Source organism: Papio anubis, chromosome 6, assembly GCF_008728515.1.
Source record: "Papio anubis isolate 15944 chromosome 6, Panubis1.0, whole genome shotgun sequence".
Lineage (NCBI taxonomy): Eukaryota > Metazoa > Chordata > Mammalia > Primates > Cercopithecidae > Papio > Papio anubis.
Window position 1 is genome coordinate 89,752,823 of NC_044981.1, and position 144,179 is coordinate 89,897,001.

Genomic DNA, 144,179 nt, shown 5'->3' on the forward strand with positions numbered 1-144,179 from the left:
TCATAGTGTTATGTTTACCTTGGGCTATTTTGTAACTTTTAATTTCTTTTTAACAGGGGATGATATTTATATGGAGACAATAATAACAACAACAAGAGAGGCAGAGATCTGGAGCAAGATCCCTACATACAAAGACATTTCCTAATATGAAGACTTGGGAAAGTACCTGTCTGATTCCAGGAACCTAACAGACAGTGTGACTAAGGAATTGTAAGTGAGGAGCAAAGGGACAAAAAATATCAGAGGAGAGCAGTGAAGAGGCCTTTAGGCTAAAAGTAGTAAGAAAATATCATGGAGTATATAGCAGGGGATTGGTATAATCTGCATTCTGATTTTGAAAGGGCACCGTGGCTGCTTTGTGGAGGATGGATAACAAAGAAACAATCGTGAGAAGCAGATAAAGTTTATTCCATTATTTTAGGGAACAGATGTTAATGGCTTAGAAAAACTATTAATGGTGAGAATAGAACATGAAAGATTCTATATACATATATAATTTAGAGACTATACATCCTCATGAGGTATTTGATTTGGAAAAGCAGGAAATATAACAGAAACCAATGATAGCTAATAGGGTTTGACTTGCTCAACTGGACCAATCATTGTCATTTACAGAGATGAGAAATACTGGGAGAGAGAGAGATTTAGAATCATGGAGTGAGATGGAAGTCAAGTGTCTGTTTTTGATGTGTCCATTTTCTGTTGCTGTAACTAAATACCTGAAACTGGATGATTTATAAAGAAAGAATTTAACTTAGCTCATGATTCTGGAGGCTGGAAGGTCCATGATTGAGTGGGCACATCTGGTCACCTTCTGGTGAGGGCCTCATGCCTTATTCCAACATGCTGGAGAAGCAAAAGAGTAAGTGGGAATGTGCAAAGAGACCAAACATGTGAGGCAGCCTCACTTTATAATAACCTTCTCTCTAGAGAACTCATCCAGTCCTGCAAGACTGAGAACCTACTTCTGAGAGAAAGGCACTAACCCCCTTAAGGACCTAATCACCTCTTAAAGGCATCACCTTCCAATACCACTGCACTGGGAACCAAGACTCAACATAAGTTTGAGGGGGAAAAAATATATTCAAGCCTGACAGTGTTACATCTTTTATTTTATTTTTTTGAGATGAAGTCTTGCTCTGTCACCCAAGCTGGAATGCAGTGGTGCGATCTTGGCTCACTACAACCTCTGCATCCTGGGTTCAAGTGAATCTCCTGCCTCAGCCTCCCAAGTAGCTGGGATAACAGGCGCCCACCACTATACCCAGTTAATTTTTGTATTTTTAGTAGAGATGGGGTTTCACCATGTTGGCCAGGCTGGTCTCGAACTCCTGACCTCAGGCGATCCACCCGGCTCGACCTCTGAAAGTGCTGGGATTACAGACGTGAGGCACCGTGCCCAGCCAACAGTGTTAGGTTTTTGTACTTATTAGATATCAAGGTATAAATGTCATGCAGTTGAATATACAAGTCTGGAGTGTAACAGTTTACAAATCTGTCAAATACTCACCTCTGCCTGGAGAGCTTACTAGAATTCTTCCTGATGTTTTTCCAAAATCAGTCCCAAAATTTCTGAAATTTTTTAAAGAAATTATATTATTATTCTTCAATGTAATATTTCTTCATATAAAAAGAGACATTTATGCCTGATTTTTATTTGTTATGTAAAGTCCATGGAAACAGAAGTTTCTAAAATTCAGAGGGCAATAATAAAAATAAAACAGAGGCTGTGCACTAGTATTTTGAGTCAGAGTTTTACTTTTGTCCCCTTCCACTTCCTCATATATCCTGAGAAATTAATCCTGACTCTTGGTATGAATCCTGAATTATATGGTCAAAATAGTGAAGGTTCTTTAAATGCATTTTGTTCTCGACATCTGTAGATTTTTAAATTTCTCTTTCCAAAAACATTCTTCCTTAGCTTATTTTCTCTCTTATTTTTATCATCACTTTATAAAAAAAAACTTCATGAAACACTCTTGTTTTTATAACTCTATGTTCCTTTCTGTTTCAACTTACATAAATGGAAAAAATAGTAGCTTACTTAACATCTCCCTCTAGCTTCTTACTTCCATATGGCTCAGAAGTATGATCTTTGTTCCTGACTTCATACCATTGAACAGCCTAGACTGATTTCTGCCCTCAACTCAAACATATACATTGTATGTCTACTATGTTAATTTGCCACTCTCCTTGAAACTCCATTGTTCCATGCCCTTCCCTGTTCTATTTTCAAGGAATTTTGGCCCTACACACGGTATCACAATATCACTTGAATTTTAGCCTCTGATTGGGTTGTCTGGTAGTATCACAGAAAATTAGAGGGCTGGCTGGAAGAGAGAAAGATCAAGGTATTTACCACTCCTAACAAACCCCTGTCCTTTCCTTCCTGCAATCTGGGGCAATGACTATATTCTATATAGTTGCAGTTCTTGCTAGGCGGCTTTTCTTCTAAAGCTTCAGACTTTAGTAATATTTTTCTACGAGGCTTCAGTAATATTTTCCTCACTCCTGGCTCAGGCGATCTGTCACTAGTGCAACAGTGCACATCCAGAGGTTTCTGTGTCTGTTAATCTTGGCCATACCTGTGTAATGAGTCCTTTCTTCAAAATATTTAACTTAAAAACTGAATTTCACGATAGTACTCTGAGTGTTACCCTACTGTGTATAAAGCAGTAGTGTAAGCATTGCAATCATCGGTACATCCAAGAACAAAATAATTCTGCCCGGTTTTGCCATCATGTAAAACCTTTTATTTAGCTGTGTACAGATGTGGTCTTGGTGGTTCAGCTCAGTCAGTGTCATAGTTTTAAAAAGCACATAGAAATAAGCAATTTACTTTGCTGTTACAACGCTCCATTGCCACTTGGAAAAGGGAAATGTGCTAAACACAAAATGCTATCTTTCATTGTTCTCTTCGGAAAGAATGTTTCCATAATTCTTCAGAAATCAAAATATGTGTCTGTTGAATTAATGTCAGGGATTGAGTGGTAGCGATTCACTTCCTCCTACACAATTTCAGAGAAGATGGTTTAAAAAAATTGCTTTCACAAAAGTACTTTTGACTTACAGCACAAATGTCAGGCAAAAAAAGTTACAAAAATATATTTATATCAAACAAGTAAATTTTAGAATGATGCTGTAATTTCTTTTCTAAACTAGTCCTGGATTTTGGTAGATGTAAAAGGCCACAGTATCAGTTACAAAAAAATGCACACACACACACACACACACACACACACACTCTCTCATATATACATATATGTATGCACAGAAAAACACACACATATATAGGCATATACATTATATTTTATATATATTTTATGAATTTTGCATTATAAACATATTTTTATTTATGACCAATAATCAGAGAACACATACAGGAATTATTTTGAAAAATATGCATTCATTATGCTCTTTGCTTAATTAGTACAAGTAGTAGGAAGGAACATGCATATTGACAGGTTTTATGTGAATATTCACATCTGTCAGTGTCTTCCACAGAAACAGAAGCAGCAAGAGATAGATAATAGATTGATAGATACTTTGGTAGATAGACTGATTTCTGGGAATCTGCTATGTGTTCATATGAGGTGGTAAGTCTAAAATCTGTTGGGCAGGTTGGGATTCTGGGACTGTCCAGCAGTAGCTAATGCTGGAGTCCTGAGATAAAATTACTTCTTCCTCTAGAAAAGCTCCGTATTGTCTTTAAGACCTTTCAATTGATTGGATGAGGCCCGCCCACATTAGCAAGGAAAATCTCCTTTACTTAGTGTCAACTAATTGTAGATGTTAATCACATCTACAAAATCCCTTCACAGTGAAACCTAGATTGGTGTTTTATTGAATAACTCGATACTATACTCCAGCCAAGTTGATATATAACTATCACAGAGAGTCAAAAGTCTGATGTCAAAGTGACTGATATTTTAATAGTAATTTAAAATAAAACAAAATTACTTTAAAACTCATTATTAGAACTGATCATGTGCAATGGAGTTGTGATGGAGGTATTAATGTTATTAACCCAATTTTTCACTTGAGGCATATGAACCCAAAGTAGTGTGTACAAAGTACCGTGAAAGACAACCTATGGGAAAAAAGAGGATTTAAATATTAGAAATGTCTCAGAGAAATCCTTAAGAAGAGAGAAACAATAAGATGTTTTTGTATTATAGCAACTTATTTGCAAGTGTTTTGAAGAAATCAGGAAGGCTGATAGGATTGGCTCTTACGTCAAAATAAATTTTAAAAATTAATTCATTCATTTTATTTGGCCTTTCTCACCTCACTTTTTTCATCTGTATAATGCATATAAAAGTCAAGTTAACTTGTACAGCTGTTAAAAGGAATATTAAGAAATTCTACATAACATGCTAAGTACAGAGCTGCGTATATTTTAAGTACATAATATTTGTCAATGTACTTACTCTTTATGTAGCAATCTGCAAGATGTATTCTTTGTTAGGTCTGTCCTTTCTGCAGAGAGTGAATTTTGTTAGCAAGTAATATTTAGAATATTTCCAAACTGCTAGTTATATATCGCTTCCTAAATTGGCTTTTAATTTGAGGTGACACAGTAACTCGCTTGCATCAAGGAAGTTTTCTATGGTGAAAGTTTAAGCACAATGTTAAGCACAAGTTATCTGTTTCTAGTATCAATTCTCAATCCCTAATGAATAAGTGATTGGGAGAATTCTTTGGCAGAATTTGTTAAGGAAAATATATATACCCAGTTCTAGAATTTATACAATTATTTTTTCTGAATTAACTGATCCTTCTGTTTTTATTTAGATAATTTAGGAGTCACATTGTTCAACTGAATGGTTAATTCCTTGTTTCATATCTTTTAACATCCAATGCAAAAAATCATGTTTTTTTGTTTAGTTTTTGTTTTTAATCAATGGTACTTCTTAACACTAACTGCTTTGGAGACTTCTGCAGTGCTGAAATACAGGAAATAATTGAATTTCCTTTAATTCATTGTTAAATGCTGTCTTCAGCTGCTATTTATTGTCCCAGAAATGACTTGTCTCTGAGATTTTTCATGGTCTTTCAACATTCCTCTCTAACTCTGAAAAGAAACTACAGTTCATTGCCAATTATCATCTCTGGTCAAGGTTTAAAGCAGACTTTATGAAAACTTACATTAACCTTTGTACTGAGTAAAAACCAAGTGAAAAAAATGGTTATTTTTTCTTTGACCATTTTTTGGTCTCTTGCCATATAGTCAAAATATAATACTTTAAAAATATAAAAGGAATATGTACCTGAAGTACATTAAAAGGACTACAAAGAGAAATATAAGACATAAAGCAACATTATAAGAAATAGATTCTTAAAAAATAAGAAAATAAAAGTTTGGGGACAAACTAAGAAAAATTGTCTATTACATGTGATGGATACATTATTTATATTTTTAGCATTGACAAAATACAAAATGACATATATTGTCAAAAACAATGAGAACCTCCTGAAAACATAATTTGGCAAATTTTTTAAATAAACATTCTGCACAAGGAAAATATCAGCATTTAATAATAAACATATAAAAATATCTACACACTTGTAGTAACAAATATGAAATTAAGTAATATAAAAATACCATGCTTTGCCTATTAAATTGTTAAGATTTATGTATTCATGTATCCATCTGTCTGCCAGTGTAAGAGCCTGGTAAGGAGACATTATGTGACACTGTTGATAGTAGTATGAAGTGGCACAAACTCCTGGAAAGCAAGAAGAAAAAGAAATGAAAATATGTAAAAATGATGTATACTCTTTACACAGAAAATCCTCTTGTAGAAATTTATAATTCTGCTGGGTTTTAATATATGTGTCCCCCCCCATATGCATATGTTAAAATCCTAACTCTCAAAGTTATGATATTAAGAAGTGGGGCCTTTTGAGAGGTGATTAGATCATTAGGGCAGAGCTTTCATAAATAGGATTTGTGCCCTTTTAAAAGAGGACTCAGAGCGCTCATTTACCCTTCTGCCATGCGAGGACACAGAAGGCATCATCTATGCAGAAAAGTTCCTCACTAGAAATGGAATCTGCTGGCACTTTGATCTTGGACTTCCCAGCCATTAGAATTGCGAGAAATAACTTCCTGTTGGTTAGAAGCTACCTAGTCTATAGTATTTCCTTATGGCAGCCCAAATGAACTACGGCAAATTGTAAAAAATAAAAAAAAAAAAAAAAAAAGGAAAAAAAGACAACGTATAAGGATATTCATCACAATATGATTTCTTTTTTTTTTTTTTTTTGAGACGGAGTCTCGCTCTGTCCCCCAGGCTGGAGTGCAGTGGCCCCATCTTGGCTCACTGCAAGCTCCGCCTGCTGGGTTCACACCATTCTCCTGCCTCAGCCTCCCGTGTAGCTGGGACTACAGGCGCCCGCCACTGCGCCCGGCTAATTTTTTTTTTTTTTTGTATTTTTAGTAGAGACGGGGTTTCACCGTGTTAGCCAGGATGGTCTCGATCTCCTGACCTCGTGATCCGCCCGTCTCAGCCTCCCTAAGTGCTGGGATTACAGGCGTGAGCCACCGAGTCTGGCCACAATATGATTTCTAACAATGCAAAATAAGAAAAAAGTCTGTTTCCTTAAATATTAAATTGCTTAAGTAAATGTCATTCTATATAACTCCTCTAAGTCAAATCGTACAGTACTACTACATGAGTAGAGGAAGCAAGTTTAGGAAGCAAGTCCTCAAATCAGAACTTGTAGTACTTATACCATGTATATCAGGCAAAAATGTCAAAAGTGTTTTACTTAGTGACATGGAATTATGGATGAGCCCTTTTTTTTGGATTTTAACCAATTTCTTTTGCAGTAAATATGAACTGGTTTCCTATCAAATAATTTCAAATTGTGAAAATGAATAAAATGTAGAAAATGTGTTGGAAGAACATTTCTATTTTTAAATGTAATAAAATAAATTCCTTAGATCTAATAAATGACACTCAATATGAGAAATGGAGTAAAAAAGTATATTTTTTACTTCCTCTAGTAACACTGATTTAGAAAGTGAATCTGCAACAAATCGATCTATAATTAGGTTTAATTTTGATCTTGATGTAGATTTTAAGAGGTTTTTTTAGAACTATAAATTGCATTATAAATAACGTTTTATATTTATTTAATTATGGCAGGAAGTAGAAAAAAACAGCTAATTATGTAAACAGAAAACACATTTTGTGCAATGTTATGAATCGGGTTATTGAGAGTTGTGTATAGGCAGGCCTGTAGTCCCTTTCAGCATTGTTAACACTTCATTCATAATTTCTAATGAAGTCTATTGAACTGTACACTAGGGATAATATATCTGTTTAAAAATGAATTTCTGAGCTTCAAGAGTTTCTTTTTGATCTAAAGAAATTGCAGATTCAAATTCATTATGCATATTTGACCTGTGCTCCTCTATTCTAAATTTTAAAAAAGGACGAAATAGCTATGTTTTCTCCTGTTAAATAAAATAAAATTGTCATTGTGAACATTAATGGAAACTTCATGTATTGATCTAAAATTTAGCTAAGTGTTGTGGATGTCTGCTTTTGATTTTGTCACTTGGCTCGAAAGCTTGTCAATATTTTATTGATTAGAAAATGGAAAGTCAATGGTTTTATTCACTATGGCCAATATAAAGTTTAGTATAGCCTCATAATCAGACAGGAAGAACTAATAGGTATACAATTATGTTAGAAATTTATTGTTAGACATCATTACTATTTAAAAGAAATTATAGAGAATAACATGCATTCAAGCCTCCAAAGACAATTTGCATTTATTTTTTCAGATTAATTGCAATAATAAGCTGATGAAAACCCTATGCTTATTGAAATAAGCTTAGGAAAACCCATGCTGTGATGGCAAATTTTATACCCATGAATCAATATTTGATTTGTTATATTAATATCTTATCATAGTTTCTTTATATATAGAAAATGAGTAAACTAGTCTAACACCAAAACAAGAAAGGACTATAAAATTATGTCAAGGCAGGCAGGGATGCTTTCCCAGCTACTGGGTGAAATACTTGTTTCAAGTGAAAAATTCCAACTTTTATTTTACCTTATGCTTTTTAATATATCGTGCTATTTAATCTTCTGTCTGGATCAGTGCTTACATGCCCATTTTGAAGGTCTCTTTGCTGTACTAGATGCTCTTCGATTTAAAGGCGTTCTTAGGTCATTAGTTTCATAAGTAACATTTTTTCAGGTCACTAGGTTCTCAGAGTTCCTTTTTTATGATATATTTTACTTGATATTTCTGTACATGGTCTCTTGATAGACTCCTCTGGGTAAAAGAGCAAAAGAGAATAAAGGGCAAAATATGTAAGCTGTAACCTAAACAGCATTGCCAGATTGTATTAAACTCTACTTTATTTGAGCAGATAGAGTGCACAGGCCAATTTTCTGGTTGTAAAGGGCCATTTTTTAAAGGTGTGCAGCAATGAATGTGTGTGAGTGTGCATGTTTGTGCTATGTGTATATTGATAAATAGACCTAAAATATTTCTTCAATTGTAGTCACAGTTATGAAGAGACAAAATCTGTTGAAAAACACAACACTTTCTGTTGAAAGTGCCATTTCATGTTCTTAACTTTCTCTACCCTGAACGAACTTTGTTTGAACAAAAGGAAGTACATATTATCTTGTAAACATAAAATAGGAACACGGGAAATGGTTTGACTATCTTTTCTGGAGACAGTGAAATGGTACATTTAAATCCTTGAGGAACGAACTCTACCTTACATTTGCCTAAATTCTTTGGGATATATGGAAGGCACTCTTTGTCTCCTACTTTCCTTACCCTCAAGAAGTGAAAAACAAACATGATTTTGAGAGAACAAATCCACAATGTGGAAACTTAAAAATAACAGTCTGGGGTAAAAGAACTAGGGAAAAGCTGAAGTGATAAAAACAACAAAAGTCATTCTGGGAAAGCCAAGGACCAAGTGACAGGAACACTCCTTTAATGGAGAGTAAATTTACAGACTGTGAGGCAAGAACTTCTGGAGAACAGTCCTGAGTTTTCCTGAGAGAGCCTGAGTGACAACCTGTTAAATATAAGTGGGGAAGGTCCAGGGCAATTGTTGACCAAAGTTGCCACCAAGTGGGGAATATGTGGTTGCAGAGCTTGTGTTTAGATGGTTAAAGGGCCCTAGATAGAATGTCGTTGGTGTTTTACCCAAAATGTAGATAAAAATATCAAGTGAGTAAAAATTAGATTATTTAAGGTATTTTTCTGAGTGGCTTAGCCCTGCCATATTAATCTCTTTGTGCATAAAATAGGTAAATATTTTGGGGTTCAATTGGGTAACAGGAGATATTTAAATATGATTATAATCCCTATCCATGAAATAAATGATAAAGTGTTTCAAAGTATTTGTTTAAGCAGAAACTAAAACCAACTATTTTGTGGAGCATTAACTAAGGAAATAACTGGAGTATCTTAGTGTTTTCTTTCAATGCTGAATTTGTGTGTGTGTGTGTGTGTGTGCGTAGACACAAAGATTTTAGGGACAGGACTGATGTATGGTGGTGGGATGGACCTCATTTTGTTAAAATTTAAAAACTTAGACAGTAATCTGCCTGGAACAAAAATTGAACTGTCTTTGTTCTAAAGATAAAGTTTGTTTAAAGCGAAGGTTCAAGACTTCTAATGAAGCACTTCTGACTGCTTCAACACTTAGATGCATGTTTATGGTAGCTGTTTATGTGCTTGATTATTTAATTTTTTTACTTATACTCACTCCAGTGTGGCAGGCACAGTCAGAAGCCAGCCCGTACAGTGCTGGCATTTCTCATTCCCGTAAATGCTGAGGATTCCTTAATGCAACATCTGAAAATTCTTTTCTAAGGATTCTAGGGAGTTAACACCCCAAGTTCAGCTTGCAAGCAAAAATGGCTGGGGATCAATGGATTAAGAAATTCATTTTCTCTGCCCTGTGGTTGAAAAGTCTGAGCAGGGTTTATACGGTCTCCAAGAGATCCACTGATTTATCCACCAGTGGCCCCAATACTAACTCTCACATTAATGTGTCTTTGGTTGATTTTTTTCCTATCCAAGTCTCACTTTTATTCCTTTTCCAGTATTTCCTTGAACTACCTCTCATAAGAACCAAACCTAAGATAACCTCTGTTTTTATATACGTCTTCATGATAGCTTACAAGAAAACAAATGATTTAATAAAATACAGGGGAGAATATTAAGTTCCTAAATTATATAATGTAAAGTAAGCTTAAAAAATTTAAAAGCAGGTATTAAAGTCACTTATGATTATGAAAAAAATAGTGTTATAATTTTATCAGCATATTATTGAAATTACAATACAGTAATATATTTATTAAAAATCATTACCTTGAGATTTGCCCCCCAAATAATTTTCTGAATATCATTATGAGACCTGATTCATTAAACGTTGAAAGCACAGACCAAAATATTTTAGAATTGCTACTATCAGATGATTTTTTTTACACAAGAGAAAGTTTTTAATTGTTTGTGAAAGCCAAATGATCTTATCAATACTTACAGGCCTTATATTTTTATACCTGAGATGGGACACAATTCAGATAATGAAAAACCATTTCTAGTTGCTAAGATACAAGTTATGTGAAGGGAGATGAGTATATAGCATTTTATATCATTGTGCATGTGTGGCTATCATGTGTGTGCACGCATGTGTACATTACACATGTAGTCTCTGATTTTCAAATAGCATTAAAATTCAGTATTCCCGACAAGATGGAATACATGAACTTTTCTCTATTTCTCCCATCAAGTGTAGCTGAAAACCGTGGACAAATGTAATTATATAAAATCAACATAAGATAACAAAAATGTGGAGAGAAGAAGGTAGACTGTTGAAGGCCCTCGGGAACAAAGAATGACATGGCAGTGTGTTGTCTGGGTTTCTTTTTTGCTTCATATATGACTGATTGGGTGATAGAGTAGTTGGGAGTCACAAAACACCAATAATTAAAGACAGGAAAGCCCAACAGGAGCCTGATATCTCTAGTTGAAAAGCCAGGGGAAAGACAGCCTAGCAGGAAGGAAAACATCTAAGTAATAACTGCCCCACTGTGGCCGGATATTAAGCTGTGGACTCACAATAGCTCTTCTGAGAAACACCTAACTGGGGGCCTAGTCTTCCACCCTTAGCCAGCTGTCATGAAGCACCCTTGGATTGCCACCAGAGGTATGTCACAAAAGGCCAGAAGACTGAATGAAGAACTGGAATTCTCACTACATTTGCTGATAATGAGAGGTTTTGTTTTGCCCTCGCCCGTCTTTGGTTAGTGGAGACCGTGTAAGAATCTTAAACTACATCCACCCTGATTTAATGAGGGTCCCTTTCGGTAAAACCTGCTAGAAGGTGTCAGAGGAGGCCAACTGGAGAGCCAGGACTTTTCACAGCCCAAAGATAACATGTCTATCACCTGTGAGAGAAAGAGGGCATGTGGAGCAGTCATAAGGCACCCCTGAGTTTCCAGCCAGCCTACTACTAGGGAAAGCCCAGGGAGAGGTTTCACCACACCCTGCCCAGTAGTAGGGAGGCACCTTCTCACTCCTGGGGTATCAATGGAGGGCGAGTGGAAGACCTGGACTTTCGCCCCATCTGGAAGTAATGAGATAGTACTTTCTCTCCTCTGTGGGCACCGTGTTAGAAAAGGCCTGGTAAAACAGATGATTTAAATATGATTCAGAGTTTTATAACATAAGACTCAAAATGTCTAAGATTTAATACAAAATCACTTGTTACACCAAGAACCGTGAAAATCTCAACTGGAATTAGAAAAGGCAATCAACAGATGCTAACACCCAAATTACACAGATATTGCAATTATATGGCAAGTATATTAAAGCAGCAATCACAAAAATGAGCATACTTGAAACAAATTGTAAAATAGAAATGATTAGTAGACACATAAGAAATACAAAATGAGGCCGCACGTGGTGGCTCACGACTGTAATCCTAGCACTTTGGGAGGCTGAGGAGGGAGGATCACGAGGTCAGTAAATCGAGACCATCCTGGCTAACACGGTGAAACCCCGTCTCTACTAAAAATACCAAAAAATTAACCGGGCTTTGTGGCGGGCGCCTGTAGTCCCAGCTACACGTGAGACCCAGGCAGGAGAATGACATGAACCCGGGAGGCAGAACTTACAGTGAGCCGAGATCGCGCCACTGCACTCCAGTCTGGGTGATAGTGTGAGACTCCGTCTCAAAAAAAAAAAAAAAAATTAGAAAACACAAAAAAAACGCCGCCGGGCGCGGTGGCGGGCACCTGTAGTCCCGGCTACTCAGGAGGCTGAGGCAGGAGAATGGCATAAACCCGGGAGGCGGAGCTTGCAGTGAGCTGAGATCGTGCCACTGCACTCCAGCCTGGGCGACACAGCGAGACTCCGTCTCAAAAAAAAAAATACAAAATTAACATTGGTTCCTTGGTTCCATTGAATCAAAGCATGTAATAACTGAAAGAAAAAGAAATTTTAAGAATGGGTTGCTTAATATTAGAGTGGTGAGGACAAAGGATAGACTCTGCTAACTTGAAGAGAGAACGATAGAAATAATCTACTTGAATAACAAGGAAAACAGACTGGGGGGAAAAAAAGAAAGAACAGATCCTCAAAAACTGTAAAACTGTAACAAAAGACCTAACTTTCATGTCATCAATTTCTCTCAGGAGGAGAGGAAGAGGGTGGATCTGAAAAAGTATTTGGAGAAATAATAGTTATAAAGTCCCCAAATTTTGCAAAATATGTAAATCTACAGATTCAAGAACTTAAGTATACCCCAAAGTGCACCCCAAAGAGGACCTTTACTCTCACTCAACTATAACGAGGGAAATCAGGCCATTATCAGATGATGGAAAACTAAGAATTTGTTGCCAGGAGATCCAGCCTTTAAAACATTATGAAAGTGTTAGAAACAGAAAGTAAGTCATAAAAAGAAATATGATGAAAGAAACTACTCACTTTATAAAAGCAAATAAAAAGGTAAAGCACCTCCCGTGACTTCACGTTTTTCAGAATAGAATACAGTCTTCTTTCTTTAGGCTCCAAGGTCTTCAGTGAGTGACCCCTTCCTACCTCAGTGGCCTCAGCTTCTATCATCTTTGCCTTGTCCACTATGCTCAGGGTGTAGCGGGAAATCAGAGACTTCAGAGAACAAGTGTCCTGCTTCAAGAGCTTACTGGCTATTTTCAGTTTCTAAAATTTGTCAACTCCTGCTGCCACCAGGCTGTTGTGCATGTTGTTTCTTCTGTCTTGAACCTTCCTCCAGTTCTAACATTTTTTCTCCTCAACCAACCCATGCTCAGCCTCAGAGAAAAAGTTTCCAATCTCAAATGTAAGTACCACCTGTAACATTTTTTTCCATCACACTCTGCTTTTGTCTCCTAAACTGTATTACAGGTAATTGTGCATCTGTGTGTTTTGTGTATATTTCTTCTTCTAGACTTCATCCTCCATGACATTAAGAAGCTCCCTCTGCTTTGTGATTGTAAGCCCTGAAACCTTAGAAATAGTAGACATTCAATAAACACCTTATGGCTGGAAAAAAAATTTAATGGTAGAATTTAAGTGTTGGGTATATGGATGTTCAGTATAAGTTTCTCTCAACTGTTCTATACTTTGCAAATATCCACAATAAAATGGGAAAAAAATGTCAGTATTAAATGAACATTAATACCCCAGAGCCAGCATTGTATGCATTATGATTTAGAGTTAAATTTTCCTGTGAACATTTAAATTTTGATATATATTCAAAGATCAGGAAAGGTTAATAATGTTATAAGTAATCTGTTTTTCTTCCCAAAATTTTTCCACAAGGTGAAAGAGCATCACAATGATCAATTATGGAATTACTATCCATGCATTCCTTTCTTTTCATATTTTTAGACTCTATATGTCAACTCATTGATAGGGCCTGTTCTCTGATGGACTATTTGACTATCTAATGAAATGGTATTTTTAAAAGACATATAGATTAAACTTATCCAATAGAAACATAATGCAAGTCAAATATGTAATTTTGTTTTATAGTAGGCATATTTAAAAGAATAAAAGGAAGTGGTTAAATTAATTGGAATAATCTTTTGCTTAGTCAAATATATTAAAAATATGATTATTTTAACATGTAAGCAATGTAAAAATTGTTGATGAGTTCTGCATAATTTTGTATTCCAAAGCTTGATAGTTACTGTATGTGTTTTACATGTTCAACACATCTCAACATGGGCTTTCCATGTTTCAAATCCAAGACTAGAAATACCATTCGATCCAGCCATCCCATTACTGAGGATATACCCAAAGGATTATAAGTCATACTGCTATAAAGACACATACACACATATGTTTATTGTGGCACTATTCACAATAGCAAAGACTTGGAATCAACCCAAATGTCCATCAGTGACAGACTGGATTAAGAAAATGTGGCACATACACACCATGGAATACTATGCAGCCATAAAAAAGGATGAGTTTGTGTCCTTTGTAAGGACATGGATGCAGCTGGAAACCATCATTCTCAGCAAACTATTGCAAGAACAGAAGATCAAATACCGCATATTCTCACTCATAGGTGGGAATTGAACAATGAGATCACTAGGACACAGGAAGGGGAGCATCACACACCTGGTCCTATTGTGGGGAGGGGGGAGGGGGGAGGGATAACATTAGGAGATATATCTAATGTAAATGACGAGTTAATGGGTGCAGCATACCAACATGGCACATGTATACATATGTAACAAACCTGCACGTTGTGCACATGTACCTTAGAACTTAAAGTTTAATTAAAAAAAAAAAAAAAGATATAGGCAATAGGGTCAGTGCATTTAGGTTAAAATATAAATTATATTCATGAAATGACTAGTGATCATCAATGTATTCAGAGTTCTTCAGTTAATATAGACATTGAATAATTCTGGTAGCTAAAGTATGTGCTGAGTTCAGTTAAATCAAATGAATTGTTTGAAGACCAATCCAGGGCTCCTGACTCATATCACGTAATAGGTACCAGGAAATCTGAGGCTTTATTTCAAATGCTATAAACCTACAAGAGCTAAGCATCCTGAACAATATTAGACATCACTGTTTATCTACAGCCTTTCTTGTGTGTGCCAAATCTTGGACATCTATGTTCTAAACCCATTTTTATTGTTGGTTCTAAAAATTAGACCCAAGGCTCTCCAAAATTATTTGATTTATTAGGCTTGCTTATGCTTTCATGATGCAATAAGAAATTTATAGTAAGTTTAGCATTTTATAGGGTCCTAAAGAGCTTTTTTGGTGTTTGATTTCATATCCTGTCAGGCCAACCTTGCCAACAGCTCATGTTTGTTTGTTTTGAGTTTTCTTTCCCTACCCTATACTCTGTCAAACTAGAAACTGAGAGGATGAGATTCACGTTTTCCCAAACAGGGACCAAGGAGAATTACCAATTTCACTTCCTGTAGCTTGTCTTTTATCTCCATTATGTAATCGAAATGAGGAAAGTGGTCTCATTATTCTTTTTTAAGGGTATATTTTTATTGTAAATTGACAAATTAAAGTAGTATATATTGAGTTCTTAAAATCGTCATTCACACAAGTCAGGCTTATAACACAGAATATACAAATTATGGGAAGTGAAGGGCTTGCCCAAAATCTAGAAAATGAGGTATAATTTAATATATCTCCTGCTTACAAAGATTGGACACAACTCCCAAAAAGATTGAGCCCAGATCCTTGATAGCCTTATACATCATGGGAAGAGTGTCAGTCCAGGTCTTCCAGTTAGCAGACATTGGGAAGGAGTTAGAAGTGCAGGAGGTTTTGGTGGAAATAACATCTGTAAAATATAACAGGAGGGGAAGTAGGATTGAATATAGGCTGAGGTAGAATGAGAGGAGTAAAAGGTGACATGCTATATTAGTCCAAGAACAACTGGATTAATGGTGGTGCTGCTTGCTGAGTGAGGAAAACTGAGAAGAGTAGGCTTGGGAGGAAAAAAGACAGCATTGCCATATAAGGTACCTATTAGGTATCTATGTGGAGACATTAAATAGGCAGTTAGGTATTGGAAGTTGAATCTCAGAGGAGCAGTCTAGGCTGAAAATATATATATACATATATAAACACACACATATACACATAATATATAAATATAATGCATGTATACATATATAATATGTATTTTACAAATAATGTATATGTAAACTATGTATTATAAGTAATTATGTATATAATTATATGTGAGAACTATGACTTCATATATATGCACACATATATGAATTTCTTTAGGACTGCTTCCCAAACTCAATTATTCTCAGGGTCAACAAATAAATGTGGATTTTCACCTCTGGGCCTACATTGTTTTATACATATTATGTTACTCTGTAAAGAAGAAAAAAGTGTATCAACTTCTAAGACCACAGAAATAAAATCATAGTATTTTACCATTTAATCCTTCCCTTATAAGAATGTATCTGCTACTTAGAAAAAGTATTCTACTCTATTAATAAATAATAAATGACACAATAAAGGTCTGTTTTTGTGACCATTTAAAGAAGTATTTTTCTAATTCTTCTCACCTCATTTGATGGCAGAAGAGCATTCGAATGGATGTAAAACTGAATGTAGGCCTGTCTCTGGTTTCTGGAAGGATTTATAAATGTGCATTTTATAGGGACAGTATTTCTTTCCCCAATGCCTTACAGGTTGCAAGAGAGACTCACGGGGAGGCTAGTCTTTGATGTTGGCCAATGTCCCATCTTTTATACCAACCGATTTTTGTTGTTTTGTTTTTCCTCCACCCAGTTATAATTTGGTGGAGGTAAGCGCAATTCTAGCTTCATAACCCCGTACACTCTTATTGCTCCAAGGAGATTAACTTTTCATATGAGCAAACATTTTGTGGTTTGTGATATTCTTCAGCTATTTTATATTTTCTTTGACAGATTTCGAACACCAATAACTGAAGGTCTTCCCAGATGACATGTGGAAAACCATAGTCTCTCTTGTCACTGCTGTTATTTCTCATTTCTCTCCATTTCCTTCCATTCGTTTAATTTCTAGTATTCCTTAGAGACCCCCTTTTTATTTTGCAAACTCTGTTTATCCCTAGTGTCAAACTATACCAACGACAAGGCATACAAATCATATGTATTTATTAGCACTTTATTTTTCATGTAAAAGGTAAGTATTGGCTAAAAAATAGACAATTTATAAATAGAGAGTATAAAGGTAAACTGAGGCTGGAGCTGAACCGGGAACAAAGACACAAGGCAAATGGCAGTGAGAATAGCCTTTTATTAGGGCTTGTGGGCAAGGTTCCTCGGTCCAAAGGTGTGGGCCGAGGAAGTCATGCTGAGGGAGGAGGGTAGGGGCTTTTTATAGCCTGAGAGGTAGGGAAGCTGGTTGTGCAAACAGGGCCTGGGGGGTCTTGAAACTCCTAGGGCAGGAGTTGAGTAAGGGTCATGAGGAAGGGGTCTTTGGAAACTGTTAACTGAAATTGCTGTTTACGAACTTGTGGAATGTAGGTGAGCTGCGGGTCATGGGGGGGTGTGGTTGCCCAGCCAGAACTTTGACACATGTAAGTCTGCGGGTGTATACAAGGGTGAAGGGAGTCTTTAACAAAAGGCCTGCTACACCGGGTAATGCCGCCATGTTGGGTCTAGATTCCTGCCTAACAGAGAGATATCTTGAATTTTTAAAGGAGAATTACCTTTCTAAAATTTCAAGACATTTCATTTTTTCTAGGGAAGAAGAGACTTTTACACATCAATCACATGCATTAGAGCAGTATAAGTGTTGCTTTTTGTGTTATTGTCTCTTGACCTCCATAGGGCCCTGAAATCCACAGAAATGCAGTGAGTAGGTGTTCAAGTGGAATAGGGTTGGAGCTGACTATGCAAGACAGAGCTCTTTCACTTCTACATTCACTTCAGCAGAACTGAGAGGCAGAGACTGGTGAAATGTTTTTTTTATAATTCACTGTCAATGATATAAAGAGGGCTTGTTCAATGGCTCATTTAATATACAAAATACTTCTCAGGTCCTGAGGTTTTGGAAATTTCTATAGCTCTTTGCTTGGCTCTTTAAAAAAATAATTTCAATGTCTACCAAACAAATATATACACTTTAAAAAGTATATTATTATAAAGTATGTTGCACCGAGTTATAAATATATACCCAGGTCTGCAATGGTGAGGAGTGCCTAGAGCCTACTGAAAGGGATGGAACATCAGGCTTCAGAGGAAATCTCACTTCAGAAAACTGTGAGTCTGGAAGGACATGAGGGAACACTGTGAAACTCACACATTCTTATTCACTCATGAGTCCAGCATTTGGACTCTTTCTCAGTGTGTTGTCCTGAGAAAGTTCAGGGAAGTTATAGCCACAATCTAGCAGTTTGGAGGGTTGGGCCCTTTCTTTCTCCCTAAGTTTACAAGAAGGACTCTATCCTGAAGAATAAGAGAAATGAGGTATCTCAGAGTCAGGCCATGCCTCTCTTTTTTTCCATGTACTTCAGAATCTCTGCTCAAGTCAGCCCTAAAGGCAGAAGAGATGAAGAAGTTTAAATTCTGTTTGAAATTGAAGCTTTAAACAGCATGTAATAATAGACAATGATGGACATTTAGGTTGATTCCATTTCTGCTATTGTGAACAGTGCTGCAATGAACATAAGTGTGCATGTATCTTTATAATAGGATTATTTCTATTCCTGTGGGTATATACCCAATAATAGGATTACTGGGTCACGTGGTATTTCCGCTGTTAGGTCTTTGAGAAATTGCCACACTGCCTTCCACAAGGGTTGAACTAATTTACACTCCCACCAACAGTATAAAAGTGTTACTTTTTCTTCACAACCTCAGCAGCCTATGTTGCTTTTTGACTTTTTAGTAATAGCCATTCTGAGGGAGGTGAGATAGTATCTCATTGTGGTTTTGATTTGCATTTCTCTAATAATCAGTAACATTAAGCTTTTTTTCATATGTTTGTTGGTCGCATGTATGTCTTCTGGAAGCCATTTTCCTCAGCATACTAACACAGGAACAGAAAACCAAACACCACATGTTCTCACAAGTGGGAGGTGAATGATGAGAACACGTGGACACATTGCTGGGGAACAACACATACTGGGGCCTGTCAAGGATCATGGGAAGTGTAGCTAAGGGCTGTCCCTTAACTCTTCCCATGAAGTGTAGCTAAGGGATACTGAGCTTAATACCTAGGTAATGGATTGACCTGTGCAGCACACCATGATGGCACATGTTTACTTATGTAACAAACCTGCACCTCCTGCCTATGTACCCCTGAACATAAAATAAAAGTTGAAAAAAAAATAGATAGTGACTCAAAATTTATGGAATTTGCAACTGACGTAATTAAGAAGGATGAGAAAACAAAACAAGATTTGAAAGAGCGTTTATATGGTTTGGCTCTGTGTCCTCACCCACATCTCATCTTGAATTGTACTTTTGTAATTGTACTTCCTACATGTTGTGGGAGAGTCCCAGTAGGAGATAATTTGAATCATGGGGGCAGTTTCCCCCATGCTGTTCTTGTGGTAGTGAATAAGTCACAAGATCTGATGGTTTTATCAGTGGTTTCCGCTTTTGCATCTTCCTTATTTTTCTCTTGCCACCACCATGTAAGAAAGGCCTTTTGCCTTCCACCATGATTCTGAGGCCTCCGCAGCTATGTGGAAGTCCAATTAAGCCTCTTTTCTTCCCAGTCTTGGGTAAGAAATCAGCAGAGTGAAAAAAAAAGACTAATACAGTAAATTGGTACTGGTAGAGTGGGGCATTGCTGAGAAGAAACCAAAAATTGTGGAAGCAACTTTGGAACTGGGTAACAGTCAGAGGTTGGGACAGTTTAGAGGGCTCAGAAGAACACAGGAAAATACGGGAAAGTTTGCAACCTCCTAGAGATATGTGAGATGGATTTGTCAAAAATGCTGATAATGATACAAACAATAAGGTCCAGGCTGAGGTGGTCTCAGATGGAGATGAGGAACTTGTTGGGAACTGGAACAAAGGTGACTCTTGTTATGTTTTAGCAAAGAGACTGGTGGCATTTTTCCCTGCCCTAGAGATTTCTGGACCTTGAACTTGAGAGAGATGATTTAGGGTATCTGGAGAAAGAAATTTCTAAACAGTAAAGCATTTAAGAGGTGGCTTGGGTTCTGTTAAAAGCATTCCATTGTAAAAGAGAAACAGAGTATAAAATTTCAGAAAATTTGCATCCTGACGATGCAGTGGAAAAGAAAAACCCATTTTTTGAGGAGAAATTTAACCTGGCTACAGAAATTTGAATACGTAATAAGGAGTCAAATGTTAATCCCCAAGACAATAGGAAAAATGTCTCCAGGGCACATGAAAGGTCTTCATGGTAGCCCCTCCTATTACAGACCTCAAAGCCTAGGAGGAAAAAATGGTCTCCTGGGCCAGGCCCAGGGTTCCCATGCTATGTGCAGCCTAGTGCCTTGATGCCCTGTGTCCCAGCCACTTCAGCCATTGCTAAAAGGGGCCAAAGCACAGCTTGGCCCATGGTTTCAGAGGGTGCAAGCCCCAAACCTTGGCAGCTTTCATAAGGTGTTGTGCCTGCAGGTGCACCAAAGTCAAAAATTGACATTCACCAACTTCCACCTACTTTTCTGAAGAGGTTTGGAAATGCCTGGATTCCCAGGTAAAAGTTTGCTGCAGGGCCAGGGCCTAATGGAGAACCTCTGCTAGGGCACTGCAGAAGGGAAATGTGGGGTCTGAGCCCCCACAGAGAGTCCCTACTGGGCCACCCCCTAGTGGAGCTGTGAGAAGAGGGCAACCATCCTCCAGACCCCAGAATATGTAGATCCACCTATAGCTTGCACTGTGTGCCTGGAAAAGCTGCAGGCACTCAAAGTCAGCCCATGAAAGCAGTGAGGAGGAAGGCTGTACCCTGCAAAGCCACAGGGGCGGAGCTGCCCAAGACTATGTAAACCTCCCGCTTGCATCAGCGTTGTCTGGATGTGAGACACAGAGTCAAAGGAGATAACTTTGGAGCTTTAAAATTTGACAACCCCACTGGATTTTGGACTTGCATGGGCCCCCTTTTTTTGGCCAATTTCTCCCATTTGGAACAGGTATATTTAACCAACACCTGTACCCCGATTGTATCTAGGAAGTAACTAGCTTGTTTTTGATTTTATAGGCTCATAGGTGGAAGGGACTTGCCTTGTCTCAGATGAGATTTTGGACTGTGGACTTCTGGGTTAATGCTAGAATGAGCTAAGACTTTGGGGGACTGTTGGGAAGGCATGATTGGTTTTGAAATGTGAGGGCACACGATTTGAAGAGGCCGGGGCAGAATGATACGGTTTGGCTGTGTCCCTACCCAAATCTCATCTTGAATTGTACTCCCACAATTCCCACATGTTGTGAGAGGGGCCCGGTGGAAGATAATTTGAATCATGGGGAAGATTCCCTCAATACTGTTCTCATGGTAGTGAATAAGTCTCATGGGTTCCGAGGGTTTTATCAAATGTTTCCTCTTTTGAATCTTTCTCATTTTTCTCTTGTTGCAACTATATAAAGAGTGCCTTCCACCTCCTGCCATGATTCTGAGGCAGCCTCCCCAGCCATGTGAAACTGTAAGTCCAGTTCAACCTCTTTTTCTTCCCAGTCTAGAGTATGTCTTTATCAGCAGTGTGAAAACGGACTAATACAAGCATTTATTAATTCAGTTAGCAAATTAATATTTACTGAGCACCTACCACATAGCAGGCATTGCTCTAGTTGCTGGAGATAAAACCACGCACAAAACAAATAAAATGCCTGCCCTCAAGGATCTTAAACTTAAATTTGATTGAGAGCATACTTGAAAGCAGTGATTAGAGATAAATTAAACCATTTTGTATATTAACTTCACCTAGTTGAAATACATCAGTAAACCTGTTAAGAGCAGTATAGAAGAATCTCACTCCCTGTACTTGAAATCTGAATTTCAGCTGTTTTTTCTCAGATATATATGTTTGCAATTTCTTGCAATAAATAAATTTTTACAAGTCTTTTTCTGAGGATAACTCTGTGTTCCATGACTTGGTTCTTTAAGAGCTGCTTATTTTCCTGCATTGTCTTTGACTGTATCTGAGAAGGTCATCTGGGCCTTAGGAATGAGTAGAATTTTCAGGTTGTTCTCAGTCCCTAAGCTCCTAAGGATCCAATTTTAAGTCTTAAAGAGCAACTTTTTTCACTATCTTCCCAGATCAGTGATACTTCTAGCAGTATATCTCTCATAAATAGTCAAATACATTTCCAGGTAAACAAGCCCCAAATTCTTTATGAGATGATTTCCAGAAGCAGGATATGCCTTTCCTGTCATTTCTCCATCTTGGTTCCACTTTACTTGTGTTCACATACAATTCAAGCTTATCTAACTTTGGCGGAAGAGTCAACATTCTTAGTTGTTTTTTCCCCTGAGTCACTTTTTGTTTAAGTTAAAGGATTTCCTTCTCCGTAGACCTTTAGATTTCATCTGAAACATTTATATTTACCTTGGGTTTTAATCGTATGTGTGATAGCAGACCCATAAGTCTATCTTTCTTCCCCCACCAAAACATTTTGCATTTCTTCTCTTACCATTTGGAGTATGAAATTAGTTGATTGGTTGTCTTTTCCAACATTGCAAGGCCATGAATTTCTGGAAACCTTGCAATCTTGCTTGCCAATGCAAACTCTTCCTTGAACTCCTCTCTTTCTTGTCAAGGAGAAGTCAACACAAAGTGACAAACAATAATAACATTGTTTTGTGTCTTTTTTCTCTCATCCTACAAATTTATTTTATATATCACCTGTCTCCCAAGTACTGTATTTCAGGTAAAACTTTCACTAGTTTTTTGTTGTTGTTGTTTGTTTGTTTGTTTTTAATTTTACCACTGCATAACATTAATTGTCATCTTTCAAGAATGCAAAATAATGTTTCTACTATTCCCTCCTTTGTTTCCAAGCAAATGTTTACAAACTTTTTAAGCAGCAACCTTCTTCTACAATGAATGACAGGTACAAGATGGAAAAAATTATAGTTATATTTTAAAGGACTAAGGAAGGGATTTTGGGTGAAAGGGCAAGAAAAAGTACTATGGACTGGAACTGACAAAGGTGCGTTTGGGATGGAGATAAGAAGCTCTGCAGGATAGACTGTGGTAAATTGGGTTTAATCCTATAGGAACTGTAAGAAAGGATGTTGTATGTTAGATATTTCTTAACTTTGAATGTCTTTTGAGGGATAGAGGTAAAGAATGAATTTCCTTTTGTATTAAACCATTGGCACTCAAGCTATGTCATACTTTCTCAGAGCTTGAACACTGGGTTATAATTTCAAAGAAGTTATTCAATACAAATCACAATGGCCTCATTTTAAACTTAAAAAACTGATTATCATAATTTATTAATTTAATAATACTAACATACTTCTAATAAAATGGTGATCTATTTTGCTTTATTGTAATCTCTGATTAGATGTGCCTAGGATTAACCATGTAGATTTAAGGAACTATTTTCCCTTTATCACAAGATATCTAGAGATTTTTTATCTTTTTTTAACGTCAAAGGTAATTTTTGAAGTGTGAATGGGAGTAAGACAAGAAATAAAACTCGATTATTGTATTTTTCTTCTTTCAACACAAAAAGTCAGTACAAAAGCCACAAATATTATACTGTTTTATACCTATCATTTTGATTCACAGTCACATTAATTTTCTCTACGTTTCTCCAAAGCAGAAATACAGATGGATAGCTTAAAATGGGAGAGTAGGGAGCAGTTAAAAGCAATTACATTTTCAAGCCTGTGATGCTTGGATTGAAAATTTATAAGAGTTATAGGTCAATTGTATTGAGTAATATATATTAAAGATCTGTTTGGGACTTTTATTTTGCTGAATTTTACTCACTGTATTCACCTTTAGACATTTAAAGAATAGGGAATAGTGAAAACTCAAATTTAGGGGCTGAATTTCATAGCCTATTTTTAATATATTTTATATTATACAGCACATATTCTTAGGATAATAGGAGAACATGATAGAGTAGTTTAAAGAGCCCAGTGCTGAGTTAAGAGATGATGGTAATTGTCCTTTGACACTAACTATAGCTAGAATTTTAGCTAGTAACTTATACCTCTCCAAATTCTAATTTTCATATCTTCATCTGAAGGGACTGATGATTTAATAAAATTCTATTCTACTGTAAAATTTTACTGAAAAATGATTTTGATTAGTCATATGTAACAAAATATTTTCTGATTTATAGTTAGTAAAATCCACAAAATATGAGCTTATTATTATAATTTACTCCCAGTAAGTAAAAAGAACATTTGAACTTGAGTATTCACTCAAGCACGTTTTTCTCTGGAAGAGATGATTATTATCTTTACACGTTCTTTCCCAGTTTTGTTATCAGTAAATAGAGAAAATAAAATAATGTATATATCCATGAAAGCAAAATAATAAACTATGCACTCATAAACTGTGAGGCAATGTGTACTGCATTATTTTCTCTCTTAATATATACATAAAGAAGTAAGGCTGGGCACAGTGATTCATGCCTATAATTCCAGCACTTTGAGAGGCAAAGTTGGGTGCATCGCTTGAGCCTAGGAGTTTGAGACCAGCTTGGGCAACATGGCAATACCCTGTCTTTACCAAAAAAAGAAAAAAAAAAAAAAACTTAGCTGAATGTGGTGTTGTTCTCCTGTAGTCCCAGCTACTTGGGAGACTGAGACAGAAGAATCCCTTGAGTCCAGGAGGTGGGGATTGCAGCGAGCTGAGTTTCCGTCACTGCACTCCAGCCTGGGCAACAGAATGAGACTGTCTCTTCCTCTCTCACACGCGCACACACACACACTCAATATTATATAATATATATTATATAATAAAATTTATATATTATATAAACATATATATACTTACTTTATCCACCTTAAGCAGAAATAGAATCATATTTTAAACATAGGAGTTATAAGTGGAGAATGGGAATACCAATGGATTGCAAGGTCATAATATGACTGCTTTAAAAACCAAGGGGAAGTAGTCAATGGTGATATTAACTTGCTTACATTACTTTGTGTTTCGAAGACATCAAAATACAATAATGGAAATAAATTACCAGAAAACTATTCATAAACAATTTTGGTGTTCATAATTACTATTTCTACTAACACCAAGAAGGTGTAATTAGGTGAAGCAATACACTTCTAATCATTTTTTGCAAAACATATCATGTTAGGAATGCTGGATGCTAACCAATCATCATTCTGAAAGTAGAGAGGTAGATAGGTGAATACATATGTACATATATATGTAGATTCATATGGCTAAGTCTACACACACATGCATTCTTATTGTGTTTTTTAAATGTAGTTTCGTGGATTTCTGTGAAAAGGAGAAAATTATCAAAAAGATTTTTCCTAAAAATGTTTGGAAGTTTACTCATTCTGAGTTACATATTTTTAAAAAAATACCAAAAAAAAAAAAAAAGGAAAATTATCTATTGGGAACTTCCATTGTTTGCAAATGTTAGGATATCTTAAGGATTATGGATTTTTTAACAGCAAGCAAGAAGGACTTTTTTCTTTTTTTGTTGGCCAGAATAAATTTTTATAGTGAAACATGACCCCACTTGTACAAAGCTTGTACTGTCTTTCAGTGCTCATTAAACCCTAAAGAGCTCAAATCACCATTTCATGGATTTGAACTCTTTCTATTCAGTGTCTTCACATTTGTTATTTTGCCCATATGTCCTATTAAAAGTAATAGATAATTCTTCTCTCACTTTCTGACTCTTGTTTTCAATATGGTGCTTGTAACTGATGAAGTGCTTGTAACTGATAAAGTGAAATAAGATGAGATCTTTATTTGCCCCTTAACTTTGTACTGTGTATTTCATTTGGCATCATGTCCTGGGAAATCCATTAGCTACCCCATTCGGAGACGTCAGAATTCTCTTCAAGTTAAATCAAGGAAAATTGCTGTAATTAAATTTTACCAGTTTCTTCAATTATGCTCTAATGGAACATTTCCGAAAAGGGATGTAACTTAATGAATGCTATAGGAAAACTCTGAAATGCTGAACTTGTGTCAAGAGTGATTTTTTAAATTAGGGAATGTTTGAAAAGCTACTTGTACAAAAACAAATCAGAAATATCTGCATGAAAATCCAAATTCAATATTTTCATTTTTTAATTACCAAGGGCTTATAAACCACTAACTGTATATGATGATTCTTAATTATGAAAATAAATATACATTTCATCACATCAAATGTAAATATTATAATTATATGGTATTTTTTAAGTTTTGAAAGCTAAATTTGTAGATAAATTAATAATTTAAGGTGTTATATTTTTCTATTGTGTTTAAGTGTATCTCCATAAAACAAGATAAATTCATCTTTACTATCAGTTAAATGTATAATATTTTTTACATTACTTACTTTGTTTTATCAGGAATGAATGACCTTTCAGGTGTTTTTTTTTTATGTTTTTGAGTAAATGGACTTATAAAATAGTTAAATATATTAGTCAATGAAAAGTAGACACAATTTTGTTTTATGAGGTAACAGAAAGAATATTTAAAGAGGTATATTATACAATATTACCATGTTAGGAAAAACAATGAGGTAGCAATAAAGAAGAAATGGATTGTTTCAGGGCAATATGATTGATTTGTGAGGAGGAAGTCAGACTGTATAAAATGCCTGTTCAATGTTGGAGTATAAGCATGATTCTTTTCATTTTGTACTACAAATCTCCAACCTAATCTTTCTGAAAGTCTTTCAGAAAAAGATGAGATAATGACAATCTCATGCTTCTTGGCTTACCCTCTCATAAACCCTGCTCTCAAACTTTAGAATATCGATTGTTTTCTAATATTATCCATTTGGTGACCACTTTCTTTTCAACAAATATTACTAGAATGCTCAATTATCAGCTGTTAAATCTCTGAACAATATCCTTTGTCTGGCCAGCTGCTGAAACGTCCAGTTGCTGGGCTTATTTCATCTCAGATACATAGGCGGCCTGCCAATAGCGTCACATCCCAGCACCCTTCAAGGGGTCCTGATACCGTCCTTTCAGTGGCCAGCTGTTGCAGTTATAGTTAAATAATTGCCAAACTAAAGGCCACAAGAAACAATGCCTTGTCATTCTTCTTCTTCTTTTTTTTTTTTTTTTTTGAGCTTTTATCTTGCCCAAGCTTCATCATCAATGTCATATTGCTATAAGCCATAGCCAGCATCTTACAGATCTCCAGAAAGCTTTTAGAAGTTATTTTGTATTCATTGTAGATGGCGAATAATTGAAGCAATCCACCTGCTCTGGGGCTTGTCTGTCAACTTTGATATCAGTAGCGGCATGAGTGACACTGGCTTATTGTTATGAATTTGGGTACTGGTTTTTTAGACATAGAGAAAAATGTATGTTTTAAGATATATCTCTATAGGACATTTTGCTCCTGAAAAGTATGACTAAGTATTACACTTTTTAGTATTCATTATTGCATTACTATTTTATCCCTAAACATTTATTTCAAATAAGAAAATAAATTGAATTATGTTTATAAAATAAAAATGTGCTAAGTGTACAAGAATATTTAAATTATGGAAAATATATAAAGGAGTAAATAATCTATCTCCTTGACATCAAAATAACCACTTTTAAATATTAGGCTTTGCTTCCAGTCTTGCCTCTGGAAACTACGTGTATTTCCAATAATAATTTCTTTTTTTCCCAGACCTTTAATCTGATGATTTTAAAAAAAATAACATTTACTGTTACCTTTCCATGTCTATCTTTAGGATTTTACAAATCAAAATAAGCATATGCAGATAAATATAATTCAGCTATTTTTAGTTAAAATATTATGTTCCTCTATAGTTTTCTGTTTTCATTTAATAAATTTGTGTATTGTTTTGGGTAAAGCTATTTTTCTCATAAGTAGTATGTTAATAACATTTGCTCATATCTGTAAAAATATTTAAAACCTTAATTTTAATTAAACATAAATTTCCATCTTCTTTATTAACGATCTTTACTTGATCATTAAAATGATGTTTTGAATTTAGGGCATCTATGTTTTTTTATTTTATAAACACAGTTGCAATGAGCAATGTGGCTTATAAGTGTGGATAGTTTTGATTATTTATTAGGGCTAGGCTTCTAGAACTAAACTTAATGATAAAAAGACATAAAACTTAAAAAAATTTTGATTCACATTGCCTCTTGCTTAAAAGAAAGAAAACGTATGCTCCAATAAATAGTATAAGAATATCTGTTTTGGCAAAGCATGTATAACTATTTTTATGCTATACATTTCCCAAAGATAATGATTATTTTTATATTAATTAATTAAATATTCTATATACAGTTACTTTTAAAATATTTTGTTGTTATATGTAAAAAATCAGAAAAAAGTTGAGAAAATAATTACTACTTGCATTTTATCAATGCATATGTAGATGATATACGTTAATTTAAATGGATATGTATATATAAACACAACCACAGATACTAATGCTATGTCTATATAAAATTTGTCACTTTTTGCAAAAGTGGAATCAAACCCTAAAAACTGTTTTATAATAAGATAGAGGACATTAACTAGGAGAAGAATATAATCTAATCAAACGTGGTATTGAGAAAACTGAATTTTTATATTTATAGTCATATAAATCATTAGGATCAAGAATTAAGTGCAACCAGATTGAAAATTCAAGTGTAAATAAGAGAAAACTTTAAAATAATTAACAGCAATTATATATTTTTTGCACAAGACTGTATTTTCTTAAACAAGATATAAAATGTAAACAAAATATTAAAGATAAACAATGGTATGTGAAACTATGGAAAAACTAAAACATTGAGACATAGTTTAAAAAACCAGTGTAAATTATAAAATACATGAGATGTTAGAAAGGTTACGGTAAAAACAAATGTTTATTGCTGTGAGAGTACAAATTGTTCTAACTATTTTAGAGTAATATTTGATTATATTTAGTCCAATTTAAAAGTCACGTAACCTAAGGCATAGGAATAGGAATTGTACTTTTAAATATGTATTTTTAAAATGCACTCATACATGTACATGCAAAGTTATATAAAGCTCAACCAGCATTTTGTATGTCTAAATGGTAGAAAACCAGTATGATGAACAAATATACATGATGAGATTAAGTAGTAAAGTAACTTTGTACTCATTTCCCAGTGTGTCTTTATTTGATGGAGTTAGGTTTTTAACTTTAAAAAGCTGACAGGACTTGTCATTTTTCTCTGATTATTTTAAATCACAAAAAAAATCTAACATATATACATATGTGTGTGTGTGTGTATGTGTGTGTGTGTGTGTACAGCAACAATAAAAAGCCCAGTCTCTTATAATTAAAAAAAAAATCTAGTTAAAGTATTTTCAAAACCTAAGTTCCACCCTGTAGTTAAGCCTCTACTCTGAGAACAGGAGTGTAGTTAGATTATTTTTTCTTTATCTCTCATGATTACTCACCTTCATAGTTTCTTAGTCCTTTACCTTCCAAGAATGGAAGTCTAGGGATGGAACAAAATAAGAGAAATTAGACGAAATAACAAGTCTTCATTGTCAGGTAATATATCATAAGTTAATATTTTCTTGTTCTGTCTTGGAAGATCTCAAAAGCAAACTCCTATCCAGGAAGGCATTTGTGGTTCCTTACAGAAACTCCCCCACTGCCAGTCATGTCTCACAGCAGTGCCCTCCCACAGCAGTGCCCTCCTTTGAGTCAGGCTCTCTTCCTCTCTGAGGTCTTTCTAGCTTTCCTAGCTTTACTCTGCTGAGTCTATATTCCTTGCCAAGTGCATTTCATGGAAAGACTTAGAATGACACCCTCCTGTGCACTCTCCTTTCATAGCTTCCAGCCAGTCTACATAAAACACTAATAATATATATTCATTATTTGCCCTAATAAAGTCTTGTCCAAACTGATTCCACTACAACAGAAAGATCTACTTTGGCTTGTCTGTAAGCAGCTAGCTAGCTCATCTCCAGACCTGTAGAGCTGTCAAGAGGGAATTTGACAGTAATACAATATATTCTTCAACTATAGGAAATGCATATGGCACTTACCACATGGCATTCCTTGATTCTCTTTCATTAGACTTGAAATGAGGAACAGGTACCTTTTATCCTGTGAATGCATAGAAAACCAATAGTAATCACCAAAAGTCCTTTTAAAACTCATCCTCTGTTAGTATCCAAGAAATGCATTTATTCTTAATATGTAGTTAAGACAATAATAATAATCCCTAGAAATAATAAATGGCTATTAGTAATTTAGTTTATTTCATGTGTATAGCAATAAAGTCACTTAACTTTTAAGAATCATTAAAAATATTCAATTGTTTATGAAAAAGAATATTGTTAACTATTTTATCAAAAATATAATTTATGATTAAAATAAAAATAATAATAGATATTATGTAGGGCTAGACATAATTATGTAAAATTATAGGATAGATTGGAGGAAAGTATAATAATGATGACTATGTATTAGTGACTACTACCACTAGGAAATAAAAGGAAAGATTTAAGATGGTAGTCAAATAAATAGCTAATGTGTACATATACACTTTTTTTTTTCTCATTTTTCAAATTTTCTTCAAATGTAAAATTTTAAAATAGCATTACATATATTCAGTTTTCTTAGAAAAGTCATTTGCAAAAGTATGGTTTTCTATGTATGCTTCTCATTTTGATTTTTGTTTCAAGTTGTTTTATTTTAAAAATGTTTGTAACAACCACTAAAGAGCAAAAGACTTACCTATGTGAAAGGGAAAGAATAACTGAAGGAGGAAGACCCATGAAAAAAAAAGGAAGAGAATGTGATCAATACTAAAACCAGGGAAGTGATTTTTCCTGTGACATTAGAAAGGACACGTCCATCCGTAATACAGATCTAACCAAGGAAAGGTAGATGTAAATATTATTGTAGATGTGCAATAGAGGGATCTGTAATTTAATTAAATGTATGTTTTTTTCTTACAGTGAATTTCTTCTACATACTTCCTGTAATTTAGCTCTTTCAGATCACCATAGAAGAGCGGTTTAAGTAGTAACAGACATAATCTATGTGAAAAAATAAATAAACATGTTTAACCTATGAACCAAAAGTAAGTGAATGTCTTTTAAGGCAGATAAATTATCCATAATTTAAAACCCACTTTTCTCCACAGCTTGGTGAAGAAAGGGCAATTTTAGCATTTTGTAGACAGTGTTTCCTAAATTGGTGGAATAAATATTTATTGCTACAATCTTGATAAAGTAACAGTTTTCAAAGATTATGCAGTGACATTTGCCTATTAATTTTGTTCTTCTTGCACAAAAAGCTATGTTTCTTTCACATATTTTGATATTTCATGCTTGTTTTTCTGTAATTGTAATAATAATAATGTCTTAAGTTTTAACTCAAGGGCTGAAGAATGTTTTTCCTTGTTCATTTAAATCATTCCAAGAAGGTGGGTTAGAAAAAGGCCTATATGCACTTTTAATATAATTTATTTATCATCTGTCATACACTGACTCTCACAGCTTCATATAATTCTTATTTGTAATCTCAAAGTATGCATACTGAATTTGTTTTTTTTAATTTTTTCCTTACTGTACTTTGAAAACTTAATCTCTTCATGCATTTAGAAAAATGAAATCAATATTCTCAATTTGTTTAAAATTTCCCCTCCTTTATTTACCCTTAAAGATCTTGGAATGTATATATTTATTTGACACATGTGGACAGTGGTATGATAATTTTTTTCAGTATTATAAATCCTTCCTTGATGCATTTCATATCTAATCAATATTATAGAGGCAACAATATGTAAAGTATATATTGAGCGTGAGCTTGACACTATCCATAGACCCATCCTATGGCCTTAGATAATCAACATATCCACCTGTATTAGTCCATTCTCAAGTTACTATAATTATGTACCTGAGACTGGGTAATTTATAAAGGAAAGAGGTTTAACTGACTTACAGATCTGTACGGTTGGAGTAGCCTCCAGAAACTTATAATCATGGCAGAAGGGGAAGCAAACACATCCTTCTTCACATGGAGACAGCAAGGGGAAGTGGAGAGCAAAGTTGTGGAAAAGCCTCTTATAAAACCATCACATCTCAGGAGAGCTTACTCACTATCATGAGAATAATAGGAAGGTAACCACACTGTGATTAAACTACCTCCCTCTGGGTCCCTCCTACAACATGTGGGGATTATGGGAACTACAATTCAAGATGAGATATGGGTGGGGACACAGCCAAACCAAATCATTCCAACCCTAGACCCTCCCAAATCTTATGTCCTCACATTTCGAAATATAATCATGCCTTCCCAACAGCTACCCAAAGTCTTAATGCATTCCAGCATTAACTTAAATGTTCAAGTTCAAAGTCGCATCTGAGACAAGGCAAGTCCCTTCCACCTTTGAGCTTGTAAAATCAAAAGCAAGTTAGTTATTTCACAGATACAATGGAGGTACAGGCATTGAGTAAATATACTCATCCCAAATGGGAGAAACTTGCTAAAACAAAGGGGCTACAGATCCCATGCAATTTTGAAAATCAGTAGGGCAATCATTAAACTTTACAAGTCCAAAATGATCCCCTTTGATTCCATATCTCATATCCAGGTCACAATGATACAAGAGGTGGGCTCCTTCAGCCTTGGGCAGCTCTGCCCCTGTGGCTTTGTAGGGTACAGTATCCCTCTCAGCCGCTTTCATGGGCTGGCATTGACTGCCTAAGGCTTTTTCAGGTGTGCAGTGGAAACTGTTAGTGGATCTACCATTCTGGGGTCTGGAGCATGGTGGCCCTCTTCTCATAGCTCCACCAAGTACTGCCCCACTGGAAACTCTGTGTTGGGGCATGAACCCCACATTTTCCTTCTGCACTGCCCTAGCAGAGGTTCTCCATGAGGGCTCCGCCCTTGACGCAGATTTCAGCCTCGACATCCAGGCACTTTCATACATCCTCTGAAATCTAGGCAGAGGTTCCCAAGCCTCAATTCTTGACTTCTGCACACTTGCAGGCCCAACACCATATGGAAGATGCAAAGGTTTGGGGCTTGCACTCTCTGAATCAATGGCTTGAGCTGTTGGACCCTTTTAGCCATGGCTGGAGTGGCTGGGACACAGGGAACCACGTCCCAACACTGCATGAAACAGCAATGCCCTAGGCCAGGCCCACAAAACCCTTTTTATTTTTCTACTAGGCCTCCAGGCTTGTGATGAGAGAGTGTGCCATGAAGATCTCTGACATGCCCTAGAAACATTTTTCCCATTGTTGTGGAGGTTAACATTTGTCTCCTCATTACTTACGCAAATTTTTGTAGCCACTTGAATTTCTACTCAGAAGATGGTTTTTTCTTTCCTCTCTCATTCTCAGTCTGTAAATTTTTCAAACTTTTTTGTTCTGCTTCATCTTGAATGCTTTGCTACTTAGATATTTCTTCTGCCAGATACCCTAAGCATCTCTCTCAAGTTCGAAGTTCCAAAGATCTCTAAGGTGGGGGAAAATGCCACCAGTACCTTTGCATAGCAAGAGTGACCTTTACTCCAGTTTCCAAAAAGTTTCTTTATCTCCGTCTGAAACCACCTCAACCTGGACTTTATTGCCCATGTCACTATCAGCATTTTGGTCAAAGCCATTCGACAAATCTCTAGGTAGTTCCCAACTTTCCCACATCTTCCTGGCTTCTGAGCCCTCCAAATATCTTGGAAGTTCCAAACTTTCCACATTTTCCTGTCTTCTTCTGAGCCTTCTAACTGTTCCAACCTCTGCCTGTTATCCAGTTCCAAAGTTGCTTCCACGTTTTCAGGTATCTGTACAGCTGTGCCCCACTACCTGTTACCAATTTATTGTATTAGTCCATTCTCAAGTTGCTATAAGGACTTACCTGAGAATGGGTACTTTATAAAGAAAAGAGATTTAACTGACTCTCAGTTCCCCAGGACTGGGAAAGCCTCAGGAAACCTACAGTCATGGTGGAAGGGGAAGAAAACATGTCCTTCTTCACATGGTGGGAGCAAGAAGTGCAGAGCAAAGTCAAGGGAAAGCCCCTTATAAAACCATCACATCTCATGAGAACTCACTTACCATCAAGAGAACAGCATGGAGGTAACGTCCCCATTATTCAGTTACCTCCCACTGGGTCCCTCCCATGACACCTGGGGATTACGGGAGCTATAGTTCAAGATAAAATTTAAGTGGGGACACAGCCAAACCATATCACTACCTTTATTTTATCTGATCACAAAATATTACAAAATAATAATAACAGTAATAATCTCAAAGAAACATAGAGAAGATTAATAAAACACAGTTTTAAGGACACTATTTAAGATGCATTGTGTAAGCCAAAAATATTCCTATTCAAGAAATAAAATATGATTTGAAAACTGTAATTGGGATATTCCATGATGAAACATACAAAGCAAACCACAATATTTCCTTAGCTTTACATATAGATTTATAATTTATCAAGTACTTATATGTATATTGTTTCAATGTCTTAATTATTTCTATTTTATTTTCTTATTTGTTTCTATTTTATTATTAAACAGCTGTTCTTTGAAGAAAATGTTGAAAATGTAGAAAAAAACATAAAGAATAAAACCTCAGAATGTACCTCCAAGATACAACCAAAATTCATATTTGTTTTTATTTATTTGCTTATTTAAGCCAAGTTTTGTCTCTATTACTTATACTGGAGGGCAGTGGTGCAATCTCAGCTCACTGCAACCTCTGCCTCCTGGGCTTAAGCCATCCTCCCACCTTATCCTCTTGAGTAGCTGGGAATATGGGCACATGCCACCACACCCAGCTAACTTTGTATTTTTTGTAGAGACAGGGTTTTGCCATGTTGCCCAGGCTGGCCTTGAACTCATGAGCTTAAGCCATCTGCCTGTCTTGTCCTCCCAAAGTGCTGGGATTACAGGCATGAGCCACAATGCCCAGCCTCATATTTGTTTATTTTTAATACATTTACCTGATTATTTGAAAGTGAATATCTTAAAATATATCTCTTAACCTGAAAATATTTCTGTCATGTTTAAAATAAATAATTTATATCCAATATGTAATGATGACATCAACTGGAGTTTGGGGGCTTACTATCACTAAGGCAGAGCGAGGAGAGACATTCAGAGTTAGAGACCGAGAAAAAGGGAATTAACAAGCTTCTTTTAAAATAGTCAGGAACTGACAACACTATAAAGGAAAGGTGTCCTTCTTTAGCATAACTGATTTAATATGCAGATTTTGAAATCTGACAGAGTCCTAAAGCTCCTGAAGGCATTAGTGACTTTTTTCTTGAGTTTAAAGAGTATGAAACATCATATGAGCCCACCCTTCAAAGCACCAAGTTACAATGCTCTAAAGGCATTTGGCATATTCTTATTGACTTATAGACCATGGAAATAATGACAAAAGGAAAAATATTCTGCAGAGATTTGAATATATTTATTGTAGCACTCTTGACAGTCATCTTATAACTTGACTACCAAGTGGGGATTTTGGGACCCGTTAGTGGCAAAGCTGTGGGGGAAAAAAAAAAAAGTCACTTATTTTAAGCTACTGGAAACTTTAATAGTGCTGGACTACTAGTGCGTTAACTTATCTCTACAACAAATTTTCAGTCTACTAAACAAGAAGAAGATAGCGTGAATTCATATAAGATCAAAATGACAAATTCAAGTGATTCTTTTTTATATTTAAGTGTCTCTTGGGAGTTTTGTGGCTGTGCACAGAAGAAAAATGTCTAAGACACTGTGAATTAAGGTTTTTAATAAAAAAATGAGCTTTATATTCAACTAAAATAGAATATTAAGTGATTTTGATTTTAAAATAGCAAAAACAAAGAAAAATTTTCCTTGTAAGTATTATAACAATAATATAATAGTAATATAATGTAACAGTAATAGACCTAACATCTATGGAGTCATTGCACAGATGCTGTACAAAATATTTTATACATATTTTCTTTCTTCTTCCACACAACTCTATGAGGTAGGTTCAGTCATTGACTTCCTCCACAGATCATAAAACTGAGCCATAGAACAATTCAGTACCTGGAACAATAGATCCAGTAAGCAGAAGATCTGGGATTTGAATCCAGAGACTTTGACTCTAGAGCCTATTATTTGAAATACTAATCTTTAAATCTCATTAAATGAACCACAGATAAACGCAGATAAATCATTTTGGACATTATCATGGAGAAGATTCCCTTTTAGGAATGTTTTTTGGAACTTTTCATTCTCTGCATGTTAGTTCATCCTTTGCTCGCTGTCTTCTACAACTTTAACTTTGGCCTAAACAATGGCAATTGCTATTCGGTTACTTCTAAACTCAATTCTGGTCATGACATTTTCACTTTGTTATCTTCAGACCAACAGCAGATAACTGAGGCAATGGAGTATAAAAAGCATAGATTATGTGATGCAATATTCAATAAAAATATAATATAAAATAGTCTCAAAGAGATTAATATATCAAAAGAAATACTAGGCTCAGCCTGGGGGCAGTGGCTCATGCTGGTAATCTCAAGATTTGAGAGGCCAAGGTGGGAGGATCACTTGAGTCCACCAGTTTGATACCAGCCTGGACAACATAATGGGACCCCATCTCTACACAAAATGAAAAAAAAAAAAAGTAGCCAGGCATGGTGGCATGCACCTGTAGTCCCAGCTACTCCTACTCAGGAGGTCAAGACATGAGGATCATTTGAGCCCAGGAGTTTGGGGTTGCAGTGAGCTATGATTATGCCACTTCACTCCAGCCTGGATTACAAAGTGAAACTCTGTCTCTAAAAGATATAAAACAAATATCCAAAATATTAGGCTTAAAGAACTGTCATGATGCCACATATTTCATTTTTTATCCTCTTGTTGTTGTAGGTGATCCAACAAATAATATTATATTGGATATCCAAGTTAAGATTCAGTTAAAAGATAGGAGGGGCAGAAAGATGGAAATGGGGATTTGCTTAAATCTCTCATGGCAGCAGTGGCTTATTAATACTTCACCCATTAATAAGCATTTTTTCTTTGCACACATTGGCAAAGCTAAAAAACCTACAGGCCTGTGCACAGTACAGGGGACAGGGCCTGCTCCATTAAGTTCACCACGTGTCTAAGGCCAAACCGGACTCAGCCTGGGAAGCAGGAGATACCAAAAAAGGGAGAAGAAAGTAAGGGGCTGAGCAACACATTCTTAGTTCCTTCTTCATAAGGGAAAGGGAGATAAATTATTGTTCGTGTGTGTGTGTGTGTATGTGTGAGTGTGTGTGTGTGTGTTTAATTAGATAGAGGTGATTGCTGAGGTAGGACAAACGCAAAAACTAACCCTCTCATTTTAAAAACAATCATTAGGAAATTATATTCCCCTCACCATTATTGTTTATATTTTAGTGTTGAAAGTAGCTTCATACTATCATACAAAATATTCTTATCTTACAATTTTAAAAACACATATGCAAAAATATAAAAATAAAATTTTTCTATAATTTTATCAGCCAGGAGAAAATAACTGTTATGTTTCCCTTGATATCATTTTAGTCTTGTGTTTTGTAAATATAAAATCATTAATGTGCATTCTATTATTGAGATTTACTTGTCTCTTCCTCTCTCTTTCCCAGTCTCTCTCTCTCATACACATGCATATCATGACAATATTTTCATGATGTTATATCTCATTCTAAAACATGTTCCTCACTGCATATAGTTCATAAACAATGAGCTTTTGTTAACAAAGTCCCTTGTGGGGACATTTGATTTCTTTCTAGTTTTCACTCCTATTCTCACCACTTGCAACTACTGGGTAACTACTCATAGTTAATTCACTTTTAATAAGTATATTGGCCATTTGGATATCCTTCTTGGACAATGCCTGTCTGAAATTCTTGTCTACTTTCTTTTAGCTTGCCTACCACTTCTTATGAAATTATAGATCTTTAAATATTCCAATATGACCTTCTTGTCTTAAACATTTTCTCCATAGTTTCCTTTTTCTCACTTACAGACTCCATCATTTCTTTTTGTTTTTATAATGTCATTTAATAATCAATTTAAAAAATTTCATGTAATCCAGTTGAGTAATTTGTTAGTCTTTCAATGATTAACCGTTTAAATACATCATGATTTCAAGGTTATGAAGATGTTCTCTTCTACATTTTCTTCTGGAAGTATTGTTTTGCTACTTCCACAAGGTGCTTGGGATTATTTCTGTAAAGGGTATATGATACAGATTAAGTTCATTTATTATTAATATTACTATTTATTTGCCCACGTGTATATTCAGTTGACCAAGTATGGATTATTCAAAATGCCACACTTTTCTACTGTTTATCATGCCACTTTGGCCTGTGCTACCTACTATTTCTGGATTTCACACCTGAGTGATTGTCTGCCTTCTTCCCCTAATTAGTATAGTTTTAGTATAAATCTCAATGTCCAATAAAGAATTTTTCCCACCTTGCTCTCCCTTGACAAGTATTTATAGAATATTCATGACCCTTTGCATTTCTAGATAACTTCTAATTGCATGTCAACTTCTACCAGAAACCTATGAGATTTTATTGGGATTTCATGGAATGTTTGTTTCATAAATATAATATATCCCTCTATTTTATGTGTTTACTAATGTGTTCAATAATGCTTGAAATGTGTTTGAAGAGTTTATAAGTATCTTTCATTTGGTTTATTTCTAGATTTTATATTTTCAAATTTTATGCTATTGCTGATTACACTCTTTTTCAGTTTAATGTATAATTGCTTGTTAATGGTTTAATAAAAATGAGCTGATTTTTGTATATTGACCTTGTATTCATCAATCTGGCCAACATAAACTTTAAATTTTTATGCAGGTTTAATTTTAGATTTTCATAATTAATGTAAATAATGGTAGTTTTATTTATTTATTTGTCATCACCCACGTCATACTGTGTTATTGCCCTGGCTATGATTTCTAATAAGGTATGGTGATAGTGGACATTCTTAACTCATTTCCAATCTGAAAAGATTTAACTTTATTTAAAACATTTTACTATTAAATGGGATAGTAGTTATATAAGTCACCTATCCATATGTTTTTCTATCCCCTTTCAGATTGATGAATAAATGTCTTCCTAGTTCGCTTAAAGTTTTGTATTAATAATTGTTCAATTATATCAAAGTTTTCCATGTATTGAGCTAATAATGTGAACTGCCTCCTTTATTCCCTTAATGTAAAGAATTACACTGATTCATTTTCAAAAATGTTAAACCAATTCATAATTCTGGAAAACACAAATTTAATTACAATGCACATTTTTATATAACATAATAAGTTTGCTAGTATGTTTTGAATCTATGTTTACATTTATGGATCAATCAAAATTTTGATATCCTTACTTACTCTTTGGTGTTCCATCAGTTTCTGTAAAAGGAGTATTAATATTTTCCACTGCATATTTGATATTTTTCTCTGTATATTTTTGTTTTATAATTTTGAGGCTATATTACTAATAGTATACAAAATTAGCACTATAATATCCTCCTGGTAAATAGCATTCTTTAAATGTTGCCTTATATTTCTAATCATATCTTGTACTACTCTTCCTACATTCCAAACATATTTGGTTCAATTACTTGCTAAAACCTTTCAATATATGTTCATGATTAAGATGGCATTATCTTTCTAAGATTAGAGAAAAATCTCTTCAAAAGTCTCCATACAATTAAGGACAGATTGTATGACATGACATGGAAAACCTTCCATGATGTTCATAAAATTGGCTCTCTAATACTGTCTTCCATTATATCCATCTGATCTTGTGTAGTCAAATCGTTCTGGATATTGAGAAGTTCAGCTCCTAGTTCAAAACTATGTGTAATCTGTTAGGCCCAGACACCAGGTTATCACAAAATTTAACTTGGTTAGGTTGGTGCAAAAGTTATTGTGGTTTTTGTCATTACTTTAAATAACTTTTGCACTGACCTAAATAGTTCTCATGGGAGAAAGGTGCTGCTCTCACACCAGATTTGGTGCACAGCCAAGATATTGCAGGCCCTGAAGAGAGTGCAGCCAACATTTCAGGACTCACTGGCCAGTTATGGTCTTATGCATAACCACTTTCAGAATCTGCATTTGGAAGTCTCTTTATTGGAGGACCTTGAAAACACTTGGTCTCTACTCTGAATCAGCATTCAGTACTTTTCCATTTTTAGCACTTTCCCCACTCTCCCCCAATACCTGGGACCGTAAAGTAGCAAGAAACTTTTGTTCACAGCTCCCTGGGCAGTGAGAATTCTCCATGTGGCATTGATCCACCTGATCTTCACCCAGTATTACTCCATGGGGAAAAAAATAGAACATTTAGAGAGTCAATGCTTTCTTCTATTTAGCCTCTTGCTTAAACAATCACATTAACTGATTAAAGATTTTACAGTTACTGTTATTTTGGCTTATTGTCTGAATTAACTACTTTAACACCTAGCAACTCAGCTGCCTTTAGCCTAGCTTTTGATGAATCTGTTATAACTTTGTACATGTTCCTTCCTTTTGATGTTTGAAGTTACTAGAACGTCTGTCCACTAAGTTACTTTATCCATACATTTTTATCTTTTAAGAGTCACCTCAAATACCGACTCACTTACCAACTCAGGTGACTATTTGCCATGTTGACCACTCTTTTAGGTTAGCTTCATATTATTCTTTTTAGAATAATATGTATATACACACATATAAAGCATATATGATATATACACTTACATATTATTATACATGTTGTGTACATGTAATATATTTATATACATTAGTATTTTATATTAATTATATATTATATATAATAGTATATAATATACATAATATATTACACATATTATATACATTATGTGAAATATATTATATAACATATGAAACTAGAATTTATATATATATACTATATGTAATACTCATTCTAGTTTGCCCAGTCAATTACATATTGGCAAATACAGTACCTCATGCATAGTAGACATCCTCTAAATGTTTGAAGAATGGATGAAAGTAAACTACACAAAAAATGAAAAATTAATGGTCTCTTCTAGGATGGTATACATGGTTTGATATTTGAATAAATAGGAGTCTAATATTATAACATTTAAATTTTGAGTCAATAAAAAAAAAGTACAAAATAGATCTTCCATATTTTAGGTCACTTATGTTTTAGGTAATTAAGTTAATGTTTGCAATAATAGTTTCAAGTAAAAATTTTAATGCATGTGGAAGTAATAACTTTAAAATATAAGATTACTCTGCAATAAGAGCAGCAGCACACTTTGGGAGGGAGCCTGAGGCGGACCATAGGGTCAAGTTTGACCAAACATGGTGACCTGGCTCTAAAGCTCTAATTTAGCCAGGCTTGGTGGCGTGCTCCTGTAATCAATTACTCCAAGGGAGGCTGAGGCAGAATAAGCAGACCGGAAGGTTGCAGTGAGCAAAGATCATTCTCCCTGCACTCCAGCCTGGGCGACAGAGTGAGACTCTCTGCCTCAAAAAAAAAAGAATAATGATGGTTAAAAACTTAAACGTAAGACCCGAAACTATTAAAATCCTAGAAAGAAAACCCTAAGAACTCTTTAGACATTGGCCCTAAACAGGTATGGTGAAGATCTAACAATGGGTACACATAGACATAAAAGGATAGAAATAACAGGTGCAGGGACTCCAAAAGGAGAAAAGGTTCTGGGAGGGAAAAGTGAAAAATTATCTATTGGGCATAACGTTTACTATATGGATGATGAATACAGCAAGCCCAATCCCACCATGACACAATATACCAAATGTGCATGTTCCCTCCTGAACAGAATAACATAAAATTATTTTTTAGGGATAGATTCATAATGGCACTGAGAATAGTTAGAATACCATAAAGTGACTCAGACTTAAAATAATTTCCTGAACATAATAGTGGATGGTTTGAAGAGAATACACAAAAAGCATAGGAAATTATTAGATCAAAATGAATAGGACAAGATAGCAGTGAGATGAAATAATTTGCCATTTTTTAATGGAGGCACATTCCAAAGGTGGGGTCTACATATCTCAGAAAATGGAAATAGGACTGTAACCATAGTAGTAATTAGTCGGCAGTCTACGCCAAGATAACTTCTGACAGTTCTTATTCCTCATTCTATATCTTTGTACATCAATATTTGTGACAGCAGTATTGACTTTCATTAACTAACACGAGATCTGTTATTACAAACAACTAAATTATCTGCTTGATAAAATGGTTTTGGATGATTCCAGAAATTTCAAATAAATATTGCTTACATAATATGAATATGTATCCTATAGAAGTCTGGGAAAAAGACTAATTATGGACTGGCCTTTTATTCCCCACCTTCCTCAGCTAACCTCATTTTATTCTTATATTGTCATTGACTCAAAATGGACTCATATGCATTACAGCAACACACAGAAACAAAAGAAAATCTATTTTATTGAAAATTTAGCAGAAGCAGCTAAGTTTCTTTTGGTTCCATTTCTGGACCAGATGGACCAGATGAAATCTAAATAATTTGTTGACTAGAACAATGACTGGCTTGGAGAAATCATGATTGATGCCCTGAGTCAAGGGTCAATTATTTTTACGAACACATAAATAAAAAATAGGGGTTGTTTTAACAAATACTAGATGGTTAATCAGCTGTTGCATAAACATGTCGGCATGGTCTTCTTGCTTACCCAGATGTTTCAGAATCTACCAGTTATAACATCCATAGTGCATATATGTATGTATATCATGTCTAATGATATTTATCCGCAGTATGATAGTCAATTTGCTTTGTCCATATTATACAGTATAAAGGACCACACTCATGCAGGATAGGGAAAAAGAAATAAGTAGGCGATCACTCTCTACTCTTAATATATAACTTAGTTTCTGCCGGCATAGTGGCTCGCTTCTTCAGCAGCACTGAGAGGCCGAGGCGGGCCGGATCACGAGGTCAGAGATCAAGACCATCCTGGCTACTTACGGTGGAAACTAATACAAAAGCTGGCGTGGTGGCCAGCGCCTGTAGTCCCATGAGTGCCAGCTTCTGGGGCTAGCAGAGGCAGGAGAATGGCGTGAACCCGGAGTGGGCCTGTGAGCCCATATCCTGCTACTGCACTCCAGCCTGGGGGATAAGAGCAGGAACTCCATCTGAAAAAAATACACACATCTACAGCCATCTGATCTTTGACAAACCTGAGAAAAACAGAAATGGGAAAAGGATTCCCTATTTAATAATAAATGGATGCTGGGAGAAAATTTGGCTAGCCATAGAAGTAAGCTGAAGGATCCTTTCCTTACTCCTTATACGAAAATTAATTCAAGATGGATTAGAGACTTAAATGGCAGACCCTGTGCCATATAAAATCCTAAGGAAAACCTAGGTAGTACCATTCAGGACATAGGCATGGGCAAGGCTATGTCTAAAACACCAAAAAGCAACGGCAGCAAGCTAAAATTGACAGAAGCAGTCTAATTAAACTAAAGAGCTACACATAAAAAGAAACCTTATCAGGTGAACAGGCAGCCTACAGAGATGGGAAAAATTTTGCAATCTACTCTCTCATGCAAATAAAGGGCTAATATCAGAACCTACAAAGAACTCAAACACATTTACAAGAAAAACAAACAACCCCATCAAAAAGTGGGCAAAGGGATATGAACAGACATTTCTCCAAAAGAAGACATTCTATACAGCCAACAGACATATGAAAAAATGCTCATCATCACTGGCCATCAAAATGCAAATCAAAACCCTACAATGAGTCACCATCACCACTGATTCAGGTAGTCATTGTTAAAATTGGGAAACAACAGGTGCTGGAGGGATGTGGAGAAATAGGAACACTTTTACACTGTTGGTGGGATTGTAAACTGGATTCAACCATTATGGAAAACAGTATGGCGATTCCTCAAGGATCTAGGAGCTAGATATGGCCCAGCCATCCCTTTACTGGGTATACCCAAAAGTTATAGGGTATGCTATAGGAGCCACATGCACATGCCTCTTTGGCCGCCTGTTACAATAGCAAAGACTTGGGAGAATCAGCAAATGTCCATCAGTGACAGATTGGATTAAGAAAATGTGGCACATATACACCATGGAATACTGTAAGCCATAAAAAGGATGAGTTTGCGTCCTTTGTGGGACATGGATGCAGCTGGAAACTCATCATTCTTATGTAAACTATCACAGAGCAGAAAACCAAACACGCATGTTCTCACTCCTTAGGTGGGAACTGAGCAATATGAGATCACTTGGACTCAGGAAGGGGAACATCCACACCGGGGCTATCATGGGGAGGAGGGATTGCATTGGGAGTTCTACCTGATGTAAATGACGAGTAGATGGGTGCAGCAGACCAACATGGCACAAGTATACATATGTAACAAACCTGCATGTTATTTTTACCCTAACTTAAAGTATAATAATAATAAATCGTTTGAAAAAGAATGTAATCATCAGACAAGTTCAAACTAAAATAGTAAGATTGGACAGTCACTTTTGAGACTCAGCTTGGAAGTACAGAATAGAATAGGCAGAATTTTATTTTCATTTTCATCCTTCAAAACATAATAACAAAACTAACTTAAAGCAAATTTTAAAAGTATTTATTTTTTTCATCATGCGATCAAAGTCAAACGGTTGTACAGGTGTGATGGAGCATTTGGCACTTTAAAAGCTCCCTGGCAATTCTCTCACACAACAAAATTTGGATATCCAAACACTATGAATCGTTTTGATGTTACTTCAATTTGAAATTTTCTATTTTATAATCCATATTTTAACCATTTAATTTTAAAGAATATTTCATATAGAAAGTTTTTAAAAAGTCACTTGAAATAATCTTCACATATTTCACTTTTAAATCATGTACCACAGACTTGCTAACCTATCAACTCATTGTGGCAATAAACATATATTCAGACAGCAATTACCCAAAGAAACAAATTTTACATTTAAAGAGTTGAAATGTAAATATAATGAGACAACTCACCATAGTCACACGTACTCAATACCTGCTATAGATGGAATGTTTGTGTCTCCCCACAATATTTATGTTGAAACCTGCCTCCTAATGTGATGATATGAGAAAGGTGGGATTTAGGGAAGTGCCTAGGTAATGAGGGTGGAGCCCTCAGGAATGAGATTAGTGCACGTATGAGGAGTTAAAGAGATCAGAGCTCTCCCCTTCCATCATGTGAGTATACAGCAAGAAGGCACCCTCTATGAACTGGGCAGTGGGCTCTTCGGAGACACTGAGTCTTCATCTTGGGCTTCCCAGCTTTCAGAACTGTGAGACATAAATTTTTGTTTTTTAATAAGCCACCCAGTTTTGTTATTTTGTTAGTGCATCCCAAGCGTACTATGACAGTACACATTGATTCCAGGCATTTGTTTCATTACTTCTCTTTGTAAATATGACTCAATCTGCATTTTATTATACTTAAATTTTAAAATGATGTCATTGCTACTTTTTTTAACGGAAGTGAAGGTTTTTCTTTTTTTCTTTTTTTTGTAGTTGTTATTTTCAATTTTAAGGCTATGGAAAAACTACTTCTATCATAATTTTATTCTTGAAATCAACTTAGGCAAAGTCAAAATATAAAAATGCATGTATGTGCGTGAGTGAGGTGCATGCACATATATATATGTGCGTGTGTGTATATGTGTATATATATATATATATATATCACTGCTGAAAATCACTTCTGAAGACTCGGTGTTTGATTATCAATTCTAATGCAAAAAATTACACCTTTTTTAGAGAAAGTTTTTTTAAGATTTCTTTTTTCAATTTCATGAGCTAATTTTTGTATATGATGCGAGGTAGGGGTCCAGTTTCATTCTTCTGCCTATGGCTAGACAATTTTTCCAGCACCGTTTATTGAATAGGTTTTCCTTTCCCCATTGTTTATTTTTGTCAAAGATTAATTTGTTGTGGGTATGTAACTTTATGTCTAAGTTTTGTATTCCGTTCCATTGATCTACATGCCTATTTTAATATAATTACCATGCTGTTTTAGTTACTATACTGTATAATTTGCTGTGTAATTTGAAGTCAGACAACGTGATGCCTCCAGATTTATTCTTTTTGCTTAGCATTTCTTTGGCTATTCAGGTTCTCGTTTGGTCCCATATGAAAGTTAGGGTTGTTTTTTTCTAATTCTGTGGAAAACGACGTTGGTAATTTGCTAGGAATTATGTTGGATCTGTAGATTTATTTTGGTAGTCGGGTTATTTTAATGATATTGAGTCTTCTAATCCATGGCATGGGATATTTTTCCATTTGATTGTGTCGCCTACAATTTCTTCCATCAGTGTTTTGTAGTTCTCCTTGTAGAGATCTTCCACCTCCACCTTTTAGGTTAAAAGTATTGCTAAGTATTTTCTCTGTGTGTGGCTATTACAAATGGGATTGAGTTCTTAATTTGATTTTAAGTTAAATGTTACTGTTCTATGCAAATGCTATTTGTACCTTGATGTATTACTTTTAGTAGGATTTCATGCTCATTTCAATAGGTTAAGAGACAGAAGAGTAGAGAGCTGTGAGATCAGCTAACTTTTTAAAGTACTGTCAAGGAAAAATTGCACTGAGCTTGTTAAACAGACAGGATAATCTTATTCAAAAACATTATAATAGGGGGAAAATTGAACTCATCTTCCCTAAAACAAAAGGCAGGAGACTTCCGAAGCTCTGGGGTAAGCTAGTGGAAAAGCACTGGAAGACAACAGTAGGGGTAGTGGTCCATATGATCAGACCATCTGTGTTTGCTAATTGAGACTTATCTAAATCTTCTCTCCCATGAGACTAAAAGATAGGGGCACTAACTTTCTTGATTATTGCATTTCAAAGGAATGGTTTTCAGGTCCTTGTAAAGACATTCCTAAGTTAAAGAACGTTAACTAAAAGAGGCAGAGGAAACATTTATAATTGCAAGCTTTATTGAGTAAATGCTTTAAGAAGATGGAGGTGAGGGGCTTGGTGTCAGAAAGAAATAAATCTGTGTTGTTTAGTCAAGCTGGGGAAACTTTAAGGCCATATCAGTATCTTGTTCAGAATCTCAGAATTAATATTTCTAAAACCTTTTCAAATAATTCCTATGCCTGACTAGTTTAGGCCCCACACAATCATGACATTCTATAACAGTCTAATTCAAACTGATGACTAAAGTGAACTTAAATTGAGGTTGTTTTCCTAACTACATAGCCATGCATGTACGTTGTTCTCTCTTTGTAAATGAAATTGATTTTGTTTTCACTTTCACCCACAAATACTTTTGCTAATTGTTTTTAGCAAACTATTGTACTATTTTATGTCTGGTATTCTTCATGTTGCAAATTAAGTTAAAACCAGAAAATATTTTTTAAAGTTATAAAATTCAGTAACACATAGTCACACCAAGAAAATTCCCACAATGTTTCTCGTATGTCACAACAGTGGCAAAGCCAACCTGAGCTCTGTTAATGTAAAATTAAAACATTGTGTCGTGGTTGGGCCACTTACTTTCAGCTTTTAAGCAAATAAGCAGGTAGAAGAAACTTCACCAACTTCTGATAGTAATGAGCTTTTAGGGTATCTAAACTCCTCTCCATTTCTCCAAAGTAGTGACCCTATCAGAAATTACTGGGAGGAATGGTGACTGGCAATTAAAACAGTGAGACGCCCTAAGTAAAATGAAACATAATAGCTTCTCCCATTTAAACAGAATTAGAAGGACTCTGGTCCTTCAGCCACCACTGTACTAACAGCATCTTTTCTAGCCAGTATCTCTTAAACATTTTTTAAAAAATTCTGCTTCATGGATCCTTCAGCCCAGCCTCTGCTGATGCTATGCAAAATGCTGGACATCACCAAGGATCTTAGTTTAAGGACCCTTTTGCCTAGTTCCGGCACTTGAGTTAAGAGATTTCTTTTAGCAATGCCCTCTGAGGCTTACTTAAAGGTTTTAATCCAATTTCACAAGGAATTGTGCGTATCTAAAAATCTTTAGTTGAGATCACTAGCCAGATGGCTGTGATCAAATAGGGATAATTTGTGTGACCTTCGCTAAGATCAGCATTGCTAATGTAGGCAGAAAAAAATGTAGCTGATGTCTTTGTTCACCAACTATTCATAGATCTGTGCTCTGACTGTATCTCTACACAGCACAGTGAACTGGTGATCTCATAGGTTTTTAGATTAAATTAAGTCAATTGATATTAAAATTATTTTTTTTCCAGGTTAAATCAATTACTATACCCCATGATTTATTAATAGGACTTTTATTTACTTAATAAGTAGGCTTTTATTAAAGTAATACTTTTTATCATATTATTTTCATATTTTTTATTATTCTGGAATGCCATGTTAAATTAAGTTTAGCCTATAGCTGCTTTCTTATATATTTTAAGTTCAGACTAAAAGTTTCTCTGTACATCACGAACTGAAAGCTAAATAGATGTGTAAACAGACTGTAGTCTACTCTATATTTTGCTTGTGCAAATATTTTTTTCAAACTTTTATGAATTTTGTCCAAAAAGCACAGAAACACACTTACCTAAAGCATATTTATTATTTTTTAAAATTATTTTGAAGTGTAATACTCCTGGCATCACATTGATACTATTTGTAATATATTGTGGAAATATATGTTATGTTTGATAAATTAGTTCAGCTTAAAAATTATGACTTTGACTTAAAAGAGAGATTAAAAATACATAAGTACAATGTAATATATCAAAGACAGATTCAAAAATTTAGTGCTGAATTTTCAATAGAGTACCCAATGTCCATATAAAACTATTGAGCACTTGAAATGTAGTTAGTCCAAACTGAGATATTTGTAAGTGTAAAAATACACATTAAATTCCAAAAGCTTAGAAAAAAACATATTTTTTTGTATTGATTACATGATAAAATGGTAACATTGGGGGTATATTAATAACATTTGGACATATTAAATATCTTATATTGTTAAAATTAATAATACTTGTTTCTTTTCATTTTTAATGTGGTTGCCACACAACTTAAAATTACATACGTGATTTGTTTTGTGTTGCTTTAACACCTTGGCAAATTTAATTTTGTCTTTAACTTCAATGTGCATGATTTATTTAGTCTATGACTCCCTAGGGTTAAAGTATAGGTTAAAAAAGGAGTAATAAAATTACTACCTCAGAATTATTTTCCACAAGTGAAATCAACAGAAATATTTTTGCATTGCCAATACTCAAGCATTGTTGACCTACAAAAACAGTTAATTCATTACCTCAGTTGTTTCATCCTTGATCTTATTCCTTAGATTTAAAAGCTCATTTGAGTGTAACTTGTTACACTAAATAACCATGACTATCTCCTTACCTCTAGCATCCAATCTAATTATTTCTGTATCAGTGCTCAAAATTCCTATTTTTACAAGAGTTTTATTTGTGTGTTAGTCTGTTTTAGGTTGCTAATAAAGACCTACTTGAGACTGGGTAATTTATAAAAGGAAAAGGTTTAATTGACTCACAGTTCAGCACAGCTGGGTAAGTCTCAGTAAACTTACAGTTATGGCAGAAGGGGCAGCAAACACATCCTTCTTCACATGGTGGCAGCAAGGAGAAGTGTAGAGTGAAGAAGGGGAAAGGTCCATTTTAAAACTATGACATATCAGGAGAACTATCACAACAACAGCATGAAGGTAATCACCCTTATGATTCAATTACCTCCCATGGGTCCCTCCCAGGACACATGAGGATTATGGGCACTACAGTTCAAGATGAGACTTGGGTGGGGACACAGCCAAAACATACCAATTTGTGGGAATATATTGGCTTTGTCAGAGCTTCTCTAAATTAAATATGTATATACACACACACATATATTTATATATATATACACACACACACACATATATATGATAGTTCTCATGAGATGTCATAGTTTTATAATGGACTTTTCCCCTTCTTCACTCTACATTTCTCCTTACTGCCATCATGTGAAGAAGGACGTGATTGCTGCCCCTTCTGACATAACTGTAATACATATATATATGTAATACCTAGCCTGTATGGTTCTCTCTATAGGTCCTCTGAAGTCCAGTTTCATCACTAACAGCAAGGTCCCTCTTAACAGGCTCAGAACATTGGGAATATTAAAATATACACAGTGATACCCTTTGATTTAATGGGGAGAAGAGTTAATCTCATCTCCTTTATTGAGTGTCCCAGAAGCTGAAAATAGGGAGAGAGAATGGAAAATTTAGAAGGAAAAGTATAACTGAAGAATTGAGGCTGTCTGGATCAGAAAGATCAGGCTAAACAGCAAAATTAAGGATATTTCTGATACAATGTGAGCCATGTCCAATTGTTCTTTGATCTGACTCCCCTCGAATAGGTGGTATCAACTAAAGAATTGTTTCATTTTTGGCCCAAGAATTTATCTGAAAAAGCCAAGGAATAGACAACGAGGAGTGTCCATGATGAAGTTGAGAATGAAAAAGAACATAGAGATCAATAAAGCAGATTAGCCCAGGTACTGCATAGCCATTGACAGTGAGCATCGCAGGATGCTGGCTGGCAAACAAAGTGAACACAAGAGCAGAAAAAAAAATTAAGTTACAAGTAACAGATCTGATTATGAGTAATAATCCCCCATTCCCAGGGATTGCTAGAGAAACTCTTTAGGGAAGATAATTACAAAAACAGCCTATGTTTCCAAAGGATACTAGAAACATCTTGAAGTTTCATCAGGTCAGGACGTGGAGAACTTTTCTGAGATATTGTTGTAAATATGGCAATTGATTATACTCTCTGGTGCTTTAGACCAGAGAATAGATAGCACGTTAACAAAAGTTGCATTCTTATTCAGCTTTCCCTACTCACACATTTGTATTCTCTCTTCAAATTTAATTCATAGTGTCTATACTTTGGTGTCAAGCCATTCTGGTCAAATTTAGGACCCATCAGAGTCTTCTTTGATTATAATTCATATGAAAGGCCTCTGTAAATTTCAGTAGTGGGTATTTTGTCATATAAGTTCAGGCTTCCCTCAGGTTTATCTTTTATATGGGGCACTGTGATATATAGTTTAGATTTTAAGATAATTTTTCTATTATTTTCCAATGCCTGTGTTGAAAAATTCTTCTTAGATCAGCTGGCCATATCTGCTTCTCAAAGGTTTTAAGTGACTTGCCTTAATGACTTCTTATTCTGTGATAAAACAGCCCAGTGGAGCCACTCAGTGGAGGACAGTTCTAGGAATGGAATGCCACTGAAATTATTCTTTGGTCTGATCTAATAGCTTGGCTTGTTTCCTGTGAGAGATACATGCACTTACTTATACAGACCTTTCATCCTCTGATCTTTGAAAAATCACCTGATTGAGCCCCTGTCCTTTTCCAGCACCCTGCTAGATGTCAAGGATAGAGTGGTAAATAGAATTTGAAAATGATACATATTAAAATGAAATTATTTAACTCCCAGTAGTAATTAGTAATTAACCTTTGCCTATGACTATGGAAATTAAAAATATAACCATTTTGTAATGCTCATTTTTTCACTGCTCATGTTGCCACATTCTAGTTTCCAATGACATGTGTCCAGATGATTATGTGGTCTTCTTGATTTCTAGCTGAAATATGTTAAACCAGGACTCATCTTTCTACTTCTCTTCCTCTTGTTCGTTCAGAGTGAATAGTTTGAAATGTACCATTTTGGAGGAAAAGCAAAATAATGTGATATTTGTTGTCTACTAACTCATTTCTTCATTCAATAAACAATTAGGTGAAGACTATTCACCTGAACTTGATAGTCATTAATTACAACTGTGACATGCTAATTAATAGGGCCATCTTAAACACCTCTTTTCTTTCAAAATCAATTATATGGATATGACTCTCTTCATATCTTTCTCATTTATTTATCTTTCCAGTGAGACTGCCTAGAATGCCTAGTTCCTGCCGCAGTTTGCTTTCCTTAAAGATATAGAACTTTTGCTCTTAAATGGACACGTTAATAGAGTGGTAAGGAGGAGAATAGACATCAAGAAGATACTAAACTGAGAAAGAGAGGCCATCTGATCATGTTAGCAGTAGTGGAGATGGGGAAAGTGCTGAAACATATTTAGAACATAGCATTGCAAAGACTATCTTTTTGAAAAGATATATAGGATGAGGAAAAGTGAGTCTAAAATGGCTTGTTTAATGTGTAAGTGCTTTGCAAATTTGTGTGTGTGTGTCTGAAAAAAGTGTTCTAAACATTTTTTCCTTGGTCTCCTGTGAAGTGCCCTTGGATTAGTTGCAAGTATGTGTGATTATTAACCGGTTTGTGGCCAGAAAGAAACATAACACAAGTATTGGATGGAGAAATAAAATGGTTGAGAACAAAATAACGAAAGCCATCTATTCACTTATTTCTTGAAATTTGAGCTAACGATGGTTATTGTTTATTTTGCAGAGCCAGATACTCTGAAATGCTTTACATGCATTATATAGATTAATATTAATACTAACCCTATAAATTAGGCACTATCATTTTTCTCTTGTTATAGATGATAAAACTAAAGCCTGGGTAGGTTAGCCATTTGTCCATATAATTTTGCAGAGTGAGAATTAGAATAAACCTGAACATTATGGACGATAGACTGGACTAGTAATACAGAAACTCGATGTCTCTATTATAAAATAGGCTCAAATGCTCCTTCAGGGCAGAGACTTTATCTTTTTGTTTTGCAGTACAGTAACATGGATTTTATTTTTTATATTGACTTCAAATTTTTTTTATTTCTGGGGTTACTTTTTACTTTGATAGTTGCGGCAATCTAATTTTATGTGTAGAAATTATACTACTTAGCTTTATCTGTCTTAATAGATTATTTTTTATTCCCTGTGTGGGAATTGCAAACAAGTTGATATTCTACATCAATAAATACTTTTATTGAAGGCTGGTAATTCTTCTTAAAAATCAGCTAATGTAAAGTTTTGATTTTTGATAACTTCATATCAATCTCATCAGAAGAATTGGGAGTATAATGACCTCAAATCATTTCTTCCCAAAGTCATTTTTCAGTTATGTCATCATTTTTATGTTTGATCAGCCTATATTATTTCCAGAAAGGGGCAATTTGGGGACAAATCTGAAGTCGCATGCAAGTCTTGTCATAAATTTTTAGTGACAAAAATGTAATATTTTAAAAATAAGCATAACTAGTCAACAATTTTCAAATACTTGTTTATAGTATATTTGACTTTTGAAAACTTAAAATGAAAATAACTATAGATATCTGCAATGTGTTCAGAAATTAAACACTTTATTATCATTTTAAAGAACTTCGGTTTTAAATAAGTCCTCTAGCATAGCTTTTCAAGCTTTGGCCTGCATCAGCATCATCTGGAAGGCTTCTTAAAATGCTGACCCCTGGATCCTACCCCCAAGAGACTCTGTGATTCAGGGTGTCTGAGGTAGTGTCCATGACCTTTCCTTTGTAACAGTGTCCTAGGTGATACTGCTTCTCTTTTGTGGATCATACTTTAAGGAGCGTTGCTATAGTCCACATTTAAGACTATTGAGATACCATTGTGAAATGGAGCTAAAGCAAGAAATTAATCAAAACTTAAAAAAGAGCCAGATCTGTTTCTAGCCTCAATACTTCTTGTTTATTTGTTCAATCTCCAAGCTGAAAGTCTCCCTTGAAAACAGAGAAACAAAATCAAAAGCAAAATATTTCACTTCTGTAGTTTGAATAGTAAAAGACAAGCTCCATACGTGTCTTTGCTGAAAAGTACATCCAATCAGCCTGCAGACAGAAGCTGATCTGACCTATGTGATTTACCTTTTAAATCTTATTCCATTTTGGCCATCCTTTTCTCATTATATCTAAAACACACTAATAGCGTATATGAAAATTAGAAGCTGTAATAGAAAAATAGCAAAGACAGGTGATGAGAACCAGCAATCTTAAAATTGTAATTTACATTCCAGTGGGAGCCATATATGAAAAGACTTATTTTAATTTAGTCCCCAGTTAGGGGTCCAGTTTTAAGAGCAAAAATGAAACATTAAAATCGGCCTCTATAATATAGCTAGATTACAAGGAATAACATTTTGCAAGTTTCTCAAAACTTAGACTCCCACACAGGGTTAATTGCTATAAGCCATTAGTTGAGAACATTTTTTTCTAAGAAATATATATTAAACAAAAATATGAATGGAAACAACTGTTTCAAATATCTCAAACTGTGAAATTTTCATGTAAAATATTTTTTATGAAAAGAAAGAGAAGATTAGGCTCTAATATAAGTTTTGAATTTCTCAAATTTCTCATTTGTTTTTTAGTGTATCAGTGGAAACACAATATCCTAAAGATAAAAAGGAAAACAGTTTTATCAAAATTCATTTTTTGCAATTTTTTTTTAAAGAAGACCAAGTCAATTCAGACAGCATGATGAAAAATCAAACTAAAGTAGATAGGTCTGCTGTTTTTCTCTATTTGCTACCATTCTAGCTTCATTCTCTACCCTTTCTATGTTGCTGTCAGTCCAAGAACCCTGAGCACCCTAGGTTCCCTTGACAGCCAGCTTCAGTTGGGTTTGGATAATGAAAGCATGGGCAATTTAAAAGACAGGAGAGAAACTAAGATATTTCTTCCCTGCTCCCTGCATACTATCATATTTATCCCTGACAATCATTCCTGTGTGACAGTAACTTCACTAGTACTTATCCAAGATTCTAGCTTTAATGAACATGAGTATCTATTTCCCCCCTTTCCCTCCAAGCCCCTCAAGATGGGACTGTTTGTAGTTGTTCTCTGGTATTTCAACATCTATTGCTTTATCTTTCAACCCAAAACCATGTTGTGTATTGCACGACATTTAGAAACCCTCCTCGCCCTTATCAGAAACAAGCAACACCCCTCACCAGTTAAAATAATAAAAAATGTGCAGATTTTACCAAATGTCCCTTGGGGAAAACGTTCTCCCCCAAACCAGCTGAGAACCTTTGCCATCAACCATCTCATGGTCAATAAGTATTCTATTATTTAAAGTATATTTAAATAATTGGAGTAGAATTTTGACTCATATAACAGAAAGTGATTGTTTTTTAAAATAGGAAAAATATCGATAATGTTAGAAAAGTAAATCATGGTTAATTAAATCAGTATGGTAAGATTACATTAGATCATGAACAATCTTTAATCTTTACAAACGTATAGTAATAGTTTTTAATGATGTAACTATGTAATTTTCTTAATAAAACATTATTCTTCCAAATTAAAATATTATCTAAACAATAAATAACATTCCCAAAATGAATATATTACAAAACAATCAGATATTACATGAAATCATGTAAATTATTCTAAAGAATTTTAAGAATATGCAACTTGCCCAAAGCATATAAGACTATCATTATTAACATTTTTTTTTATTGTGGAAAAATAAGTTGTGCTAAAAATTTTTGAAAACATTTTTAAAAATATCATAAAGTGGTCAGTATTAATGCTGTTCACCAAGCACTTTCGGGTCTCAGCTTACTGAGCATAAGACATGATTGCACTTATCTGCCCCAATGAACTTAAGCCTCCACATATAACTTTCTTTACCCAAACAAATATGTGCAATATCATTTTTTTCTTTTATTTTTTAGAATTATGTTCTGTAATTGGCTCTCATACTTAAACACAGTGATAGTAGGTATTGGTCAATCGCACATATAATGATAAATAACATCAGTTAGTCATAATTACTTAGTCCAGTTCGAACATATTTCATTTTTTATGCCCATCCTGAAATTTCGAGCTAGTGAAAACAAAGTTAACTTCTTGTTAACTCATCATTCATGATGAAGGTAGGGATAAAGCACTGCATATAATTATAAACATCTTAGATTAGATTTAATATCATATTAATTCACAGGGAAATATATTTAATCTCTTAAATAAATTAAAAGCTAATATTTGTATCATATAATTCTTAGTACTTTAAAAAGAGTAAACTACTTTGCAATTAATTCTCTCTAAAATTATAAAATAATCCTTCAATTATTAGCTCATCTACTCTTAACCCCTGAGAATTGTGAAAACTGGAAGTCTGCTAATTGTAGCATATCTGAATTTCAACTCCATATCATTTAAATCCCCATCCAGTGATTTCCTAATATTATTTCCTTTCTAATACCATTAATTTGTAGATCACAAAATAGGGTAGAATATGTAGACTAACACGTACTTTTGTTCTCTAGCTGGCAGAATAAAAGAAAAAAACTAATATTTAAAAGTATCTGCAATACACCAGGAAACATGAATGGGTTAGTCCATGTGCAAATTCATTTAATCCTCACATCTATACTGTAGGTGTTTGCTACTATTGCTGTTTATGTGATATTTAAAATTATAGATGGAGCAAACTCAGCTATATTACTGTATTTCCCAAATCACTACTCAGATGTATAAACAGCAGCTGCTCTTAAAGCAGCTTTTCCTTCATAAAAGGACTAGTGCAGTAGTAAAAACCATAGTCTCTTACAGTAGCTTTGAGTGTCAAAATGTAGGGAGAAGTCAGCAAGCAGAAAAGAGAGAAGGTTAGGTTTTCTTTTGGCCATAGATTTCCGGCTCAAGCACATTGCACGTGGAAATCGTAGGGCAATCATTTTGGTTCTAGTTTAGTGATTCTTTGTTGCACTGGCATGAAGTTGGACAGGAGAATGATAGCGGGTCTCAAATGGATATTCACAGGGGAATGTGAACTCTGTGGAGGCAGGATTTTTAGCTATGGAATTTGCTTAAATAAATTTCAAGTTATCCTGTTCAAAGCATCATCCCCAAAATATTGGCTATAGCTTAGTGAATTGTGTGTTTTGGAAAATCAATAAATGAGACAATCAGATGCACATTTGGAAAACAAAATGAGAATGTAAGAATTAAAATCAGAGGAAAAGATACTGGAAGAAGTGACAAAACACATGCATTATTATATTATAATTGTGAAATTTACCTCAGTAGTGGTCCATTATTTTTGTCTAATAAAAATTATCTTATAGTGTTCCTATAAAGATATAATTGTGTAAGTACTTAATGTGCACTGACTGAGAGAAACTTTTGCAGGTCTATTTGGGATACTATTGTATTGTAATACTATTGTCATACAAAATGTACCTTGTCATAAGAGTAATGCCAATCTCCGTGCTAGAAGCAGTCCAGTTACAGTCACTGTTGCGGCTATAGTCAATAACTTAGCACATACGAGTTTCAATAACCAGCTTTCTGGAATATGATGTATAAAACCTTACTTTCTGCATTCGGATATTTGTGTGTGTGCATGCATGTGTGTGAGTCCAGTTACGGTCACTGTTGTGGCTAGTCAAGAATTTAGCACATACTAGTTTCAAAATCCAGCTGTCTGGAATATGATTTGTAAAATCTTACTTTCTGCATTTGCATACTTGTGTGTGTGTGTGTGTGTGTGTGTGTGTGAGAGAGATTAGATGAGATGTTAAAACCTCTTTAAATTTCAAAACAGATATTTGGTTTATTACTCTTTATCATTTCTGAGCCATAATATCATGTTGGTTGAAAATTAGTCAGGATTAGAGAAGAATGATGCTTATTTTTGGAAATTAATTGTTCTGTGTCAGCTTTCACTACTGTTTCTCCTCCCCTCCATTGACTTCAGTCACAAACAAGTCTTTTAAAATACTCTGCTACATTATAGAAGAATAGCCTGGTGAGTGAGGAGCTAACAGCGGTAACAGAAACCATTAAACCTTACACAAATGATGCCAATAAGGTTTGCCACAGCAGCAGTACTGCATTCAATTATAAATAATAACACGACTACAAGTGTGTGCCCTGGGCTTTCAGCTGATTAAATATCATAACTATGCAGGCTCCAGTACAGAGGTATAAAAGAAAGATTTTCAGTTTTTACCTAGGAACTGAAACTCTATCACTTAAGTGTTAATTGGTGTTACATTGTGCAACAATGCTGTGAACTGAAAAGGCAAGGCAAGGACTCCCTGCTGTAATGTTAAAATGGTATGCATCCATTATCGGCTTGCTAAATTATCAGTAGTTTGTACACCATCTCATCTAGTTGAAATAATGCAGGGGAACAGTAGGGGGTGAATGGGACAAATCTGCAAACTGACAAATAGATTCAGTTCATGAAGATCTGAATTGTATCTTACTATCACATATCCTAAATTTTCTGTCTATAAATGATTAATAAGAGAAGGAACTTAAATGAGACTTAGTCAATATTAGAGGTAATGTCATATAGATGCGAGCTTTTGTAATTAAAAGGCATATGTAATATTTTGTACTATGTCCATAATATACACAAATAAAAGTAAATATTCAATGTTGTCAATATTTTTTTTTCAAGATGAAGTCTTGCTCTGTCACCCAGGCTGGTGTGCAGTGGCACAATCTCGGCTCACTGCAACCTCCACCTCCCAGGTTCAAGCAATTCTCCTGCCTCAGCCTCCCTAGTAGCTGGGATTACAGGTGCCCGCCACAACAACCAGCTAATTTTTGTATTTTTAGTAGACACAGCATTTCCCCATATTGGTCAGGCTGGTCTCAAACTTCCGAACTCGTCATCTGCCTCAGCCTCCCAAAGTGCTGGGATAACAGGTGTAAGCCACTGTGCCCGGCCTCAACGTTGTCAATATTTATATTGAGTTATAATGTCAGATTCCTGGGGATTGTTCTGACCAAAACAAAACAAAAAGGAGTCATAATTATTGAAATATTCATAACTCATTTTACTCTCCGCAACAGCATGAGGTAAATCAATGTCTCCAATTGACGCAGGAGGAAAATGCCATTCAAGAGTTGATGTCAAGAGAGGTATACAATAAGTCAAGATGCCCATTTCTAATTCCCAATTTTGATCTCTTTGTACTGGAAAATGATATTATTTACAAATATGTCAAAATTGAGTGTAGTGGTGAAATAGGGTTGTCTCTTTTTTCAAATTTTCATATTTTGTTAAACTTACACATATTGTATTATATGGAAGAAGCCCCATAATCCCTCAGGGACTTATTTCATAAAAATATAGGTAACTAAAGTACTTGATTATCTGAACATTTTTACCAGTCTACCTTTATTGATTCAGCATAGTCTGTTGGTAGTCATGAATGCTTTTTAGATATGCACATGAAAAATTATTGACTGTGATTGATAAACTCTCAGTTGTATGACCTTTCACCTGATAGATTTATTAAGAGTTTGACAGCATTTTTATTGTATGTATCCTAGTGTATGGGGGAGTAATTCGTGTTAAATTGTAGTGTTTTTTAATAGAAAATAATAAGACTGTCCTAAGATTTGATAAACCCTAGAATTGTACTGGTACAATTTGGGTAGCCCTCAGCAATATGTGGCTACATGAATTTATTAAAAATTATGTAAAATTTATAATTCAGTTCCTTAGTCTCACTAGCCATCTACATACTGTCTAGCTGCAAGTGGCTAGTAGCTACCATACTAAACATTTTCATTGTTGCAGAAATCCTACCGGACAGTGTTATTTTAGAACATAAACAGCTCATAAGACACGGGGTTGTTTATATAATTTTTCATATAAGATATACTAGAAATACTAAATATATAATATTCACTTTAAGTATAATATTTATGACTCAAATATTGCAACTATCACACAGGAAAGTTAAAATAACTTTAGTTAACATGGTAAAGAATTGAGTGACAGGAACAATACAGAAGATGTGTATGAGAAATTCCTTTTACAGATTACAAGCAGTAAGAATGCAGCTGAAAAGTGAATCACTGAATTTGAAGACAGGTCCATAGATATTATCCAAACTGAAACCCAAGGAGAAATAAAAGAGTAAAAATCATCACTAGTCATTATCATAATCAACCAGACAATATAGCAGAATATCAATCTAATATCTGTGATTAGGATCTTAGAAAGATGGGAGAATAAAATAGGTCAGAAGAAATATTTGATGTAATGGCTAAGACTATTCAGAAAATAATAAAAACCAACAATCCACAGTTTCAATTAGTTCAGAGATATCTAAGAGGCTAATAATAATAATAAAATGAATGCACAAACAAATAAAGCAAGACATAGCACCAGAGGGTAGACAGCTTTGCAGAGAAGGAATTCCAGAAATCTACAGAGGGGTCCTTTTGAGTGTTTAGAAGAATGCTAATTAGTGAGTACATTGATGGAACTACCCAAGGTCAAGGAAATAACCATGTGAAAAATTTAAGAAAACAGAGTCTAACACTGACAAAGGGGAGGAAATAGGGCCTATTCCTACCAGGAAGGGTGGAATATCTCAAAATTCCTGGAGCAATATGTGGAGTACACAGAAACATCTTGACTCAGTACTAGGAAATATTTAATCCTATACTAAACACTAATCTAACATGATGAACCTTAAAAGACCATTGTATTAGTCCATTTTCATGCTACTGATAAAGACATACATGAAACTGGGCAATTTACAAAAGAAAGAGGTTAAATTGGACTCACAGTTCCATGTGGCTGAGGAGGCCTCACAATCATGGTGGAAGCAAGGGGGAGCAAGTCACATCTTACATGGATGGCAGCAGGAAAAGAGAGCACTTGTGCAGGGAAACTCCAAAGAGAGCACTTGTGCAGGGAAACTCCCCCTTATAATACCATCAGATCTTGTAAGACTTGTTAGCTATCATTAGCTATCATTAGTACAGTATGGGAAAGACCTGCCCCCATGATTCAATTACCTCCTAGCACAACATGTGGGAATTCAAGATGAGATTTGGTTGGGGACACAGCCAAACCATATCAACCATTCACGTTTTCATGAAGGGATTAGAGTATTACCACCAAGTAATGTAACTACACCACAAAACAACACTGAACAATATTTATAGGAATATAAATATTTGCACCCAATTTTTAAAATTTACAATGTATGTCATCCAATAAAAAATTACAAGACATGCAAAAATGCTCATAGAAAGAATCCGTGAATAGGAAAAAAAATCAGTCAAGTAAAGTAACTCAGGAATGGAAAACCAAATATTGTATGTTCTCACTCCTAAATGGGAGCTAAGCTATGAGGATGCAAAGGCGTAAGACTGACACATTGGACTTTGGGGTCTCAGGGATAAAGTATGGAAAGAGGGTGATAATGAAAGATTACAAATAGGGTGCAGTGTATACTGCTCGGATGATGGGTGCACCAAAATCTAAGAAATCCCCACTAAAGAACTTACTCATGTAACCAAACACCACCTGTTCTCCAATAACCTATGGAAATTAAAAAAAAAAAAAAAAAAAAAAAAAGATCCTGGACTGTCAAAGGTACTAGTAGGACATTACGACATTAATTTTTTTCTTATTTTCAGAGTTCTGTAGAAGCATAAAGCGTAAAAAGATGCAAATATAACTTCTAGGGATGAAAGTGCAATATCTGGAAGAAAATATACACTAGATTCAATAAACATCAGTTTAAACATTGCAAAGAGAAAACACTAACTAACCTGAAGACATAGTAATAGGAATTATTAAACACAGAATGCAAATAACACAAAGAGAAATGGTGAGCTATGAAACAATAATTGAAGTCACCAAAAGGAGGTCAGAAAATTATGTGAAGAAATAATGACTGTTTTTCAAATATGAAAGTACTATAAATCCACAAATCTAGGATGTTCAGCGAAGCTCAAGTACAAAAATCCTGAATAAAATGATACTTAAGCACGTTATCCTCAAATCATTCAAAACCAATGATAAAGGAAAAATCTTAAAGACAGACAGAAAAAAGACACATTACATACAAAGAGAAATAAAAGAGATGATTGATAGTAGATTGCTCATTGTAAACAAGTAAGAAAACACATTCTTTTAGGGCACTAAAAGAAGAAAAAAAGACTACATAGAATTCTACATGGAATAAAAATATATTTCAAAAAATAGGGTAGAATAAAGACTTATGTGGCTATACAAAAACAAATAATTTCTTATCAACAGGCCCACACTAAAGGAATTATTAAATAAGTTTCCTTAGAAGAAAGAAAATGAAATTAAAGTCTTAAAAAAAGAATAGTACGTACTAGGGCTTTTTTGGGGTTTCTTATCTGTGGCATAAATGGGGCACATGCCATTGAGACTGTGTCTGCCCCAGGAGGCTTTCTAAGTCTTGGGGCAACTGGTTTTCAATGATCCAAGGCTTTTGTTGTCTCTTGATGCCTTATTTGTCAAAAACAAATATACTTCAAATAACTTGTTGCATGTGAGTGTGTTCAGCTCACTCAGACAAGTTGGTAACCACTACAAAGTGAAAGTGAACCTGCTTCACAAGGGGGTGCACCTTTTTTTTTTTTTTTTGAGAGAGTCTCCCTCTGTGGGCCAGGCTGGAGTGCAGTGGCACGATCTCAGCTCACTGAAACCTCTGCCTCCCACGCTCAAGCAATTCTCCTGCCTCAGTCCCCCGAGTAGCTGGGATTACAGGGATGTGCCACCATACCTGGCTAATTTTTGTATTTTTAGTAGAGACGGGATTTCACCATGTTGGCCAGGCTGGTCTTGAACTCTTGACCTCAGGTAATCCACCCGCCTTGGTCTCCCAAAGTTCTGGGATTACAGGCGTGAGCCACCGTGCCCATCCCAGGGGGGGGGGGTGTGGCACATTTTTGTGGGCTTTTCCTCCAGTAGCCCCACCTTGTTCCCAAGGTGAAGATTTAAGAAAGTTGTCCTCATGGCTCTGGCGGGAGAAGGGGATCAGTAATCATTATTTCTCAGAGGTTTTTCTCTAATAAAAGGCCTGCTCCCCAAGGAGAAACATATTTCCTGAGATTTATTTCAGCTGGCAGATCATTTCTCCCATTTCAGTCCTTTCTGACATTCATGGTTTCCCTAAGGGGAAAAGAGTAGACATAATCAACAGGGGTCAGGGCTTCAGGAAAATGGATTGGGAAGGCTGCAACCAAGGGAAGAAATTAAAAGATGCTTGCAAAGGTCACAGCCTAGAGACACAGACCATTAAGAAAGTATATTTAATCTCACCATTGTAGAACTTTTTTTCTTCCTCACACCTTACCATCATGCCATTGAGTATCTGCTATAACCGTGGGTTACAGCTGAAAGAGTTATAGATACAGGCTGTTTCTGAGAAGTACTTAAGATTAAGGTCAAGGTAGAATAGAAACAAGGACACTAGAGGAATTTGAAGAATATGGCACATATAGCTAAAACAAACACTAAAGATAGTCAATTTTTAGTCATATTAACACAAATTCTCACACTAAACATCTAAACCTAATTTTGTGTGTGTGTATGTGTGTGTAAGAGAGTGTTATTCATCTCAGCCTTCTGGATTTGTATTTTATTAATCTGTTATTCACTTTGTAAAGTTTTTGTCTATTATTACTACCATTTTTTTTGTCTCTTATTATAGCACCTAAACACCCTAAACTGGATTCTACATAAAGGGAAAAAAAAAAAAAAAAAAAAAGAAATTGAAGAAAAAAAGAGAATTGAAGAAAAAATACATAAAAGGAATATGTAATCTTTTGTTTTTCTTATTTTTCATTAATCTAAATAATAACTATTTGTTTAAAGAAATGTTGGCAAGAAAGTATTAGATTATATAAGTTTCTATTACTGGGATAAAATTTTAGGATTTCAACAACAACAAAATAAAACTACAAAAAATATGGAAAGGTAAAATAAAGAAACAAAAATTCCTCTGTCTGAAGAGCTAAAGCAACCATATTCAAATTCAGATATGACAATGATGTTGAAATCTTTAAACAGTGATTTTGAAATAACTATGATTAATATATTTAGGGATATAATAGAAAAAATATATAACATGAAAGAACAGATGGTTAAGGAGACAGATGCAGACGATAAGAAGCAATCTAAATGACATGATAAAAATTAAGTACTATAACAGAAATAAAAAATGAATTTGGTGAACTTATAGGTAGGCTGGATACACTTGAGGAAAAAGTAGTGAGTTTGAAGATCGGTTTATAGAAACTTCAAATAATAAAATGTAAAGAGAAAAAACTACACAGAACATCTAAGAACTGTAGGATAGTTTCAAGATGTATAACGTAATTTTACATTTGTACGATGTATCAGTGTACAATTTATACATTTGTACAATGTATAATTGTAATTGTAATACCGGAAAAAGAAAGAGATAATGAAGCAGGAGAAATATCTGAAGTAATAATAGGCAAAAACTTACTCAAGTGAATGACAGACAATAAGCACAGATTCAGAAGGCTGAGATGAATAATTCACAAACACACACACACACGCACACACACACACACATACACACACCACATTCAAACTGCGGAAAACCAAAGACAGAAGAAAATCTTAAAGAAATCAGAGGACAGGACAAAACAAAACAGAGTACTGTACTTGTGGAGGCATAAGAATAAGAATTACGATGACCTTTTCATCAGAAATGAGATGAGTAGGTATAGCATATAGTGAAACATTTAAAGAGGTGAAAGAAAAACATGGCCAATCTAAAATTCCACATCAGGCAAAATTATCCTTCAAAACGAAGAACAAATAAAGACTTTCTCAGATAAATGAAAACTGAGGGAAATTATCACCAGTACACCTGTCCTTCAAGAAATATTAAACAAACTTCCGGCATATAGAAGATTATATAGGTCACAGACTTGATTCTACATAAAGAAATGAAGAGATTTAAAGAAAAAATACATAAAGGAAAAATGTAAACTTTTATTTCTCTTAGTTTTAATTGATCTAAATAATAACTGTTTGTTTAAAGAAATGTTAGCAAGAAAGTATTTAATTGTAGCCTGTGGATAAATCAAATAAATAACAGCAATGACACAAGTTACTTTAGAAAATAATTGGGAGCACATTGTTAAATGTAGTACATGTGATAGATGGTATCAATTGACAGTGGGGGATTACTTAAAATATGTATTGAAAACTTTGGGTTGGCCATGAAAAGCAATATTTTCAAAAATATAGTTATGATGCTAAAAGAAGAGATAAAATAAAATATCATTACATTACATTATAAATGAAAACAAGATAAGGCAAGAAAGTCAAGGGAATAAAGAAAAAGAAGAATGAATACAACCAGGAGAAATCAGTTGCAAAACATGGAAGCTATTAATAAAATTTTTACAAATAATCACTGTTAAATATAAGCTGTCTCAATACATTAATTAAAAGATTGTTAGAATGGATCAAAAATTACACCTAAGTATATGTTATCCATAAGAAACACATTTTAAATATAATGATACTAATAAGTTAAAAGCAAATATATAAAAAAAATATATCATGCTAACATTAATAACAGTAAGCAGGAGTAGCTATATTAGGTTAAGACAAAGTAGACTTCTGAAAGAGAAAAACTGCTTGGGATAAGAAGAGGCATTACATAATGATAAAAGAATCAATTCTCCAAGATGATAGAAGAAGCAATAATTTAGATGCACTTGTAACAGAGCATCAAATATATGAGTAAAATAACATCAGACTGAAAGATAAATTACATAAATCTACCTTTATAGGTGAAGATTTCAACATCCCTCTGAAAATAACTAATACATCAATAATAGCAAAAATAGTAAACATATAAATCACATGAACAGCATTAGCAATCACCTTGTTCTAATTTACATTTGTAGAATACTCTATTCAACAACAAAAAACACACGTTCTTTTCAAGCTTACATGGAACACAGGATATCAACAGTGTGATTTTTAAAACAAAATTTAATTAAAAAGAATATGAAGCATAAAAATACGTTTTTGGACCAAATGGAATTAAACTAAAATCAGTAATAGAAATATAGTTGAAAAAAACTTCCAAATTTGGAAACTGATCAAGATACTTCTAAATGATACATAATTCAAATTAGTTATCTTAAGGACTCTTAGAACATATTTTGAACTACATAAAAATGCAATATACCTTTTGAATAATTGTGAAGTATGGCAAAAGCACCACTTAGAGGGAAATTTATAGCACTAAAGACTATATTAGAAAAAAGGGAAAGATCTAAAATCTATAACCCAATAATCAACTGAACCAAAAGTTATTTTTTGTTGTTGTTGTTGTTTGTTTTTTGAGAAGTTAGAAATTTTAGAGAAATGGCATTCTTACATTGAAAGCTGGGAGTACATTCACAAATGTTAGTTTTATAGAAGGATAACTTAGATCAATAGACACTTAGCTAGATTAACAAAAAAAAAAAAAAGCGAGGGGAGAAGATCCAAATAACCACAATTTGCCATAAATGACAAAGGTGACGTTATAACTGATCCTACAGAAATACAAATGATCCTCAGACACTATTATGGAAACCCCTATGTATAAAAACTAGAAATTCTAGAAGTAGTGAATAAATCCCTAGAAACACACAGTCTTCCAAGATTGAAGCAGGAAGAAGCTGAAACACCAAACAGACTAATATCGAGTTTCAAAACTAAATCCGTAATAAAGAACCTAACAAAAGATCTTTAGAACAGATGGAGTCACTCTTGAATTGTACCAGACATACATAGAAGACCTAGTACCGTTTCGACTGAAACTATTCCAAAAAATTGAGGAGGTGGGAGTCCTCCCTAATTTGTTTTATGTGGCCAGCATTACCCTGATAACAAAACTTAGCAAAGACACAGTGAAAGAAGAAAACTACAGGCCAATATCCCTGATGAACATAGACATAAATATCCTCAACAAAATATTAACAACCTGAATTCAACAGCACATCAAAAATTTAATTCACCGTGATCCAGTAGGCTTCATTTCTCAGATGCAAGATTGGTTCAACATATACGAATCAATAAATGTAATTCAACACCTAAGTAGATTTAAAACAAAAACCATGTGATTATCTCAATAGATGTGGAAAAACCTTTTGATGAAATTCAATATCCCTTCATGATAAAAAAAAAAAAAAAAAAAAAAAAAAAAAACCCTCAAGAAACTAAGTAGTGAAGGAACAAACCTCAAAATTACAGCCACCTCTGAGAACGTGAAAGCCAAAATCACACTGAATGGACAAAAACTGGAACCATTCCCCCTGAGAACTGAAACAAGGCAAGAATGCCACTCTCACCATTTCAATTTAACATAGTACTGGAAGTGCTAGCCAGAGCAATCAGTCAAGATAAAGAAAGAAAAGGCATCCAAAAAGGAAAAGAAAAAAAAACAAAGTATCTCCTCTAGCGGATGATACGATTCTATACCTAGAGACCCCTAAAGACTCCACCAAAAGACTCCTGGAAGTGATCAATGACTTGAGCAAAGTTTCAGATACAAGATACAAAAATCAGTAGCATTTCTATATACCAATAGCATTCAAATTGACAGCCAAATCAAGAACACAAACCCATTTACAATAGCCCTCACAAAAATAAAATGTGTAGGAAGACATCTAACCAAGAAGACAAAAAAATCTCTATATGGAGAACTACAAAACCCTGCAAAAGGAAATCATACATAACACAAACAAACAAAAAAGCATTCCATGCTCATGTATTGGAAGAATCAATGTTGTTAAATGGCTATACTGCCCAAAGCCATCTACAGATTCAGTGCTATTCCTATCAAACTACTAACATTGCTTTTCCCAGAATTGAAAAAACAAAAACAAAAACAAACAAACAACAACAAAAAAAACTACTCTGAAATTCATATGAAACAAAAAAGGCCTAAAATAGCCAAAGCAATCCTTAGCAAAAGACAACGAAACCAGAAGTATCACATTCTGCAACTTCAAACAAACTATAAAGCTAGGTAACCAAAACAGAATTGCAAAAAAATAAAAATAAAAATATATATTCTGAAATTCATATGGAACAAAAAAGGCCTGAATAGCCAAAGCAATCCTTAGCAAAAAAAACAACAAAACTGGAGGCATAACATTCTCCAACTTCAAGCAAACTCTAAAACTAGGTAACAAAAATAGAATGGTACTTATACAAAATAGACACATAGATAAATGAAACAAAATGTAGAAGCCAGAAATAAAGTCACACATACACAGACATCTAACCTCTGACAAGGTTGACAAAAATAAGCCATAAGATAGGACTTCCTATTCAAAAAATGGTGCTGAGATAGCTAGTGAGCCATATGTAGAATGAAATTGGACCCCTACCTTTTCACCATACACAAAAATTAACTAAAGACGGATTAAAGATATAAATAATATGATTCAAACTACAGTAATCCTAGAAGAAAACCCAAGAAACACTATTCTGGGCATGGATCTTGGGAAATAATGTATGAGTAAGTCCTCAAAGGCGATTGCAACAAAAACAAAAACAATGACAATTAAACAAATGAGCTTGCACACAGAAAGAAAAAAAAAAAAAAACACCACCACTACAGACAACAACAACAACAACGACAACAACAACAAAACTATTAAAGGAGTAAACAGACAACCTACAGAATAGGGAAAAATATTTGTGAACTATGCATCTGACAAACGCGTGATATCCAGAATCTGAACTTCAACAGCTGAACAAGCAAAAAACAAATAACCCCACTAAAAAATGGGCAAAAGATATGAACAGATACTTCTCAAAAGAAGACACAAGCAGCCAACAAGCACATTAAAATGCTTATTATCTCTGATCATCAGAGAAACAGAGAAATGCAAATTAAAACCCCAATGAGATACCATCTCCACACAACTCAGAATGACTATTATCAAAAAGTCAAAGAATAACAGATGCTGCAGACAAAGGGGAACATTTATATACTGTTGGTGGGAATGTAAATTAGTTCAGCCACTATGGAAAGCAGTGTGGATATTTCTCAGAGAACTTGTATTTGACCCACCAACCCCATTACTAGGTTTATATCCAAAAGAAAACAAATTCTTCTACCAAAAAGACACACACACTCACATGTTCATCACAGCATTATTCACAATAGCAAAGTCATGGAATCAACCTAGGTGCCCACAAACAGTGAACTAGATAAAGAAAATGTTATGCATATATACCATGCAATATTATGCAGCAAAAAAGAGTAATAACTAAATCATGACCTTTGCAGCAATGTGGTTGGAGCTGGAGGCCATTATCCTAAGCAAATTAATGCAGAAACAGAAAACCAAATACCACGTGTTCTCACTTATGAGTGGGAAAGAGATACGGGATACTCATGAACATAAAGGTGCAACATTACACCCTAGGGGCTACTAAAGGGGTAAGGGAGGGAGGAGGACAAGGGTTGGAAAGCTAATTGTTGGGTACTATGCTCAGGATAATTTTACCTCAAACTGCAGCATCGCACAATATACCTGTGTAACAAACCTGCACATGTACCGCTGACTCTAAAATAAAAGTTGAAAAAGAAAAAAAAATCTATAATCAAGTTTTCACCTTTGTAAATTATAGGAATAAGAGTAATTTAAGGTAAATGCAAGCAGAAGAAAAAATAAAAATTAGAACAGAAATATGAATTGAAAATAGGCAAACAATAGGAATAAATCAAGGAAAACTAAAGTTGGTTTGTAAGATTAATAAAATTAGTAAACCTCTAGCCAGACTAACCAAAATTAAAAGAAGATGCAAAGTACCAATATTACAAATGAAAAAGGGGACATTACTATTGCTTATATGGACATTTAAAGAGTAGTTATGACTACAAATATATCTATGCCCATAAATTGGTAACACAGGTCTAAAGATAAGTTTATTGAAAAATATGACTATGTAGAAAATACTAAAGAATCCACAAAACAACTCCTGAAAGTGGTAGATAAACATAGTGAGATTGGTGGGGCATGGTAGCTCACTCCTATAATCCCTGCACATTGGGAGGTTGAGACATGAGCAGACACTTCTCAAAAGAAGTATCTGTTCATGGATAGCTTGAGGCCAGGAGTTCAAGACCAGCCTGGGGTAACATAGTGAAACCCTGTCTCTATTTTAAAAAATAAAAAATAAAATGTACTAAAGAAAATATATTTATAGCAAGGTGGCAGGATACAAGGTCAATATATGAAAGTTAATAGCCTTCCTATGCACCAGCAATGAGCACATGATATTTGAAATTAAATATAATATGATTTACAACTGTACCCCCATCAAAGACAAAAACAATAAATACTTGAGTGTTAGTCTAACAATACATATAATGTATCTCTATGAAGCAAATTATAAAACACTGATGAAAACAATAAAAGAAGTTATAAATAAATGGAAAGATAAAGATATGTCATAATCATTAACTGGAAGACTTAATATGTTTAAGATGCTAATTCTTTCCAAGTTGATCTGCAGATTCAATGCATCGCCAGCTCAAAGCTCAGGAGGCTATTTTGTAGATACTAGCAAACTAACATTAAAATTTGGATGGAAGGCAAAGATTTAGAATAGCCGACCTAATATTGAAGAAAAAGAAATTTGAAAACTTACAATACATGACTTACAGAGTTACTATAAAGCTTCAGTAATTCAAGTAAAGTTAGAATTAGTTAAAGAATAGATACATAGATCAATGAAACAGAATAGATAATTCAGAAATAGACCTACACAAATACAGAAAATTGATTTTTTACAACAGCACAAAGGCAATTCAATACAAAAATGATAGCCCTCCTTAATAAATGATGCTGTAACAATTGGACATCCATATGCCAGAAAAACAAAAACAAACAAACAAACAAACAAAAACAGACAAGACTTCAAACCTTTAACAAAATTAAAATAAAAATGTATTATAGACTTAAATGTCAAATACATAGGAGAAAATCTACCCAACTTTAGTGATGACTGGGTGATGCGTTTTTAGATAGAACAACTAAAGTATGATTCACATAAGATAAATGTGTAGATTGGTTTCTACTAAATTTAAAACTTTATGTTCTGCTAAGGAAACTGTAAAGAGGATTTAGAGAATTGCTGTGGACTGGGAGAAATATTTGCAAAAGACACATATGATAAATCATTTTAGTTATAAAGGGTTTGTGTAAAAATATATAAACCTCCTTGAATTCAATAAAAAGGAAACCACCTAATTAAGAAAAATTTTAAAAAGATGAACCTGAGGAGACACCTTACCAAAGAAAATATACAGATGAAAAATAAGTGTATGAAGACATTCTCGATGTTATCTGTCATTAGGGCAGTACAAATTAAAACGAGAAACCATGAAAGTTCTATTAGAATTACAAAATTTAAAAAAAAATACTGACATTCCCAAATGTTCTTAAAGATATTAAGCAATGGGAATTCTCATTCACTGTTGATCAGAATGTCAAGTGGTACAACCACCTTCGAAGACAATTTGACAATTTTTTACAAAGCTAAACATTGTCTTATCAAACAATCCATCAAATGTGCTCCTTGACATTTACTGAAATGGTCTGAAAACTTATGTCCACACAGAAACCTGCACATGAATGTTTATACCATCTTTATTTGCAGGTCCTGCAAACTGGAAGCAATCAAGATATTTTTCCACAGGTGAATGGATAAACAAACTGTGGTTCATCATACAATAGAATGCTATTCAGCAATATAGAAATGTGCTGTCAAGCCATGCAAAGGCATGCACAGATCTTAAATGTATGTTGTAAAGGGAAAGAACCTGATCAGAAAAGGCTACATTCCATCTCTCTGGAATAGGTAAACTTATACAGACTCTATAGGTTCTTATCGAGATTAGTGATTAACATAAATTAAAGCAGCAGTAAACGGGTTAAACAGGTGAAATACATGGGACATTTTCGGACAAATCGGTCTTTTCCATATGATAGTGTAATTATGGTACATAAAACTCATATCAAAACCCATAGAAATTTACATCACCAAGATCTCAGTGTGTGCAAATTGAAAAAAAAAATCGATTAGATGTTCAGAGGATCTCAGGACTGAAATTATACTATAGCAAGATTCTAACTGCCTTATAAATAAATAAATTCACTGTTGCATGGAATAAATTCACTGTTGCATGGGGTATTGACACGTAATTTTGGAAATATGTAGAATTATTAAAACTAAAGACAAAAAACTGTAAATCACTATTAAATTTTAGGTAATAAAATTGTTTCCCATGGAACTACAGTCTGAAACCTCTCTTCATGTATACTGGCTTGAGTAATTAAGAAAATTGAAATTGAATAATGGGAGACAGGTTTCTCACTGTTGGACTGGAAGGTTACAGATGGATAAGGGGGCCCAGAATGATTCTGGTGGAAATGGATGAAAGTAGAGGACATTGGTATGAACTCATAATTTATATATATATATATATATTTTTTTACAATGCTAAACAATTTTTTGTTATATATGTATATAAAACTATATATATAGTTACATATAGAAATATACACTGATATGTGTATATACATGTGTCAATTAGCACACATGTTTCTTCTTGCTCTGTTAGTTTAAAAAGCCTAGAATGAATGCTTCAGTCATATTTAATGTATCCAGGTCTTGATTACTTTGACCATTCTACATAAATGGAACCAGGATTTCTTGGAGAAGTGGCTGATTCAAACATTGGGGCAAGAAATATTAAAGATGAAAATAGAATCTCTTATGGTGCCAGAAGTAAGGAAGTACTAAAATAAATGCACAAAACAAACGCCTCATTAATGGGAGTATGTCAACAGCAAACAGGAATCATTCTCAAGAGCTCCCAAAGGCCATTAAAGCAATATTTTATTATAACCCAAAGAGTGAAATAAAGATTCATAAGTCCATTTTGAAATAAAGGATTGAATAAATGAATGAATGAATACATGCATCGACAAGAGGGAAGAAACAAAGACTTCTGCACCAAAAAAATTGAAAATAATGTACAGAGATTATCTGTCCTCAAGCTTAGGGAGCATAACTTCCCACTTCTCAAGCTTGGACTCCAAATAGCGACTTTCTTCCAGTTATGGAAAAAGAGACAAGTACATTAACTCAGTAAGGTGATCATAGTTAGGATCAATTGTGATAAAACATGTTGATAGTATGCACCATTAATATGGTGTAATGAGAATGACATTTTTACCTTCATGTTCCTCCTCCCCAACCCCATAACTCCTAGTCTAACAATAGGAAAAACATCAGACAAATCCCAATTGAGGAACATTCTACAAAATACCTATTAATCCTCAAAACTCTTAAGGTTATGGAAAACAAGAAAAGTCTGAGAAACCTTCATAGTCAAGAAACTCTTCACTAGGAAAATGACTGTTTCAATGTAATGTGATATCCTGTATGTGATACTGAAACAAAAAAGTGATGGTAGGTAAAAATTAAGCAAATCTGAATAAAATACGGATTTAGCTAATAATTATACTATATCAACATTGTTTCATTAATTGTAATAAGTATATCTTATTAATACTAGATGTTAACAATTGGGAAACCTGGGGTAGTTTGTATGGGAATTGTACTGTCTTGAAAATAGATTTATAGATCTAATTCTATTCAAAAATAAAAAGTAAAAAAAAAAAAGGGCAAAAGATTTGAATTAAAATTTTATAACAGATATATGAGTGTAAAATAAAATGTAAAAATATGCTCAACATTATTAGCTCTTAGCTAAACGCAGATTAACTCTACATACCTACAAAAACATCTAAAATTTTTAAAGATCTGGCAATTTCAAGTGGTGGAGAGGATGCAGAACAAATGGAATCCACATACATAGCTAGTGGGGTTGAAAAATGATGTAATCACTTTGGAAAAATCATTCAATAGTTTATTGGTAAGTTAAGTAAATATTAATGTATCCTAAGCCATTAATCTCCCTCCTAGGTAGTGAACAGAAATAATAGTAAATGGCCAAACAGAAAATGATATATATGTTTATAGAAAATTTAGTCATAATTGGAAAAAAAAATGGAAATACATCAAATCCCAGTCTGGTGAATAGATGAGCAACATTTACTACAACTTTCCACATAATAGAATACTATCCAATGATGTAAAAGAAGGAACAACTGATACATGGCACAACACAGACCAAATACAGATGCATTGTTATGTGAAATAAAACAGACTAAAGAAGCCTACAGGCTGGGTGCAGTGGCACACAACTGTAATCCCAGACTTTAGGAGACCAAAGTGGGAGGATCACTCCAGCTCAGGAGTTTGAGACCAGCCTGGTCTCAAACATAGCAAGACCTGTCTTTACTTATTTTTTCTTTTCTTTTCTTTCATTTTCTTTTCTTTTCTTTTTCTTTTTCTTTTTTTTTTTTTTCTTTTCAGAAATCTACGTACTAAATGGCTCTATGTGATTTTCTCTAAAATCATAATTATGACACAAAACAGATTAGTGGTTGCCAGGCAGGGACTTGGGTTGGACGTGGTTATAAAGGAATATGAAGGAAATTTTGGGGTGAAGGAAATGTTCTGGAACTTGATTTAAATTATGTTTGTATGACATACCTTTTTTCAGAACTCAGAGGATATATACATAAAAATAGAAAGATTTACTATATGACTTTTATAACTTAAGCCTGACTTTTAAAATATTGCTCCTATTGCCTTCTCAAAATATCTGTAATAAACAAGTGGAATAACTTACATTAAAGCAACTTCCATACTTCAAAACATTATGTAATATGAGCATCAGTATAATAAAAATTGCCTCAGGCGTTGGAAAAAAAAACAGAGTAGTTAATGATTTGATACTAGAATATGATTCTGACCCTCTCTGAGCTTCAGTTTTCACTTCCTTGTTACTGCAGATGTTTGTATGAGAATCAGATGAGGTGATGCCTGGATATAGTCAGGGCGTATCTGAGATTCAAAGACTTCAATCAATGCATGACACATTATTGTTGCTATTTCTGCTGCTACTATTATTACTGCTACCAGGAGGCCTGTCAATACTAAAATTTATAAAATAATGTATTTATCAGGCTTTTTGGTAGGCATATATTTTAAAGGCTTATTAATATAGAGAAAAACATTTTGATACATGAAATAGAACCTGTTTTGAAGAACTTTGGCAGCTGTAAGTCAGGACTAAGTTAGTAGCCAGGATAAAAAGTCTGGGGCCATTCAAAAAGAAACTTTTAGTTTTTTTCTGTGTTTCTGTATCGTTTTATGATTACCTTCATAAAATCATTAATACTCAGTTTTGGGATTACATTTGTCCATTTTTGTCTTTAGTCTGTTCATGACTTGCGGGGAGAAAACATATTCATTGCTTGCTGTTTTTTATTCTTTACATTCACAGAGGAAACCCAGTGCCTACCACTTAGTAGAAACTCGAGAAATGCAAGCTGAGTAACTAAGAATCATGTCCAAGATTTTTTTCAGCCATATGGTTGTTTTAATAAATTATGATAATATCTCTAAGACACACAATAAATATCTGTAGTCACCTAAAAGGATATTTGATTTTTCTAAAAAAAGAAGTGAAAATCAGAAGAGCGTGATCATTTAGAATCAGATTACCCGTCTTTCTTTAATTCTTCACTCTTCCACGTAATTATTCCTCTTTATTCTATTGATGGAGGTTCATGTATTTTGAAAATTTATTTTGCTATATATAAAATATTTATTTAAGCTGTTCTAATATATAATATATTTTAATGTAGTAAATTTCTAATTTATTATCTTCCAAATTAACCTTTTTCCAGAAAATTAATTTTTCTGGCTATTGATCAAAACCGATAGTCCTTTTATGTACAATGGCAGTCCTAATCAATAAATCATGCTCTGAAATAATATTTTTTCACATTGGCAAAGTATATTTTAGTTGACAATTCTAAGATGCATTACATATTCTAAATAAAGAATAATACAAACTAATTAAAAATAATATTTACCTCAACCTAGATATAACCCTATTAACTTTAGCATGCATCTTAAGTGTCTATGTTTAGAAGTCTTATATTTCTATTAACTTATTTTTATGAATGAAATATGTTTGGTGGAGAAAACTTCTAAATAAAAATAAACAAATATATAGAGGGTAAGATTAGCTATAATGCCATGTGCCTCCTCCAACTATTGCTAACAGGTTAGCATGCAGCTTTCCAGCTATCGTGTATATATATATATATATGTGTGTGTGTGTGTGTATCATATATACACACACACACACGACATATTTACACACACACACATACATATATATATCATATATATGAGAGAAAAAAGAGAAAGCGTGTGGGAGAGAGAGAGAATGGAATACTTGTAAAAAATGTAGAAGCTCCTAAAATAGGCAACAAGCAAAATGCTGTCATTAAAAGAGGAAAATTAAACCTTTGTGCCAATTCACATTGAAAACTTCCCAAACACCTGGAAACTTTACCTTCAGTTCACTACATATCAGCTTGATGCCATATTTTAGCTGCTACTTTACATTATAATGACATGGTAAGGAAGAGACAAAACTGTTGTTTCCCTGCTGACGATCTAATCAATACACACCTGTTTTCTGCTGGGAACACTACAGCCGTAGATGTGGTGGCTTTTTAACCTGAAAAACGATGACAAAGTAGCGTGCTGAAAACATATGAATTTGACAAACTTTCACATACTGTTTTCAAATTGAATACGAGCAGTGGGATGCTGGCATAGGTGACGATTTCCTTGATGACAGATTACGATGCATCAGATAAAAGTTACAATCATTCATGAAAAAGAAGAGGAAATCCAGTCATGACATGAAACTATAGAATATATACTTAATGTTTTCTAATATTATTCAGATGTATTTCATTTTAATATGTAAAAGTTTTTTCTAAAAGCAACATAGTTAAAGTCAACACTATACATAGAAGTAGGAGTATAGGGGACATATTTGACTTTTTCATGAATTATGTGCGTTAATACATTTCAGACACAATAAAAAGCTCTGAATATGATGTTTTGGGCAATTGTTTCCATTTTCTTTGAAATTAGTTTTTTATGCAATACATATATAAAGATAAGCTACGTCTGAGTGTAAGTGCACCACCAATTATTATTCCTCCAAATTGGGATGCATTATCTACCTCATTGACCAATTTCATGCAAAATTGAACAAATTGGCCACATGATCAAATTGCTTTACTACTTAGAACAACCAAAATTAACACAGCCAAAAACAGTATTTAGTTTTTGATCAATTCAATTTTGTCATTTATTGAGTGTACTTTTAAAGAAAGTATTTTATATTTGTGGTGAAGATAAATAGCAGTTTAGAAGCTATGCAAAATTACCATCTGTATTAGCAAGTACAAATATACCTCCTTATTAATTATTAAAAATAAAATTCAAATCTTTCTATATTTATCTACCGATATACTTATTGATTTATTAGCCAGTTATTATTTTTCACATGTGAGCATAAAAAAATAATGTTTGTCTTCTGGCTTTAATTAAGAAATGTTGATATAAAAATAATCTATCAAAACTATTGCATTTTGAGAGAAAATTACATTTTAACTGGAAATCATCTAGAAATTATAATTTTCAACTACTTATTTTCTGGAAAAAAAACACGTCTTTTCTAGATCTTCTCTATCTTGTTTATTTTATGGATAATATCATAATATAAAATTTAGTTATTTATACTATTTAGATACAACTGTGTTAAAGAATAAATCAGTTTTGAATATGATGCTAAAGATTCCAATGACACATTTCTGTTTATAACAGGAAATCTTAAATGGTACTGTAACAATAAGAAAAAAACAAATGAGATTAAAAAGTGTTAGCTTTTTTAAAAAAAAGTTTAAGTATGTAATAAAATTAATCAATCACCCAGTGGAGGTTTTAAGATACACAAATCCAAATATATTTTCTGTTCCCAACAGTCAATAGACCCCCTCAGTTATTTGCAATGTATAATCTGTTATTTACCGAGAGAGCAATTAATTATGCTGTTGAATTGTCCCTCCTAGCTCATGTCTCAACTCCAAGTTTACCACCTTATACACTTTCTCTCTCTTGGCTTGTTCAAGTATTTTTGTCTTATTTAAAATCAGTCTTGTTTATTTACCTTTAGTTTTGTTGAGTTTTTAGACATCTTAAAATAGAAGAATATTTAAAGAATTAGATCTCCGATTCACTGCTATTTCCAACATTTCACAAACAGCACATGATGTATATTACATGCTAAGTTAATACTAGTGTTTACTGGAATAAAATAATAAATGAACATATGAGTTGTCTAAATTAATTGAGTGTTTAATTGACTCACATTGCCCATGCTATATAAGGTCTATTTTAACTAACATGGGGACATTTTATATGACACTTTGTCAATAATAAGAATACTGTCAAAATCTAGTCCAAATCTCTAGGACCACTAAGAAGGTCCAGTCAATCTTGCTAACAATACATATATTTATCTTTACTTCTTGTCCCCAGTGGGACTTATTTAGTGACGCAGAACAAAACTGCAATTTCAGACTTGGATATTCATCTGTTTGTGAATGCTTGCTCTCCTTGAATATAGCAGAGTCCCCTATAGTAGTATATTGTTGCTGCTATGGTAACAACAGTAGTAGAATCTAACATGAGAATTATAGATTATTAATCCTGTACAGAAGAAAATCTCATATAAACAAAATTACTCTTGCAAATACTTTATGAATCCATATGAATTGCATCTTTCATTACCCCCTCATGCTAAATCCAACTCAGCTGGTTCTCCTTCTAGTTTTAAACAGATCATTATGTCTTCAGTCAATTTTAAACATTAGAATTGCACTTGGTGTTTTGTCATATTTACATTAACAGAGGACATAAAAGTAATATTATAGTCTCAAATCTTAAGCTCACTTCTGGGGATACCTTAATTGAATGAAAAAGTGAGAATAAATGCCTGCACAGCTAAACTTACTGTCAGGAATAGAATTCAACTCCACTTGAACACATTAAGGCCCCTTTAAGTCCGGCTCCAAAGGGTGTAGGCATTAAGCTATTCTTGCCTTAAGTTCAAAGAATTATTATGAAACGGAAGAAAGCACCAATAGCAGCTCATTTAGAACTACCCTTGATGCTCCTCTTGTCTGTGTTAATTCTGATATATTTAGTTGGCCAGCCAGTGCTTGACTTGTGTTTAGTCCATCTCTACTTTCTTGAATCCCAACTGTGTAGGGATCTGACTCTGCCAAAGCCTGGTCTACACCATCTGCTCTGACTGACTGCCAGGATTCCTGGCTGCCCTGACATGCCTAGAGAGACATTCTGTGTTTTTTCTTTTTTCTCTCTCCTGTGAATATTTGATGCTTCTAAATAAGTGACCACCGGATAAAGTTACATATTACAGTGCCCCAGTGATAGACAACAGTAAATTCAACTTCATTGATATTTAAGGTGACTTCCAGCTGTGAACACTGCTAGCACCTAAAGTATGATACCTGATTTTAGGGGACAATATTGATAACTAAAATTGATAAACCGAAGCATATATCAAGAGGAGCAGTAGGATAATGCTAATTCTTGTAACTATATTAGATAAGCAACACCTAAAGAAATTGAGACATTTATCCTGGTGCACAGAACATTAACAAATAGAATCCTAGTGCTGACTTTATCTTAAGATGATAAAAATAGTTTGAAGAATAAGATTCTACATCCTCTCATTGGATGTTCATCAAGTGAGAAACTCTAATTCTCAAATCAGTTCAGTTGAGTAAGTGTTTATAAAACTGAGCACTTGACTATTCTTTGAATTTGGAGCTTCAACACTCAAGACCCTCAATGTCTGAACTGTTCAAATACATAACGTGATATCTCTGAATTGATTGATCCATAATATCATCCTACAAGCATTAACAGACGTCTTTGAAGTAGATATTTGTATGCAAACGATTTCAAATCACAGTTTTTTTTTCACTTTCCTCAATTGTGAAATATATGTATCTATGATCATATCAGTCTGAGCCCTAACTATTTCTGTAAAATATTCAGCTTTTAATCTATTTTAAAAACGTCGAAAATCCTGATAATGTTGAAATTCTAAATTATAACCAATATATATGCTTTCTAATAATTTAAAATAAGGGGAATTTAACCCCCTTTCTGATTTTTATATTTATCATTGTTATGTAGATTAAATTAATGCATTGAAAAATAATACTTTGCTTTCAATTCTGCATCTTAAGTTTCAACCACTTCTGTAATTGGACATGTTTTAAAGAATAACATTAAAGTGATTCTTGCTTTGAGGATTTATGTTTACAAGATATTTTGTTGATTGTGATATATTTTTGTTGTAATTAACACATGACAAGACTTTCTATTGATTATGTTTAAAGCAATCTACAACTTGCAAATATGTTTTTCTTAAAAACAGTATATAAATCATCATATTTTTACTCCATTTTGAGAAGCTGTGGAATCAAATTACCCATAACAATATATAAGGCAATATAATTAATAAATATTATACTTGTTTAATCTAGAATGAAACTTTACTTCAATGAGATTTGGAATTTTGGTTTGTTGTTTGCTTATACTGAGATGGTAAGTCGTTTTAGCAAACATTTTCAAGGCCTAAGTTTTGGAGAACATATACTTTAGAAAATACAAAATTATGCCAAGATTGGAATGTTGAAAGGTATCTCTCTTTCTATTTCTCATTCTGTCTCTCTCACAGATACATAAACACATAGACACAGTCACGTGTATTCATACATCCCTCACACACCCATATTAGGGGTTATCCTTTTTTTCCCCATACCAATACTAAAGGAAGAGAGAAATGCCTTTATGAAATAAAGGAAGCATCCAGGGGTAACAGTCAGGAAGAAATGATACAGAAATTTGAATGAGATTCAGAAAATTAACAAAACTAAACAATTTGCACAAAGCTATAAATTATTTAGTAGATAATGATTGTCAACTTAGAAAAGGACAGATGATGACTATCTCCATTTCCCTTCCCTTCTTGCTAAAATAAGGATAAGATAAGGGGAGAAACAAGAAATCCAAAAATATATACATAAAGAAAGCTTAAGTACATTATTAATATTATAAGAAGGCTACTAAATGATAATATTTATTAAAGTATGTACAATAGGCTAGAGTTCATATTGTACAGTAATTATATAAGAGAGAACCATGGTGGATAGAATTAATAGTGCATTAATTGTTAATAATTAATGGATTAAAGAGTATTTATATGCCAGATTAGAAATTGCTTATTTTGAGTATAAAAATATTTAGAATGTATTGTCACTATATAAGTCAAAAGACTAATAATATTAACAATGATAAAAATCATATGTATATTTTAAAGATGACATGATTGATTTTTTTATTTCTTTTGCTCTCAGCCTCTTGTCTCCTAACCTATTTCATGAAACTTTTTATACCATCAGGGAGATCTTCAGCCTAAAATTCTAACTTATCATGTTTCTAAAAGTCATAAAAATGATCATTTATAATAAATGTTTAATTATCACAAGTCTTTTATTTTATTGATTTTTAAAATCTCAATGTTTAGCCGGCATGCAATTGAAACCTAAATTTGTCTTCTATTGTCCCATTAAATACACACAAAAACTAATATTTCTTCTTACTTAGATATATACTTTGTTTATTCGTTCTTCAAGTATGTATTAATTGAGCATGAATTTTGTGACAGATTTTTTTTAAGTATCAATTATGTGCCATGCTAAATGAAAACCAAGTTAGCATCATTTGCGTCAATTTCTGTAAAAACAAGATTGGTTATAGCTATGATCTAGTGGATACTATGCACTTTTTATTCTACATTTTACTAACTCAGAGAGATTTTCTGGTTCTTCTTTTTCCGTTATGTAAGTAAGTAGTATATTATGAGAAGATAAAACATAAATTTTTGTTTGCTTGTTTTTGAGACAGGATCTCACTCGGTTGCCTAGGCTGGAGTTCAGGGTGTGAACAAGGCTCACTGCAGCCTCAACTTCCTGGACCCAAGCAAGATTGAATTTTACCTTATGGGTTACAGATATGGTGTTAAGTCCACCCAGCACAAATCTATAGCCTGTAAAAGTCTATAGATATTACAGAGTAAGTGGATAAGATCCTGCGGTTCTCCCCCTTTGAGGGGGGGTAATTGTGGCTAATAAGAAACTGATTTTAACATGGTTCATAAATAATATTTTACAGTTTTCCTTCCAGTCCAGGTAGCCAAGGTAACAAAAGGAAGATTTGCTGGGTGGAGCTTCTAGAAGAGCTATTTAAAAGGTATTGTCAAAACAAGGAGTTGTGTGTGTGTTTATGTTTTTTTTTTTCTTCATGAATAATCTTTCTTTCCTTTTGAAATAGTAATTTGATACAGAAGGTGGAAACCACTCACCAAAAAAAGGCAGAGAAGTTGATGATTGTGGTGAGGAAACAAGAAGATCCTGGATCTCTGATGTCCATGGAACTTCCGTAACATCCTTGGACTTCTACTTCAATGATCCCTTTATGTGAAAGAAAGTAAATCACTGTCTTGATATTTCCAGTTATCTTGGATTTCTGGATTTCTCAAATTATGTGTCTTAAATGATAAAGCATCAAAAGGGTTTAGTTTGTGACAACATTTTCAACAGAAAAGTTAGGAATAGATTGAATTTTTAAACAGGAACAGATATCCTCTTTGCTTGCAATATTATAAATGTCACTCAGGGAGTTAATTTTTAGAGACAAATGATAAATAACAAGTAGATGCACATTATGTATGTTTTCACATTCTTTAACAAAAGCTGTTTTTCCTGTCTTTAGATAAAATTAGTCAAAAAATACTTATAAAATAGTAATAAAGATGTAGTGGATAAAATATAGTAAAAGCGAAATGACTCAATAACACACCAGCTCTTTTACTATAGAAGAATTTAATATTGTAGACTAATGGATATTGGTTGTTGCATTAAACAAAGTCTATTGACATCTACATGGGTATTTAAATATCATAATATATATCACATATATATCTATAAAGTTATTTTAGAACATTTTCTGTCTACAATGAGAAGATTATAAGAGCTTATACTAAGAAGTACTAATAACTGCAAATGTTCATTTGAAATTATGTCTTGTTCTTTATAAAAAGGGAGTTTAATTTTGGCTAATGTTGGTATCTTCACTTTGGCATCTACCTTAAAAAAGAGTAAAATAGTTATTATTACTACAAACCACAGTAATATAATAATTATTAAAATATTTATAAAATAAATGTTTTATGAGTTTCTGCTATTTGCCAGGCATACAAAGTTATATGAATCTTTCCAAATACTGATGGTAAGAATTATTAGCTTCAATTAGCTTGCATTTTATGCTAAGTGATTTTAATAAAGGCAGAGTTACTTTTTCCAAGTTACGTATCTATTATACCTAAATGGAAATTGCACTTTCTCTTCTCAAATACCTGAACCCATTCTTTTATGTTACAATATTAACATTTATTTAGAGGTTTATTCTGAAGAATGATGTAATTTGCATTGCGGATTTTGTGAATAAGAAAGGAGAGTATTTTCAATTATAGTCTTAAAATCCTGCTTTCTTTTCAGTCTATCTACCTATTATCTTTCTGTGTATCTGTCTATCTATCTATTTGTCTATCTATCTATCTATCTATCTATCTATCTATCTATCTAACATCTATCTGTTTAATTTACCTTCACTGAAATTCATCATTTTGCTATACAATTCTATAAATTTGGACAAATACATAAAAGCATGTGTTTATCATAACAATCAAGATATGGAACAGTTTAACTGTTCAAAGAAATTCACTTGTGTAGCCTCCCGCACTCCCAATACAGACAACTATTGATCTTGTTTATATAAATGGAATCATTTAGTATGTAGTCTTTGGGTCTGGATAGTTTCATGTATATTGCCTTGTAGATTCATCTATGCTATTATATATACTAACAGTATAATAGTTTTTTTTCCTTTTTATATTTCATGAGTTTACCAGAGTTTGTTATCCAATTACCAGTTGAAAGACTCTTTTTCCAATTTTTGTCAATTATACATTGAGCTACTGTGAATATTTGCACAAAGTTTCTTGTGTCGACAAAATTTTTCACATGTTAAATCATGTTTGATATCAGTTAAACTTTATAAGAAATCGTTCCCACTGTTTTCCTAAATAACCATACCATTTCACATTTCCACCAGAAAGAATGAAAGTTTGGTAACTGCATCTGTCAGTACCTTAGTACTCTCTTTAAAATTTTTTAAACTGCGCTTTTTTAAAAACCACTCTCAAGTGAAAATAACATAATATGAGATTGGGATGTAATTTCTTCAAATTCTATCTCCACTGCAAACTATTTGATCAGGTGCATGAACTTGATTTTTCTCTTAAAAATTATTTATGTTTACTTTACGTGACAGTATCTTTTTAAACATGGCAAATTAATTTTCTAAAATCTTTTAAAATTTATGCTTACTGTACTTCTGAGCTTTTGAGTTCCCACTCTTTTATGTCATTGTGTAATTACCCAAGAAATATAAGCCCTATGTTAACATTAAAAGTAGCATACTTATTGTTATACGTGCAAACTGGGCATTTGGCTTTAACATACAGTGATTTCAAGGCAGGTATAAAGAGATTTTTTAAAATATGGTAAGACATATTACTGGGTTGATCTCTGGTAATCCTCTTATATACATGCATATGGAATGTAAATTTTAATATATACAAACAGACATATATGTATATACACATTAATAAAGGCAAAGTTACTTTCTCAGAGTTGCATATCTATTATATCTGAGTGGAAATTTCACTTTGACATACATATACATATATATACAGATTTTTACCTTTTTATTTCTGTGAATTTTAAGATGATGATGATTAATTTTTCAAAAGTCTTTTTGCATTTAAATTCATTGATCTTACTGATTTCCATCAAATAATATTGAAAAAGTCATACTGTGATGGTGAATATTGACTGTCAACTTGATTGGATTGAAGGAAGCAAAGTGTTGTTCCTGGGTGTGTCTGTGAGGGTGTTGCCAAAGTAGATTAACATTTGAGTCAGTGGACTGGGAAAGGCAGACCCACCCTCAGTCTGGGTGGGCACAATCTAATCAGCTGCCAGCATGGCTAGAATAAAACCAGGCAGAAGACCATAGACATATTAGACTGGCTTAGCCTCCAAGCCTATATCTGTCTTGCATGCTGGATGCTTATTGTCCTCAAACATTGGACACCAGGTTCTTCAGCTTTGGGACTCGGACTGAATTCCTTACTCCTCAGTCTGCAGACGGCCTATTGTGAGACCTCACCTTGTGATCATGTGTGTTAATACTCCTTAATAAACTCCCTTTTATATATTCATCTATCCTATTAATTATGGCCCTCTAGAGAACCCTGACTAATGCACATACTAAATTATGAAAGAAATAAAAAAGTTACAAACTACACATTTTTACTAAAAATTATACATGCATATGTATCTTAGATCATATTATATATACAATGTCCTATTTATATCTAATTGGGTCTTATTCTACAAAGAGTTCTCTGATATGAATATTTAAAACACACAGATTGTGGATTGGAAGACTCTCAAAAGCTAATAGCGATTATCCACTAGCTGGTAGATTTGTTGTTAATTTATCGCATGAACTCGATTGATTAATAATTTAATATAACTAAACCTTATTTTATTTACTCTTAAGGAATTTTTAAAATTAGCAATAATGTTATAGCAATTAAATTGCATAGACGCATGTGAAAACAAACAGCTATAAGTAGGCATAAAGTTAAACATACAAAATGTTGTATTTTTAAAAAGTTACTGGTTAATTTTATGATCCACTGTCACATTTATAGTTTTGCAAACTAACAGAAGAGTATTCATATATTATGCTTCAGTAATCAAATGATTATTTATGCAAAATAAAATAATTACTTATAATTTTTATACTGCCTTTATAGAATTATTTCTGTAAATATAAAGACATAATTATTGGTAGAAGTAAAACGATTATCTGTTCAGTTTTGAAAAACTAGTTTAAAATATTTGTTTTTAAGAAATTGTTTCACCAAAGTAAATAAACATTTATAGGAGAGGAAAAATTACTTGGTACAAAACTATTTTTCACTGTGACATTCTTATAAATAATCCTCATGGCATTACTTAATGGTATGAATTTACTTCATACATTGGTTTAATTTAATTTAGTCAACTCATTATTTAAACCTATCTTTGAACTTTTAAAGAGGCTCAATTTTCCCTCTACTTCTTCCAATAGCATCACAGAATTACACAGCAATATAGAATTAGCAGTAAAAAAAGCAAGATCTGTTTCCTTTTTTCACATTCATTTATAATTAATCCCCACTAAACTGCTTTTACTTGTCAGAATCCCTGTGCCATTCTTTCACTATGGTTGGCATATTATTTCCTAAATAATTTTTATAAAAATGCCCGAAATGTCACATTTTACATTCTACTTTTGCTTTCTTCGGGTTTTAGTGATAAAAAAAAGTAAAAAAACAAAAAAAAGAGAAGAAAAGAAAAGGAGAAAAAATGAAAATCCCACTTGCTTTCCTACAATGAATCTGTTTTTCTCTCATTTAGCAAATTCTACCTGAAGAACAACTCATTTGGATATTTCTTTATGTTGAACTTGATTAAACTTTCCATCCTCATTCAGTGCAGTAGGATAATGTTAATTTTTGCTCATTTGAGTCTCTTATGCAATCCAATCAAAAAAATCAGTACACTATTTCATAGTGTCTGTTGTTGAGTATTCTGATCACATTACTTATGGTAGACATTTACTACATGCCAAAGGCAGTGCTTCACAACTGCTGTTCATTATGGTTTTTGCCATATCTGTATATTACTAGAAATCGTATTTCAGCGTATGATCCAAAGGATCACAACTGTGTGCATAAAAATTCATAGAAATAGACATAATTGATCACCTCCTCTGTTGTTTCTACTAACCAGGTTTTGAATATTTAAGGGGAAAATTAAGTTGTTGCAATTTCGGAGCTGTCAGAAGAATCAAATCTGGCCTATGAAAATATATTTTGTTAAAATTATGCTTAGAAATACAAATGCTGTAGCCTAATAATTTTATGAACAGTTTGAGAAAAAGACTCATATTAACTTATTCATTTTACTACTTGTTGCATTACTAGTATGTGGCATATTGCCTTAGCATAGTAAACATGTAAGATACATTTTGTGAAATAAATTTAACTTTTAAAAAACATAATTAATAATATTACTCAATATTCTAACTTAGTACTATATATGTGTATATATCATGTGCTAGTATAGTACTAGAATTAATATACACATTCCTTTGACATACTTTTTCTTGTCAATTTCATTTTACATATCTATTTGAATTATTTTTAAAAATTATTTTCTGCATTCTTCAAATATTTGCCCAGGTAGGTAGCTCAACAAATTCCTGAATTACATTCTCAGATTCTCAATTAGTGGGTCTGGAGAGGTACAAGGAAATACAATTTTAGAAAAGATCTTTGGTGATCCTAATGAAATCAATAATAATACAATCAACAATATTTTACAAAACTACTTTAAAATATTTGTTTTTAAGACATTGTTTCACCAGAGTAGCATAAATATTTTAAGAAAATATTTATATGAATATTTATAAGAAAAAATTCAATATTTTGATATGCTCAATAATATTTTAAATATGATGAACAGATATCAATAGGTTTTCATATTTTCCTAATTCTTATTCTGCGGGAGAATTTGGTTTTCTTCCTTGTTAGATACAATATGAGACTTGAGTTTACTGGAGTGCATTCTCCAAGATTACCTGTGACCTAGGAAGCTTACAGAACTTGAATTAAAACCTTACAAACCTACTAACACTTTATGTGCTGTTGCAGTACTTCAATTGCAATAGCTACTTATCTTTCTAGACTCCTTTATTCATCTCTTTTTCCTATTTGCTGAGATACAAGAAACTAATAGATTTGTTTGTGACCAAGATGGTCTCTTCATCTTCCTCACCTGGACTACACTTTAGGCAGGTTTCTCCCTGACTGTAGGTCCCTAACCTCCCTGTTCTTGGAGTATTTAGTTTAGAAAACTTAGAATTATAAATTCTTTCTCTGTCCTTTTGAGATGTAAATCTTCTCCCTGCCTCATACAACCCAGGAATATCTGTTTCAAGAACCTCAGAGCCATCTCTTTGAAATGTAGTCATCAAAGAACAGAGTGTCCCTATCTCCCAGTTTCTGTGAGAGGGTAGGGACCTAATGTCTGCAGGCACCAATTAGCACACACAAATGGCCTCGTCACTTACACCGTGCTTCCCTATAATGTCCTTCAGTACTTTTCCACCAGCTCACTTTTCTTGCTTTTTGTTTCAACAGAGTTGAGTTCAATTTTTCTTCCATATTGTAATAGTGTTGCATAAAGTCTTCCTTGTCTGTTTGTGTCCAGTGCAATTTTTCTTCAACATTAGTTTTTACCTCTTTTCTTTAACAAGACAAACTCTTATATACCAAGAAGAACCTTAACAATTCAAAGACTTTCTATTTGTAATATCAGAAAGAAACTTCAGCTCTAAGATATTTGACAAGTCAATTGCTGCTTAATTAGGTTTACAATTGCTAGTGATTTCCTGATTATAAATAGTAGTTGATATTGATGTGTCACTTTAACTTATCCTCATAGTCTCAGGGAACCATAAAATCTCCACCAAAGGTCTCTTTCTACATGCTCCATATTGGTATTAACATTGCTTCCTATTTCAAATAAAGACATGTCAAATATGAAATGAATGGAAGCTTCTTTGGGAAAGTGAACAGTAATTATTGCTCTTCAAAACTCAGTTTGCAGATGCTCTTTCTAAGTTTGATGGAGGGAAATAATTTATCCAGCAATACCTTTATACATTATTTTTTAAAATATGAATATCTAATTAAAGAACAATGGCTATTACAAATAAATATAAAAGTTGATTTATTCTACCAAAGAACTATGTATTCAATATGGCCTATTTTAAGAAATCATTAATTGAATACTTTGAATTTTCTCTAGACTCCATAATAATATTTTAAAAAAAGAAAATGATCATAATGAAAACTGCTTAAATAAAAATAATTTCTAAGTGTAAATTATAACAGTATTGTTGATGCATTTGCATAATATTCTAATTGTTGCAAGATAGAAGCAGCCATAAGTTGGCATATAAATCATGGTATGAGGGTATTATGGATTTCACTGGGCGGGCAATTAAGTTTCAATATGTAAGGGAGTGCTTTGGGAAATTTAAAGTTGTTTTATAACCTCATTATATTAAAATTTAGCTATATAATTGAAGCACATATTCACAGCTTAAGGCTCCCTTAAACCACACTAGAAAATTGTTTAATCTTTGTACTTTAAAATTTTTTTCCTATGAGGCTGAATTTCTTTCTAGTTAGAAAAAAATGACCATATGTAATAGTAATTAAAATGTGTACTTATTGCTTACACACCACTCAACAAACAACAAAACAAAATAAAACAACTTCCACCCCTCTTTCCATATTGCACACCACTCCTCTCACTTTATCTTTCTTTTCACATTTCTCATAATTACGACATAACAGCTGTGAATGCAGCTTTTCTTCATATTTCTCATTTCTTGGCTTCACATTCCTCACTTTGTTAAAATATGTAACATAAAGTCACAGCTATCAGACTCTGTGCTTTGAATTTTCTTAATTTAGAAGTCCTGAAATATCTGCCCAATAGAGGATTTGTTCAATCCCCATTTAAGCAAAGTCCTCAGTGCTACATTTGGAGATGTTAAAATGAAATTAAGTTTCAGCTGTAACAGGTATATTGGATTATTCCTGGAACTTATAATTCTTTAACATTGGGAGACTGCCCTAAAAAGAAGCTGAGAATTAAATAAAAATAGACTTATCCTAGTCCGGTCAGCTTCTCTAGTAGGAAAAACAATAGGCAATGTGGCTGTTTATTAATTTTCCTTAAAGCAAATATTTGTTCTAGTAAAATTATACTTTTCCCCCTCAAATTTTAACCAATTTTCGTTTTCAAAAAATTTTAGAAGAAACAGTCATTGATAAAAATGACATTTATTTGTTTTAAGCTTTTTAAATAGAAATAAGAAGAATGTATCTTTATTATTTGTGTGTAGAAAGACCATTTTTATTTTCACCTTTTACATTTACTTAGAACTCCCCACATTTTAACATCCTCAAGCACTTAAACGGAAACATTTTTTCTCATAAATTTATTTTTTATTAAATTGTGTGCATGATTGAAATGCATTCTTCTCTTCCAAATATTCATATTGAAATTACTAAAGTATTAATGTTTATCATTAAAACAGCACAAAATATTGAATATTATAAAATCAGAATTTCTGCTTGCTGAATTCATTCCCACAGCTCTTCAATATAAAGTAAGTTTGGAAAATTCAAACTTTAATATACAGTATTTGATTATGTAGCAGTGTTTTAATGATTTATTGACTGCATAAATTTTTTAGACAGATAGGATTGTAAATTAATAAAAGAAATTCAAGTGATTACTAGGAGAATGAAAGAATGAGGAATAAATATGGAGCATAGCAATGAGGAGGTGTGGACACATCCATAGGTTCATGACTTTCCTCCTTGAAAATACAATTATAAGTGAATCAAGAATACTAAAAATTCAGCAGTCTCCTTGGTCCACGACTAATTTTATACTTAAATTGAGGGATGGAATAACCTTATTGCAAACACTAATGATCGTCATCTAATTTCATTGGCCTTACATTCTCCTCCATTCAATGTGGAAAATTCCTTTGTCTACAAAATGTTCATTTTTTCTATTTTTAAAATGTAGCCTCTGTATTTTAATCTATAATCTCCTAAAGGATTGAATTATGTGGTTTGGCTTTACACTATGTGAAGATTAAGCATTTCCTTTTGTTCGTTTTAAATTAACCTTCCATTAGTTTTGAGTGATCCCTCCTTCTTGTATTATGAAATAGCACATAAAAAGGATCTTATCAATTTTTACTATACCCTTCACAATCTTAAATAACTCAATTATATTCACTCTATCTCTTCACATTTCCAGGCTAAATAATCTTAGCTTCCCTACTTTCCTTTCGTGTATGCGTAAGTTTCATTCTACTTTAACCATCTTAAGTGTCCTTTTGTGAACTCTTTCATTCTTATCTTTCCCTGGGGGATATATCTTAAGACAGTATTTCACATTGGAAGATTCCATATATAATTATAACATACATTAGTGCTATTAATTTGCATTTATATACCATTTCATTTATGCAAAGTGCTTTTCAGTTTATCTTCACAATATTGCTGAGAACTTATTAGCATATGTTTTTGGAAAGAGAAAGTACAAAGAAGTTGAAACTAACCCCAAATCACTAGAGGTACATCTAAATCATCTTTTGAAACAAGAAAAAAAAAAAAGATCTTTTTCATTTAAATAATCTATTTAAAATGCTAATTTGATTGATGGGAACTTACTAAAAGCCCTTGTTAATTTTCTAGTAATAGAAGGAACAAGTGAACAAAATGACAATTTTTATATAGTTATTCTCAAACTAGTAAGACCACTTTTTTTTTTTTTTTTTTTTTTTTTTTGAGACGGAGTCTCGCTCTGTCGCCCAGGCTGGAGTGCAGTGGCCGGATCTCAGCTCACTGCAAGCTCTGCCTCCCGGGTTCACGCCATTCTCCGGCCTCAGCCTCCCGAGTAGCTGGGACTACAGGCGCCCGCCACCACGCCCGGCTAGTTTTTTGTATTTCTTAATAGAGACGGGGTTTCACCGTGTTAGCCAGGATGGTCTCGATCTCCTGACCTCGTGATCCGCCCGTCTCGGCCTCCCAAAGTGCTGGGATTACAGGCTTGAGCCACCGCGCCCGGCCGTAAGACCACTTTTTTACGTGTGAGAATGAGTTAGAAACATAAAAGTTTATAACATATTTTGAGTTTAAAATAATTTTTATCAAACAACGAAGAATTTCCAATATTTTAAAAACTCAAAGTAATTGTGCTCAAAATGAATTGGGGTGACTTGAATCTAGCAATACCAATTACATATGTAGATTTCAGTTTTATATCCCAAGAGATGTCTCCTCTCCATCCTTATGTAGATTAGAAGTGGTCATTCTGATGATCTGAGTTACACAACCCTGCTTTAGACCCTTGGCTTGACAGAAATTCACTGTATTCATTCCTGGGCTTTCGGTTTCATTGGTGTAATACTTACAACTAAGGTCTCGCATTTTGTGCTGCTTGGACTGGTGAAATCATAAGAGCTTCAAATGGCTTGATCATGAGTTTTAATGTCTTCTCTCTGCTCCTACAAATTAGGTCCGCTACCCAAATAAACCTCCTTATCAAATAAACCAGGTGAAGTTCCTGCTTATCCCTGAGCAGCTTGCAGTTCTCTGCCAGCCCGCAAAATGATTCAAACAAGCCCACCGCATTCTCCCTCCAGGACAAGAAGACACTCTACCTTCTTGTGGGTCTGCCCCCACAGCCCCCAGCTATTCGTCTGTTATAGATTGTGACCCCCATGTGGAATGCAGTGTCCTTTTCCCTTGGGCAGTGGGTGTGTATGACTCATAAACTTCTGTGGATCTTATCTGTCTAGTGACAGCTGTCGTGTTTTTATCCGCTATAATGTTAAAGTGAGAATATTTGCTTCACCTAAAGGATGACTAGGAGGCACTAAAACATCACATAATGTCAGTTATTGAATCACTGGTCACTTTGTTCACTAATGCGCCAGAGTCTTAAAGAGTATTTCATTTATGAGCATGCTTATATCCCACACTGATATATTTAAAAATTGTGAAGATGTGGGTTTACAAATAGGCAGGAAGATTTTCTAAGAAGTTTTGTTTTGTTTTGTTTTGTTTTGTTTTGTTAATTATACAGGCCTCTGGAGCAGCCTTTGGAAAGTAATTTCTTATAACAGCAATTTCAAGGCATCTACTGTTTTTACCAGGGTGCCCAAATTTCTGCATTTGTAAGAACCTTAGTAAAATGCAGCTACTATCAGTTTGGTACGCAGAAAAACCACAAGTTGGAAGAAAAGAATATCTCAGGATTAGAAACAGGGAAGGACCACTCACTAATGAATTTACTGAGAAGACATTATGTAACAGAAAAACACAAATATTAGGCCATTATCTCATTTAATTTTTACAATAATTCTAAGGGGAATCATGATTTTGTTATTTAAAATATAAGAAGTCTGATTCTGAGAGATATTGCATATACTTTTCAAAATGTATACAGCTGGCGAAGAGCAGAACTTTTCTGTTGGTTAAAACACATACATTTTTCATTATAATAGAAAGCCAAAACAGCACAAAAATTAAAGAAAGAGAAGGAAGGAAGGGAGGGAGGGAGCAAGGAAGCGAAAGAAAGAAAAGTGAAAGGAAAGGAAAGACACAGATTAGGGAAAAACGGTTTTTTTTTTTTTTTTTTTTTTTTTTTTTTTTTTTTTTTTTTTTTTTTTTTTTTTTTTGAGAGGGAGTCTGGCTCTGTCGCCCGGGCTGGAGTGCAGTGGCCAGATCTCAGCTCACTGCAAGCTCCGCCTCCCGGGTTCACGCCATTCTCCTGCCTCAGCCTCCCAAGTAGCTGGGACTACAGGCACCCGCCACCACGCCCGGCTAGTTTTTTGTATTTTTTAGTAGAGACGGGGTTTCACCGTGTTAGCCAGGATGGTCTCGATCTCCTGACCTCGTGATCCACCCGTCTCGGCCTCCCAAAGTGCTGGGATTACAGGCTTGAGCCACCGCGCACGGCCGGAAAAACGGTTTTGTTACCTTTTCCTAAATGTTTAAGTGTGAGTAACTAAAATTATGGCAATAGGACTGTTCTGGAATTCTCTGAACAAATGAATCCTCAGCTTCTTTTTCAATAAATTACTGTGGAGACTAGTGTACTAACTAAAATTGCTTTACCATAAGTACCAGCATTCATTATAAAGGTAAGCATCTTCTTTACAGTCAGATATTTGGTTTTATTTAGATGTGTTATTTAATAATCTTTTTATACTGAATATTTTACTGATGATATAAGATCTATAATCTTGTATGGAATAACCTAGAAAATCTTAGAAACATAATCTGTATAAAATTACATATATAGAAAATGCATTCCTAATTCTAAACTTATAATTTTATTATAACAAAGGGAGAGAGTAGTGCTTTAATAAAAAAAAAGGAAAAATAAAAGTTTCAAAATGCAATGCAGTTGGAATAAATGTTTACCACTTTTTCTTTTTTAAAACAGGAAAGTACAGTGCCCTTTTCAAAAATCTTTACAACTTTTGAACACTTCTAAGTTAATAATCTTGTGTATTAAAACCTTCATTGGAGGTGATGTGACACACATCATTGGTCTTCAGTCGTATTTACTATATCATAAAATTATTAGCACATGAATACAATGTGACATAAAAAAGATTGATAAAAAGTTCTGTCTTCCAACTTGCAAAATGTTTTGCCTAGGTCTCTTGCCTTTGAGAGAAAGTAACCATAACTTTGGTTTGAGGAATAGAAAAGTAAATATGAATGACCTCCACTGTTACTGTCTTAAAAAGATCAAGTTTAGAAAAGCTTCTATTTTTCTTCAATGTTTGTATGACTATTAAGGCAAGTGCTTTTTTAAGATATGTATCTACATACTAGATACACTTTACAGACTAGTTGTGGGTGTTTCTTTGAATATTCCTCCAGTCCAGTATTTCAAACTTCCCCTATTGCAACAATGCCCCTGGGCAACTTGTTACAAATAGAGGCACTGGCCCTCACTTTCACCTTCAACAGGTCCAGAGTAGGGCTTAGGGTATTTGTCCTCCCCGGGGATTTACTTTGTATTTGTTGTGAATAATTAGCAATCACTATTTATGTATTAGAATTTAAAATGCTAAAAATCTAGAAAGCTACCTCCAGTCTTATAATAGTAAATTTCTATTTTAGTGATTCTTTTCTTTGTTTTTAATTTCGGATAATTTTATCATTTCTCAATAATGTCAATAATTTCTAGTTACTGTTAAGCAATTTGAACTTAAATCTTTATTCTGTATTTTCTGAATCTGTGACATTTTCCTAAATTCTTTGCAATTTTTGTCTTATCTGCATATTGCTTTTCTTTGTCTAAGCAGTATTTTTTTTTAAGATACTTTTTTTCTATAAATATCTATTAAATTACAGGCATAATGGTTTTGTTGTATGGACCACTGTGTGAAACTGATACGGAATGCAGGGCAGGGAAGTGCTGGGAGGAGAAGGGCGGGTCCCTGGCGATGGGTCCCTGGCGAGGGCTTCACCCCCCAGGGCCTGGGCCCATGGACCTAGGTGAGGACAGGCACTCCCGCCTTAGCACCCAGATGTTGCATTTCCCAAGACCACCCTTGCCTGCCACGCCCCTATCCTGTGCCTATAAAAACCCCAAGACCCTGGCAGGCGGACACACAACGGGGGAGCAGGCCAGCAGAAGAACGCAGGACAGACGCTGGCAGGGTATCGACCAGTGGAAGGAGGTGGAGTTTGGCCGGGGCAGTCAGAGGAGAGCCCGGAGACTGCAGGGAAAAACCATCTTCCTTCTGACTCCCCCATTTGCTGAGAGCTACTTCCACTCAATAAAACCTTGCACTCATTCTCCAAGTCCACGTGTGATCTGATTCTTCTGGTACCTGATACAGAAAACCCTCTGTCCTTTCTGTAAGGCAGGGGTCTAATTGAGCTGACTAACCACAAGCCACCTATGGAAGGTTAAACTAAAAGAGCCCCCTGTAACACATGCCCAGTGGGGCTTCAGCAGTAAACATTCACCCCTAGACACTGCCATGGGGTCAGAGCCCCACAGCCTGCCTGTCTGTATGCGCCCTTAGAGGTTTGAGCAGAGGGCCACTGAAAAAGCGAGATACATCCCCGTTGCATGCCCTGTGAGAGAGACAAGGGAACTTTTCCAGTTTCAAAACCATAAATATATAACTAGAAAAATTAACGTAGTCTGAAAAAAACCTCAATGATCTTAACATTTCATTAGTTGCATGCATACTACACTTTGAGAGGTGTTCTGAGAAAATAATAGGAAAGCCATTGATCACAATACAAATGTTTTTGATAAACTAACTGGTGGCAGCACAACTGACACCTTGATGGACCTTAATGATGGAGCTGAGGCAATACATTCTAAAAAACGAAGTCTTCAAATAAAGCAGTCTTATGGTAGTATGTAAAAGAAAATACAAGACACATAATAGAGGACAATTTAAAATGTCTTGGTATCTATATAGGTGTGTGTGTATTAATTCCTAAAGCAGAAGACATTACTATAAACTGCGAGACTTAACTCAAACTTATTATCTTACAGTTCTGGGTGTCAGAAGACCAAAATGCACTTTGTAGATTCCAGTCAAGGTACTGTCATAGCTTTATACCTTCTGGAAGTTATAAAGGAGAGTCTGGGTCTTCCGAATTCGTTGGTTCATGGCCCTTTCCTCTGTCTTCAAAGCACATAAATCCAGCCTCTGATTCTGTCATAGTCTCTTCTCTCCGACTCTGAAGATCCAGCTGTTGTGATTACATTAGGCCTGGCTGGAAAATTCAGTATAATATTTACATCTTAAGATCCTTAATAAAATTTACCCACAAAGTTCCTTTGTCTTGTGAGATAACATATTCGTAGGTTGTGGAAATTAGGACATGGACATCTTTGGGGTCCACTATTCTATTTACCATAGCATGGGAAGATGAAAATGACAAGAAAATGATAACAGATAGCTAGGTCAAGTAGCGATTAAGGATAAAGGAGGAAGAAAGAGCTGGGGTGTGCACAATGTGTGTATGTATTTGTTAGAGGTTGATAATTAATTCAGTTATTCATATACTGGATATTGTAGACCAGAACTTATGATAGAGTTCAGTGTTAGAATTCTAAAGAACTATAAATTTGGGAACCATTAATATAGAGGTAATAGTTTAATATGTCGAACTGGCTAAGTTTGCTAAAAGACAAAAATATGTATAGAATAGAAGACTGCGGAGTGGAGTCTGAAGAGGAAGAAAGGAGAGGTAGTAACGGATAAAAGGAGACTACAGTTACAGTGAAACCTAGGAGGAAAGCGTTTGAAAAAGAGGACTGACAGGGCAGAGAGTCAGATGGGATAGGATCTAAGCAACAGTGACCAAATACCATGGGAAAAAGAAATTAAATAGATTGAATGTATACATGTCTAGGACTTTCTGCCAGCCACTGTGCTAGGTATATTAGATAGATTAGGTCCTCTCATTCTTACACTGAAACCATAAAGATCTTAATATCAGTGACTTTTCACAGATGAGGAAAGTTAGGCTGAGTCTTTCGATGATAATTTATCTAATAACTGCAGGGGATAAAAGCAGTCATGTCTAATTTCTAAACCTGTGGTCTTTTCCTTGCATCATGCAGCCTTTTAGGGGAAATGGAAACCAGATTAGAAATGATTCAGTAATGAGGGTATGCAAACAAAAAACAAAAATCAAATTGAAGACAGTGAATGTAAACTACCTTTTAGAGAAAGAAGAGAAGTGAGAAGAGATAGGTCGCTTGAAAGGCAGTTCTGTAAAACTGTTAAACCTAGGAAACAAGCATTTCCAGGCCAAAGAAATAGAAAACATTTTTCTTAAATGATGTATTTGAGTGCTCAGGATAGAAGACAGAGAAGATATTATTGACGAAAATGAGTTGTTAGAGAGATAGGAAACAAGGAAACCAAACTTTAGATAGAAAAATGAGCCCTAAAAGGAAGCCAGCAAAATGGAACCAAACCTCATCCAGTCATATCATTACATTCTCCTGTGTCAAATGCTTGACTGCTTAGCTAACAAAAAGTGCAGAATTACTGTCTGTGTCCCCACCTCCACAAAATTGGTGTTGAAATCCTAACTCCCATAGCAATTATATTAAGAGATGGGGCCTTTGGGAATGATTAGGTCATGTCTGTGGACTAACACCCTTGAAAAAAGACACACGAGAGTTTTACTTCAGCTCTCTCTGCTCTTACAACCATGTTATAATACAACGAGAAGTAGATGATCTGTAATCCAGAAGACGGCCTTCACCTGAACTCAACCATATACTGCCACTGTGGTCTTGAACTTGCAGCCTCCAGAATTGTGAGAAATAAATGTTAGCAGTTTATATGCCTTCCAGTCTATGGTACTTGGTTACATCAGTCCAAACTGACTAAGATCCATATGATCTGTGTTATAGTTCCCAGGCATTTGCTCATATAATTTTTTCAGCTTGAAATTCCTTTCCTCAGATTCTGTTAAAATTCTACTCATGGACTAACAGCCTGCAGGTATATGATCCTTATTCAGGAGGTAGTATTGATTGTTTCTACAGAAGGATTCTTTTCTGCTTACTTTTTCAGCGTGTGCCTCTTTCAGTCTGTGTTTGCTTCAAAGTGAGTAATGATATTAACAACAGCCACGTTATTATTAGCATTTGTAAGTACCAGCTACTATGCCATAAACTTTGTGTACAATAACTCATTTAATTGTAACACAACCGGATAGCTCTATGTTATTAACAATGAAAACAAAACTGTGTTTAACAATACATTTTGAAGTTTACCTAACATTATGTAGCTAACTATGAGAGAAAGAGGAATCAATACTTTGTCTTTTGTCTTAGTTCACCTCTGTTTGGAAGCAAGAATAGTTTCCAAAATTATTTAAGTAAAAACAAGGAAGAATTATTTGAGTGGCATGTGTTTTATAACATGGAAAACTTCATATCTGGGTCTTACAGAGATTATGAACTGAAACAGGTCTGGATCTCTTAGCAACAGATGATCACAGGTCTAGACACTCATGCTCCACTTTTAATGGGATTTCATAACCAATCAACATTTCCTGCATCCCCTTGGGAATTCTAATCAAGAAAGATACCAATAATCCTAAACCACAATATTTTATGAGATCAAGAAATTTAGCAAAGATATAGGAACAATTTTTTAAATTAATTGATCAAAAATTTAGGAAAGTTAATATTTATTCAGGATTCATTCACTTTCTTTACTTTTTATTATTATTATTTTTTGGTACTTTTTTTGAGACAGGGTCTTACTCTATTACCCAGGGTGTAGTGCAGTGGCAAAACCTTGGCTCACTGCAGCCTCAACTTCCCAGGGTCAAGTGATCCTCCCACCTCAGACTCCTGAAGAGCTAGTACTACAGGCATGTGCCACCACACCAAGATAATTTTTGTATTTTTTGTAAAGATGGGGTTTTGCCATGTTGCCCAAGCTGATCATCAACTCCTAGGCTCAGACAATCTGCTTACCTTGGCCTACCAAAGTACTGGGATTACAGGCATGAGCCACCATGCCCAATCCAGGATTCATTTTCTTACATGAAACCATTTAAGAAAAAAAAAAGAAGAAGAAATTAAAGGGAAGGTGAAAAACACATTTTGCAGAACACAGATACAGTAAGAAAATCTAAAACTCTGCAGGCGCCCTGGCTCGCACCTGTAATCCCAGCACTTTGGGAGGCCAAGGCAGTCAGATCACCTGAGATCAGGGGTTCAGAGTCAGCTTGGACAACACGGCAAAACTCCGACTCTACTAAAAATACAAAAATTAGCCGAGCATGGCAGCACACACCTGTAATCCCAGCTACTTGGGAGGCTGAGACAGCAGAATTGCTTGAACCAGGAGGCAGAGTTTGCAGTGATCTGAGATCACGCCACTACACTGTAGCCTGGGTGACAGAGCAAGACACCATCAATAAAAAAAGGAAGGAAGGAAGGAAGGAGGGAAGGAAGGAAGGAAGGAAGGAAGGAAGGAAGGAAGGAAGGAAGGAGGGAGGGAGGGAGGGAAGGAAAGAAAGAAAAAGGAAGGAAGGAAGGAAGGAAGGAAGGAAGGAAGGAAGGAAGGAAGGAAATCTGAAACTCTCAACTGGTGAGAACCTGAGATATCAGGGTTATCAGAAGCCCTGCTCACTTTACTGGGGCATGTTATCTTTGCTTGTCTCTGCTTCTCTGGGTTGATTTCCTTCTTATCTCTTTCCACTGATGGATTTTCTTGTGTTTCAAATAGTTTCATATAACTTTTACTTAAATTTTCATCATAGATTATATTACTTGAATATAAATTTCTTATTAAAATAAACTGATAAATCCAGCTTGGATTGGTTGTTCACTCATTTTTCAATCAGCTAGAGAGAGGGGCTTAATGTCCCACATTCTACAACCAATTCAGGAGGCACTGGGAGAGCATATAAAGCAAGAACATGACAACTGGATAATGACCCTTCATGAAAAAGGCACTTTAGTGTCAGGAAATCTGTCCAAGAGTTATTTTCCTATTCTCTTCCTAAGGGTAGTGCCAACAGCACTCATGTACACTCTTAATTATAGACACATTCATAATTAACATATTCATTTAATTTATATTTAGTAGTCTAACACATAAGGCTATATAATGAAGTAGTTTAATAAGAATTTTTACAAAAAGTGAAATAAATATTTCTGTTTTTGAGACTTTTATCCTTGTCAAGCTCTATCTTAAAATACAGCAATCCAGTGATTTGCATTAGTTTTTTTACCGAAGGGAAATGTTTCTAACATCCATAATAATATCCTTATGTGCCTACGTAAGCCTGAAAAATAATTCCAACATTACGATTGACGAATTTTTGGCTGTCTCAGGTTTTAAAATTGATTGGAGAGAAGTGAAAATTGTAATACAACTTGCTTTGTCTGCACAGCATGCCTTCTAAGTAAATCACTAAATGAACACCAGAGGGAATTAAATATTTCAGAATACTATAAAAATAAATTTGAAACAAAAATAAAACTTTGAATGAAATATGTATGGATTTTCTTAAGTCTATTATGACATAACTATTAAAATTAAAATAGAGGGATATATTGGTTTTTAAAGATAATAGTACTTTAGAAAAATAGATTGATTAGTCAGATTTTTGCTCATTTTGTTTTATGGTTTAGAAAAAAATTTTAAATTGTTTCTTTACAACATGACAGCCTAAAATTTATTATATCATATCTTTTTGCCCAACACTCATATTTCCAGAGGCAGAAAGTTATTCTACATAATTTCTCAAAGTGAACTGATGCCCTTTTGAAGTCAGGGCCTTAATCTCCACATGGGGAACCAGGGCTCCATTTCCTGGGCACAGGCAACTCAAGTTGTTGTCAAGCTGATGACCTGCTTAATTTAATCCCTAAAGCTGATCTGCTTGTGTTTCCTGTCACAGTGGTCACAGTGGTTTCCCTTTTGAGTGGGTAATCTGATTTGCCTTAGATTACTGAAGTCAATAGTTTATCTGAACTATTCTTGAGATGTCATGAATTTACATTTTGGATGGTAAAGTTGGTCATTTCCCCACACCAGGCCTTTCCTTTGATTTTTTATTTTTATTTTTTTAATTTGAGAGTTCACCTAAGGAGAATAAAATTTAATAGTCATGCAGATTTTTAACAATCTGTTTAACATGAGCAACGTGGAACCAATATAGATCATGTAAGACTTCACATTCAATAGATTTAACAAAGGATTTATACAGAGAGTAAGATTTTTTTCATATTATACCCATTTTTTCTATTTCTTTTCAGTTTGTTTCTCTTACCATCAACACACAGCTACCCATATCCATAATTAGAGAGGGTTACAGAGATAGAGGAGTGAGGGTAACCCTACTCATGGGATAGATTCTTCCAGCTTGCAGTTTTTCTCATCAACTCTTGGGAATCTCTTTGGGCATCTTACTTCTTGTAAGTTTGTAGCACCTTTTGACTTATCAAATCTGTTCATTCACCAAAGTGTCCTAAGTGCCAGGTTTGTGCCAGCCACTTGCCAAGCACTGTGTTAAGCACTGAGCAGATAATAATGATCACAATATGAGTGCATGCCCACATTGAATGTAGAACTCAATTAATCTTAACAATCCCCAGATGAATCTAGGTGTTCCCAAAATCTTGCTGCCAAGGTTATTGATGTGATCAGCATCCACATATGGTAAATTAGACAAATCTTTTTTTTTTGTATAAGTCATGCATATCAGTGTGGGGAGAAAGAGGATTATTAGCAGTTCTATCTTCTTTATTCAAACATATCCTAGTAGGTAACAATACCACACAATAAACAAACAAGTTCTAAGGAAATTAACAGGAAATGTAGATTTATTTAAACCAGGTACTGCCCTAAGTTCTGGTTATGGTGTTAACGACACTGAGGAGCAAAGAGATAATAAACAATTCAAGACGATTTTTGATACTCCTGTGTTAGCTAAATGAAATAAAGTGAGTGACAGTATCAATGGTGCCTTTCAGGGGTGTGTACAGCTACCCCAGCTTGGAAGATCATCGGTGGCCTGACGTTTCAATCCTGGGTTTATCATGAGACTTTCCTATCTATTGAAGAAGAAACACAGAAGAATAGAGAATTGTAAATGTCTTATTCATGGGGTGGGGGGGAACATAGGTCAAGTATTTTTAAATTGAAATTTTAACTTCCAAACTCTTAGAGGCGGGGATCAAGTATGACTACATCAGTTTTGTGTATCTATGTTCCTTGCTGAAATGGCAATATAAATTTGTTTCCTTTCTTCTTTATTATTGTAACAGAACTTAACCTGTGTTCTGATATTTTGGCTGTAAGGCTATAGACACATTTGTTGATCATCTCTGTGCCTCAATTAACTCAACTGTGAAATAGAAGTAGCCTAAGTATGTACCAAAGAAAGAAACTTTTAATATGAGGAATATGAGCCCCATTTAAACTATCAGGCCCAGAGAGGCATTGAAAAAAGACAGCACTTATATCCCACTGCCCTCTTTGAACTAAATGATCTCTTGAAGCTGCTTGCCATGTGACTCCAGACTGACTGATGACACAAGTCACTATAAATTAACCTAACAATGTCACATGCTGGACACCATAACTCCCATCATACAGTTTAACAATGGATAGAAATCACTAGTCAATGTCATTTCTGTAAACCAATGAGAATTCCTGACGATTTTGTATCAGCCCACTCCTTTTTTTCATTTTTGCCTTTAAAAACCTGGCAATAATCAAGGTCAAACACAGCACTTCCCAAGGTAACGTAAAAATGTTTCCCAGGCAGCTGACCTCACATTGGCCCAAATAAAAACTCTTTAAAATTATATTTTGTGCCTTAGCTTCTTCCTTTAGGTCAACATACCTCAGAAGTTATGAAAATTAAATGAACTAATACAAGGAAATTTATAACAATTTATAAGATCAATACCAATGTATCTCATATACATAATTGTATATTCATAAATAAATTACCAAAGAAAATTAAAATGTATCTATCTGAAAACACCTGGCACAATGTCAACAACATTTATTTATTTTATGAGTTTCAAATAACTTATTGCAATGAAATAAGACCAATTATATCGATTTCCCAGGACTATGAAAACAAAGTACCACAAATTGGATGGCTTAAAGCATAGACGTTCATTCTGTCACAGTTCTGGATATTAGAATTCCAAAATGAAGGCATCAGCAAAGTCAGGCTCCAGGGGAGGATCATGCCTGGCCTCTTCCAGCTTGAGGATTTTTCGCCTGCACTCCTGGCATTCCTTTGCTCACAGACGCATCACTCTGATCTCTGCCTCTGTCACCATATGGTCTTCCCCTTGTTTGTTTCTCCTGTGTCTTTATGTCTGCTCTTCTTACAAAGACACCAGTGACATTGTATTTAGGGTCCACCCTAAGCCAGTGTGACTTCATCTTAACTTGATCACATTTGCACAAAGCACGGTTTAGTGTTTGAGCACATCGTTTTTCTTTTTGGTTTTTGTTGTTTATTTGTTTGTTTGTTTTAATGGCAGGGAAAACAACATACAACAACAATTCCCTTTTTTTTTTTTTTTTTTTTTTTTTTTGAGACGGAGTTTTGCTCTTGTTGCCCATGTTGGAGTGCAATGGTGCAATCTCGGCTCACTGCAACCTCTGCCTCCCCAGTTCAAGCGATTCTCCTGCCTCAGCCTCCCTAGTAGCTGGGACTATAGGCACATGCCACCTTGCCCAGCTGATTCTGATTCTGTATTTTTAGTAGAGATGGGGTTTCTCCATGTTGATCAGACTGGTCTCGAACTCCTGACCTCAGGTAATCCACCTTCCCTTGGCCTCCCAAATTGCTGGGATTACAGACGTGAGCCACCGCACCCAACCTATGGTTTTGTATAACAATTAGTTTGAAAAACTCATTTGTTGATTGCACAACAATGTACTGAGGACTTTTTAATGGACTGGTCACTCTATTTAAAATATTCTTTCGTTTTAAAATTAAAATGTGCGTGAATGAAAAAGATGGATAGACTACGTTATAATCAGGCTTGATCAATAAGACACTACTCCTCACTTCATTGTACACTTGATTTGTATGTCTGTGTATGAAGGTCATATGTTTACATTGTATACACCCAGGCTGTAAACACATGTGCATCAGATTTATTATAATTTTCTTGATGTTCTCAATAGTTTAAAACCTTTTTTAAAAACTATAAAACCAACTACAGAACTATTTCTCAATAATTGCTTAGAATTAGTATTCTATGTGAATGTTTATAATTCATAGCTTCATGTAATTGGAAAACCCTTAAATGACAGACGTTAATACAACATTTTTACCTGACAGGCTATATGATATCCAACATATCTCTTTGGCTAAGATATGTCAAATAAAGTTTTTTAGTAAAGTCAAGATTTATATATTCAATTTTATATTCAATATCCATATCCTAATAAATAGTGTAAACTATTACTTAAAGTCATCTTAATTATATTGATTATATATAAAATGTTTAATGAAAGATACAGAAATGAAAACATGATCCTTATTTCCATTCTTATGTAATTAATGAAAATACATTAGAAAGGACGTCAAGATGAAGATAGTGATTATATTTTTAAGTGAATAATTCTGATGAATTGGACAAATCCTTAAGAAATCCCCAAAAAACAGACATAGAAAATTTAATTATTGAATGTTCAATTCCAAATATACTCTTACCCTTTAAAAATATTACCATTAGAGTAAGTAAGATGATGTCTTAATTACTACTTGCAGATCTCAAATAGTGTTTCATTTACTTGGGGGAGGACAAAAAGGCGGGAGACTGTCATTTCTGGACAAGATAGTCATTTAAATGTGCCAAGAATTCAACCAAAACTCTTAACAGACAAGAACAATGGTCCACAATTTTTTTTTACACGTTCTCACTTATTTGTCTTACATGTCTATGTCTCATTATCCCACTGCATGGCTTGTGTGTTTTGACTCAAACCAACTACCCAAACCTAGAAGAATGATCAGAAAATGTTTCCTTTTGTAGCTTCAACATTATTTCTGTGCTTCAGCTGTTGAAACATAGTAAAGAATTATGATTTCTATGTTGAAAAGGAAAAGAGCCAAATTTGTTAATGGCTAGTCAGAATTTTTTGTTGCCAGTAATGTATTGTTTAAAGGAATATTTACACAGTACTTATGAAGTCTAATTAATATACTTGATTATTTTCATCTAAGAAGAGCATTAAATGTTTTTCCCTGATATTTCTGTAATATTTTGAGAAAGGAAATAGTTCAATAACACAATTGAGTAAGACAAGCTTCTATGTATTGGCCGATACTATTTTTATATTTCATATGTGCCTGGAGACTCTATAATCACAAAAAATAAATATATATGGACTGCTTATATTGTAAGAGAGAAAAAAAATAACTGTTTACTTTCACGAATGTCCCAATCTTCTAATCATAATGTACCTTTGCTTTTATGTGCCAATGAAAAGAACACCTCCTACAAGAAAAAGTCTAAATATATTGAAGAAATTATCCCTATGATGGAGTTTTATAATATAACTTTAAAAAAATACGTGAACATACGCCCGTACAATGAGCACAAGCCAATATCGCTAAATTGTATACCATTTTAAGGGATAAAAAATCCTTTTACTGGTGCTTGCATTTAAGGGTGTAATTTGAATACCTAGGAAATCAATATCTGCTTTACTATGTGATTACAGTCAAATAATTGAAGTATCAGACAAGCAGTGAACCACAGGGTTTTTCTGTGCAAACAGCAAGGCATTCTGACTATAAAGCTCCTCTTAATGCTAGTGGACCTCAGGCTGTAATTACATAAAACTTTTAAATGTACTATTTTTTCAAAAGATCCTGTTGGGGTAATCATTCAAGGGAAGAAAAAAAATTTCTAAAAATATCAGAATTGACACTTCCTGCTGAGGCAAGAAAGAAGGAATGGTTTAAAGGTAAATTGATAAGGAAGATTCTGGAGGACTCTCATTCACAGCACCTAACAATGCCGTCCTCCTGGTCATTTGGAGCATTTTGTGCACAGCTTGGAGTATCTTAGAAGCATTCAGCTTCATTGTTCACCAGATAATCAGGGATGGTGCTTTTTCGTTATTCACTTCCAAATGCTTAAATCTCTCTTTCTGGACGACTCTCGTATCTTCTACTGAAAATACTTTCTATCTGATCGGAGTAAATTCTTCGAAACTAGAGCCAGTGTGCTATTGCAGCCACTGAGCCAGTCCTTACTACACACTTTATCCAGCAATACCTGGATCAAAGACAAATGTGCCTACAGGGACAACCAGGTTGGGTTGAACTTAAACAGGACAAACAGTTAAAAATGGCAACTGATACTTAGTGTCAGGGTTAGGTTGGAGTGGACTCAGAGTATGACAGAGTATCCTCCCTATGCTGTCATTCAGCTTCAGTGCTTTAGTGGACATTTCTGTGTGTGAGAAATTCGGCCCAGTTTTTCTGATCTTTAAATTAAAAAAAAAAAAAAAAAGAATTTTACACATTTCTGTAAAATGTTTCAACTTATAGATATTGGCAAATTGGTTACTAGCCAACAGGCTTTTGTGGGAAAGTAATTTCTTCATAAATTTATATGTAAATTATTTTGTGTAGTAGTCATTTGAAGTAATTATAAAGCATAGAAATTAATTTTATTTATTGTTGTATATCATTGATAACTTACGATGTTACTAGAGTTACCAAACATATTTTTTGTACACAGAGTGATACTGCAAAATTAAAGTATTTGAATATGCTTTATAACTCTAATTTCCCATTTAAATAAAACATTTCATTGGCCTTAAGAGAAGCTGAGTTAAAGGCTCTTACTTTTGACAATGCACACTGTAAAAGCTTCCATGTAATGTAATCTATAAAATTACTTCCTGATTTCAAAGATATTTCCAATTTGGATGATGTCATCAATTTCAACTCTACACTTATTGCAATGAGGTCATTATTTTCCTCGTATTTCTTGATTAAGAAAAAAGAAACGAATATATCACATGTGACATTGTTTAATCAATAATAATAATTATTGCATTTTAAGGAAAAGACTATATTTTAACAAATATTTTATCATATTCAGTCACTTAAAGTCCTTGTTATATTATTTCTGTATATTATGCCTATTTCTCTACAGTATAATGGGCATTTTGTCAAACAACTCAAACTAAAACTTTAAATTTCATGATTATAACTAACATGCTATATAGTACATGCTGAAGGAGAGAGGACTAGAGAGTATTCTAAGTTATTTCTCCAATGTCTAGGTTCTAGAGACTGTGTATACTTTTTCTTGATCTTCAAAAGTAACACAGGAAATGAGTAGTCACATGAAGAGTGTCATAAAATTGTACTTGCTGAGCATGGTGGTGCATGCCTATAATCCCAGCTACTCAAGAGACTGAGGCAGGGTTTAGTAAACTATGGTTCATTAACATATAAGGCCAAATTACTAAATTATTTTCTATTAATTACATTGATTTTATCAGCAGGTTTTTGATACCTGCCCAGCAATTTTAGCCTGTTTCTCTCTTCATAACACTTGGGCCATTATCATTCTCTCCTGCATGGCTGTTTTGCACTTTCAAACAATATTTAAACAATTACAAATAAACAAATGTCTACGATTACAGATAAACACATTTTTTTTTTCTTGATATTCAAGACCAGTCAAAGTTTGGAACTAATTAGTTATTCCTGCCTTATTTCATAATACGTGGTATATACTCAATATGTAAGCAATATATACTCAATACACTTAATATAACATGATGAATATCTAAAGTACTCTATCAGATATCTCAAATAAGACTTACATTTATGTCTCAAAATTTGGTAAGTTTCTGTGCATTTTCTGGAATACCTTTCTTCTGACTGACTATCCTTAAAAATGTTACCTAATTATAATAGATGCATTATTCTTTATTTCTTTGTCCCAATATCAAAAATCTCTTTTTATATTTGATTAACTTGGTGGATGACAGATGTTGTCTCATACTACAAAAACCCAAATATCTGATATTCATGGCTGAAGTCTCCCATACAATGAAAACACACGAGTGACCTTTGCTTGGGAAGTGAAATGTACCTCCTCTGTATTTTGAATTGGAAGCTAAGGTTAACAAAAAGCAAGAGTGAAGAAATGCTAGTGTTGACAGAAGTGGTAGCAGTGGTATACAGTCTACAGACAGAAGTAACCCTGTGAGCAAGGGTAGTGTCCTGTGTCCTTTTTATGGATAGGTTACATCTAGTGTTCTACTGGTTGTTGTAATGTTATTCTTGCCTGTGGCTTTGGATGCATGGCATTCTTTTCTCTTGTTTGTTTCTATATCCTTGTTTTTCAATTGTACCAGTATTTCTGTGACCTTTGCATCTTTCAAATAATTTATTTTTTATTCAATCACAAATCAGTTTTTATTGCTTGCAACCAAGAAACTGGAGAATAACATACATTGGTAATGGGACTAGGAGAGTAAAGGCAACTGGTATCCAGCTGTTGCCTGAGAATTTCTCTGTCTTATTAAATAAAAATATTATAGAAATATGTAGATTGTTTTCACCTGTCAGGGACATTAATTTGCCTTTCCCATTTTTTCCCTCCAGATTCTTAATTCTTAAATTTTGTGCAGTAATTTAAACTGTTTATTAGTTTATTTCTTATTTTAATGTATATATATTGAGAAAAGATCTCACTCTGTGCCCAGGCTGGAGTGCAGTTGCACAATCAGAGCTCACTGCAGCGTTGTCTTCCCGGGCTCAAGCGATTCTCACATCTCAGTCTCTTTAGTAGCTGGGACCACTGGCATACACTACCATTCCTGGCTAATCTATTAATTTTTTTGTAGAGATGGAGTCTCATTGTATTGCTCAGGCTGGTCTGAAATTGCTGGGCTCAAGCAATCCTCTTGTCTTGACCTCCCAAAGTGCTGGAATTATAAGTGTGAGCCACTGTGCCCAGCTGTAAAGATTTTAATAATCTTCTCCTATCAAACATAAACCTCCACATTAGTCTACAAATTAAAAATATTATATTGATAAAACAGGAAAACAGAAATTAATAGACAAGCAATATTCCCATGAGGATAAGAGATATATCCCATAACATGTAGAGGTTTGACATCTCTGTAAATCATCTGAGGAAAAGGGATTTATGTACATGTTGAGATATTCCCCTCAAAACAAAGAACAATTTTCTTTACCTTGTGCTCTGCTATTTAATATGGGAAATATTGCCTAGTGGACTTCATTTATAGTGGAAAGGCATCATATGATATGTTTTGACTTACTGACATGCAAATCAGGTGATTAATATATACATTTTATCATTTTTAATTCTATTAAGGCAGAACGTGGTAGCTCACACATGTAATCCTAGCACTTTGGGAGATGGTGGCAAGAGGGATCACTTGAGCCCAGGAGTTTGAGGCCAACCTGGACAATAAAATAAGAACTCATCTCTAAATAATAAATAAATAAATAAATACTAATTTTATCAATTTAATGGTCAAAATTTGACTTTCCTTATTATTAGTGAAAGAGTATCTCTTTATATAAAGATCATTTAAAAAGTGTGTTTTGAAGCTATTGATTTCATTTGTATAACACTATTACTCAAATATCTTTATTTTTAGGTAGGCAACATACTTATTTTTGCTTTATGGTTTCTCTCTCTCTTTCTCTCTCTCTCTCTCATGTGTGTGTTATGTATAAGGTCATGATCCCACATTTTTATTTTCTACATTATAGTATGTAATAATTTTAGAATTTTTAATATAATTAGTGATTTAGAAATATAGGGGTTGGGCGTGGTGGCTCATGCCTGTAATCCCAGCACTCTGGGAGACTGAGGCAGATGGATCATGTGGTCAGAAGATCAAGATCTTCCTGGCTAACACAGCAAAACCCTGTCTCTACTAAAAATACAAAAATATTAACCAGGTGTGGTGATAGGCACCTGTACTCCCAGCTACTTGGGAGACTGAGGCAGGAGAATGGCGTGAACCTGGGAGGCATAGCTTTTTTAATGTGAGCACTTATAGTTATCAATTTTCCTCTTAATACTGCTGTCACTGTTTCCATAGGTTTTGTTTTGTTCTATTTCCATTATAATTTGTTTCAATGAATTTTTAAATTTTCTTCTTAATTTCTTTATTGACCCACTGGATACTGGGAGCATATTTTTAAAATTTTCATGTGTTTATATAGTTTCCAAAATTTCTAGTTTATTCCATTGTGGCCAGAGAAAATGTTTGATATTATTTCAATTTTTGAATAAGACTTGTTTTGTGAACTAATATATGATCTATCCTTGAGAACAATTCATGTGCTGAGCAGGAAAAAATGTGTATTTGGCAGCCATTGGATAAAATGTTCTGTTAATATCTATTAGGTCAATTTGGTCTACAGTGCAGATTATGTCTGATATTTTTTGTTGGTGTTGATTTCTGTCTGGAAGATCTTTCCAATGTTGAAAGTGGATGTTAAAGTTTCTAGTTATTATTGCATAGAGATCTATTTCTCTCTTTAGCTCTAAAAATATTTGCTTTATATATATGTATAATATTATATTTATATATATACATATATTACATTATATGTATATATATACACACATATATATAAATAAATATGTGTATATATATATATATATATGGGTGCTCCCAGTGCTGGATGCATATATATTTACAATTGTTATGTCCTCTTGTTGAATTGACCCCTTTATCATTATATAATGATATATCATTATATAATGTCAGTCAATGATAATTGACCCCTTTATCATTATATAATGATATATCATTATATAATGTCGATTCTTAAAGTTTTGTCTTGAAATCTGTTTTGTCTGATATACTTATAGCTACTCTTGCTCTATTTGGTTTCTATTGGCATGAAATGTCTTTTTCCATCGTTTTATTTTCAGTTTATGTGTATCTTTACAGGTGAATGTGTTTCTTGTAGGCAACAGATCATCGGGTCTTACTCTTTTATTCATTCAGTTTTTCTATGTCTTTTGGTTGGATAGTTTAGTCCATTTACATTCCATGTTACCAGTCACAAGCAAACACTTATTTCTGCCATTTTGTTTTTTGTTTTATGGCTGTTTTGTTTTCTTCTCTTTTTTCTTTCTTTCCTGTCTTCCTTTTAGTGAAGAAGATTTTCTCTGGTTGTATGATTTAACTTTCTGCTTTTTATCTTTTTTTGTGTATCTATTGTATATTTTGTGATTTGAGTTTATCCTAAGGCTTGCAAATACTATCTTTTAACTCAGTATCTTACACTAATGACAACACTGATTGCATAAACAAAGAGGCAAAAGGAACACCAATAACTCAGATTTGTGCCTTTTGAGGTTATTTCACAGATCCTGTAAGCATGCTTCATTCTTTTTTATTATTTTTTCTTTTATGTACTCTGACTGTGTATTTCCAAGTAGCCTGTCTTCAAGCTCACTAATTCTTTCTTCTACTCAATCAATCCTTCTTCTAAGAGACATGCATCCTTTAGTATAGCAATTGCATTTTTCAACCCTAGAATTTCTGCTTGATTCTTTTTACTGATTTCAGTCTCTTGGTTATATTTATCTGATAGAATTCTGAAATTTTTCTCCATGTTGTATTGAAATACTTTGGGTTTTCTCAACACAACTACTTTGAATTCTCTGTCTAAAAGGTCACACATATCTGCTTCTCCAGGATTAGTCCCACATTCTTTATTTAGTTGATTTGGTGAGATGATGTTTTCCTAGATGGTCTTGATGCTCGTAAATATTTGTCAGTGTCTAGGCATTGAAGAGTTAGGCATTTATTGTAGTCTTTGCAGTCTGGGTTTCTTTGTGCCCTTCCTTCTTGGGAAGGCTTTCCAGTTATTTGAAAGGACTTGGGCCTGAAACCCAATAATGCTGTGGTTCTTGCAGACTCATAGAAGTACCACTTTGGTGATCTTAGATAAAATCTAGAAGTCTCTTGATTACCATCCAGAGACTCTTGATTTTTTCGCTTACTTTCTCCCCAGCAGAGTCTCTTTCTCTGTGACATGTTTCCTGGACTTGAGGGTGAAGAGACACAAACACTCCTGTGGTCACCACAACCAGAACTGTGCTAGTTCAGACCTAAAGTCAGCACAGCACTTGGTATCACCCAACGCCTACTCTAACAACTACCTGGCTACTATCTAAGTTCACTCAAGGCCCTAGGGCTCTACAACCAGCAGGTGGCAAAGCTAGCCAGGTTTTCGTTCTTCCTTTCAGGGCAATGAGTTCTCCCAGGCCCCAGGTAGGTCTAGATATGTTGTCTGGGAACCAGAGATTGAAGTAAAAAACATAGAAAATTACCTTATGTTCTATTCAACTGTGGCTAAGCTGGCACTCAAACCACAAGACAGAGACTCTCCCCGTCTTCTCTCCTGTGCCCACCAGTCTATGGGGGTTCTGCCAAGCCACAATCAATATTCACTTAAAGCCCAGGGACTCTTCAGGTAGCTTGTGATGAATGCTGCCAGGCCTGGGACTCACTCTTCAGGGCAGTGGGCTACCCTCTGGATCAGGACAGGTCCAAAAATGCTGTCCAACCATCTAGGCCAGGACTCAAGGACCCCAAGAGCCTGCTTAGTGCTCTACATCACTTGGCTGAGGTGATACATAAGGTACAAGACAGAGTCCCATTGACTTTTTCCCTGCTTTCTCAAACAGAAGGGTTTCACCATAGTCACCGCAGCTGGAAATGTGCTGGGTCACACCTGAAACAAGCACGTTTCAGAGCCCAGTGCCCATGGCATATTACCTGGACATCACTGTTGGTTATTTAGGACCCAGGTAGTCTTTAGTCAGCAAATGGTAAATCCTGGCATGTCTCCACCATGATAGGGCAACACTGAGTTCAATGTGAAGTCCCTCAGTCACTGCTTTCTCCCTTTCCCAAGCACACAGATTTCTCCACACTATAGGACCACTGCCATTGGTAGAGAAAGGGTGGCACAAGCACTCCCTTAGCTACCCCAGCTGGTGTCTCAGTAGGTTGCATGCCTACCCCAGTCTACTGGCTCTGCATCCAGCTCAGAACTAGGACTTGCCCAGGAATTTCAGTCCTTGTAGTCTATACTGCCCTTCAAGTTCACTTGGGGCCCCAGAGCACTTCAACCGTGGTGGTGATGTTTGCTGGCACTCAGGCTCTGTCCACTGAGATGGACTATTCCCTTCTAGCTACGGCCATTCCAAATGTTCCCTTTCTGGGCAGAGGTCAACTGAGTACAATCCAGTTCTGCTTTCCACTATGACAAGGCATCACAGTTCAATGAATAACCTCACAATTGTTGTGCTCTCCTTTGAAGTGCAGATTCTTTACACCATGTGGCCATTGCAGGGGATGGTGGAGGGATGATGACAGCAACTCAAGACTTTCTTTTCTGCTTTCTTCAATGTCTCTTTCAGTGATATCAGGTTAAAACTATGTACCATGATTGCTCGCCTACTTTTTGGTCCTTGTGATGGTGGTTTTTCTGTGTAGTTAGTTGATAAAATTTGGTGTCCCTATTGGAGGAACAAAAATGTAAACTTCTATTTGGTCATCTTGCTCCGGAGGATTTCTTTTTGTTGTTTATTTCTCTCCTCCTTCCTTTCTTTCTCCCTTCCTCCTTTTCTTTCTTCCTCTCTCCTATTTTTTCTTTCTGTCTTTATTTCCTTTGTTGTTGTCACTTGTCACAGCCTTTCTTTCATAGTTTTACTTCCAGGTGATCTTTTAAATTCCTGGCTACTTTTTTCGTTCTTTATCTAGTGGGCTTAATATATAGGTTGATTCAATTTCTTTCCATTATTTTTATATAAAAATAAAATATTGCTAAGCAAATGTGATTATTGAATTCAAAACTGAGAAACAAATAGTGATCTAATGTGATATCTTCTTCTCCTCATACTTTTGATTTTAAAATTCAGTTTAAGTAGAAAACCGGTATTATCATAGAATATTACTTGTGTGCTTATAAAAGTAGAAGGCTCCAAATTAGGAAAATCTTTTGTCTTAAGAAGATTCTGCACAGTTGAATTAGTACTTTCACTGTCTGAATTCTTCAGGAATGACATACATTACCATGTGGGGTGTTCAGGAGGAAGTGCTCTTGTAATTAACACTATGCAGGGAAGGAAGCAAGCAGTTTGGAGAAGAAGGGGAAGTTGAGCCACCATGTAGTCCTAACCAAGACCTCAGCTAAACCAGTAGGAGCTCTAGACTTGTAACGAAACTTCAGATTTTCTCCCAGATAGGATGAGGGGAATATCCTTTAATAGATTCACATTTATTGGCTATTATGAGAGATGCCTGTTGAAGAATGTCTGACCTTGAGCAAGGCAGTTCCTTTAACCAAGGCAAAGCTTAAAATAGGCTGACAGCTGAGGAATACGTGTGACAGTTATTCCAGAAACTGGGAAGATAAGTATCTCAATCATGAGGGCATATCTAGAAGTAACATCACAGTGTCCACCTCAAGTACTGTTGAAATTGACCATTTTTCAGTGTGAGAATCATAGAGATACTACTTCTGGATGAAATGAATAGGCAGTGTGTACATGTAAACAAATGTAAATGCTAATTATATAATCATATTTTAAACATCGTTCATTTCCTGTGAAGCCTGAAGAAATGTATTATTTGTATATCCTCAAAAAAAAAGTTGTACCTTACATTGTATTTTAAAATTATTATGTATACATTACTCATAAGTATAGAAGGAAGCTAAAAAGCTTAAGACAACAAAAATAAACAATACTTTTATTGGAAAATTTTGTTATAATTGTGATATGCAAAACATTCTATTTTACACCTCTTAAATTGAACACTTTCAAAATGAGAATGAGAATTTTGTTCCAGAAAATGGGCAGGCAGTAGTAGAGTTAGCATTTATTGAGCATTAATATATGCAAGGTAATCTACAGCTTATTTTTAATTATTATTATTGAGATGGAGCTTTGCTCTTGTTGCCCAGACTGGAGTCCAGTGGCATGCATGATCTCAGCTCACTGCAACCTCCTCCTCCTGGGTTCAAGCAATTCTCCTGCCTTGGTCTCTTGAGTAGCTGGGATTACAGGCACTCGCCACCATGTCCAGCTAATTTTTGTATTTTTTAATAGAGACAGGGTTTCACCATGTTGGCCAGGCTGGTCTCGAACTCCTGGCCTCAGGTGATTCACCCGCCTTGGCCTCCCAATGTGCTGGGATTACAGGCGTGAGCCACTGTGCCTGCCATCAATTTTAATTCTTTACAGATCCTAGAAAGTGACAATGTATGTATGTAACTAAGAGAGATATTATTAGCCTGGTGTGGTGGCTGGCAACTGTAATCCCAGCTACTGTGGAGGCTGAGGCAAGAGAATTGCTTGAACCCAGGAGATGGAGGTTGCAGTGAGCCGAGACCACACCACTGCACTCCAGCCTGGGCAACAGATTGAGACTCCATCTCAAAAAAAAAAAAAAAAGGGACGACAACAAAAGAAAATGGTTTTTTTTTCCTTCAAATATTAACATAAATATTAAATATACTGGCTATATTACATGCCCTTCATCCTGACAAAAATTCAATCATTTCTTCATTTTTTTTTCTGACTGAGGAATAAAAGCTGTTCCAGAACTGAGATGTAGCATTATATTTCCCACCAAAAATATCCCAAAGCAATGTAATTATTTAAAATAATAGGAAAGATAGCAAATTGACATGGAGAAATTATTACTCACAGATAAAAATGGTAGTGATAGAGACTAACTTTTCAGGAAGGTCCTTTACATTTAAAGACCTTGTAATGTGTTTGGAGAAAGGGGAAATAAACATAGAAAGCAAACAACATTGGAAGTGATATAAAAAAATTCACAATGGAAAACAAGTCACATTAAAATGTAGGGTGAGATAACAATAACAGGTCATAAAATAAATACTCAGGATTTCAGTGGAAAAAGAATTTAATGAGAACTCTAGTAACCTAGCGATCTTTATTTAAAACAATGAGCTTTATCTGCGACTCAAAGAATTCTGAAAATTTGGGTAGTTGGAAAAATTGGGTAAGATAAGTGATGGAAGAAAACTGCAGAATGTGAGTATTATTTAGTCAACTATTATTAGGATTATCCCTTTTAGGAAGGGAATGCTGACTAAGTGTGAAGGGTCTTCAATCTGAGGCAAACAATTCTTAAACAGAGTGAAAAATTATACTTTCTTTCCAGACATGTATGACAAGCGAACCACGTAAGAACAACTAACAAAATTTCCTCCTTGCGTAGAAATTCATCTGAAGATATCAAGAATATCCAAATATAATACCTAAGATATATACTAATATATTTAGTGTGAGTGAATAAACAAATCTAAAAACTAAGTATACTGCAATTTTCTCTACGTATGCTTTTAGGAGCTTAGTAATTAATAAACGAGTCTTCTTTTTTCATCAAAGAAAAGAGCTATTCCGACACTAAGGAAGGAAAAAAAACTACGGTCATTCACATTGTCAAATGGAGATATTATTTTTGTTACAGAAATCCTTTAAAGGTTGGTTTTCTCTTGTGGGGAAAAAGGACAGTGGTCATTACATTGAAAAATGTCCAGTAGAGTAGAAAAACAGCATATCTACTACTAATAAAATTTTTTTAAAAACTAAAAAATTTGAAAAATAACAACAAAAAATGTATTAATAGGATCACTGCTCCATAAGAAGTATAATTTTGGTCTAAATACTTCACAAATTTTTTCTGAGTACTCTGTTAACTTGTGTAATCGACATTAAAAAAGGAGAATAAGAACAACTCAAAACTCTTTATTGCTAGCATTTTTCTGTGACTGTTTTTAGTACCAATACTGTGTGTAATTTAAAGTCAGTGTCCTGGGCTCAGGAAGGCCTAATTATTTCTTCTTCTTCCTCAGTATTTCATGCTTGCTTCTCTAGTTCAATCCTCCATCTCCTGGCTTGGTGGTTACTGACCCAGTGACCCAGTATATACTCTCTCCCTTCCTTCTATTACATTATCCTCCTGAATGTTGTAGAACAGGAGTTGGCATTTTTAAAAACATATAAATGGCAAAATAGTAAATATTTTAGGTTATGTGAGAAATAAGGTCTCTTTTGCAAATACTCAACTCTGCTGTTACAGGTGTGAAATCATCTGTAGGCAATATAAATAAATTGGCATGGCTGTGTTCCAGTAAAACTTTATTTCAATAAAAAGGGCTATGGTTTGCCAGCCCATGTTGTGGAACATGTATTTATTAAAGTGATTCTGGATTCATAAGATAAAGCAGGCAATGTCTGCTTCAAGAAGTGGGAGAATGATAAGTGAATATATACCATATGATGGGAAGACTGCAGTTATTAAAGTATAATACCTTAGGGCACCGTAGAAGAGATGTTATCCTTGTCTTGAAACCCTATGCACTCTTTTATTTCCCTATGTTTTAACCACACCATTCCCTGTAAACAAAAAGAACTTTCACTACTGAAATATTTGTCTCACCTTCACTTATGACATAAATATTCCTGCTAACTTTGTTCTGTCATAAATATCACCCACAAATTGTCTAAACAAGAACTTGCTAATCATAAAATTCAACTTAAATATTATTTTCTCACTACGATTTCCCTTGCGTATCCTTTTAACATATTCTAATATATTTTACTAGAGAAATTCAAAGCACAAAATAATAATACATTTTTAATTGAGCTATATAATTGGTATATAATATTCCAATTTTAAAAGAAAAAAAAACCTGATAATCTAAGAATTTTGTTTTCTTATGCACATTAATAAATAAAGGCACAGTGATTCTGAATAGTTAATTTATTTTCCTAAATTTAGTAAAAACTTGTGTCAAACATTTGCTTGAAACTGCAGAAGCAGATTTTCTTTTCTTTATACCAGCCTATCTCAATTATAGAACTTGTCAACTTTATTGCATTTATTTTTTTACACTTCTATTTGTAGCTCTGAGTTGAAAATTTCTGAAAGACATATTTTTATATGTCTAATGCTTTATATAGTTCATGAAACTTACTGTTCTAAAAAGGTTTAAGAAATACATTTTTAAAAATAAATTTATAAAATTGTCAAATGTGCTCAGATTTATTATCAATCTTTCCTGCCTAGTATATAACTGCTTATCTATCCCTATGGACCATTATACATATATGATAAAAGAGACAATGAAAGATTTACTTCCCAATTCAAGAAGCATGCTAGATATTTATCAAAGTGACCTACGGACAAACTACATCCCTTGAAGATATAATCAATTAAATTATACTGGGCTGAGAGAAGGATTCAATTTTACATTGTTGAAACCATGTAATATATTGCCAACAATAAGGCACATGGGTACATTATCAGATGAATAGACTCCAGAATGCCATCACCAACACTTTATAAACTTGGAGTTTCTACTTTTAACACCAGATCACATAGCTAAGTTTGGATTGATAGATGAGATTTTTCTCGGTCTCACCGTTGCTTCTGGCCACTGCTGCTGATAACAATGAAATATATATGTAAAATATTATACATACTATATTATACATTATATATTGTATGTATACATATATATTATATATTATATGTATACACAATATATTTTGTATTATATATCCATAATATATTATATATTATGTGTATAATATGTATTATATTATATATTATATGTATACATAATTATTACATATTATACATATGTTATATATATATTATATATTATATATATATCTTTCCTTGATACCAGCAGCAGTGGCCAGAAGCGATGGTGAGACCAAGAAAAATCTAGTGTGTGTGTGTATATATATATATAACATTATATATACTAGATTATATATTACATATAATATATTACATAATATATAAAATATTATATATAGTACATAAATATATATAATATTTAAGTGTAAATTGCCCTGTTTAAGGTATTTTTGTTAGCCTGAACACACTAAGACAGTTTGATGAAAGGTATTATTTATAATGCCTTTATTATTAAGCATGACATTTTTAAAAAAATTGATATCACATATTTTTTAAAAAATTGATATCACATATTTCAGGGATATAAAATATTATGTTTTAAGAATATATCCTACTGTGATTATATATTTTTTACTTTTTATACTTATGGCTACCAAGATTTTAAATAATTCATTTTTATTCAGTAGTTTATATTTTAAATATCTTATATTACAGCAATCCTATTCTGACAGTAATTACTTGAAGTTAGGTTAAACTTCACTGGTTTAGGGCCCAATCTCCCACAAGACTGCCCTTGGATCAGACACTTGCTGCAAGCTTAGAAGTTCCTAGGCCACACACATTTCTGACCAAATGGCTGTCATTTCAAGAGTTCCCATGACCCTCTCAGCTTCCATAATTCACTAGAATGAGTCATAAATCTTAGAAAAGCATGATACTTACAATTACAGCTTTGTTATGAAGCAAGTAAATCAAGACCAGCCAAAAGAGAAACCCATAGGGAAAGGTCTGGGAGGGTCTTAAAGGTCACATTTCCATGTCCTCTCTGTGTGAATTCGGAACACATCACCTTCCTGATGTGTCAGTGCATATCAGCAACAGGCAGTACACTCAAGTATTAATTATGTTTTATTGTATAGAAATGATTGTTCAATTCATTGGAAACATGATTGAACACAATCTCTGTCCCTTATTTCTTCTCAGTAGGTTGAGCTAATACTATGTGACTCAAAACTCCCAGTCTCTAATCACATGTTTGGTCTTTTTCAGATAGCCTGTCCCCATTCTAAAACTATCTCCAGGCCCATCAGAGTCCCCTCATTAGCATGAACTCAGGTGTAATCCTCTAGGCCCATAATAAATAAAAAGATAGTAATAAACCTGTGGAATGTCAAAGATTTAGAGGCTCCATCCCAGAAACGAAGGAAAAAAGTCCAAATTTTTTATTATCTAAGAATTACACTAAGATTTCACTTTAATTTTTAAAAGAAAACAATTGAGATAAAATATTATACTCAGAACAAGTCAAGAGATCTTAAGTATAATCTCAATTTCAATCAGACTAAATGCAAGTTCAATGGGTGTCTTAGAATAGCCTATTATAGCTATCACATTAATGGGTAGATAGCAAAATAATTCATATGAATGTCAATAACTTCTAACTTTGGAAATATTTATGTTTCTGGTCTAATTGAGCATGGTCAAAAGAGTAAATCAATCTGATTTAATGCAACCCATTTTTATAACCCTATGACAATGAGGGAGCCACAAATACCAGTCTCATTTTTCACAGAATCATTTTGGGAAGAAGGTAAACTTTTAGAGTATATAATCCTTATCAAGTCCTAAAATGTAATCACCCACATATTATTTGGGAAAAATGTAAAACCCATCTTCTTGCCCTCAAATTTGTCAACATAATTTAAACAGGGGCAAATTACTTAACTTCCAATTTGATTTTTTTGTCTAAAATTAGATAAGGGAGATATTGGTTTATATAATCAAAAAAATTGTACCATGTTAATTATTATTAAATTTTTAAGTATGAAATATATAAATATTTTTGAATTTTTTTATGGTGTAATTAAATATCGAGACTACAAAGTTTTGTGACATAGTGTTTTGTACAATTTTACCTTCTCCCCACTTCTGCAAACCTTAGTGCCTATGACAAAAATTACCTAATAGTTTTAATTAATGGCTATAATGGAGAAAAACAAATTTTACATTACAATATTTTACATACTGTTTTGTCTAAAAATTGGCAAAATCACGTTTCTTTCATTAACTTAAAATCACTTTATTATTTTGAGAGTACGTCAAATCCTAATAAACATAACTTAGAAAATAGAAAAAGGTGAATTTGTTTTAAATATTTAATATATTACTATCATCTGCACAAAAAATATTAGAATTATCAAAATACAAATTGAAGGTAATTTTTAAGTAGTTATTATTAGCCAGGCTAAATAGCAGTAGGTGGCAGATTTAAAAATAATTTATTTCACTTTTGATGGACATTCCTATCTTTCAGAATGTCAGTCTTGTAATTTGAAAATGTGTATGAAAATAATGTTATTTCTTTTTGTTTTTTCCATGTAGCTTATCTGTTCATTATATATTGGCAGTAATAACATTGTTTGAATTGCTACATTTCTCCTCAGATAACAAATAAATCTAACCCCAAAAATAGCAATGACATATGGAGGACAATTTAGTGAAAATAATTTCACATTTTTCTTCATTCCTTTTAGAGGTTCTGTGTTGCTCTGGCCTCCATGGTATGAATCTTTCATTTGGGAACTATCCAGCAGGTACATATTGCTCTGAGATGACTGACAATCACAGTATGCTACAGTCATCACAGAGGGATGGGCAAGTGAGCCAGCCTGGCCAATAAGAATGCACCGTCTCTCGATCGGGGCAATTTCTATAAAGAAAAGAAGTGAGAAACATGTTTCCAACTTCTCCCCACCCCCACAGCGCCTGAAAAACGGACACTATCTATTCTGTTTTTTGAGATTGACAATGTAATGTGGGTCTAGGAACAGTCAGGTCTCTCATCACTGCAAGAATGTATTTGCAGAAGAATATGAAACCAGTATGCAAAGAGAAAAGACAGACTAAAATAAGATACAGAGAAATAAAATCAAGAACTCTGATGGTATTTTTGAGCACTTACATACAGCTTGTTTGAAAATAGTTCAACAAATAAATTTCACAGCTACATCAACTAAAAAATTGTTTTATTCATAAGTGATGTCTTGGTTGTCTGTTCATAATAAGCACTAGAGTTATGAATAACTTACCACTGTGGAAGTAAAAATCTAGAGACACCATAGTTTTTAATAAGCACTAGTGCAAGTTTCTTTGGGGCTTGAGAAATGTTTCATGAGCCTAAACTGATGCCAACTTTTGGAAATTTACCTCACTACACTCTCAACATCAGATAAACTATTTGTTTAATGATATGTTCATGTGAGGGGGAGGAATTGTATCATTGGAGTGCAATAGGCATAAAGATATCTTATATTCTCTATGGAAAAAATTATAAGAAACTAAATAGTGTAATACACTCTTTATTACATAAAATTAGGTATTTCTCTTGCTGTGCAGAAGCTCTTTAGTTTAATTAGATCCCATTTGTCAATTTTAGCTTTTGCTGCCGTTGCTTTTGGTGTTTTAGACATGAAGTCTTTGCCCATGCCTATGTCCTGAATGGTACTACCTAGGTTTTCCTCTAGGATTTTTATGGTATTAGGTCTAACATTTAAGTCTCTAATCCATCTTGAATTAATTTTCGTATAAGGAGTAAGGAAAGGATCCAGTTTCAGCTTTCTACTTATGGCTAGCCAATTTTCCCAGCACCATTTATTAAATAGGGAATCCTTTCCCCATTTCTTGTTTCTCTCAGGTTTGTCAAAGATCAGATGGCTGTAGATGTGTGGTATTATTTCTGAGGACTCTGTTCTGTTCCATTGGTCTATATCTCTGTTTTGGTACCAGTACCATGCTGTTTTGGTTACTGTAGCCTTGTAGTATAGTTTGAAGTCAGGTAGCGTGATGCCTCCAGCTTTGTTCTTTTGACTTAGGATTGTCTTGGAGATGCGGGCTCTTTTTTGGTTCCATATGAACTTTAAAGCAGTTTTTTCCAATTCTGTGAAGAAACTCATTGGTAGCTTGATGGGGATGGCATTGAATCTATAAATTACCTTGGGCAGTATGGCCATTTTCACGATATTGATTCTTCCTATCCATGAGCATGGTATGTTCTTCCATTTGTTTGTGTCCTCTTTGATTTCACTGAGCAGTGGTTTGTAGTTCTCCTTGAAGAGGTCCTTTACATCCCTTGTAAGTTGGATTCCTAGGTATTTGATTCTCTTTGAAGCAATTGTGAATGGAAGTTCATTCATGATTTGGCTCTGTGTTTGTCTGTTATTGGTGTACAGCAAAAGAAACTACCATCAGAGTGAACAGGCAACCTACAGAATGGGAGAAAATTTTTGCAATCTACTCATCTGACAAAGGGCTAATATCCAGAACCTACAAAGAACTCCAACAAATTTACAAGAAAAAAACAAACAACCCCATCAAAAAGTGGGCAAAGGATATGAACAGACATTTCTCAAAAGAGGACATTCATACAGCCAACAGACATATGAAAAAATGCTCATCATCACTGGCCATCAGAGAAATGCAAATCAAAACCACAATGAGATACCATCTCACACCAGTTAGAATGGCGATCATTAAAAAGTCAGGAAACAACAGGTGCTGGAGAGGATGTGGAGAAATAGGAACACTTTTACACTGTTGGTGGGATTGTAAACTAGTTCAACCATTATGGAAAACAGTATGGCGATTCCTCAAGGATCTAGAACTAGATGTACCATATGACCCAGCCATCCCATTACTGGGGATATACCCAAAGGATTATAAATTATGCTGCTATAAAGACACATGCACACGTATGTTTATTGCAGCACTATTCACAATAGCAAAGACTTGGAATCAACCCAAATGTCCATCAGTGACAGATTGGATTAAGAAAATGTGGCACATATACACCATGGAATACTATGCAGCCATAAAAAAGGATGAGTTTGCGTCCTTTGTAGGGACTTGGATGCAGCTGGAAACCATCATTCTTAGCAAACTATCACAAGAACAGAAAACCAAACACCGCATGTTCTCACTCATAGGTGGGAACTGAACAACGAGATCACTTGGACTCAGGAAGGGGAACATCACACACCGGGGCCTATCATGGGGAGGGGGGAGGGGGGAGGGATTGCATTGGGAGTTATACCTGATGTAAATGACGAGTTGATGGGTGCAGCAGACTAACATGGCACAAGTATACATATGTAACAAACCTGCATGTTATGCACATGTACCCTACAACTTAAAGTATAATAATAATAAATAAATTTAAAAAAAAAAAAAAAAAAAAAAAATTAGGTATTTCTCAAAGGCCTGTTAAAACCCAAATATAATGTCATTGTGGGTAATTTTGAAATCACGTTTTGTATTTATACATCATTATTCATTCTAGTTTTCTGCATACTTATGGTCATGTTAGTATACTATATTTGTCATAAAAATTATTCTTTTTAGTGATACTTAAATAATTAATATTACTTAGCCTAAAGCTGTATGAGGTTACTTATTTTTGTAAATAACAAAGCTATAAAAATATAGTTTTGATATAAAGTTCAAAAAAAAGAAAATCATAGAATCAAGTAATCTTTGAGACTATAAATTAAAACATTGAACTATTGGTTTCTATCCCACTGTGTAAGGAGCTTGGAAGTCATCACTCACCCTCACAATAAATAAAACACTGAACAAACAGAAAATAAACAACCCGTTTAAAATTTGTCAGACTAAGGAGATTAGAGAGCAAATCTAAGGCCCCCAAATGTTAGAGACAGTGGGCAGATACAAAGAATTACAGCTTACTTGAGCAGAAGCACAGGAGCAGAAAGTACTGGAAATAGTACCATGATAGGAAAACACCAGTGAGTTTGATAGTTTAAAATGCCAGGGTGTCCAGTCTTATGGTGATGTCCACACTTCATGAGTTTTACCATTAGGAACTCTGCCAGGTTCATAATAAGGATTGAAGAAAAATCTCCGCATGCTTTTAGCAGTGTAGGGAAAATGTAACTATTTTGAAATATACCCATACCAGTCTGCTCTCCTTAACAAGACTTGCCTTCAATAGAAACTATTTTACCAGAGCCTAACCGAGTCAAGAGAAATTACATACTTAATTTAAAATATTGTGTATTAATAGAAAACCTGATGTATAATAAGACTAGCAGATCATGAGATGATCGCCATTGAAAAGATAGTTTGTCACTCGCAGTTCTCAAGAAGGGGCATGCTACATCCCAGGGATCCATGCAGGGAAGCTTGGGGTCAGTCAAAAGGCTGGAGGGAGAGAGTGAGAAGGAAGGAACTGTGTGCAAAAGCCTTGGTGTGGTTTCCTTAGGAAGTGATATGGTACGGCTCTGTGTCCCCACTCAAATCTCACCTTGAATTGTAATAATCTCCACGTGTCATGAGAGGGAATTGGTGGAAGGTGGCTGAATCATGGGTTGAATCATGGCTGAATCATGGCTGAAGGTGGGTTTTTCCTGTGCTGTTCTTGTGATAGTGAATAAGTCTCATGAGATCAGATAGTTTTATAAAGGGGAGTTCTCCCTGTACATTCTCTCTTGCCTGCTGCCACGTAAGATGTGACTTTTCTTCCCCTTTGCTTTCTGCCATGATTGTGAGACCTCCACAGCCATGTAGAACTGTTAGAACTGTGACTCAATTAAACCTCTTTCCTTTATAAATTACCCAGTCCTGGGTATGTCTTAAATGGCAGTGTAAGAACAAACTAATAAGGTAATTTGCCACCAGTAGAATGGGGTGCTGCTGTAAAGATATCCGAAAATGTAGAAGTGACTTTGGAACTGGGTAATAGGCAGAGATTGAAACAGTTTGGACGGCTCAGAAGAAGACAGGAAAATGTGGGAAAATTTGGAACTTCCTAGAGCTTTGTTGAATGATTTTGACCAAAATGCTAATACTGATGTGGACAATGAAGTCCAGGCTGAGAGGGTCTCAGATGAAGATGAGGACCTTGTGGGAAACTGGAGCAGAGGTGACGCTTGCTATGTTTTAGCAAAGAGATTGGTGGCGTTTTCCTCTGCCCTAGAGATTTATGGAACTTTGAACTTGAGAGAGAATGATTTAGGGAGTCTGACACAAGAAATTTCTAAGCAGTGAAGGGTTCAAGAGGAAGCAGAGCACAAAAGTTTTAAAAATTTGCAGCCCAACAATGCAGTAAAAAGGAAAAGCCCATTTTCTGGGGGGGATATTCAAGCCCACTGCCTACATTTGCAAAACTAACAAGGAGCCAAATGCTAATCTCCCAGACAATGGGGAAAATGTCTCTAGGGCATGTCAGACACCTTCATAATAGCCCCTCCCAATACAGGCCCTGAGGCTTAGCAGGAAAACATGCTTTCCTGGCCCTGAATCCCAGCTGCTCCAGTCATGGTTAAAGGGGCCAAAGTATAGCTCAGGCCATGGCTTCAGAGGGTGTAAGCCCCAAGCCTTGACAGTTTACACGTGGTGTTGAGCCTGCAGATGCATATAATCCAAGAATTGAGGTTTGGGAACCTCCACCTTGATTTCAGAGGATGTATGGAAATGCCTGAATGTCCAGGCAAAAGTTTGCTGCACAGGCATGGCCCTCATGGAGAACCTCTTCTTGGGCAGTGCAAAAGGGAAATGTGGGGTGCGAGCCCTCACACAGAGTCCTCGCTGGGGCATGCCTAGTGGAGCTGTGAGAAGAGGATTACCTTCCTCCAGCCCTCAGAATGGTAGATCCACTGACAGCTTACACCAGGTGCCTGGAAAAGCTGCAGACATTCAATTCTAGCCCATGAAGGCAGCTGGGAGAGAGGCTGTACCCTGAAAAACCACAGGGATAGAGCTGCCTGAGACCATAGGAACTTACCTCTTGCATCAGTGTGACCTGGATATGAGACATGGAGTCAAAGAAGATCATTTTGGAGCTTTAAGATCTGACTGTCCCACTAGATTTTAGACTTGTAAGGGTTCTGTAGCCCCTTTGTTTTGGCCAATTTCTCCCATTTGGAATGGGTGTATTTACCCAATGCCTGTACATCCATTGTATCTAGGAAGTAACTTACTTCTGACTTTATAGTATCATAGACAGAAGGGACTTGCCTTGTCTCAGATGAGACTTTGGACTGTGGACGTTTGAATTAATGCTGAAATGAGGTAAGACTTTAAGGGACTGTTGTGAAGGCACGATTGGTTTTGAAATGTGAGGACATGAAATTTGGGAGGGGCCCGGGGTGGAATGATATGGTTTGGCTGTGTCTCCACCCAAACGTCACTCTGTATTATAATAATCCCTAGCTGTCAAATATGAGGCCAGGTGGAGATAATTGAATTATGGGGGCAGTTTTTCCCCTACTGTTCTCATGGTAGTGAATAAGTCTCAGATGATCTGATAGTTTTATCAATGGGGGATCCCCTTCACAATCTGTCTCTTGCCAGCTGCCATGGAAGATGTGTCTTGCTTCCCCTTCATTTACCACTGTGACTGTGAGGCATCTCCAACCATGTGAAACTGTGAGTCAACTAAACCTTTTTCTTTTATAAATTATCCAGTCTCAAGTATGTCTTTATTTGCAGTGAGAGAAAAAACTAATACACTTGCCTTTTCTCAGATGAGACTTTGGACTATGGACTTTTAAGTTAATGCTGAAATCAGTTAAGACTTTAGGGGACTGCTGGGAAGGCATAATTGGTTTTGAAATGTGAGGACATGACATGAGATTTGGAAGGGGTCAGGAGTGAATTTTATAGTTTGGTTCTGTGTCCCTACCCAAATCTCACCTTGAATTGTAATTATCTCCATGTGTTGTGAGAGGGACCTAGTGGAAGGTAATTGAATAATGGGGGTGGGTTTTTCCCATACTGTTCTTGCAAAAGTGAATAAGTCTCACCAGATATGATAGTTTTATAAAGGGGAGTTCCTCTGCACATGCTGTCTTCCCTGCTGCCATGTAACATGTGTCTTGCTTTCCTTTCACTTTCTGCCATGTTGTGAGACCTCCCCGGCCATTTGGAACTGTGAGTTAATTAAACTTCTTTCCTTTATAAATTACCCAGTCCTGGGTATATCTTTATTAGCAGTGTAAGAACAAACAAATGCAGGAAGGAACAGGCAAGTTCTTGTTAGCAGTTTTAGTGTTGGTGACTTTGAATAATACCAGCAGGTTCTAGGGCATAAGGTCTCTCTCTTTTTTCTGGTACCTGATCCTGGGGTGATTAGGGCAGATGGATCATGGCCTGGAATGTGAGAGCTCCATTAGGAAGGGGTTGGGGTGTGGGCTCCAGATTAACTGGTTTGTACTGAAAAGCATGCTCATGGGTCAGTTGTTTAATATCTCAAGAAACTGGCAAACCCTATGAGAGGCAAACTTTAGGGTTAACAAGGCCCCAAATGTCAAAGCATCAGAATACAGAAAATAAAAATCATGGTTAATATAATACTCAACTCAAGATTCCTCTAACCTCATAATAGCAAAAAGGTAGACACAGCTCAAATGGCCATCACCTGAAAAGTGAGTAAACAACATATGGCATACAGAATATTATTTGGCAACAAAATAATAAAGTAATGACGAATGCTACCTCATAGATGAGCTTTGAAAATGTTTTGCTAAATGAAAGAAGTCAGTCACTTGTATTTAAAAAATAGTAATGGTTGCACAACTCTGTGAATATACTAAAAACCATAGAATGCATTAAAAATAACTGTAAGTGGATGACATTAGGATAAGCAGAGTGTTTTTCATAAAAGTTTTTAAATGTGATACACAAACACTAAGCTGATATTGCAAGAAGAGTAAAATCATCAACAGCTACCCTATATTCCAGTAATAATTACATGGTAGTGGAAGTAGTGTTGCATCCACAATAACTTCAAAAAATGTAAAATGCCCTGGGACATTAACACCATAATGAGAAGTACCATGTGAAGAAAATTATGAAACTAATTAAGAGCCATAAAAGCAGTAATTTTTAAAATGGAGAGAAAGTCCATTATTATGGACATTAAGTAGTCAATTTTATAAAGAAACCAATTTTCTTAAAATAATGTATAAATCTAATTGTATCAGAACAGAGTATTGATGAGTTTTGAGGGTTGGGGTTGGAGCTTCAAAATTCTTCTAAATATTACATGAATTAAAATAAATTTAATATTAGAGCTTTTAAAATATCAAAATTGTGTTTTAGAATCAGAATAGATAATGAAATTCTAAATTTCAAAACAAAATCATCATATGAAAATTATTTATAATATTAATAGCATCACTATTATATTTAGTAGAAAATCAAAATTATTATATAAATGATCTTGAGAAACCTATTAATATTTTGGAAAAGAGTAAAGTCAGTGGTGAGGAGCCAAGACGGCTGATGTGCAGTTCCCACTGAGAAGATCGAAAATGGTGAGTGAATCCTGCTCCGTCATCTCAGGTACCCAGGTTCTCTCACTGGGACTTACTAGACAGTGGGTACAACACACTCAGAGTGAGGAAAAGCAGGTTAGAGTGATAACCTGGGAGTCTCATGGGATAAGGGGAACTCCCACACCCAGCCAAGGGAGGCGGTGAGTCACTGTGCTACTCTGCCAGGAAACCATGTCTTTTTCAAGCATCTGTGCATCCTGCAGATCAGGAGATCCCCTCATGAGACCACCTCACCAGGGCCTTGAGTCTTGAAGCAGAGTCTGAAGCAGAGTCGTGCTACCTAATTGCATTGTGGCCAGCGGCAGCAGGCTGGACACTGCCTAAGATGACTGAGTTCTTCAGGGTAGGAGTAGCTGCCATCACTGTGGCTCCAGTCAGCTGTTTTCCACTGCTGGTGTAAAGGAGACTGGGCAGTTTTGATCCAGAGGAATTTCCCACAGCGCGGCACAGAGGCTGTGGCCGATCATGGCCAGACTGCTTATTTAGGTGGGACCCAGATTCATCCCTCTTCACTGGGTGAAGAATCCCTGCAGCAACTGTAGCAACTTCAGCAAGAGGTTAACAGACAGAACTCTGATACCCATGTGAAGGAGCCCCTGAGGGGAGGGGCGGCCATGGTCTTATGTTCAGTGGATCTAGTCTTTCCTGCCTGCTGGCAACCCAGATGTGGTGGATTCTCCCCACTGTAGCCAAACCTCCTCAGCTAAGAGGCAACCAGACTGCTTCTTTAGGCACGTCCTTTGTCCCATGCCACCTGACTGGGTGAGACGTCCAACCAGACACTTCATACAGTAGTATCCCAGCCGGCATCAATGCAGTGCCCCTCTGGGATGGAGATCCCAGAGGAAGGAGCAGGCAGCTATCTTTGCTGTTCTGAAGCCTCCAATGGTGATACCTCCAGGTGCAGGGGAGACCCAGGTAAACTGGGTCTGGAGTGGTCCCCCAGTAAACCACAGCAGCCCTACACAAGAGGGGATTGACTGTTAAAAACAAACAAACAGCAGAAAGCAACAACAACAACAAATACCCCACAGATACCTTATCCGAAGGTCAGCAGCCTCCAAGATCAAAATTAGAAAAACCCATGAAGATAAGAAAGAATTAGTGAAATAACACTGAAAACTCAAAAAGCTAGAGTGCCTCCTCTCCTCCAAATGATTGCAACACCTCTCCTGCAAAGGCACAGATCTGGGCTGAGGCTGAGATGGATGACTCAACAAAAGTAGGCTTCAGAAGGCAGATAATAACAAACTTAACTGAGCTAAAGGAGCATGTTCTGAGCCAAAGAGAAGAAGCTAAGAACCATAATAAAACATTACAGGAGCTGTTAACCAGAATAACCAGTTTACAGGGGAACATAAATGACCTGGTGGAGCTGAAAAACACAGCATGACAAATTTACAATGCCAACACAAACATCAACAGACAATAGACGAAGCAGAGAAAAAAATCTCAGAGCTTGAAAACTATCTTGCTGAAATAAGACAGGCAGACAAGGTTAGAGAAAAATAAAACATAAAAGAATGAACAAAATCTCCAAGAAGTATGGGATTATAAAGACTGAACTTACAATTGACTGGGGGAACTGAAAGAGACAGGAGAATAGAACAAAGTTGAAAAATATACTTCAAGATATTATTTAGGAGGATTTTCCCAACCTAGCAAGACAGGTCAACATTCAAATTCAGGAAATCCAAAGAGCCCCAATAAGATACTCCATGATAAGATCCACTGCAAGACACATAATCGTCAAATTCTGCAAGGTCAGAATGAAGGAAAAAATGTTAAGGGCAGCAAAGAGAAAGGCCAGGAAACCTACAAAGGAAAGCCCATCAGACTAACAGTGGACATCTAAAAGAAACCCTACAAGCCAGAAGACATTGGGGGCCAGTATTCAACATTCTTAAAGCAAAGAATTTCCAGCCCAGAATTTCATATTTGGCCAAACTATGCTTTATAAGCAAATAATAAACAAATTCCTTTTCCAACAAGCAAATGCTCAGGAAATTTCTCACCATCAGGCCTGCTTCCTAAAGAAAGCACTAAATATGAAAAGCAAAAAACCATTAACAACTACAATTACTACAAAAAACCATTACTACAAAAACACATTAAAGTATACAGACCAAGGACACTGTGAAGCAACTACATTAACAACTCTGCAAAATAACCAGCCAGCATCATGATGACTGGATCAAATTCACAAATAACAATATTAATCTTAAATGTAAATGGGCTAAATGTCCCAATCAAAAGACACAGAATGGCAAGCTGTATAAAAAGGCAAGACTTAGTGGTGTGCTGTATTCAAGAGACACATCTCTTATTGGTGTGCAGTATGCAAAGACACACATAGGCTCAAAATAAAGGGATGGAGGAAAATTTACCATGGAAATGGAAAGCAGAAAAAAGCTGGGGTAGCAATCCCAGGTTTTGACAAAACAGACTTTAAACTAACAAAAATCAAAAAGACAAAGAAGGGCATTACCTAATGGTAAAGGGTTCAATTCAACAAGAGCTAACTATCCTAATTATATTATATATGCACCCAGTTTCATAAAACAAGCTCTTAGAGACCTACAAAGAGACTTAGACTCCCACACAATAATAGTGGGAGACTTTAACCCCTCACTGTTAATGTTAGACAGATCATTGAAACAAAATATTAACAATAATTTTAAGGACTTGAACTCAACTCTGGGTCAAGTAGACTTGATAAATATCTATAGAACTCTTCACCCCCAAACAGCAGAATATACATTGTACTCAGTGCCACATGGCACTTACTCTAAAATTGATCACATAATTGGGAATAAAACACTCCTCAGCAAATGCAAAAGAACTGAAATTATAACAGTCCATCATGATGACCACAGCACAATTCTTGATTGATTATAATTTGATTGTGGTCATCATGATGACCACAGCACAATTCTTGATTGATATAATTTCAGTTCTTTTGCATTCTTAACTACAATTAAGAAACTCATTTAAAACCACAAAACTACATAATAATTGGACAAGTTACTCCTGAATGACTCCTGGGTAAATAATGAAATTAAGGCAGAAACCAAGAAGTTATTTGAAATCAATAAGAACAAACAGACAATGTATCAGAATTTCTGGGACACAGCTAAAGCAGTGTTAAGAGGGAAATTTATAGCACTAAGTGCCCACATCAAAAGGCTAGAAAAATCTCAAATCAATGTTTTAACATAACAACTAAAATAATTTATAACCAAGAGCAAACAAACCCCAAAGCTAGCAGATGACAATAATTAACCAAGATCAGAGCAGAACTAAAGGAACTAGAGACATGGAAAACCTTTCAAAAAAAAAAAAATCAGTCAATCCAGAAGCTGTTTTTTTAGGGAATTAATAAAATAGATGGACCACTAGTGAGACTAATAAAGAAGTAAAGAGAGAAGGATAAAATAGACACAATGAAAAATGATAAAGGGGATATCACCACTGACCCCACAGAAACACAAACAACCATCAGAGAATACTGTAAACACCACTATTCAAATAAACTAGAAAATCTAGAATAAATTGATATATTTCTGGACACATACACCCTCCTAAGACTGAACCAGGAGGAAGTTGAATCCCTGATAGACCAATAACAAGTTCTGAAATTGAGACAGTCATAAATAGCCTACCAACCAAAAAAAACCCAGGACAAATGGATTCACAGCTGAGGTAAAAAGATGAGCTGGTACCATTTCTTCTGAAGCTATTTCAAACAATAGAATTGGAGAGACTCCTTCCTAACTCATTTTATAAGGTCAGCATCATCCTGATACCAAAACCTGGCAGAAATATAACAAAAAAGAGAAAACTTCAGTTCAATAGCCCTGATGAACACTGATGCAAAAGTCCTAAAGAAAATGCTAACAAGCTGAATCCAGCAATATATCAAAAAGCTTATCTACCATGATCAAGTCTACTTCATCACTGGGATGCAAGACTGTTTCAACATATGTAAATCAATAAATGTAATTCATTACATAAACAGATCTAAAGACAAAAACCATAAAATTATCTCAAAAGATGCAGAAAAGACCTTCGATAAAATTCAACATTCCTTCGTGTTAAAAACTCTCAACAAACTAGGTATTAAAGGAACATACCTCAGAATAATGAGTCATTTAATGCAAACTCACAGCCAATATCATACTGAACGGGCAAAAGCTGGAAGTATGGCCCTTGAAAACCAGCACAAGACAAAGATGCCCTGTCTCATCACTCTTATTACACATAGTAATGGGAGTTCTGTCCAGGGCAATCATGCAAGAGAAAGAAATAATCCATACTCAAATAGGAAGAGAGGAAGTCAAATTGTCATTGTTTGCAGATGACATGAACCTATATCTAGAAAACCGTATTGTCTCAGTCCAAAATCTCCTTAATCTGATAAGCAACTTCAGCAAAGTCTCAGAATACAAAATCGCCAGCGTAAAGTCAGCCAAGCATTTCTATTCACCAATGATGCAGAGCCAAATCATGAATGAACCTACTTCTATAATTGCCTGAAGAGAATGAAAATACCTAGAATACAGTTAACAAGAAAGGAAAAAGACACTCTTCAAGGGAGAGCTACAAACCACTGTTCAAGCAAAAATCAGAGAGACACAAACAGTAAAAAAAACCATTCCATGTGCTCATGATTGGAAGAATCATTGTGTTGTGAAAAATGACTTATACTGCCCTGTAAACACCTATACAAAGTTAATGCTATTCCCATTAAGAGACTAATTTAAATCTCCTTCATAGAATAGAATAAACTAGCCTGAAATTCAGAAAACAAAAAGATCCTGTAAAGCCAAGACACCAACAAAAGTATGTGTCAGAAGACCATGCTACCCGATCTAAACTATACCAAAGGTTACATTAACCAAACAGCATAAAAATAAAACAAAACAGACACAAGACTAATCATCAAAATATATAGAGAACCTGAGAAACAAGCACACCAACTGCTCTTCAAATAAAACCTCCTGACAAAACAAGCAATTGGGAAAGGACTCCTTATTTAATAAATGGATAGCCATATAATAGAAAACTTGAAACTGTCCTTTTATATCTTATACAAAATTAACTAAGATGGATTGAAACTTAAATGTAAAATCAGGAAAAAACTTATAAAACCCAGAAAATTTCAGAATTACCATTCAGATTATATAACAAAAAGTATTTCCATTACAAAATCACAAAAGCAATTGCAGAAGCAAAAATTGACAAATGGGATCTAATTGATATTGCAGCTTTCTAGATAGCAAAGAAACTACTAGTGGTAGTTTCTTTTTTATGAGTTTGAATGACATACCAGAGCAAACAGACAAACTGAAGAATGAAAAAAAAATTACATTCCATCCTTCCAGACAAAGGTTCATCCGCATCTATGAGGAACTTTAAATAAATCGCATAAGAAAAAAGCAAATAACCCCATTAAAAAGTGGACAGCGACAACAGACACTTCTCACGCGGGCGCTGTGCTCAAGCCTGTAACCAGACTAGAGTCAGACGCATGATCACGCAGGTCACAAAGATCGGTGACTATCCTGGCTAACACGAAACCCCGCCTTCCCTTACCAAAAAACACAAAAAGTAGTCAATGCAGGTGGCGATGCCTGTAGTCCAGCTACTCGGAGGCTTGCGCAGAAATTCATGAAACTCCAGGAGGGCGAGCTTCAGGAAAGTGAGCTGAGATCCCGCCACTGCACTGCTCTGGGGATGGTGAGCAAGACCCGCCCCAAAAAAAAATTTAAAGTACAATAAATATATGAAAATAAGCTCATCACTGATTATCAGAGAAATTCAAATCAAAACCACAATGACATACCATCTAATGCCAGTCAGAATGGCAATTATTAAAAAGTCAAGAAACAACGATGCTGGTGGGGACTGCAGAGCTTATAAGAATGTTTCATGCATTGTTTAAGCACTGAAATTAGTTCAACCACTGTTGAAGACTGTGTATGATTCCTCTAAGACTCAGAACCAGAAAATACCATTTGACCCAGCAAATACCTGAAGGTATATAAATAATTCTATTATAAAGATACATGCATGTATCTGTATTGCAGCACTATTCACATTAGCAAAGACATGGAATCAACCCAAATGCCCATCAGTGATAGACTGAATCAAGAAAATGTGGTACAGTATATATCATGGAATACTATACCATACCAAGAACATGATCATGTCCTTGCAGAGATTGTGGATGGAGCTGCAAGTCATTATCCTCAGCAAGCTAATGCAGGAACAGAAAACTTCAAAGAGAATAAAATACCTAGGAATCCAACTTACAAGGGATGTAAAGGACCTCTTCAAGGAGAACTGCAAACCACTGCTTAGTGAAATAAAAGAGTACACAAACAAATGGAAGAACATTCCACGCTCATGGATAGGAAGAATCAATATCGTGAAAATGGCCATACTGCCCAAGGTAATCTATAGATTCAATGCCATCCCCATTAAGATACCAATGACTTTCTTCACAGAATTGGAAAAAACTGCTTTAAAGTTCATATGGAACCAAAAAAGAGCCCGCATTGCCAAGACAATCCTAAGTCAAAGGAACAAAGCTGGAGGCATTACGCTACCAGACTTCAAACTGTACTACAAGGCTACAGTAACCAAAACAGCATGGTACTAGTACCAAAACAGAGATATAGACCAATGGAGATTTTGGTCTGAGATGATGGGGTTTTCTAAATAGACAATCATGTCATCTGCAAAGAGGGACAATTTGACTTCTTCTTTTCCTAACTGAATACCCTTGATTTCTTTCTCTTGACTGATTGCCCTAGCCAGAACTTCCAACACTAGGTTGAATAGGAGTGGTGAGAGAGGGCATCCCTGTCTTGTGCTAGTTTTCAAAGGGAATGCTTCCAGTTTTTACCCATTCAGTATGATACTGGCTGTGGGTTTCTCATAAAAAGCTCTTATTATTTTGAGATACGTTCCATCAATACCAAATTTATTGAGAGTTTTTAGCATGAAGGGCTGTTGAATTTTGTCAAAGGCCTTTTCTGCATCTATTGAGATAATCATGTGGTTTTTGTCTTTGGTTCTGTTTATATGCTGGATTACACTTATTGATTTGCATATGTTGAACCAGCCTTGCATCCCAGGGATGAAGCCCATTCGATCATGGTGGATGCTTTTGATGTGCTGCTAGATCTGTCGCTGCATTTTATTGAGATTTTTGCATCGATGTTCATCAGAATATTGGTCTAAAATTCTTTTTTGTTGTGTCTCTGCCAGGCTTCTGTATCAGGACGATGTTGGCCTCATAAATGAGTTAGGAGGATTCTTTCTATTGATTGGAATAGTTTCAGAAGTAGAATGGTACCAGCTCCTGTGTTCTCTGGTAGAATTCGCAACTGGGCCTGGTCCTGGACTTTTTTTTTGGTTGGTAGGCTATTAATTATTTTGCCCAATTCCCAGAGTATAAAGGCTGGTCTATTCCAGGGAATTCAGCCTCCTGTTTGGTCTTGGAGTGTAAGTGTCCAGGAAATTATCCATTTCTTCTAGATTTTCTAGTTTATTTTATGAGAGGTGTATAGTATTCCTCTGACAGTTTCTTGTATTTCTGTGGGTCGGTGGTGATATCCCCTTATCATTTTTTTTTTTTTTTATGTCTATTTGATTCTTCTCTCTTTTTCTTTCCTTTTTATTAGACTTCATAGCAGCTCATTTAATTTTGTTGATTCTTTTTTCAAAAATCAGCTCCTGGATTCACTGATTTTGGAGGGTTTTGTGTCTCTATCTCCTTCAGTTCTGCTCTGATCTTAGTTATTTCTTGCCTTCTGCTAGCTTTTGAATGTGTTAGTCTCTGCCACTCAATTCTAAACAGCATTTTAAACATTGTTATTAGAATAATTACTTGTTATTAATTTTAAAGGCATTACTTGAGTTTGTCTTTACCTCTCATACCTTCTTATTTTTATTCAAAATTATATTTAGTGAAGAAATCTAGAAAAGCATGTAAGTATTTCTTAATTTTGTTAGAAATCAAAAGCATGTATTTGCAGGTGGATGCTTCCATGGATCTCTAGGCACCAATATAACCAGTCAATTCTGACAAATCTGGTTTATTTTGAACTTAAATTTCAGGACTGAATTATTAAACTGATAATTTCCATAGTATTCTATTTAGGAAATTTTTAAAAAATTAATCATAGCTTCCTAGTCTATGTCCTGCTGAAGAGCTACTGTTTATCGTATAAATGAATATTTTAATATATGCCTTAATAAAATATTATTGAACATGCTGATTTAAAGAAATGTAAATTTACGTATTGCAGGGATTCTTAAACTTTCACAAATTTTAATTGGTACTAAATTATCTAAGGCAATTATTTATGGTTGTAAGATGTACTCGATCAGGAATCTTTTCATCACTCATTGAAAAAATTATCTTATATTTCATGAAATAAAATATTGCTAGCTAAACAATTTTTAATTTGTACATGACCTCTTCCTAAAAAGGTGCCTTACATTCTGACAGAGTTAAGGATTAACCTAAATTTGTGTTCTCACTCTTTTTCTCGATATATACATTAACGAAAATGAATACTAATTGACAAATACAATTTACATAATTGTCATTTAACTCGAAATATAAACCAAGAGTTTGAGGCATTAAACCAGTTGCTAAAACCCACATCTTATTTTGTTTGATATTCACTATTAATAAAATAATTTTATCACAGGTGATAAAATCTGAAGCAAAAAAAAGTGCTCTGGGGAAAAATATCTGAAATCTGATTATAAAGAGGAGAGAGCTATCTGCTCTGAATCAAATTTGTTAAGCTCTATATATAATAACCAGTTGAGCTCATTAGTCTAATTACATGTATTGATAAAGCCTACCTTAAAACTTTGGGAATTTTAAAAAAATTAAAAACAAATAAACTTCAATTTTGTACCCATGTTTGTGCCCTTTATTAGAATTACTAATTATCTGTATCATTTGATTGAGAAGACATATGATTCTGAGCACAGCAAGGGGTATGTAAAACCATTAACTGTATCTCCCTTTAGATACAGCAAGTGATATGTAGACATAACCTCAGCAGGGACCATCTTTATAACCAAGCCCTGAGGGGAAGTGGAACATGCTTGAGTGGAACACTGTTAAATGAGCCTAATGTGACCCTCTTTTCTCTTCTACCATGTACTTACATTCTCTGGAGGCCTTTATTGTTAAAATGTTGCATCACTTCCATTCTATTCAGGCAACACATAATATTGCATATTCCTTAAAAAATACTCACAAAACTAATCTAATAAAAGTAAGCACTTAATCATGCAGAATGTCAATTATGCAAAACTCAGTAATTGTTTGGATTTTTTAAAGAGCTTTGATATTATGAAGTCATTTTGCTGCACAAACCATAATTTACCAGGACCACAGGTTTGGCCTATCCTAGAGAGCGATGAAATTGACTCTTTGCCTTCTCTCATAAACATGCCCTATGTCAATTATTTCAGAGATAGGAAGAAGTTTAAATTGGCCCTCAACCCTCAGAGTTCTTGTTAGCATATCATGAAAAGTACCCACTACCAGTGGAAGTCTTTAATCCTAAGCAATTAATGCTGTTTCATGTAAAAACATAGGTCCTGTTCTCACTTTATATCTCTATTGTTAGAATCAGAGCTCAAAGGGGATTTTTGAGTTCCAGTATGATTCTCAAGAGAATTTTGATTAGAAAGAAGAAATCTTCCAAGTATGTCGTAACTCTAGGTAAAATGTTTAGCTCTGTCGATAGATCATGTAGAAAAAAAAAATAAGGTCAGAAATGATAAATAGTCACAAATTGGCGTCATTGGCTTTTTAACACAAAGTGGACAGTAAATGCCTCTCTTGATTTCTGAGATACATGAATTAAATAAGTGTCTGGACTGATAATTATCTTGGAGAAAATCATTTCAAGCCCAGGCTGTTCTGCAAGGAGTCAAGTGTGGTTGGAACAGATGAAAAGGGTATAGCAGAAGGGAAGAATTATGTGACTCATAGGGGCTAGAATATGTAGCACTTTTTAGGCCACTTTAAGAATGATTTACTTAAGGTACTATTGTGAATAAGATGGTAGCAATAAAATAATATGTAATGGAAGAGTGACTTAATCTGACATATTTATATACAATTGCTCTCAATGGCATATAGGGATTTGAAAATTAGAAATGGGAGTAGAAATACCAATTATAAGGCTTTGGTTATTGTTTAGGTAAGATAGAATATCTGATTATATTTTGAATAGTAGTTGTGGAGCAGTGAATAGCCATTGATTTGAGATGTATATTGAATAAAGACATGCTAGCTTTTACAGGTAAGTTAGATTTGTTATATGACAGAATGATGGTAGATAATGATGTCTTCAAATTTTTCATCCTAAGCAAGAGGAAGAATGGCATTGCCATTTAGGGCCAAGTGTGAAGAGGGTCAATAAGCGCTTGTTCTAGAACATATTACATTTGAAGTGCCTTTTGTATGTGCAAGGGGATAATCAAGTTAGGCAGTTGACCAACATAAATAGATGTTTAGGCAAACCATCAAGTTGGAGATAAAAATTATGAGGTTATTAGCACAGAGGTGGCATGTAAAGACATGATACTTGGCATCCTTTAAGGAAGTAGAGTATGTACAGAAGAAAGGATGTCAGAAATTGAGATCTGTGTAATGCTAACCATAGTGCTCAGAAAGATCACGAGAAAGAAGCAAAACAGGCTAAACTGAGGCAGCTGGAGAGACAGGGGGTCATTGGATGATTTTAGGAAAAAAAGAACAATCATTGGAATCAAATGCTGGTGACTGATGAGAATTAAAAAGTAATCCTGGAATAGGAGAAATAATCTTTATTAATAAAACCCTGAGAATACAAACTTCTCTACAATTTGGGAACAGAAATCTCAACTGAAATGAAGTTAATAAAAAACTGGAGAAGAGAGATTTGTAGATAGTGCATACAGACATTTTTTCCTACAAATAGGACATAAATAATTATATGAAGTTGTAGGTCAAAAGAAGAATTTTTTATGATAAGAGAGCAGATGGTGAACATAAGATGTTCTATATGACATAATTATCTAGTAGAAAATGAAAGCATGCAATTACTCTCTCATTAAAACTTACTGCAAATTTGTTTGATATTTTAAAAACTTGCACATAGTTTGACCATGGCCTACATACGTAGTTGAGCCTGAACGTAGAGAGCTAAAAGACCATTGTTTTCAAAGATATAATTATTCTTTTCTGGCACAAAATGATAACTAAAAAAATGGACTTCATTAATATTAGTTATCCAATAATTTTAAGACTTATGCCATGCATATCTCCAATGGAAATTATGTTCCCACTACACAATTTGACTACTCAGTCTTAAACAAAAATAAAATAAATGTTTAAGACAGATGTGTCCAAAAGTTGAGATCACACAATTACAATACAGAAAAGGGATGAGAGAGATAAGCAAACATCAATAAGTAATATAGTGAGTTCATAATCTAGAAAAAGGGCATTAATGTAATTCTTATTACATGATTTTGAATTTTCAAAGAGAATCATTTTATTAATCTAAAACTAGGTATTTGAGAAGCAGAGCTAGTATGAGAAACACAAGATTAGCCATCAGCAAGAAGACAAAGTTTGATGAAGGGAAAACTGGTACTATTTGTTAAAGCAGATTCACTTAAAAGGCTCCAACATATTTCCAAATACTGAACTAAAACATGGTATACAATACTAAAGTAAACTATAAAATGAGATGCATTTCATTACAGTCATCCCTGTGCATGTAAGAGGGACTGGTTTCAACATGCCTGCAGATACCGAAATCAGAGGATATTGAAATTGCTTACATAAAATGGCATGATATTTGTACACTAACTATGCTCATCTTCCTATATGATTTAAATCATCTCTAGATTACTTAGCAATACCTAAAACAATGAAAATGTTATGTAAAAAGTTGTTATGCCGTGTGTTTTTATTCATATTACTTTTACTGTTGTATTGTTAATTTTTTCTCAATTATATTTTTATCCACAGCTGGTTGAATCTGTAGATATGGAACCTGAGATGCAGAGAGCCAACTGTACTCTAAATCTTGATAGATACATTGCTCCCTAAATTTAACATCTGTGTTTTTAATTTTTTTAATTGTCATTGAGTATGCAGAAAATTATCATTATTTACTTTCCTATCACATGGAAAAGTTTAGAAAAACTTTAAAACAAACTCAGAATTTTGGCTCTAAAAGGTTAGCAAAGGTAATAGTTTCAGCACATTTATGAAATATTTCTTGCCTTGAGATCTGTTATTACGGAGATGAAACTGTATTCTATGCGGTCCATAAAATATTACTAGAAGTATAATCAGGAAAAATAAACTGTCACCAGACTATCTACCACAACATTTATTCAATTAATAGGATTGAAACTAATTAAAACAATGTGCTATTAAAATGATGGTGTAAATCTCATATACATTATCACGTGTTAAATGTACCACACTAAATAATAATGCCTGTTTTACTCAAGTTTAAAAAAAAATTCCTGTTTTTTGTTTTGTTTTGTTTTTATGCTTTAAAAGAAATTCTTTCAAATATTGAAATGTTACATGGAAAAAAGTATCCAATTATCTAGATTTAAGTATGAACCTGATCCAGAGTGATTAGCTGGGCCATTATTTCCCCTTAAAAAGACATGGAACTAAAATGCTAACAAAAACAATGAAAATTCAATAGCTACCTGTTTTAGAATGCATCTCAGGGAAAAAGTGGCACATTTTAGTAAGAAAAAGGGATGAAGCAAGTGTTTGTATGGCTAGAGTGAGTGCTACACTGCATTATAATAAATGCACAAATAAAAGGAAATCTTAAGCTATAAACTTCATTCAATAAACTGTGTAAATATTTAAACATTAACTATTTCAGTCATATGAGACTATAACAGGTATTTGAACATTACTTTGAAAATAAAAGATTGCAATTATCTAAGTATGTCTATAATTTAATGTATATTTTAGAAATAGGATCTTCTCAAATTATTTAATTTTTTTCCTATTGTATAACTTTAAAATTATAACTAATGTTAGTTTTAAATTTAAAGCATCTGAAATCCATTTTTGTCCTTAGTCCATCAAGCTCTGTCCCTGGGATTATATATGTTTTCCCTCTAAGTTCACATCATTGGATTGTCTCACTTTAGGCCCCATCAGTCTTGGTCTGCACGTAATTAAGGAATTTCATCTCAGTGTTCAGACTGCCTATCAAGTCATTCCTTGCATTTAGACTAGCTTTGATGTTTTTGTTGTTGTTGTTGTTGGTTTTGAATTTAAAATTAGAGGATGTTCATCCTGTTTCCCAAATCTAGGGTCTGCCTTATAATCTAATTGTATTTACTATTTTATTTCTGTTTCCTATGTCTGACATTTAATATTTTGGTAGCTTGCCAGTACCTTTGTCCATGTAAGTGAAAGAGTCTATTAAAGTTTGTGACATTCTCTTGGTAAATTAGAGTCATATTGAATTCATCCTCGTGGCTTCTGCCCATTTACATAAAGCAGATTTCCATAATGTCAACTGACTTTCTGCCTAGCTGCATGAATTTCTAAATGTATGCAGGTTTTATAATCCCTATTAGTACAACCTACTCATTTCTTGCTAGTTAGTTGTTAAATTCCACAATACCTATTTACAACAGTGACTGCTACCTGGGTTCTATTACCTTAGGTGCTGATTATTATATTCTGAATGTCAGGCTTAATTTTCTCCCATCATATGATACCCCTATTGTCCTCACAGTTTCCTTCCTCGACTTTCTGTTCCATAAAACTTACCAGGCTAGATCTTGCCATGTGCCAAGATAGAACAGAGCTATGCAAGATGGCTCACTTCTAAAAACACTGAGTTAGTGCTTCTTTTGGATGTTATCATAGTAATACGTTACTTGATAATTTGCATTGTATTTATAATTTTTGCAGATTTAAAAATAATTATAAAATGTTTATGTTTATTTCTATTTTTTAATGGAAGCAGTTTCTGCCTTTGTTGAGTTCCATAGGTTAGAATGCAGGAAAAAAATAAATTTTTTAAACCATTTTAAACTCCACAAGATTTATGTGGAGAAGTGTTTAATTTGTAGCCTTTCTAATACATATTACTGCTTAGATCCATAAAATAGTACATGCAATAAAATGCAAAGCAATTAAATGCAAACTCGATGGTGCTCTTCTGTGTTTAACTGACATTGGCATAGCAAAGATTAGAAAAATATTTAGCAGCATAAATACATATATTTAAGTATGTGAGGAAGTCAATTTCTGAGTTGTAATATACTAAGCATTGGATGGAGATTATAATGATAGCTATTGCAATGCTGTAGAGTAAGTCAAACAATGTCTTCTGATTTAATTTCTAGCTAAATGATTGTGTCTCTTGAATTTTTCAATAGCATCTACTTTGATGAGATTAGTTTATGTATTACAAGGCAACACAAGTAATAATGATACAAATATTTTTATGAACAAGATGGTATCTGGTAAGTAAATTACATATTCTGAAGTACAAACCAAAATAGTCGTACATTTTTTTTCAGGTGTATTTTTTATTTTCATGTAATATTCTTTTGCTTTACCAAATAAGTTTCCACAATTTGGGCATCAAAATGAAAAAATGACTGAAATAAATTTTAAAATATTCAATTAATGGATATGTGTAGGTCCATGTTGACATTTTAAAAAGATAGGGGTAAGTATAAAAATAACTCATTTGCCACCAATACTACCCCAACTCTAACGAGTTTCTATCTTGAACTC

General features: G+C 34.5%; 2 long non-coding RNA genes across 2 annotated transcripts; both read right to left on the bottom strand.

The window, feature by feature from the left end:
- Positions 1-15,521: 15,521 nt before the first annotated feature.
- Positions 15,522-30,355, bottom strand: LOC108585313. Its single transcript, XR_002521659.2, has 3 exons — positions 30,125-30,355; positions 29,528-29,568; positions 15,522-15,844 (listed from the first exon to the last, which is right to left on the bottom strand). It is a non-coding gene; the product is annotated as an uncharacterized LOC108585313 (long non-coding RNA).
- A 4,691-nt stretch (positions 30,356-35,046) lies between these two features.
- Positions 35,047-77,219, bottom strand: LOC110743131. The gene is made up of 3 exons (XR_002521660.2): positions 76,428-77,219; positions 40,283-40,380; positions 35,047-35,587 (listed from the first exon to the last, which is right to left on the bottom strand). It is a non-coding gene; the product is annotated as an uncharacterized LOC110743131 (long non-coding RNA).
- Positions 77,220-144,179: the final 66,960 nt, after the last annotated feature.